The sequence below is a fragment of the Phycodurus eques genome, chromosome 2, assembly GCF_024500275.1.
Source record: "Phycodurus eques isolate BA_2022a chromosome 2, UOR_Pequ_1.1, whole genome shotgun sequence".
NCBI classification, from domain to species: Eukaryota; Metazoa; Chordata; class Actinopteri; order Syngnathiformes; family Syngnathidae; genus Phycodurus; species Phycodurus eques.
In genome coordinates, this window is record NC_084526.1 from 23762525 (window position 1) to 23894038 (window position 131514).

Genomic DNA, 131514 nt, shown 5'->3' on the forward strand with positions numbered 1-131514 from the left:
GGATGCTGGGAAAATGAGGAACACAAGAGAGCATTGTCGCACTGGCGTGCTGGTGTCGGGCCAACGACAGCTACGCGGTATTGAGACAAGGTCACGAAAGAAAGATAGAGGCCGCCGATATGCTTGCCTGCACACTCGCGTTTGATGGCTCTTCACTTTGCGAGCCTCCATCTTGTTATCTGTGATTATTACAGCAGCTTGGTCGTTATAGTCTGCAGCCACATACGGACACATGTAAATGTGTGTGAAGCACTCTTGAGGAATACATATAGAAGAGATGTGCTCGGAAGAAATGAAGTACAAATACTTTGTTACTGTTCTTTAGTAGATTTTACAGGTATCTATACTTGAGTGTTTATTTTTTGTGATCACTTTTTAATTTTACTTTAAGTACCGGTACATATTTTAAATGTAACGAGTACGAATGACTGCACAGCAAAAAAAGATGCGAATATAGAGAATTAAATTAAATGGCGGTTGAGATCTTAATAGATAGATAGAATTAGATTAGATGAATAGATTCATAGATTCAATCCACCAATTTCTGGCATTAAAATATTCTCCATCTAGTCTGAAAAACACATCCAGATAAGGTATATTTTTGCAGTTATCATTGGCTAATTTAGCATTTTTTAAGTCATTTTAAGTAAGTCAGTTCAGGAAGCCTATGTGAACACATTGTTTTGACTTCATCTCGAATTATTATTTTTTGTTTCCTTTCAGTATAGGCACTATGCAAGTTAATAAAAGAGGGAAACTATTTTACTGTGCCAAGTTATCAAAACAGGTATTGTATATAATTGACATTCACAATTCATTTGCATGTCTGTCTTTAATTTTTTACATTTACTGAAGTAAAGAATTGAATCGGAAGATTTACTTTTGCTCGTGTCTGTATTTCACAAGTATCTGTACTTCTACTTACAGTAGAGACAGAGTGTGAGTACTTTCAACACCTCTGTAAAAGAGGGATGCAATTATGAACATGGCGGTGGCAATATATTATGAATTGACGTGTTCGTGTTCCCGATGAAACGTAACAAACACGCAAATAAGACGAACAAAAGGGTCACGCGTCTATAAAGTACTTCCTCCGGGTATCGCTATTAGGGGGCTGAGAACACCAGCGAGATAATGAAAAGAATATTGATTTCAGGATTTACTGCAGCTGGAATACATGTACCCACCAGCAGCATGATATTATTGTTACGCATCGATGCTCATTGCGATTGCACCTGAATATTAACTATCAGCAGTCATAAAAGAAGTTGTATCATCTACATCAATGGGCATCTGACCTTGTGCAATACAGTGCAACGTCTTGTACTGAACACAATCATCTCGTGGATGCTGCTAATCATCAGATTTTTCCCAGATTTGGAAATAATTTCTCACACAAGGAATAAATCCAGGAGTGGTTTTATTGTATCTAAACATTTCTGCTTTTAGGGGCGACCTTTGGTCAAGCTCTGACCTTGCAGAATTGCGTTTACGACAATTGATCAAACTTTGCCGCCCTGCTCTGCCCACACACAATAACAAAAATGTTTCACAGTTTAACGTCTGTCTAGGAAATTATTCAAATTTGGTAGCAGTCGGACAGACTCGTGGGCTGAGTTTGTCTTTTAAGGAAGCCTGGAAATGACCAAAATGACCCTAAAATGGCCGCTTCAAACCAAAATAGCAGACTTCGTAAGTATTTTAGGGGGCATGGAAGCTCCAAACTCTTTTTTTTTTTTTTGTTGGCCTACTCATGATAGACATGGCTCCCAAATTTCATGTGGCCAAATGACACTGGCTTTTGGGGCTGACCTTATGGATAGATTTCACTTGAATTAGAGTTTATTGTTTTACGGTGAGTCATCGAATGTCACCACCATGCTTGATTGATGATGATGATTCGCCATTTAGCGTACGTAGCTCATCTGTCTTTTACACCTGGTTCCAATATGATAGCAATCGAACAAAATTTCTAGGACAAATTGGTCTTTGAAGGACACCTAGCAATGGCATACTGTACATGTCCCTAAATGACCACTTCAAGCCAAATTTCCGTACAGATGGGGACTGGAGTCATTGCGTCTTGGACTCGAGTCAACTCAAGTAACTGTTTTGATGACTTGTGACTTGACATAAATGAAAATACTTGAGACTTGACTCTGACTTGCATGGGTGTTAATGACTCAGGACTTAATTTGACTTGAGACATGATGACTTGAAAGACTCGATTGTTGTCCGTTTAAAAATAAAATATAAAATTCTGAGTTAATGTTGCTAAGCGAGCGCAAAATGGGAATGACACTATCATGATTGGAGCATTGGCCTGTCAATCAGTTAAACCGCTTGCTACGGAGAAGTATACCTTTACATTGTCAAGGCTTTCGGGAAATCCGTGGGTAAAACATAGTATGACATTATTAAGTTCCTGAGAGAAACCAAGTTGGATAAAATAATCTATCCATCCATCCATTTTCTGAACCGCTTATCCTCACATGGGTTGCGGGCGTGCTGGAGCCTATCCCAGCTATCTTCGGGCGAGAGGCGGGGTACACCCTGAACTGGTCGCCAGCCAGTCGCAGTTAAAAACGCAGTCGCAATTAAAATTCCTTTTGAAATGAAGTAAACTCAAAGTAAAAAAGTTCACAGGAGCGATATGGTTTTTAAATTAGGTACGTTTAAGTGAAAAACAGTACATGTAAAAAAAAAAAGCTTTTAAAATGAAGTACATTTAAGTTAAAAACAATCAAATGTATAAATATGGTTATAAAAGGCGGCACGGTAGCCGACTGGTTAGAGGGTCAGCCTCACAGTTCTGAGGACCCGGGTTCAATCCCCAGGCCCGCCTGTGTGGAGTTTGCATGTTCTCCCCGTGCCTGTGTGGGTTTTCTACGGGCACTCCGGTTTCCTCCCACATCCCAAAAACATGCATTAATTGGAGACTCTAAATTGCCCGTCGGTGTGAATGTGAGTGGCCATGGTTGTTTGTTTGTATGTGCCCTGCAATTGGCTGGCAACCAGTTCAGGGTGTACCCCGCCTCCTGCCCGATGACAGCTGGGATAGGCTCCAGCACGCCCGCGACCCTAATAAGGAGAAGCGGCTCAGAAAATGAATGGATGGATAGTTATAAAAAGGAATGAATTTATTTGATTAAAAAAATGCATTTAAAAACTCATCCATGAATGCGTATACAGGTTTTGATCAAGTAGCCAATGTTGTCATTATTTGACCTCATTGGTCTTCTCTCTTTTTGAAGACCACATAACCGCATGGACAACTTCATTTAATATGACTTGACTCAGGACTTGACTCGCTCGGGACTTGACTCATTACAGGACTTGACTTGAAATAACCTGCACATGTGACTTGATCCCATCTCTGGGCATTGGTTCTTGAGACCTTTTTCGGGTTTTTCTTATGACAGACATGCCGACCAAATTTCATGTTGCTAAGAGAAATTGGCTTCTGTGGCTGAATTTGCAGAAGATTCTGGTGAGTGCTACTGAGACATTTTTTGGAGGTGGCAGGTAAACTGAAAAGTGTAAAGTGTAAAGCAAGCAGGCATTTGTGTGTGTGTGTGTCTGTGTGTGTGTATGCGTGTGTTCATGTAGAAATAAATCAGTCTCACTTTACTTGGTGGATTAGTGCCGTCCAGTGCGTATAATGTTATTAATCTTTGATATCACAGAGGAGATTGGATTTAATCTCTCACACACAGGAAGTCCTTTTTTTGGCTTTCACTTCAGAGGCTTTGGGAGATCTGACGCGAGTCGCCTCTGTTGCTGCGGTTATACTGTCTTGATTTCTTTATTTCAAAAATCAAACGCAGAGGCAAAAGAGACTCGTTGGGCATTTGGGATGGAAGCGTGATCCCAGGTTAACTTTGACATAAATCATTTGTTCAAAGGGCCTCTCTACCAACTGATACAATATACTGTATGTTGCTTCCAAACTTGAATTAAAGCTGCAAGCAGCAATGAACGGGCCCTTGCGCCCCCTTTTTAAAAACGTTTCTCAAACTGACTCTGAACTTTGATGACATGCTCAGCCCACATTAGATGGCACGGGTAAAAGTGCTTTGCAAATATAACGTAGCCAAACTCTCCAGTAACTTGCTTCTGATTGGCGCTCATGTGGGCAAAGAAGTTTGTCGATGTAAGAGGCCTGCAATATGTCCAAAATGGCTGCTTCAACCCAACATTTATGACTTCCTGTTTTAATTTTGATGGCCATCCTATTTCATGGCAATGGGTTTAACTGGTGCCGGGGGTAATTTTTTCCAGGGGTCACTACTGAATTAATTTTGGGAGGTTGTGTTGGAAATCACTGAAATATGTACGTTGTCACCTTATATACCACCATACAAAAAGAAGCGCAGATCACTTCTGAAGTGCAAAAGTCAAGTATTAAAACCATTATTGTGCCTATAAATTGGAGTGTTAATTAGTATTAGTTCCAATTTTTTTTTCATTTTAATGGCAGATAAGTGGAGCGCAGAGTTACATCAAAAGACCCTGCTCATAAAATGTGCACTACCTAAAGGGCACCAAAGACGGAGTCGCTTTTTTAGATGGTGGAATAGTTTCCTTTGCAGATATTTTAGCTACATCGTTTTAGATGATAGCGCGGGCGGGAATAAAAACATCTTTCCAGGGCAGCTGGAGGTAAAGAGCTCACGGTGATATATAAATCGAGTACAACAAACTCGGTCAGAGATACAGATGCTTGATTTCTTAATGCAAGTAGTGCGTCGAAGACTGCAAACTGGGCTCCAAATGATATTAAAATCTCATTAGCAAGTTGAGGCCATGATGCCCAAATATGTTACCTTTAGTGTGTGAACAGGACTTCACCCCAAAATCTAACAAATAGTGGAGCCTCTGAAGTTGAATGGCAAAATTTACCTCGAATCACTCAAAACTTCAAGGCTTAGTCAGACACCGATGAAGTGGTGCGATTTGGATTTTTCAGTAAACATATCCCCTTAAAGTCACACTTCATCCTAGAACACCTCGACAGTGCAGGGACCTACGCGAGGATCCTGTTCGTGGACTTCAGCTCAGCGTTCAACACCATCATCCCTGAACTCCTTTCAACCAAGCTTCTCCAGCTCAGCGTCTCACCTGCCATCTGCCAGTGGATTTACAGCTTTCTGACGGGCAGGACACAGCAGGTCAGGCTGGGGGAGGCCACCTCATCCACACGCAGCATCAGCACTGGGGCGCCCCAAGGTTGTGTCCTCTCACCGCTGCTCTTCTCTCTCTACACGAACGACTGCGAACCCGACTGTCAAACTCCTGAAGTTTGCAGATGACACCACTGTCATCGGCCTCATCAAGGACGGTGACGAGTCTGCATATCGACAGGAAGCGGAGCGGCTGGAGCTGTGGTGCGGCCAACACAACCTGGAGCTGAACACGCTCAAGACTGTAGAGATGATCACGGACTTCAGGAGGCATCCTTTGCCACAGCTGCCCCTCACGTTGTCCAGCTGCCTTGTGTCAACCGTCGAGACCTTCAAGTTCCTGGGAATTACAATCTCTCAGGACCTGAAGTGGGCGAACAACATCAACTCCGTCCTCAAAAAGGCCCAGCAGAGGATGTACTTCCTGCGGCTTCTGAGAAAGCACGGCCTGCCACCGGAGCTGCTGAGACAGTTCTACACAGCGGTCATCGAATCGGTCCTGTGTTCTTCCATCACAGTCTGGTTTGGCGCTGCTACAAAAAAGGACAAACTCCGACTGCAACGGACAATCAAAACTGCTGAAAGGATTGTCGGTACCCCCCTACCCACCATTGAGGACTTGCACGCTGCCAGAACTAAGACAAGGGCGTGCAAAATCCTCTCGGACCGTCTGCACCCCGGTCACCAGCTCTTCCAGCTCCTTCCCTCAGGTAGGCGCTACCGATCAACGCAAACTAGAACTAGTAGACATTCCAACAGCTTCTTCCCTCTTGCGATCAACTTCTTAAACACCTAACCTATAATTCCATTACAATAAGCTGGCAATTTTTTGACTTGAGTTCGTTGTCACATTTCTGTGGGGCAAATTATGTATTACTCGTGCACTCACTGTAGTTGTCTCGCCATGCTGCACTATTTCCATATACTGGCCACTCAAGCTAGAGTAGCATCTGCTCCATTTGCACACTGATTGAGGAGTATCTGTAACATTTGCACAACCAACATTGTCCCAGATGATCGCACTACTCGACACTTTAAACCGCATACACTCCTTGAAGTCTCAGCGCCCTTTGCACAGTGGTCATTGCACCGGACTATTGCAATATTAGTCATTGGAACTGCTCTAAGTGCTAGAGGACTCTGCATCTTTTTGCACAATTGTTTTTTGTCAATGTCTTTATGTCTCCAAAGTGTTCTGTAAATTGACTGTCTGATGTACTAGAGCGGCTCCAACTACCGGAGACAAATTCCTTGTGTGTTTTGGACATACTTGGCAAATAAATATGATTCTGATTCTGATTCTGATTCTACAGAGATGGTCAATTGGGTTTAAGTCAGGGCTCTGGCTGGACTATTCAAGAACAGTCACGGAGTTGTTCTGAAGACATTCCTTCCGTTATTTCAGCTGTGTGCTTAGGGTCATTGTCTTGTTGGAAGGTGAACATTCGGCCCAGTCTGAGGTCCTGAGCACGCTGGAGATGGTTTTTGCCCAGGATATCCCTGTACTTGGCCGCATTCATTTTTCCTTTGATTGTAACCAGTCTCCCTGTCCCTCCAGTTTAAAAACGCACTCACAGCATGATGTTGTCGCTACCATGCTTCAATGTTGGGACTGTATTGGACAGGTGATGTAGTGCCTGGTTTTCTCCACACATACTGCTTAGAATTCAGGCCAAAAAGTTCTATCTTGGTATCATCAGACCAGAGAATCTTATTTCTCACCATTTTGGAGTGCTTCAGGTATATTTTAGCAAACTCCATGCTGGCTTTCATGTGTCTTGCACTGACGAGAGGCTTCCGTCGGGCCACTCTGCCATAAAGCCCCGACTGGTGGAGGGATGCAGTGATGGTTGACTTTCTAGAACTTTCTCCCATCTCTCGACTGCATCTCTGGAGCTCAGCCACAGTGATCTTTGGGTTCTTCTTTACCTCTCTCACCAAGGCTCATTTTTTTGTAACCTTGGCCAGATCTGTGCCTTGCCACAATTCTGTCTCTGAACTCTTCAGGCAGTTCTTTTGACCTCATGATTCTCATTTGCTCTAACATGCACTGAGAGCTGTAAGGTCTTATATACACAGGTGTATGGGTTTCATAATCAAGTCCAATCAGTATAATCAAACACAGCTGGACTCCAATGAAGGTGTAGAACCATCTCAAGGATGATCAGAAGAAATGTACAGCAGCCGAGTTAAATATATGAGTGTCACAGCAAAGGGTCTGAATATTTATGGCTGTGTGATATTTCAGGTTTTCTTTTTTCATGAATCTGCAAAAGCTTCAACAATTCATTTTTTTTTTCTGTCAATATGGGTTGCTGTGTGTACATTAATGAGGGAAAAAAATAATTTAAATTCCATCCATATTTTAACAAATGGCTGCAATATAACAAAGGTTGAAAAATTTAAGGGGGTCTGAATACTTTCCGTAACCACTGTAAATTTACTGTATTCATGGGTGTTCAAATATGACAATTACATTGACATGAATAGTGGTTGTTTTTACACACAAAAAAAATTGCACCACCTCATTGGCAAAGACGCTGTGGGTGTGGGGGAGAGTGGGGTGGTGGGGTGGGGGCTATCCTTGAATAACATTTCTAAATCGTGAGCTTGTCAGCCATTAACATTTAACAATAGCAAGGTTAATGATGCCATAAATTTAATCTCCAACACGTTCATCAACCCCGTTTTGTCAAGAGTCTTAAGCAGACAGCGGCCGACCATCGCGCCACCAACAGGCACAAAATGGCTTCCAAATTTCATGCAGGGCACTTCAGCTTCATTCATTAGCCGTGCGGCTGAACCGTGAATGTTGGTCACCCGCTTTTGAGACGGTCTGTGTAATTGGAACAAATAATGTCTTTTTAAAAACATTGGCCTTAATAAAATAAGAATTAATATATATATATTTTTTTCTTTTATTTGTTTATTTATTTATTCATTTATTTTTACATCCGCAGCTCAAGGGCAACCCCTACAGGCATGATGCTAAAGGAGCAGACAAGTCGTCAAATGATTCTCCAAATTCCTCCTCACCTCCCATCTAGTAAATTAGTGCCACTATTTGTGTCGACGCTGGCGGCTCTTTAATTGCAGATGATGTGTGTGTCTCGTCAGCCTTTTTTGCCATCCCGTCATCGCCCCAAGTCATATTTGTCTAAATAAATAAATAAATAAAGACCTAGCTCCCAAGCATTGTGTCACACTTCACAAGTCGGCTTATTTTTGTTGGCATGCATGTTTAGTTTTTGTTTTTAGTACAGTTGGACACATTGATCCAATAATAAAAGCTGTATTTCCTCAAACATTGGCCACTATCCGAAGAGATGCCATTCTTTAAAGAATAACTGGGTACATCCCTCACTTTAGACCAATAAACACCTGCCTCAAGTAGTAACTGTAATTATGATTACAAATACAAGCAATGATTGCAATTTGGTGACTGAAAGTGGGTCTAAATTTACACCTGCTCAGACCATGTCTAACTTATGGCGCAAGGTCGACCACTGGTCTAACGCAATTTTGGTGAATTTGATCAAGGTGCAGCCAGGCAGGATCTCCGTGGACATTTGTGGTGGATCAGACGCGCAGTATTTCATTCCTAAATACGCGAACAGCGGACATTGAACCCTCTGAATCATTGCAGAAATCGATTAATTGAATGAATTGTTAACATTATCGTCACAATTATTACACTCTTTAAATTATCCCACATACTGGCCGGCATGCAGCAACAGGGTTCGCAGAGGGGATGTAGATACATGAGGTCCGCGGACATATTAAAGTCGCCAGCGGTTTCACCAGCTTATTCTGTATTTATGGATATATTCAATGCGCCAGTCACGCGTTGTCTTCCGCGTACAGAAACGTTTCCATGCGAGACTTGTGCCGCTTTTAAAGGGACTGAAAAAGACTGCATCGATTGGACATGGTTGAAGTCGGCAACGCCCACACCAGTGCAGATGACCGACTTTTAATTGCGCTGGCGGTACGCTGGTCAGCTAAATGTCTAGCCCACCTCCTTGCAGAGTTACGCCAAGCGCAGTGCTGCATTTGCATTAGTCGGGAAAATCGAGACCCCTTATGTTTAAACCCTAACCTTTTTTAGAGCTTTTGGCTTAAAACATTTCTTGACAGCAAACATTTGTATGAAACAAAAACACTTCTAAGCTGTAAATAGAGAACAGTCAGATGAAATTAGTGTTTAGTTTGTGGTAAAAACATTAATAAAATGTAAGTGTGTCATACTCGATGTAGCAAATAATACAAATAAAACACATTAACGTGAATAGTACTTTTTACATGGAAAATGCACCATTTTGAATGTCGAGCATGTCTAAAAGCTCCCCACAGACCCATGAATTCAGTTCACAGTCTTCGTGGGTGCTCAGGTGCGCTTGGTGCTGGCTCGGCTCCAGCTCTGTTTAAACGCATCCACGGGTTCTTCTTCAATGCTCCACTTTATGTCTCCCCGCCAACTCATTTGGCTGCAGGGCGGCAGCTCGCTTGTTGCCCTCCACCGTCGCCGGTGTCCAATTCTATCACTGGCAGCATTTTTTTTTTTTACACTTTCTCCCTCAAATCTTTCTTGCCCATCCCTGAGTGCTTCTCTCCAGATGGCAGGTGACAGCTGTAAAAGCTCGTTGCGAGGCTTTGCCCCGCCCTACACCAACCCCTCACCACCTGGCCCCCGCAACCCGCTGGCACCTCCCTGGCCTTCCAACAGGCCCGGGTTTCGTCGCTTTCCCCGGCTGATGCTGGCGAGCCTCTTTTATGTGTTGCTTAGCAGCACAAAGGGAGACAGCCCATTGATCAAATACCAACAGCTCAACAGGCTGCTTTGCTTCTTTTTTTGTTCACGACAGCGCCGATGGAGTGGATGGAAGAGGGAGTTGGATGATTCAAGTCTCAGGCCTCGACTGACACTTTGTTTTCATGCTGAAAAGAGCTGGAAAATGTTGCTGTCTGGCACGTACAAAACGTGTGCGATGTGTGACACATGCCAGCAGCAAGTAGGAAGATGCTTTATATTTCTCAGCCATTAGGTGGCCTAGACTTCGAGTTAGTGGTACTCGACGTTTTTCCACCATGGACCGGTTTTATACGAACAAATATTTTCACAGCCCGATGTGGTGGGGAGGGCTGGTGGGCTGCTGACGGAATTTCCAGATCAAAGTTAATCATCGATCGGGAGGTATGGGGTCTAATTTTTAAAAATGTTTTTAATCTTATTCTTATTTTTCCATACTATTGGCCAGCTAGTGGAAGGCGCCGGGGCTCTCAAGACCTATCTCCCGTTTTTTTGTTTCTTTTTTTTCAGTCTGTCTGTGTGGTCCACTAATAAATGGCCTGTAGCCAGTACTGGTCCGTGGCCAGGTGATTGGGGAAAGGGGACCTCTGGTCTAGTATACGTAGCTAAAATTCGATAGCAAATGGGCAAACTCTACATGGCTTAAAACCCTAATTTGAAACCCTAAACCTGGGTTGAAACCCTACTTTGAAGCCCTTACTCCATTTTAAAAGCCTAACTTTAAACACTAACAATGGCTTGATAGCCTAGTTTTAAAATGTAACCCTTGTTTGAAAAAAACAATCCAACCCCCCCCCCCCCCCGTTTGAAACCATAACCCCATTTGAAACCATAACCCCAGATTTGGAACCCTGACCCTGGCTTGAAACTCTTAGTCCGTGTTTTAGTTACCAAACTCGTGTTTGATGTTCAGTCATCCTGAAGGTAACCTTACATGTTGTCTTTCCTGCTTCTCACCATTTTGGTGGCAGCAGTCCCTTGCCACCGTGTCACTGCCGCTGCACATTAAGTTGCCTGGGCCGTCACCTGTCAATCAAACCACAGCAGCGCCCGTGACCCTCCTCGTCCTTGGACTTGACAAGCCGACGGAAGTTTTCCAGCATAGTTGATTTGGTTTTCACCTGAAGCAGCAGCACAAATGCTTCTCCTGCTCTCGTCTTTCTGTTGACATATTATTGAAAAAGCAGGGCTAATATAACACAAGGACGTGTATGCGCCCACGTCTAGCACCACTAATTTCCCAGTATTGGCGCCACTTCAGGGCCTTTGAGCAAGAGCCTCTTTTGGGCTCATTGGTGGATGTTCAAGGATGCTCTCCAGGCTTTGGATGATCTACACAGGTGCAGAAACAAAGACCAAGAGCCGTGTGGAGATGTGCTTAGGGGAGATGGTGGTGTATGATTCCTAAGGGGAGGCCTTGTCTTATTTCTGCAAGGAGAGATCCTCAGCATCCTTTTGTCAACCCCATTTGTTTGTTTGCTGCAGGAAATCACACTTCTTGATTTAATGTTGTTGTAATAAAATTTGAAACCCTAACCCAGGGTTAAAACCCTAGTTTGACAGCCTAACCCTGACTGAACAGCAGAATCAGTAACTCTAACCATGGCCTGAAACACTACAGTGGCACCTTGACTTACAAGTAACATTTGTTCTGTGAAAAAGCTCCTAATTCAATCAACTTGGACAGTATAACAAATATTTTTTTTTCCATTGAAATTAAATGCCCTGAATCCAATACGAGCCCAGCCAGAGAGAACATAATAAAATATAAAAGATAATTCACAGAAATAAACTTGTATAAAAAAAAAATCACACGCATACACGCACACACACACACACACACACACACACGCACGCACACACACTAGTATTTGTGTGTTAAAATGTGCCATTAAAGGGCTTAAAACTGTACTTTCAAACCCTAACCCTGATTTGTAACCCGAAATTAATACTTTAATCCCATTTTGAAACCCCATTATTTTATGACGGGTGTTTTATGTCAATAAGACATCAGATGCAGACTCCAAGGTTAAATCCCTTTTTCGCAGTAAAAAAATGGAACATAAAAAACATCAGCGATTGTCATGTTTGCATTTATTATCATAAATCAATCAATCTGTGGTCAGAAAAAAATGTAGTCTTCCAAAAAGTGATAAAATTGATAAAGACACTGAGTGTTTTGCAAATCAGGAATATTGAATCAAGTTTACTGACAGGTGCCAGAGGAAATACATACTTCAGTCAATATTTCCCAATGTAGAATCAATCATAATCAAATAGCCAATACCTCATAAAACCTGAGTTCAATGAGCATCAAGGGATTAACTGGCACATTTTCACTAAATGACACTGAAGTCACCAACCAGATGGGACGCAGGCGGTGAGATGTGCTCCTCAGGCTGAAGCATGACATGACATGCATAGCATCTCATTAGACGTGACCGCTTTAGCGAGCGACAAGCGTGACAGGAGTTTATCCGCAGGCACTTAAGGACTCAACTGAATGATGTTAGATTAGGTTTTGCCGGTAGTTTTGGATTTATTACACCAAGAGCTTGTCTTTGGCCTGAGCACATTAATGTTGTGTCGCATTGTAAGGTGGTGCTCGAGTTTTACATGGAACTCCCTGTGTAAAAAAAAAAAAAAAAAAAAAAAAAAAAGCTGTTTGCTGTACTGGGGTATAGTGTGTATAATATATGCATTTGAGTGTGTTTAACACTTACACCTGACCCTACACTGAACTCATATCCTTTACTCCGAACCTGAACCCTACACCAAACCCCAACCCTGGTGGTGGCCTAACCCTTACCCTAACTCCAAATGGAGGAGTCACCAACCTTTTGGAAACTAAAAGCTACTTCTTTAGTTAGTTAGTTAGAGCTCTCAATGCCATGAGGCACATGAGGCCCCAATTGCGATTTCTGTAATCTGTAGTTTTTTACGTGAGCAGATGATTGGCCAATCAAGTATGATTTGATCCTCCCGTTCAAGTACTAACCAGGACCGACCTTGCTTAGCTTCCGAGATCGGACGAGATCTGGCAGCATGTGGGGATTGGGCCGGAAGCTACTTCGTCGGTGCTGATTAATGTGAAGGGTTACGAGTTTGATACACACTGAAATAACAGATTTGCGCAAATAACTTTTTCAAATTAACTTAAATTTGAAATCGCTGACATTGTGACATAGTTTTTGTAATTATAGTCATATATTATACCTGACCACTTTGTCGCTGCGCCCCTCCCCCCCACACTCAACTCAGCTGAATGGCAACACGGTATTTCTGAGTTTTAAACAAGCGAGTCTCAGATGCTGTGGAGCCATAAAAATACACTCTATAAAGTAAACATTTTTTTGTGTTTTACAGCAATGCTTAACTATATTTGTCATTTTTAATGTAACTCTGGTGGATGAAATAGCAAAGCTTGCATTCATTGTCGCCAGTGAAGGTCATCGCGGCCACTTTCATTCACATGAATGGGACCAGATGACGAGCTCAAAATAGTCCCCTCTCTTATCTCACCCACATCCAATCGCAGCCAGCCCACGTTCTTTATTAGTGGGCCAACCAACCAGCACTTGGTGAATTGTGCTTCACAATGATTTATACACACACTGAACGGGCACTCGCCTCACCTGCGCCACACCGACATGCCACCTCGGTCCTCTTCAGCGGCGAGAGAGTCCTCCAGCACCGTGCTGCGAGAAGCCGTGGGGGACGGGCGTCGCCGTGGCTGCTCAGAGCACTCGCTTGCAGATCTTCTGGGGAGGACCGAGTTGGTGGAGAATATTGCCCTTCCAAAACAATTTCTAGCCCATTAAGATAATTGCATTTGTTGAGGACCCCGGTCCCCAGGGGTGCATTACATTTCAAATACTGAACTAGGCTTTCTCGGATGTGCTTCGGGGAAGTGAACCTGTAAACAGAGAAAGAATAAATAAATAATATATACAAAATAATTAACAGAAACCATACAATACTGATCAAAGATTTTCCGTTTCTAGCAGGTTGTGCTGGTCAGAGGTGGGTAGTAACACACTCCATTTATTTTACCTTTTTGAAAGATTTAATGCAACATACTTTTTACTCAGACTCGTGTCTTTTTATTAATTGGGAACGCTACTCCCACTCCATGACATTTGAGCTTAATTGTACTTGCTGCTTTTACACACACAGTTTGGGAAGAGGCTCATACTGTATTTTACTCATGCAATAACCAGCAGCAAATTCATAATGAGCTCCTCATTAGTGGTAAACAAGCAGGCTGGTCACTACACGCTACAATACAGTAACTTAAGGTACAACAAACTCATGCACAAGTATGTAAAACACACACGTACACTATGGGAAAAGACTTATCAACGAACATTAAATGACGAAACACATAATTAGCTGAGACTATTTACAATTGCCTCTCAGGGTTCAACCCCATGATTTGAAGGATTTCGTAAATGCTCCAAACAGAACCACAATGGGGCAGGCGCTGCGGAATTTGTTTCACGTGCGCAATCAGAACGCAAAGAGTGGCGGTGATTAAGGAGCAGTGTCCCACACGGATCCCATCCGGTGAAGCAGGGTTTTAATTCCCGGTTAATTGAGGCTAAGACGGGGATGGCGGTGTGTGGGGCCAGATGCCCTGCTGGTTGAGCGCCCGCTGGGCGAGGTGATTATTAGAGCTTTAGCAAAGGTAATCTGGAAACTAAAACCGGCCAGATGTACACCTGAGCCCATCTATCTCACCATCCCACAGCTCGCAGAAGTAGGAGGGCAGACATTCCAGTTTTAGCTTGTCTTTAATGGCAGCCGCCGGCGAGAGAATTGTTTGATTGATTTGCTTCATTTGATTTTGGATCTCGTCTGTGATTGGCGTCGACAGGTTCACACGACCGCAGAGAGAATAAACGATACAGAGAGAGGAAGTATATTTAGAATTTTCCGGGCTGCTGCCTGTGCTGAAGTCTAATCAAGGCAGCCGTTGTTTTTCTTCATCATCACAATGATATTATCGTCACTTTTTTCATTTACTGTGAAATAATTGCTGCTTGGAATGATTGTGTTAGGTGACTTGTTGTCATCTACTTACATGTGCACTACATCAGTATTGTCAAATCTAGCAAATTATAATAAAGTCATGTAAGGGTCAGGGGTAGGATTAAGGTAAGGTTCGAGGAACCCGATCCCGGGTTTGAATCTAAAATCGGGCCTTTTTTTCTTGAGGCTTGTGTGTGCAAACTAACGATGAATTGACATCAGAGCCCATGTGGTTGGTAATTAATACGCGTGGCTAATAATAGGCCTCAAAGTCCAAGGGTTTAGGTGGGGAAAGAATCTGGTGAGTATATCCTTTCGGTTTTTGTACCTACGACGTGCCAAGATTATTCTGTATGGATGGAAGAGACTGTAAAATGAAAAACACAACAAATTCAACACACAAGATGAGTCCAGTTGCCTCGATTCAAACTTCGTGGATTACCATGAACTGGACGACCGAGAGTTCACACAGGCTGGAAAAAAGAGATCATTTTTAGCAAGCACATTGGTATTTTTATGTATATTATAACAGGAAGTTAAAAATGAGGAAATTATGTTATCAGGCTAACGATATTCTATTGATTTTGATGCACATGTGATAACCAGTACATCATTGCTTGTTGATGCATTAGCATACACAATCTGTCTTGGATTTATGGCATGCGGATTTAACATTTAAAAACTGACTAAACGGAGTTAGCATTGTTCAGTAGATATCAAAAACGCCTTTCTGGCTAGTTGTAATTACATTTTGAACAATTGGAATTGTAATTGAAGATAGCTGTTACGTAATTGTGACACAGGTCGAAACCACAGATAGAGATATCACTTTTGGCAGTCATGTGTTGGGCTTTCTCATTATTCTACAATTCAGTTGCATAACTTCAATTGCATTGCAGATATCTGTAACTCCAGTTTGAGAGACCTACAACATCATTTTGCCTGGTAGAAACTTAAGGATATCTGAAAAGGGACATGTAAACATCTTGAATTGAGGTGAATTAAAGATATCTTGAACTTGAGATATCCCCTATGCGAAGGATGGAAATCTGCAAGCTAATTGTAGATATCGACTTGAATGACAAAAGTAACATCGGTTGTTCCAGGCAAATTGATCATTTCAGATATCTGAAAGGACAATTGTGGGTAGGAAGAATGTAGTTTTGGATATCTGAAATGTTCTTTTTGACACGACAAAACTGAAAACCAGCTATCTGCAACACATACCCAGCCAGCCTAGTTGTTCAATGTTAAAAGGGCTTCTTGCGATAGGAATTATTGTTCGAGACAAGAGCAAGAGCCCTGTTGACATTCAAAATAAGTTGGCAGCGTTAACCAAGGTTAAAGGTAATTTTCCATCCATCAATTTTCCATTATTTTCACCTATTCATCTTTTCCTTTTGCTTTTCAATGCACAAGAGGCGAGAACCAACCGGACCGCACGCTTGGAAAACTGCATATCAGCTGCCGTGAAGCTGCAGAAGCTTTGATGCTGTTTGAGGTAAAAGCCCATCAAGCTGCATATTAATGTGCATACATCTACTGTCTTTGTTGTGAGCGTGTGATCCAACAATCCATTGTGTTGGGATTGTGTTCTGTCATCTGCATTGGACACCAAAGAGACACTAGCGCAAGTGGATCCCGTGGGTGAGCAATGCCCCCTAGTGGCCATATCATTAACTGAACCAAGGCGATCTTCCATACTTGTGGCGGCTTAAAGCATGTCATGTCATTTCAAAGGCAGACTCTATCTGTGTGCGTGCGTGCGTGCGTGTGTGTCTGTGTGTGTGTGTGTGTGTGTGTTCGTACATGAATAAATTGTTGTCAAGCAAAGCGCAGTGTCTCCCAGGAATAGGAGGAGGAGGGCGGGACAAAACATCAACACGGGGGAACAGATGAGCACTCTCTGCGTTACTCTGATTAATTCACAAACAAGGGCGAGGACGAGTAAGACTCAAAGACGGCGAGGACAGGGCGGGGGCCGAGGAACGTCGGTCCCTTCTTGTTGGAAACTGCTTGGCTGCAGTTTCCTCAAGGTCGCTGGGTTAACAGGCAGTCGGGTGGCGTTGCAGGTGGTGTCTGCCAGCCGGGGCCTGGAGGAGCCCCCAATCAATGCTCACGATGCAGGGCGAAAATTATGAGAAGCCGGCCGCTCAAAGCAAGACAGATGAGGGAGAGAGTTATGGCAAAACAATGCAGATCAATAGAAACTTTTTTTGTGCACAATGGATGTGAGATGCTCAGAAATGCAGCTGGTACTATCACCTTGATGCTCCAGGGAGCAAGAAACAGCTTTGAATGAACAATTTGCCTCTATTGTGGTACTGAAATTGTACTTTCTCGTTCAAGAGAGAGTGGAGAAATACGAAACCAAGTATAATGTAGTGAACAAACACTCTTTTTAGTTTAGTTCGGGTTATGGTTCGGGTGATAGTTTTAGTGTTAGGATAAGGGTTGAGGGCAGGGTTAGGGTGAGGCTTGGGGGTTAGGGAAAGGGTAGGGTTTTGATCGCATTAGTGTTTAGGGTATGTTTAGGTGTAGGGTATAGGTTAGGGTAGAGTTATGGTAGGATTAGGTTAGCGTTTGGTTAAGGGTTTGGCTTCAGCATAAGTTTTAGGTTGGGGTGTTGGTAAAGGTATGATACTATACAGGTAGGGTTTGGGTTTAGCGTAGGGTTAGGATTCTGGGCAGGGTTAGTCTCAGTGTTTATCTTCGGGGTAGAGTACGTGTAGCGTTTTGGGTAAGTGTAGGGCCTGGGGTAGGTGTTGTTTAGGCAGGGTTATGGTACGATTACGTTGGGGTTTTGGGTCGGGTTTAGAATGGTTTATGTAGGATTACGGTTTAGTGTAGGGTTTAGGATAGGGGTAGGCCAAGGTACGTCGCACAAACATGTATTATTAAAGTGGCGCCTTGAGATATGAGTTTAATTCGTTCATTACTTCACACTCATAACGTAAAACTCAAATCATCTTCCCCCATTGAAATGAACGGATATGCCATTAATGAGGAATTTATGTTGACTAGCTTCTTTGAAATGACTTGGTTTAAATTTAGAAGTTCAAGTTTATTTGCAACAGGGGCCGAAGAAGAAACCATTCTGTTGTAGCGTATATTGGCATTTGGACAAAACGTAATTTATTTGAGAAATGAATTCGTTGAAGTTCCAGGTTAGTCCGATTTATGTTCTAATGTTAAAATCAAACTATTTTATCTCGAAAAGAGGCACCACGTCTCTTTTTAGATGCATAAAACTTTAGCAAAACGTGACGAAAAAACCTCTATGTCTCATAATTTGAAGCTTGCTACATTTTATGAAATGCCATTAGTAGATTACATAGGCTTCATTATTAAACTCAAAACAGACACAAGGAGTGGAATTTTATAGATTATTTAATGACATCTACAAGGGATGTATAGGGAAACACACAGAGTCTAACTACAGTAAGAAAATAACACTAAGGGTAACAACAAGGGAAGATTGGACCGTGTGTTGCTGGACTAAAGTTGAAAACATGAGCATTTAAACGAGAGCGAGAGAGAGAGAAAGAGAGAGAGAGAGAGAGAGAGAGCAAAGTTGGGATTTTGTGTGAAGCTAGTAATTTCCCTAAATTTATTAGACACTGATATTGTACATTCTAGCAACGCTTGTTGTGCTGTACTCATGACCGTAGATCTGTTGGTCGGTGGCGATGATCTTTCTCCGTACATCTCCGGAGGAAAATGAAGCAGGTTTAGTTGAAGAAGAAAAATGATGCAGAAAAATAAAACAAAAACAAAAGAAGCGAAAGAAGAAAAATTGTTGTCCCCTCGTAACTTTGCTGCCGATTGACCTTGTGGTGGGCCCAGCTCTTGCTCCCAGCTGCGTGCGTGACCGGGACGGGATGCCGGTAGTTGCTTGCTGAGGCTCCGCCGATTGATCACGGCTAGAAAAAAAAAACGATTGAAGCCGCCATTGGGTTGAGGCGGGCGCTCGCGCACTTAGTGGCGCCTGGTAGAACCGGAGGAAGGGTTTGGCTGAGGCCACCCAGTGGTTGGCGCGATTAGCCAGCCAGGACGGCAGAGGAGCAGGACACAAGAGAAAAAAATGTCCGTGTCCCAGCAATTGTTCCTATTGGGCGTTCGCCGGCGCCTTGCGTACATGTTTGAATATTAAGCAAATAGTTCATTGTTGTATTTGCATTCCGTTGTCAATCTGTCCCAGCTTGGTCTTCTTGGCGAGAGGGTCCCCCAACCTTTTGGTAGCTAGCTTCAAAAAAAGGAAAGAAGTCTTTTGAAGACGGGAATCAAGATTTTACAGGAAGCTGCTAATTAAATTAAGGTCCAGCAGGTGTATTTTAATGGCTGTTTTGCACAGCAGAGCCGCGGGGAGGCATGCAGTTTCTCCAGTTGTTGGTGGGAGGGGGGGGGTCAACTGGGTCAGTCACTACACAATTTTGCTACATAATACTGTAAGTCATAATAAATAAGTAAATGAGTGAAAGAACCTCTTTCTGGACACTTTTCCAACCCATCAAATGGAAACTTTTCTGAATTTACAAAAGGCCAATGGAAGTAATGAAACAGACAAGGTGACGGGAAGGTGGCGGTGCACAAGATGCTGAAGCAAACACACAGATCGATAGGAGAGAAGAGGCTAATGGGCTAGAGGCTTCGGCGGCGGCGCTGATATCCACAGGTCTTCTTTTTACTGCAGCCTTCTTAAATTATTCCAGCCATTACACGGGCACAAAGACCCGCCGCCACGCCGAGAGCCGTCACTTGTCGTTTGAGCCTTTAATCATGCCAGATCTGCTGTGGGGGGACCTCATCTTCTTCTTCATGTCTAAAAGCTCCGTCGCCATCATGATCCACATGCAAGAGAAAGTGCCTTGAATGAACAAGTGTCCTCTGTTGTGGTTCTGAAATGGTACCCTCCTTGAAGATGCACTGTAATAAAAGTCAGTGTCTACTGACACAGCCAAGCTCGATGTAGTTACACACTATTTTTGCATGTGTTTAGGGTTATGGGTTGGTTATAGTCGTGTCAGGGTGAGGATTGGGTTTAGAGTAAAGTGAGGGTAATCGGAAGGTTTTGTTATGGTTGGGGTAGGCAAAGGTTCAGAGTTGAGAGTAGATTTAAGTTTGGGTTAGGGTTTAGTGTAGGTTAGTGGCAGAGATGTGAGTAAGTCACATATATGCAAGCCACAAGCAAGTCTCAAGTCATTGCGGGGAAAAAAAACAAGCAAGTCGAGTCGCCACTAAATGTCAACCAAGTCGGGTCAAGTCATTACTTGGTTTAAGCAAGTCGCAGGTCAAGTCATACAATCTTGCTCCAGTTGCAACATATATCGGAGTGGTGATAAAATATGTTTTTCACAAATCATAACACTAGAAAAAAAAAAGTATTCACACCTTGTAAAAGTTAAATGAACAACAACTGAGATGATAATTGATTGATTGATTGAAGCTATTGCACTGAACTGTTTTGCAGTACAAACTGTGCTGTGTACTTTGTGAGGACAGCCTTCTAATGTTTACGGTTCTTAAGAGAGCACCATTAAGCAAAAGCCAAGACTGTTTTCTGTTGGTCAAATATCATTAGAAGTGTACCTAGTGGGCTAATGGAGCATGAATGTGAATAATAGATGACATGAAAATGTTGCAATCGTGCCGCCCTAAGCCAGTGTATGAAACTTAATGTTGACCAGCTAGCTAAACTCTTAAATTAGCTTACCTATCTAAATTTTGTAGAGACAGATGAAGTTCGACGTTGGTCTTGTTGTGTCTTTAATGCGCGAGTTGCAAACTATGCATGTTGTCATCGTCTTTTTGCAGATTTCATCGACATCATCCTTGAATCCCAATTTTATTATCATTGGAGCTCCTTCCAATTGGTGTTCATGCAGGTGGTTAACGTCACACCGGTAAGTGGGCAACAACACAAACTGTTTTGCCAGGTTGGCGCAAATGACCCCCTTGTCGTGACAAGTCATGTAGCAAGTCAAAGTCAAGTCTCTTGGCTACCAGGTCTACAATCAAGTCTTTCTTAAGTATTTGGCAAGCAAGTCGCAAGTCATAAAACTGGCAACTCGAGTCGACACACGTCAAGTCAGTTTACTCGAGTCCCCCCTTTTCTGCTTAGTGGTAGATTCATGGGTTTAGGGGTAGACTTTAGGGTAGGGTTAGTGTCATGGTTTAGGTTAGGGGATATGGGTTTAGGGTTTAGGGTATGGTTTGAGTTTAGTTTCTCGGTAGGTGTATTTTAGGGTTATGGTAGACTCTTGGTTTAGTGTAGGGTTCGGATTGGAGTAAGATCTGTGAGGTTAGGATTCACATGGGAGGTTAGAAAAGGACAAAGATGTGTGTCGCCGTCTCGCACATGCTCAGTGAACACGGCCACTGAAATATGACAGCTTGTGCAGTAAAGGCTTCAAGAAATACAGAGATGGATATTTTAAAGGCAGTATGATGAGACTCTCTTAAAATGTGATCAGCCCCGCTGTCAGTGGTTGAGGGGGTCCTATCAGGGTTCACTGCGCACACAGACTAGCGCCTTAGGCTGGGGAGAGGCACGTGACAGGCTGGTGGTGAGAAAATAACAACCAGGCCCTGAGATGGAGCAGGAGAAAATGTGGAAATACAGGGCAGAAATAGCGGCATCGATCAGGCGAGGTGCAGGGGATTAAGGGCGACAGGTTCCATTTTGGATTGGATAAATTGGAAAGAGGCGGTGTGTACATTACACTCCCTGTTACACACTTGATTTCTGTCTATGCAAACTGACAGGAGCTATTAGTCTTCTTACCTGTTAACATTTAGCACGTGCATGCTGATGATCATTATGAATGCTAATGTGAAATTCTAAATAAAGGTCGACTTGATGTGTTTGTTTTTATTGTGCAATGTGGTGTTGAGAGTAGCATTAACATGAATTATATGATGCATACATTGTAACCACGGATAATTTTTTTGTCATTGTGCTCATTCCTATTGTGCATTTTACCATAATTAACTGGCGAGAGGAGCAACCACAATAATAGTAGAACATATAGATTGCACGCGTGCCTTGGATATTTTATGACTGGATTATTTCTAGTTGTTCTAGTTATTGCTATTGCGCAAACTCCCGTTTAGCATGAATTACTGTTGAGAGGTGTGATCGCATAGTCATCAATGCACGCTTGGTTGTGACCGACTGTGCCGTGGACTTTGTTTTTTACTCTGTGGATTATATTTTGTGGTTTTGTTCCTCTTTTGTCGGCAATAAATAACTGGAGAAGCGACCGCATTAATTCCAGGATATGACACATACACACACGCATATATAACTGAGCATGCGGTGGCCATTGTTTTTTACTCTGATTATTTGTCGTCATTGTTTTTTTTCTATTGTGCCACGTCACAGTTATCCTGAATAGCTGCCGAGATAAATCACCACATTAATGATACGACGTTAATGTGTGCCTGCGAGTGACAAAGCGTGCCACAGAGCTTTATTTTTTATTTATTTTATTTGTTTTACTCTGTGCGTTTTTTCAGGTCATTGAGTAATCGTGAATAACTGGAAAGAGGATCCATCACTTTGATCATACGACATGTACACATGCCTGTGCGAGGTGGCAGACTTTGTGGCTTATTTCGTATTTAGAAAGCCCGGGCAAAATTGTGCTTTAAAGCTACTTCAATGCACATGACAGCTTGCTTGCTAAACCATTCCTTTTCGTCATCTAAACAGATTGTTATGCTAGTCCACCCTATACTGCTTACAGCCACTCGAGGGCATATTCCTTTAATTTGCTATTATACTGTATGTTCACAATTGAGGCGGGCAAGGGTCACCACTTTGTGAACAACTGCATGAGAACGTTTCTCAACGTACAATTGCAAGGAATTTAGGGATTTCATCAGCTACGGTCCATCATAATGTCAAAAGATTCAGAGGATCTGGTGAAATGTCTGCACGTACGCGGCAAGGATAAAAACCAACATTGAATGCCTGTGACCTTTGATCCCTCAGGCAGCACTGCATTAAAAACCATCATCATTGTGTAAAGGATATTGACACATGGACTTAGAAACACTACAGAAAACCATTGTCAGTTAACACAGTTGGTCGTTAAAACGCTACCATTAAAAAGCAAAAACCAGATATAAAACAACACCCAGAAACGGCGTCGGCTTCTCTGGGTCCGAGCTCATCTGAGATGGACTGACGCAAAGTGGAAAAGTGTGCTGTGGTCCGACGAGTCCACATTTTATATTGTTTTTGGAAATCATGGACGTTGTGTCCTCCGGCCCAAGGGAAAAAGAACCATCTTGATTGTTATCAGTGCAAAGTTCAAAATCCAGTATCTGTGATGGTATGGGGTGGGGGGGTTATTGCCTATGGCAAGAGTAACAAATCTCCAAAGGCACCAATAATGCTAAAAAGTACATACAGGTTTTGGAGCAAAGTATCCTGCCATCCAAGCAGTGTCTTTTTCAGCGATGCCCCTTCTTATTTCAGCAAGACAATGCCAAACCACATTCCGCACATGTAACAATAGTGTGGCTTCGTAATAAAAGAGTGCGATTACTAGACTGGCCTGCCAGCAGTCCAGACCTGTCTCCCATTGAAAATGTATGCAGGCGCATTACGAAGCCCAAAATAAGACAATGGAGATCCCCGAACTATTGTGCAACTAATGTCGTATGTCAAGCAAGAATGGGAAAGAATTCCACCTACAAAGCTTCAACAATTAGTGTCCTCAGTTCCCAATCGCTAATATCCATCCATCCATTTTCTGAGCCGCTTCTCCTCACTGGGGTCGCGGGCGTGCTGGAGCCTATCCCAGCTGTCATCGGGCAGGAGGCGGGGTACACCCTGAACTGGTCGCAGCCAATCCCTAATAGATTGTTGTTAAAAGGAAAGGTGATGTAACACAGGGGTAAACATGCCCGTCCCAGCTTTTTGGGAATGCGATGAAGGTATCAAATTCAAAATGAGAGAATATTTCACCCCCAAAAAAGCAATAACGGTCATCAGTTGGAACAATAAATATGTCTTTGTAGTGTATTCAATTGAACATAGGGTGAAAAGGATTTCCAAATCATTGTATTCTGTTTTTCTTTACATTTTACACAATGTCTCAACTTCATTAGAATTTTGAATTTTCATTCTCGTTTGTCATTTTTACAAACAATTTTAAACACACACGCATGCACACACGTTTAGGCAAAGTAAACAGTCTGAAATGTTTGCGTCAACAACAAAAATATAGACAATGGGCGACCTCACAGTGGGACGCGGCTTGCACGCTTTGATTAAAGAGCAATGACAACAGCGGCAGCAGTCACGCAATCAGCGAGTCGCTGAAACAGAAAAGTTTGGAGGCAGAAAAGGGAGGTCAATAACGATCTTGGCTGGTGGCCGCTGGAGCTGTGATGCAATCTCATTTACTGGTAAACACAGTCACTACACTCTGTGATTGACATGTCATACTATTAGTTCTGGTTTGACCATCAAAATCCAGAGGTCTTGCTTTGACATAGTGCATTGCTCTTTAACCAATAGAATCTTGTTCTGACATGAAAAAATCATAGTCAAACAAACTTTTTGGACCTCGACTGTCACCTCGAGACCCCTCCGATAAGGCATCAATCAAAACTAAAAGAGGTTGCTTCTCGAACAAGCTGTATTATTATCATAGCGATACAGGAGAGACGCGCACACAAAAGCATGTTTTCCACCATGTCAACACGCATGGAAGGTCCTGGTGGTGCTACAGCAACAGGAAGCAGAAAAACAGGACCAGGAGAAGTGCACCAAATGCTAATAATTCTTCATAAAAAAACAAAAAACAAAAACAAAAACTCAATTATAAAAATGAAAAATACAAAATGTCATCATGTGGAGAATGTCTATTGTGGGTGAGTTACACGTCACAGATCCACTGCACAATATAACGCCATGAGCAATAAGTTAAATAAAGGCATCGGATCCTTGAAACACACACGATAGAGGCGAGCTAATAACAGCAAAAGAGGAGCGCTCAAATGTCCCACAGACGGTAAATGTTACTTTTCCAGTTTGTTGATCTTCTCTTCTTACTTCTTTACTCAGTTCATTAGTCAAGTACTCCAGGAAGGACACACACATTCTGTCGGGTGCAGTTCTATGTGTTCTGAGTTCTAAAAGGTCCGCTTCAGGGTTGGTCTGGGTCCTTTCCTTCTTCAGTAGGGGGAGCTCTAGAGCCTCCTGCCGGTGCAGGACCGGCAGCACTGATCTCCATAGAACTTGTGGCCGCAGACACCGTGCTGGGGGACCAGGTGGCACCAGCTGAAGTGGTCCACGCAGGGGGGCTCGCCTGCACAGAGAGATCGGACACAACGGAGCCTCAAGGAACTTGCGTTTATTTTCAGAACTTGATAAACACACTTTTTCAGGGGAAGGGTTTTAGGGACTGAGCAGAAAATAATGACTTTTGTAACTTTAGATATTTTACATTCGTAATACAGTATTAATGTTGTACTTTTTGAAAGAAAATGAAAATATGAACTTTTTGCTTTAGAATATCCGTTTCATAGTTTTGAGATTTTTTTCCAGTCAATATTTTTTTTAGGAAAAGGGGGAGATTCTCCCTTGTAAGTGGTCCCTGGAACCAAAAAGTTTGCAAAGCCCTGATGTAGACACAGCAACACATTTACTTTTGAAGCACTTTACCTCTCAGTGTGGTCCCCGCAGCTGTCACCCGGTTATGGTGCTGTGGTGGCGGGGCGCCGCGGGGACAGAACTGAGTGTTGCAGGCCTGCGAAGCGACTGGTCGCTGGTGGGGCAGGCAGCCGGCCGCCGGACGACCCTGACGCAGGCACTGGATGTTGCGAGTCTGGACGCCCCCGCCGCAGGACACCGAGCACTGAAAGAAAAAGAAGCCGTGAAGAAAACAAACACACAGAATGTACCAAGTTGTCCTCCAGCCAGATGTGGACAAGCATCTCCTCTGGTGGAAACAGGCGGCAATCACACGCGCGCATCAAACTATCAGAGGTTGTCCTTAAGACTTGATGCATAATAGATGAGGAGCAACAACACACAACAAGCTGCCCACAGTTTGCCCATGCTGTGTGTTGACTTGCTGATGCCAGAGCAGTGCAAACAGGGCAGATCCAAAGAAATGTCACGTGCCAATCCAAAGAAAAATACATTGCAGTCAGAAGAATACTATTATTTCATCAAAATACACCAAACTTTATGCTCATTTTTTCCCTGAACAAATACGAATCTTTTTTTTATCTTTTTTGAACAATATAAAAGCTCTTATTTTTTCACTCAAAAGTAAAACAAAATATTTCCCCCAAAATACAACCTCTTTTCTCAACAATACAAGACTATTTCCAGAACAAAAATTGACTTTTTCTTGGGGGGAAAAAAAATCATGAAAAAAAACAACTTCCATTTTCTCGAAAACAAAGAAGGAATGATTGGAACCAATAACTTGCATAATTGTGCCCTTGGGGGGGACAAAAAAAATATAACTTTTTAGTTACTTTTTATCCGATTGTTCTATTGGGATTACAACTTTTTTTCATGAAAATCTAAAAACGTTTCTCTAAAATATTAATTGTTTTAAAATTACTACTTTTTTCTTGTAAGATTATGATTTTTGTCTTGGAAAAAAAAGCTCTCGAAGGAATACAACTTTTTTTTTGCTCAAAGATATACAGCTTTATTCTTGTAAAATTGCATTTTTTTTCAAAAAATGGGCAACAATTCCGATAACAAATGTGTTTTTTTTTTTTTTTTTACTGGGAAAAACACAACTTCATTCTTGTAAGGCTTCTTTTCTCAAAAAATATCTAACAACCTTTTTTCTCACAGCAATCCAACTTTATTCTCGTTCAAATTGTCAACTGACTTCTTCAGATTCTAACCTTGTGTTTGTGTGTCACTTTGACAATGGGTACCTGTTGCCATGGAGAAGAGTACCAGCTTGACACCACGGCGCTGGGGACGGTCCTGCCCGCCAGGACTTGGGCCAGCTCGGGGCACGGTCCTCGGTTGCAGCCCTGCTGGAGATACGCTGAGGGTTTGGCGAGGTTCCTGCATCTCCTCGCGGGAAACTCCACAAACCTGCGACGAGAGGGAACACCAACGAATGGGACACTTCTCAGTGGATTTGCGTCGATCAAAATCTTATCACTGCGAAGAGTTCTTACCCCCCCTGGAAATCTTTCTCCCCGCAGCGGAGCTCTCGCTTCTGCAGGCCCGGACCGCATGACTTGGAGCACTAAAACATAAGAATCATACATTTCAGAATTTGTTGATCTCTGTGAAGTAAGGGTGCATTGATTTTTCCCAATGTTACAAGTAGGAACTCCAGCTTTATGCGCTGTTCCAATCTGCATTTCATGGTCGGAGGTTGAAAAATTCTTTGAAAAAATGTTTTCCTTTATTACTTTATTCTCTAAATATTACATTTCTTTACGTTTCTTGAACTATACACCTTTTTTTTTAAATAAAACAAATACAAAAAAATCTGGAAGAATACTACTTTATTTTGGGGAAAAACATTACCCCCAAATATAAATGTAATGTCATACATTAAAAAAAAAATTCCTCAAAAAAACACTGAAAACACCAAGGGGGGATAGGCACCTAGCAGGGAAAACCCTTAAGTAATTGATGACCCCTCCCAAAAAATGTTTAGAATTGCAAGTACAAACAGTTTTCAACTGTAAATACACCCACAAATATTATACCTAAACAGTAGAATATCATTTTAAACTCATCTTACAACATTACCCTTAAAAAAAAACAATTAAACAAATGCCTTACAGGTGATTTGATTTGGAAAAATGCACCAGAAGTATGTGTGTAGATGCACATGTGATGAAGACTCTCTGTAACTTCCACTAACAATCCAGGCTAAATTTAGCTCCTCCCCAACATACAAAGCTTGTCCTTCAGTCAGGATTTATTACTTCAACACATTTCCTCAGCACCAATTTATTATACTACTTTCCTATTTTGACAAGGCTTTGGTGTCATCTTGCATCATCTTGGGCATTTCAGAAAGAGCACAAAAACATAAATGAAAAAAAAAATTGAGTAGGTGGTTTACTGCATATTTTTTTCTCTAAAAAATGTGAATGTTCTGAGAAAGATTGTCAAAGATTATGAATTTTCCAAAAATATTTGTGATTTTCTCAAATATTCAGACTCTTCACAAAAAGAATATTGTTTTTTAAAATATATTAATGTTTATTTAATATCATATACAAATATATTTTTCTTGCTGAATACAATTTAATTTCCCTAAGATTCTAATTTTTTTCTTGATTTTTATATTCTTCTAAAACAGAAAATAGCCTTTCTTTTAATAAAAGGTGTACTTTCTTTTTTCCTTGGTTGGGAATTTCCTCAACATTTTTTTTCTTGAAAAGAGGAATTAAAAAAATATATATTTTTTAAAATTCTTAAGAAATTACCTGCTGGAGTTTGACTTGTTTACCTCGAAAACATACAACTTACTTTCACAACAATGCATTTCCCCCCCTCAAAAATACTTAACCATATTCTTTGAAAAATACATTCACTGCAGCACAACTTTTTTTCCGGATCTTTTTCTCGAAGAAATGTATGACTTCTTTTCCTGAAAAAAATAAATTCCACCCCCACAAAAATGAGTTAATCTTAAAAAATATACGCCTTTTTCAAAAAAACAAAAAAAAAGTCAAAATTTTGATCAAATTACAATTTACAACTACATAAAAATGCATTCCAATCTCATTTCCTTGTTGGAGAAGTGAAATGTCCTTCCCAGTGTAATGCAGCATAATATGTACGTATGCATTGTGCCTGACATGCTGGTCCACAGAGGAGAAGTTATTTTGAGGCCATGCCCTCCATATTTGAAGGGGGTCAACATTAAATCCCTGTTCCTACCTCTCCCCAGGAAGTGTGCGTCCACTGGAGCCTGTCGTTCTTGGGGCAGCGGCGCAGGACGCAGCTCTCCTGGGCTTTGGGTCGCTGGTTCTGTCTGCACATGCTGTCGGGCACCACCGCCGCTGCCGTCCCGGGGTCGCCGCTTTGGCAGAACACGCTTCGCTTCCTCAGTCCACGGCCGCAACTCTTGGAGCACTGCGAGCGAGGAGACGCGGTGAAACACAGGTGGCGTCCTCTGCGGGGTTAGTGGCGTGAACATGTGGACCGCACGTTTTTTTTTTTTAACCTTGCTTGCGATTCTCTGAGGCTGGATTTTAAATGTATGTGTGTTCCACTTTTTTGGACTACTTTACATCGACTTCCAAAGCAACCCACCCAGAAAATATCCTAGTGATTCACATAACTTCATTCTTGTAATAGTAAGAAAATGTTTCCCAAATATACACCATTCCAATGCACTTTTCATAGTTAGAGGTTGCACTCTATTTCTTGAAGAAATACAACTTCATTCTTGAAAGATTGCCACTTTTTTTCTCGAAAAAGAAAATTGGAAAATATAAAACTTTTTTAAAGTTTAAAAAAATAATAATATATATATATATATATATATATATATATATATATATATATATATATACACAGTGGGTATATATATAATACACACACACAGTGGGTACGGAAAGTATTCAGACCCTCTTAAAGTTTTCACTCTTTGTTACACACATCATCTGCAAAAAGCAGAGATGCAATACTGAGGCCACCAAACCGGACCCCCTCTACGCCTCGGCTGCGCCTAGAAATTCTGTCAATAAAAGTTATGAACAGAATCGGTGACAAAGGGCAGCCTTGGCAGAGTCCAACCCTCACTGGAAACGAGTCCGACTTACTGCCGGATATGCGGACCAAACTCTGACTCCGGTCGTACAGGGACCGCACAGCCCGTATCAGGGGGTTCGGTACTCCATACTCCCAAAGCACACCCCACAGGACCCCCCGAGGGACACGGTCGAACGCCTTCTCCAAGTCCACAAAACACATGTAGACTGGTTGGGAGAACTCCCATGCACCCTCGAGGACACTGCCAAGGGTGTAGAGCTGGTCCACTGTTCCACGGCCAGGACGAAAACCACACTGCTCCTCCTGAATCTGAGATTTGACTTCCCGACGGACCCTCGTCTCCAGCACCCCTGAATAGACCTTACCACGGAGGCTGAGAAGTGTGATCCCCCTGTCGCCGTTGAGCCCCACCTCCAGGCCTGGCTCCAGAGGGGGGCCCCGGTGACCCCCAAGGGAAACCTGAATCCATTAATTGTATTTGTCATAGGTTTTTTTTTAATGATTTGTTGCAATTAGTTTTTTTGCTCAAATCATTTAAGTTATTTTTTTTCCTCAATAATGTACACACAGCACTCCATATTGTCAGAAAAAAATTGAATTGTTGACATTTTTACAGATTTATTAAAAAAGAAAAAGTGAAATATCTATCTATCTATCTATCTATCTACCTATACAGTATATATATATATATATATATATATATATATATATATATATATATATATATATATATATACACACACACACTATATAGCATTGTTTTGCCTTCTTCCTACAGTACATTTTCTACTCAATAATCAATTGGCAAATTGAACGAGTAATTGCATTGATAATTCAACACAAGCAGGACGATCAAACAGAAGGTCCCTGCTTGACTGAGGCTCCATTATGTACCCAAACATTAAACACAATACTGGCATGGCTCACAAATGAATGTGACCTCCAACAATCAGATTATCTGGCAACGTAACAACGCAGTAAACTTCAGAGGGAAAAAAAGGCGCAACTGCTCATCAGGGATGCTTTATGAGACCATACGTCACCCCACTAACACCCCCCCCCCCACACACACACACACACACACACACAAATATACAAGGTGCCTCATCCCAGCAGGGCTTTTGACACTGAAAGCTTTCACTGATCTTTCCAAGGAGAATGCCTTTCACAGCTACCTGAACTCACCTAACAGTCCCACCACTGTCATAAAGATTGACAGCTTGAGTGACAACTCTCACTCTCTCTTTTTTTTAAAGCAGAATTATGACCCCACGTGACCTGCATCACGTTTGATCAGATTCCCTGAAAAAGTACACACAGAAAAACGAGTGTGTGAAATCCTGCATTGATTGAATGCGTCTTCATTCTCAGTTAAAAATATATGCTAAAATATGCTCATAATATTATGCATTTTCATGAACTGTTTTCTCAAAAACGTGCAACTTTTTCTTGCAACAATCTGGCTTCATTCTCATAACATTGTGACTTTTTTTTTCTCCCCAATTTTCTTTTTTGAAGATTAAAGTTTTTTTCTTGGAAAAATGGAAATAAAAAAAAAAAATGTTAGTCCGAAATATAATTATTTAAAGTACACAGTAATATGACTATTTTTTAAAGAACATTACAATGTTCTTTAAATTTTAAAATCGTTTCACAAAAGTAAATAACTTTTTTCTTTAAAAAATACGGATAATTTTTTTGAAATACTATTTTCTTGAAAAAAATATTTATCAGTAATAAAAGTAATAATAATAAACTTTATACGCTGCATAATGTTTCAAGGGAACTAAGAATAATTAACAATACTTTTACATTATTTTAATATAATATTTATAAAATTTATAATAATTAACATTTAATTTGGGGTTAATCATATAAATTTATACGTGAGGGAAAATCGCAGCAATATTTTTAAATCATTTTTTGCAATTTGTCAGTTAGCGAAATGTCCAGCGGAGGGCAGCAGAGTTTAGAAGATGAGTGAGACAAACTTGTATGCAAATGATGTGCGTGTGTTTACTTTTTGCCTTTTTTAATTTCTTGAATTTTCCACAAATTTACAAAAAGTCACCATGTTTTAATTCATTTTTTTTATTTGAAATTATAAGATTTTTTTCCCCATAAAATTATGACATTTTCTAACAAAAAGGTTATTTTCCCCAGAAATTAGTTTAAAAAGAAATCATTTCCAAAAAAAAAAAGGGTTTATTTTTGTAATAACTATTTTTCCTCAAAAAAAAAAAAAAAATTAAAAAAACTTTTTATCTGAAATAATGTGGTATTTTTTATTGACAAGTTAATATATTCTCATAAGATTGGAAATTTATCCCTCAAAATATACAAATAAAATATAATAAATAAATATGACCTAACACGCTAAAGACTTTTCTCAAAAACATCCAACTTTTTTTTGCTTGAAAATGTTTTTTCCCTCAAAGGATTAAAAAAGATCAATTCATGAAAATTTTAATTCCAAAAATTTGACTCATTTCTCAATTATTTATTTTTCTCATTTTTGTTAATGTACAAAAATATAACTCTACAGCCCCCACAAAAAATTACGATTCATACATATTTTCTTTCTACTGTAAAAGAGTCAATCTCTTAATAGCCTGAATAGACAATCAAATTTGAATTATATTTTGGAGGGTTTTAACATTTTTTTTACCAAATTAGCACGTCTGCCGACTGGTTACAGCGTCTACCTCACAGTTGTGAGGACCGGGGTTCAATCCCCGGCCCCGCCAGTGTGGAGTTTGCATGTTCTCCCCGTGCCTGCATTGGTTTTCTCCGGGCACTCCGATTTAGTGAGGAGAAGCGGCTCAGAAAATGGATGGATGGATAGTTTCCAACACTTCGTTTCAGCAGCAAGGGACCCTTCCAGCAAAGCGTGAAAGGTGTGTGACATGTTGCTGCATGCTTTGAATTTACCTGCGTCCAGGCACCCGCGTTCCAGCCAGGCGGGCAGGCCTGCGTGTTGCAGGGCCGCAGCTGCGCCGGTGAGACGACGGGGCAGAGGGAGTGCGCCGCCGCCTCCTCTCGCTGGTAGGTCACCTTCCTCATGCAGCGCAGCGTCCTGCTCTGCTGGCCTCCGCCGCACGAACGACTGCACGTCGCCCACTCTCCTGTCCACCAGCTGAGAGGGTACAAAAAAAATGCCGAGGTTGTTAGAAAGTCCACTTTTTCTTCTGTCAGTGCTCAAAAAACCAACACAAATTTCAAGCACGCTAATCATATTCATTCATATTTATCATGGAGTAACTTTACTCTTGCAAATTTTTTTTTTTTTTTTTAAAGAAATGACATTGTTCTTAAAAATACGATGATTTTCATTTCAAAATATACAGCATCTTTTTAGAAAAAATGCAAACCTTTGAATTAAAAACAAAATATTTTTTTGTTAAAAAAGAAAAAAATATATGTTCTTAAAAATTCTTAAAAATCTTAAAAATACATGGCTAGTTTTCTCCTAAGATTAAGTTGAAAAAAGATAATTCATATTGATTGTTATTTAGCATAACTATATTCTTGTTTTATTTAAAAATATATACAATATACGTAATGTTTTAAATTAGAAACAAGACCTTAATTCTCAAAAATACTTTGTTTTGAAAAAAATTCTTTATTACTTAATTATCCTAAGATTAATACTTATTTAGAACTTATGTAGAAAAAAAGTGCAATTTTTCTCCAAAATATAAATATTTTGTTTTTTCACTTTGTCTTCTGTCAGTGGTTGCAATTCTGTACTGATTTTGCATGTCAACAGGTAATTTCTAGCAAGCTGATTATATCTATTCATATGTATTATATCGTATAACCTTTCATTGTTGTAAGATTATATCTTTCATCTCAAAATGTGTAATGCTTTGCTTGAATCAAGAAGTATTTTTCTACAGAAAAAGAAAACATTTTCTTCTTGAGAATGCACAGTTTTTTTTCTCATAAGATGAATACTTTTTTGGGCAAATATCTAACTTTTTTTCTTGAAAACAAATTTTTTTCTTGCAAATATTTATGTTTTTTCATAGTTTTTTTTCCAAAATATAAAGAATTCCCCCCCCCCAAAAAAAACCGCAACTTTTTTCCAAAAATGTACAGCTTAAAAAAAATGTAATCGAAGAAAATGCAACAGTTTTCAAAAATTTTACTGTACAGCTTTTTTCTCGTAATGTCTTAAGGTAGCCAGGATGAACAATTTCTTTACCTTATCAAACTTTTTCTCAAATGTTCAGGGTATTCCTCAGCTACAGTATGTCAGAACGAGCATCTTATTGATTATCTTATTTTAATGATAACCAAAAAATGCCAAGTCTATGTTTCCTTGTCGTGCTTAAAGTAGCTTCAGACCTAAACTTATATAACAGTTGCGGCGCAAGAATCTTACTGTTTTTGAATGACAGTCAGTGTAAAACAAGTATGGTCACAATTATCAGAGGCCCAGTGAAAATGTTTCAGCGATTGTTGATCCATGCAATCTTAATTTTGGACACGGTAAATGTAAAACAGCTCAGGAACTAATATTAAACCTGTGAACTATCCTTATTACCGGTAGTTGTAACTAAGTACTAACTAAATAAACGAACATCCACGGACATCAGATGTTTTAAGTTTTTCACATCTTTGCTCCAAAATAGACGCTGTCATGTTGGCACCGCAGCTCAAGGGAGAGATTACTGCAAACGAGTGGTCTGAGGACCGCGGGATTTTCGGCAGGAGGCAGATGGCGAGTGGGGCAGATGTCTCCGGATGCCGCAAAAATAAAAAAGACCTCGGGACACGGAGGCGCTTTTCATTCTCTTTAGAATTCCGCAGACAAAATTTGGGAGAAAAGCACTGCGTGAAGGAGTGGTTCTTTATTCCCCTGTGTTTTGTGTTTTGTCCGAGATTATAAATAACAACACATCACCGACGGAAAATTTCCCCAAACCGCGGCCGAGCTCACCCTAATTTGCATCTCGCAAATGCTACATTTTGAGATAGATGACCAGCGACTATTTCGGGGTGTTGCATTTGGTATTGAATTTGAAGGTACGCCAACGGGTATCCTAGATTCATTTGTGTTTCTTCAGTCAGTCAGAACCAGACGAAATGTTTACTTGGCAACATGGAAAAAAAAAGCCATGCCTGGGAATGTACAGAAAGTCAGCCATTTTGGTCGGAACCGGCCATTTTTAGTTTCATTTGGGCCATTTCCAGGGATCCTTCAAAGATGAACACTTTCTAGAAATTTTGTCTGATTGTTACCGAATTTGACCCACATCCAGTATACTAAACAGATAGGCAACACAAATGCAAAGTTTTTGAGGTTTAATCATTGTGTGTGAGTGGATCATGGCAGCGAGGTTTGATGACTCGCCATTAAAGGACCTATAGCATTAAGATGGCCTACATTTTTAATAATGTCATTCTGTTTTGGAGCAATTGTTAAATAACTAATTGCCCTGGGAACGCCCCCTTTTTCATCGCCAAAATCGATATACTGCCGTGTCTTGGTGTTACGTCAGCAACGGAACTGGAGACCAAACTCGCTGCAAAGCCGTTGTGGACAGAGGAATGTACTATACTGTAATGTGGCATTGAATTGTGAACAATTTGACTTTTTGTAATTAATTGCGTGTGGGCGGATCATGGTGGCAAAATTTGACGTCACACCATAAAATACCAAAGTCTCATTACTCAATTTGAAAATTCAGCCACCGAAATGTTGTCTGATGTCTACAAAATTTGAACCACATATACCCGACAGATGAGTGACCAAAGGGTCTAAAACATTTGAGTTTATATCATTGTGTGTGGGCAAAGCATGGTGACAAAGTTTGATGACTTGCCATAAAACACCAAACTCCAATAACTTGCATGTACACAGTTAGCTCTCAACCAAACTCCTAAGTCTTCATGTGGCTCTCAACTTCACAATTAGCTTGTAAAGCTGGCACTTAACCCTATACCATCCCCATTTCCACTTATAATATGAAGGATTTTGCGGAGAACCGCAGTCACCACTCTTTTCCCTGAGGGCCAAACACTAACAGCAGTGTGGGGGGTTAAAGTGTAAAGCAGGTCTAAGTGTGTTTGGTGGAGGGCTGAACTGAATTGGAGAGACTGGAGAGACAGTCCGGGGCCCCGTGGGAATCTCCGCACAATAAAACATGTCAGCGGCCAAAATGCAGCAGTGATAAGAAGGCCAGCCGCGTTATGTGTGGGGAAAAAAATACTCTTTGGATACAATTTGGAAGAGAAAAAACAAAATGCCCAACTTATAAGGCTCTCTTCACACAATAAAAGTAGGGAAAAAGAGCCATTTTTGGTAATTTAAGAGGAAATGGATGCCACAAGCTCCACGATGAAGCACTTCTTTGAATTGACTGGATTATTTCAGTCATTGTGTTTATTTCTATTGTTCAAGGTGGCGGTTATTATTAATAACTGCTGAGAGGAGCTATCCCATTCATTATAGGACATGTACAGTACATTGTGTGTGCCCGTGTCTCATTGAGTGGGTGGTGGACTTTTTTGTGCTGGATTATTTCCAGTTGTACTTCAACATCATTGTGCTCATTTGTATTGTGCAAAGTAGCGGTTATTATTAATAACTGGTGAGAGGAGCTGTAATTATAGGACACTACATTGCACAAGCAAATGCACATGCACATGCTTGACCAAGCATGCCATGGACTTTTTGACTGGATTATTTCTTGTCCAGGGGTTTCCAAACTTTTTTCTCCAAAGGCCACATACAAAAAAAACGAAGGATGCAAGGGGCACTTTGAAATCCTTCATTTTCACCTTACCACTATACAACAGCATCACTGATGACATAGAACACAGGTGTCAAACTCAAGGTCCAGGGGCCAAATCCGGCCCATCACATCATTTTATGTGGCCCGCGAAAGCAAATCATGTGCATTGATTTCATGTTTCTTGCTAAAATGCCACAATTGCTAACTGTCTTCCCTTTTATAGAGATCAGCATTTTTTCATCAAGCTCCCTTTTAAAATAAACTGAGTATTGGTTGAACAGTTTCTACCGACTTCGGACTTCAAAACGAGTTATGCATCAATTTGCTGTGCATATGTAATAATATACATTTATATGGGCTCACAGTCATAACAGCCCTCTGAGGAAAACCATAACTACGATGTGGCCCGCAACAAAAATGAGTTTGACACCACTGAAGATGTGTTCTAGTTTTTGTCACAACTTCGAAATTTGTCTATAGAGCAAGTACATGTTACAATTCTCAGACATTTCCTGAATTTATAGTTGACAAATCCCCCTCAAAAACCTCAAGGTGAGTAAGATGATTTTTTAAATCCAAAGGATAATCTGTATTATATATTTTTCTACGCTTCTGCCAAATGTAATGTAAATTGGTAGATTGACACACACCTTTTTTGATCTGCCACACCTTTTTTGACCTGCCACTGGCCAGTTTCCATAGAGATGATGGCGCCTACCAGTGTGGTCGCCTCGGTAACGGGCTCTCAAGTATTGTTTTTGTTTTTGTGTTTTTCGTCCGTCTTTGGAGACCTTACACGACTCACTTACACAAGGGAAGACCTGCTAACCATCAAGGAGGCTACTCCGGACTTTCTGTCACCAACTTTCGCAAATCCGCTCAGTTTTTTCCCCGAGTTACTCACCGGAGCGGCGTCCGCGCTTTTTGGCGCATGGAGACGGAAGCGGCGCCACAGAGGGAAACGGGCCGGGATTCAGGTGAAACTCCGCAAGAGAGGACAAAGATTGGCGTTCCCGTCGATCCACCTTGCGAATGTACGCTCCCTACCCAACAAAATGGACGAGCTTCATTTTCTGTTAAAGACCAGTAAAGACTCACGGAGACCTGGCTTTGCGACGCTGTACCTGATGGCGCCGTTATGCTTCCCGGTTTCCACATTCATTGAGCGGACCGCGACATGGAATCATCGGGGAAAACAAAGGGCGGCGAGATATGCCTCCATATCAACGAAAAATGGTGTACGGACGTCACGATGCTCAGCACACACTACAGCCCGCATTTGGAGTCGCTATTCTTAAACTGTAAACCATTCTACTCGGCACGTGAGTTCGCATCTTTCATCCTGGCTGCAGCCTACATTCCGCCTCAAGCTAACACGAACGCCGCACTGCTAAAGCTCGCCGAACAAGTCAACGAAATTGAAAAAAAACACCCGGACTCACCCCTCATTATTCTCGGGGACTTTAACAAAGCTAAACTCAGCCACGAACTCCCTAAATACAAATACAAAAAAGTTTTTGTCCTACCAGGGAAAATAACACTTTTAGACCACTGCTACACTACGGTAAAAAACGCATACCGTGCTATTCCTCGTGCAGCCCTGGGCTCGTCTGATCACTGCTTAATTCACTTAATACTGACGTACAGTATTAAGTGAATTACTACGTACTTAAATGCGCAAAGCCTACAGTGAAAACAGTGAAAAAGTGGACAAATGAAGCCAAGATGGAACTTCAAAGCTGTTTAGACTGCACAGACTGGAGTGTCTTTGAAAATTCAGCTGACAGCCTGGATGAATATACGGACACTGTCACATCCTATATCAGTTTCTGTGAAGAGGCTTGTGTACCAACAAAATCATTTTGCACATTCAACAACAACAAGCCGTGGTTCACTGCTAAACCTAAGCAGCTTCCCCAAGCTAAGGAGGACCCATATCAGAGCGGGGACAGGGCCCTGTATAATCGAGCTAGAAACCAACTGACTAAAAAAATTAACGTTGCAAAAAGAAACTATGCAGCAATGTTGGAAAAACAGATTTGCGCAAACGACTCTAAATCAGTCTGGCATGCATTCCAATCGCTGACTAATTACAAGCGAAGATCCCCCCAAGATGAGAACAATAGGACACAAGCCAACGACTTGAATACCTTCTACTGCAGATTTGAAAAGGACAGTTTCACACCACACACCCACCTGGCCGCACCCGCGACCACAATCACACCTCTGACTTCTGCGTTAACCATTCATGAACAGGATGTGAGACGCATCTTCAAACAACAAAAGATTAACAAAGCGGCAGGCCCGGACCATGTGTCCCCATCCTGCCTCAAAGTCTGCGCAGACCAGCTCGCTCCAGTCTTCACTCAGATCTTCAATAGATCTCTGGAACTGTGCGAAGTTCCATCCTGTTTCAAACGCTCCACCATCATTCCAGTCCCCAAGAAACCTGCAATCTCGGTCTGAATGACTACAGGCCTGTCGCTTTGACATCTGTGGTCATGAAGTCCTTTGAACGTCTCGTGCTGGACCACCTCAAGAGTGTCACAGGTCCCCTGCTGGACCCCCTGCAGTTTGCCTACCAAGCGAACAGGTCTGCGGATGATGCAGTCAACATGGGACTGCACTTCATCCTAGAACACCTCGACAGTGCAGGGAACTACGCGAGGATCCTGTTTGTGGACTTCAGCTCAGCGTTCAACACCATCATCCCTGAACTCCTTTCATCCAAGCTTCTCCAGCTCAGCGTCTCACCTGCCATCTGCCAGTGGATTTACAGCTTTCTGACGGGCAGGACACAGCAGGTCAGGCTGGGGGAGGCCACCTCATCCACACGCAGGATCAGCACTGGGGCGCCCCAAGGTTGTGTCCTCTCTCCGCTGCTCTTCTCTCTCTACACGAACGACTGCACCTCAGCGAACCCGACTGTCAAACTCCTGAAGTTTGTAGATGACACCACTGTCATCGGCCTCATCAAGGACGGTGACGAGTCTGCATATCGACAGGAAGCGGAGCGGCTGGAGCTGTGGTGCGGCCAACACAACCTGGAGCTGAACATGCTCAAGACGGTAGAGATGATCGTGGACTTCAGCAGGCATCCTTTGCCACAGCTGCCCCTCACGTTGTCCAGCTGCCTTGTGTAAACCGTCGAGACCTTCAAGTTCCTGGGAATTACAATCTCTCAGGACCTGAAGTGGGCGACTAACATCAACTCCGTCCTCAAAAAGTCCCAGCAGAGGATGTACTTCCTGCGGCTTCTGAGAAAGCACGGCCTGCCACCGGAGCTGCTGAGACAGTTCTACACAGCGGTAATCGAATCAGTCCTGTGTTCTTCCATCACAGTCTGGTTCGGTGCTGCTACAAAAAAGGACAAACTCCGACTGCAACGGACAATCAAAACTGCTGGAAGGATTGTCGGTACCCCCCTATCCACCATTGAGGACTTGCACGCTACCAGAACTAAGACAAGGGTGTGCAAAATCCTCTTGGACCCTCCGCACCCCGGCCACCAGCTCTTCCAGCTCCTTCCCTCAGGTAGGCGCTACCAACTAGAACTAGTAGACATTCCAACAGCTTCTTCCCTCTTGCGATCAACTTCTTAAACACCTAACCTATAATTCCATTACAACAAGCTGGCAATTTTTTTTTTTTGACTGAATTCGTTGTCACATTTCTGTGGGGGCAATTATGTATTACTCGTGCACCCACTGGAGTTTTCTCGCCATGCTGCACTATTTGCATATACTGGCCACTCATGCCAGAGTAGCATCTGCTCCATTTGCACACTGTTTGAGGAGTATCTGTAACATTTGCACAACCAACATTGTCCCAGATTATCGCACTACTCGTCACTTTAAACTTTAAACCGCATACACTCCTTGAAGTCTCAGCGCCCCTTGCACAGTGGTCATTGCACCGGTCTATATTAGTCATTCGAACTGCTCTAAGTGCTAGAGGACTCTGCATCTTTTTGCACAATTGTTTTTTGTCAATGTCTTTGTCTCCAAAGTGTTCTGTAAATTGACTGTCTGTTGTACTAGAGCGGCTCCAACTACCGGAGACAAATTCCTTGTGTGTTTTGGACATACTTGGCAAATAAAGATGATTCTGATTCTGATATGATGTTATCTGACCGCCATGACGGCATATATTTGAGTTTTATCAACTACAAATGCCTCTTAACTGTTGTATATTCATTTATTTCCTGTGTGTTTTAACAATTTATTGAGTGTTTTTCATGTTTGACTCTTTTTTTTGTTCTTTGCATATTTGATTGCCAAATTAAACCACACATCACCTGACCGCCATCTGCAAACTCTGTTTGGCTCTTGACCATTATTTTGTAAACTTGGGCCCTTGGCTTTCTTTAGTTACTTCGAGTTCATCAGTTAATCGTTATTATATGTTGTCTGTTTCTGTGTTGAGCAAGCTTTACAATGATATCAGCCTTTTGAGTTGGGAAAGTTTTAAACTCGGATTCAACAAATGAAGGTCACACTTAAACTCTCAACCCATATTGTCTTTGCATTAAAACATTGGCCAGAAAGTGGTGCATTTTAACCGGTTTTAAAGATTCACAACTTTCTTAATATTTGTGACAGGAAAATATCTGTCTGATAATGCCGGTGTCATGTATGAGTTGAAATTTTACACACATACATACTTTGATTTATTTTAATGTCATCTTTCACTCTGTTGTAAAATGGATTGCCATTTGTGACGTTTTTTTCTTTCAAGTGATTCATACAGTTTGTCAAACATTTCCTACATTTCTCAAAATGCTGGCTTTTCAACTGTATCAAAAGGCAGTATTTCTTTTGCGATGAAGTGAACTGCACTTGCTCTGGGCGCAGTGTTCCGTTTGTATTTACTTTGTCGACCATAACGCCTCGCTTGGCAGTGAGTGTTTAATGTCAGGATGAAACCCAATTTGACATAAGCCTGTTGTGGACTCATCTTGCGATTCGGTTTGAAGCCGAAATATTCATGCACATTTCTGATGCATTCCGCTACTGCAATCGCCTCCCCCCCCCCCCCCCCCCCCCCCTTTGAATCCATTGGTTCCTTTTGTGTGCGTATGTGTAAGCTAGTGACCCCGCCTGCCCATCGCCACAGAGACAAAGAGTTTGAATACCTGACAAAAGAAATCCCCCCGCTCATTCTGCTTTAAACAAACGCGGATGAGTCCTTCAGTCTTTCTGGAGGCAAGAGACAAGCAAAACTACATGGCAATATATTGAGGCAGGGAAAATTAGGGCCACAGGCCGTGTTCACTGTTATTTTTAGTACATGGCCCGTGGACCGTAGTTTGGATAGCCCTGTGCTCGTCATTCAATTATATTGTGTAAGGTGACAATTATCATTGTTAATTGGTGAGAGGAACAATCACAGTAATGACACATGACAGAGTGTGCCGTGACTTTATTCGACAGGATTAATTCTGTTGATTACTCTTGTGCAAGTTTATCATGAATAACTGCTGATTGGAGCTATTCCTAGTGTGAGTCCTCGAGTGTGAGCAGTGAAAAAATATGAGTATTTGACACCTACCCTTAAAATGTTCTATATTAATAGATTAAAATGTAAATATACCACAAATTATGATCCCAAAATACATTTCAAACTCATCTTACAACTTAACCTTAATAATACAGTAAATGGCTTACAGATGATTTGATATTGTAAAAAAAAAAAAAAAAAGAATGTACAGGAAGTTTCGCCTTCGCAAGCTGTAAAAATACCAATTGCTAAGCAATAACCAGAGCTCCGTTGTTTGTTAGCTTGAGTTTTTTAATATCCATTCAGAGAAGCAAAAAAATACACGTGGTGAAGACTCTGTAAATTATGTTAACAAGCCAGGCTAAACTTAGCTCCCTCCTGACATATCATCATCATTTCATCACTATACTTCCTTGACACCCGTTTCTACTTTCTATTAGGCTTTGGTGCAATCTCGTAGTTACAAAAAAAAATGCGTAAAATTACTGCGAATACTTGACTTTCTCAGCAAATTACTAAGAATAGGTTCCACAGAAAAATATGCGAACAGACGAGGGTTCACTGTATACTACTCTGATCCCGTTCCAAACAAAGAGGCTGTGTCAAGACGTGCAACGGGACTCTTTAATACCTTTGGCTGAGATAAGGGAAACGCAATGCCCAAGATTAGCGGCAGGAAATAGTGTCTTGAGTGTTGGAAACAGAGGCCGTTTGCTCTCTGCCTCGTTGCACTCAGCCTGGACTTGTTGCGGCAGCCCGAGCCAAGCGGCAACGTCCCCGACCAGCCGACGCATGCTTTGTATGTCTATTTCGGCCTCGCGGCTTGGACGCACAACGCATAATTGCAGCATTAGTGGAAGTGCTCGTGCTCTCCCTGACCCCAAAAAGCCGTGCCATGCCTCTTCAGTGCAGCGCGCATGTAAATGACTTTGCCGCTCACCGGAGAGGGAAAGCCTTTCATAGGGGTGCTGCTTCAACTTGAACAACACCGCAGTGATCGAGTCTGCATGCATGCACGCCCTTCTTTTTGAAAGTCAACTCCATTAGACACACAAGGTCTAACCATGGGTGGGCTCAGCATCTATGGAGGTTTTGTTCATGTCAAAAGATGGTTTTAAAACCAAAATAAAATGCTTCCAGGCAGGGCGGCACATCTGCCTCACAGTTCTGAGGTTCGCGCTTTGAATCTCAACTTTGGCATTCCTGTGTGGAGTTAGCATGTTCTCCCCCATGGGATTCCAAAAACATCCATGTTAGGTTCATCCAAGACTCTCATTTGTCCACAGGTATGAATTTGAATACCCTCATCGGTGAAATGGTTAGTAGTTTCGAAGTTGACAATTGTTAGTAGTGCAACTCTGTCAGACAAATTAGCAGGATAGCACATCTGCACTTAACACACATAAAAATGTATCGTGAACTCACACAGTCTTCGATTCGCGGTTTATGTACCCTTTTATGTACCTTCCTCTGTAACACCCTATGATGCCACAAGATGGCGCGAAAGCCTTGACTAATAAGAATGTAGCAATTGGTGTCAAGGTAGTCTGTTGGAGTGATACATTGCCGCTGAAAAAGATATTTGTATGTCGGCAAGGAGCTAAGTTTAGCCCAGCTTTGTTAGCAGTTACGAGAAAGTCTCCCCCGATGTGTATATTTTTCCGCTGCTGAAATCTAAGCCATTTTTAGGGTAATGTTGTAATATCAGTTTGAAATTATATTAAAGAGCTTTGGGATCTTATTTTGCTGTATTTTTATGGTTTAAACTATAATATAGGCAATTGTTAATATTTTTAGTGTGAGCGTCATTACTCGCTATTTCGTGGCAGGAAACAGTTTATTTTCGGGCGATTACTGTATTACATTTTCATAGATGAAGCTTTTTAACATGGAAATGCTACCATTTTCATGCCAAAACTGTCAAAAGGCTTTTGTAAATTTTTTGTTCTGTTGGATAAACAAACACCATTCTCCCAATCGTCTCAAAATAAGACATAGTTAAAAGGAGATTACAAATTATTAAATATAGTTTGAGTAGTTTTAATGTATGTCTTCATCTATTGGTTAAGACAAGATAAGAACAGCATCATGTCATGGCACTACTACTAAAATACTGCCTGTGATTAACGTGATCCATGGCGGGACGGGTCCATTGATTTGTTAAGTACAGACCTGAGTCACAAACTCTCTCGGTGCGTTTCTCAAAAAGGAACAGAGGAGAGATTAAAGAGTGGGATAGAGGAGGAAGACCACGGACAAAGTGCAGACTCCCCTCAACCGCAATGAACGTGTGCGCAAGCCTGTAATAAAACAAGCGCAACATTTGCCAACATGGATGCACAAGCCGCAAACCACACACACATACGCAAGCACACGTGCAAATACACACTCACGTGCACACGAACACACACACATATACACGCACACAAATACTTACTATGCAGGGCAGGGCTGCATATTGCAGAGGTGCGAGCCCAGCGTGGGTCTCGTGAGCGGATTGCACATTGTGGCGTTGACGTGAACTTTCTGGTCCTGCAGGCAAATTGCCTTGGTAGAAATGCGACCTGAAGGGACAGAAACAAGAATAATTGTAAGTTCTCAGTGACCCCAGTTTTACTTAACTGATCTAAAAAGTATTATTTATTTAGTTAAAATAATGCATCTTTGGCCATCCGGCCATGGCAGCGACATATAGTGGTGTTACAAGTACTGTATAGGTTGTTCCACGAGATAGCAGCAGATCCAATGAACCTTTGTATCCACCTATTGCCATTCATACAAAAGAATTCAAGCTTTGTGTTCAACTAAACAGGTCCAGATTCCACCAGGATTAACTCTGTTTGTGAGTAAATAGAAACAAGATCAACATTTTATTAATATGTAGTATATATTATTCATGACATTTTTGTACGGTGGTGTGCCGTGAGATTTTACAAGCGTCTCGGCTCCATAAAGGTTAGTAAGCACTCTACTGATGAATCCAACAGTTAATAATAAAAGGGGGAAAAATAATTATAGGGCGTGAAAATTAATCCATCCATCTTGTACTATGACTCATTCCAGCAGAATTGGGGAAGGCTCGCATTACCAAAACCCATCCAACCTTATCACTGCCTGTATACGGGCAAACGCATTAAACCAACATCCAAAGTCTTCCTACTCACCTCCGGCACAGGGAGCGGAACAGTCGGAGCGCACCGCACCCCAGCTGTAGTCTGGCTTCCTCTCGGTGCGAGGCAGTGTGTACTCCCAAACCACGCCGGGGTTCTTGCCTTGCAGGAGAATCTAGAACAGGAAGAAGAACCCATGCATTGTTGTGGTGAGACAAGAAGTAAAGGACTGCAATGACCTCTAACTTTGTTCTCTAGGCAAACCCCCCCAGGGGGTGTCAAACTCGATCCATCCATTTTCTATAGCGCTCATTCTTCCTCAGGTCGTGGGTGAGCCGGAACCAAGCCAGCTGACGTTACATGAGAGGTCGGGTACACCCCAGACTGGTCGTTAGCCATTTGCAGGGCACAAATAGGCAAACAGACAAACAATCATTCACGTTCACATCTGAGGACAATTTAGATTCTTCAATTAACCTAACAAGCATGTTATTGGAAGGTGGGAGGAAGATGGATTAACTACAGAAAACCCACGCAAGCACAAGGAGAACATATATTCTTCACTAAGTAATGCAGAGATTTGGAGTCCGGAAGTATAGGGTCCAGCTCACCCCTGACCCTAATGAGGATAAGCAGTATAGAAATAGATTGCTGGATAGACTGCAAAGGCAACAAATGCCTTGGCAAAGATCCGCTTCCCTGTGCTCTTGTCACTATGATAACTAGGAGAGGAACGGTATGCCAAAAATCACAAAACTGTACTGGAGGTCTGTGTGGTGGACCAGGGAGAGAGTAGATCACGTATGTTGCCTTCAACCGCGTCCGGAAATCTTAGCCTTGGACTTCGAGCGAGATTATTCCTCCTCCACGGACATTCTTGTGGTATGCCAGCCCGGGGACCGCTATGTAATTTTGCTCTCGCTCTTTGGGCTTGATGAGTGGCGCGGTGAAGATGTGGAAAACCTGTGGTCTGTTGTCTCTGCTGCGACAATGTTTTGTACTTGTCAAACATGACAAAGATCTTACACTGTCCGCATCTTAAATGTGTCTATCTCCAACACTTGACAGATCGTCTGTCAGTCATGCCAGTCATTTTAGTTCTAATCGTCATTCCCCATTGCTAGTTTGACAGACTATGTAGATTAGTGTGTTGATGGTTGTGGTGGGATGTTTATCTTTGCTTGTGTTTGTCTTGGAGACCAATATTTGGCTTTGTCTAAAACAATTGTTCGAAAAGTTGTGTGGTGTTTATCTTGGCAGATAATGTTAGTGCACATTGTGTGTCTGACACAGAGGGACTTATTTCACAGATGGAAAGCAGCAAAATACATGATTATGTCTGCATTGTATTGTTTCTGCAGCTGTTTTCCAAAAATTTTGGATACATCTCAATTCACATTTAATTTCATTCAAACGTGCGGATTGTATACCAAGGTTTGTGGTGTGTTGTGTGTGTCATTTGCGCATGTGTTTTCACGACACTGGCAAGAAAATTGAGGATTTAGCAGGCACACTGTTGGATTATTTCTAATTTTTTAACTCTAACCTCTAAAATTTAGTTTCTGTCTAAATGCTAGAATGAGTAGTCTGTAAAAACGAGTTGTTAGTCTATGCATTTGGGACCGGTACTACAACGAAGCGACAATAGTGGACTAATAGTATAGTGTCTAATGGAAAACTGGTATCTCCAAACACTGTTTTTTAAAATAAAAAAGCCAAAAACAGGCACACTTTTTACACTTTTTGCCATCCAGAGAACCATGTACTGTATCTCTAAATTCAAAATTCTGTTTAACTTGTATCAGAAAAATATAATAGCTAAAATATTAATTTAAAAATATCATCAATTTCATTGCACATCCCCCCCAAAAACAGTTTTCAGTTATTATAATTGTTTTTTTAAATGGTGCAAAATATAATAAACAAGACCCAATTTATACTGAATCTCCAAATGCAGTTTGTTTTTTCTTAAATCATAAAAACTACCAAAAAAAACATTTTTTTAGTTTTTAGATAGAATATATATTTTTGAGATACATTGGTTTAATTTTATAGTCACATGAAAACAACAAAATATTTTTTTTATATTACAAAAATAAAAATGTGACACTCTTTTTTTACATTATACAATATACTGTATAATCAGTTAATCAGATTTTCTAAAATCCCCAAACATGTTTAAATGTGAAAAACTACAAAAATAACTTATTTTTATAGAGACACATACATGTTTTTCATTATGGAGCAACAATATTCTTTTCACTAGTTTACCCAAGAACACAGCAGTGAGGCAGGAGACTCATATGGAAACTTTTTTTGTTTCCATCTAAATACTAAAACAATTATGTTTTAGTAAAATCGTCCGCAAAAACGAGTGTTCACTGTACACATTCACAACCACTACTACAACCAAAACGACAAAGGCTGACCAACTGTGTTTGCATGTGCGTGTCAAATTCTAAAGGGACATATATTCCAATGAAGCATATTTCCCCCCGATTTTAATTTGATCGTTGGGACGTATTCCTGTCTTGAAACTGCAGAGTCTGTTGACGCCAAGCACAAGAGCATCAGGGTAATGCAGACAGGAGATTTCAGCATGACTTTTTGTACCAATGACAACAGTTAACATAAGCAGCATTTAAGGAAGATGACATGTTGGTTTCTCCCCTTTCGACTGTTCATGCACGTGCAGACAGCCAAGAGGAACAATCTACCTTTTGGTCGCAGGACCCAGCATGCACTTGGACGCGTAAAGTGATTGTTTCAGTCAGCGGTTTTCCGCCTCAGGGAGGCTCTCGAACGCAGATCAGACACGCTCTTGTGTAAGCTGGGCTGAAGGCCAAGGTAAATCGGTGATATTCACAGGCTTGTCAGTACATTTGATGGTTAAACTGGAGGAGCTAAAGCAATTAAGAGCAAGCCTAATCATTTAGGTACTGTATTTCAGAAGTTAATTCACGGGCATCTAATGTAGTGGTTCCCAAATTGAAGTCCCAAGACATCCTGGCGGTCCGCGAGCTATAGCTTGTGGGTCCGCAAAATAATTTACAACAAATTATTATGTTGTATCATTTAAAAAGTACATACCTATATATGAGGACTGGCATGTCAATTAAACACACGTAATAAACCAATTTCTCCTCCGTACCTTAGGCCAACTAAATGTCCTTTATGATTGTGATTTATCACATAAATCTGAAAACCCTGCATGAATCAAGTTCTTTTTTTTTTTTGATTTTAAGAATAAAAGGCATATTATTACAAGAATCATCCTGAGGTTTTTTTCTAGAACAAAGGCAAAATGTGTTTTTACAGAATATAAGGCATAATACTATAAAAATAAAGTTGCATTTTTAAAATTTGAAAATATAATGAATTAGAATGGAAAGTCTATTGTCACTGTATGGTGCAGATACAATGACGTTGGGGTGCATATAAAATTTAGTGCATTCAAAAATAGGAAAACCTATTTTCTTCCTTTTTATCATGATAAAACACGGCTTCTTGTAAACATCACAACTTTTTTTCTGGAAAAAAAATTGAATTTTATTCAGATAACTTTACAACTATTTTTCAATTAAAAATATACATTTGTTATTATGACATGAAAACTTATTTCTCGCAAATAGGCCACTTTTGAATTCCTATTGCATTTAAGGGAGCACATTGTAGTCGTGTTTAATAGCCGTTCATGAGAGGATCCTTGGAAAAACAAAAGCTCTCCTGTAAGGGGTTCATAGACCCAAAAAGTGTGAGAAATCCTGCGCTAATTATCACGTTTGCTGCTGCTTCATCCAGCCGTCAGTCTCGGCTCAATTTGGACATCCAAATAAATTGCTTTCCTAGGTAACTAGGAATCACTGGTCAGTTGTTACAGTCAGGATGCGGTGGAAGATAGCTGAAAATTGAGCAGTGCGGTGTCCAAATAAAGTGACGGCGAACCAGCATGAACAGAGACAGGAAGCAGTCTTCCCTCTCAAGAGACTTGTGGTCAAAAGTCAATGATAGCAGTATGACTGAAGAATCATGCCACGTTGTCACTTGACTGTATGCATATTTATAGGGGCAATAAGTCTTGAGTAACCAGTTTCAGGTTGAATTTTACCTAAAGAAAATAGACTGTAGGGTCTTTGCAGGGAGTATTACATGATATGGTTTTAAATGTTAGGATTGAGTTTATTTCACAAAGGCACATAGACAAGTATATTTAGCACTGCGATGTAAGAGTACAACGGTACATTAGATGTCTTCCATAGTGAACATTTGGTAATGTACAGATGCGTACGGCGTTCCTACATGAAACATATCAATAAGGGACTGGAAGCGTAACAGCCTCTTGCCACGTCGACTCCATAAACAAACACAGTGTAGCTTAGCTGATGGCTAGTGGACATCATGGTTAGCAACATGGAATCAGATGGAGCCAAAACAATTACAAATGCCACTGACCTTTTCACAGCATAGTAATTTAGACTGTTCAAAGTGTTACTGTTGCACTTGTCAGGACTGTTCACTTCCTAAAAAGAAGACCAAGTATGGATGGTACACTTTCCTAAAATTAAAAGTAGTAGTTTTTAGTATTTAAAAATAGCATTTGGGGATATAACTCATATTTGGACAGTCAACAAAGAAATGCGTCAAATAATTCTGTCAATTTTCTTTTGCAACAATAAAAAAAAGTGTGCCTGGCATACAAAAAAACAAAAAAACTGCACCTCAACATTAAAAATGAACGTAAACAATAACATCTTTATTTGTACGTAAACAATAACATCTTTATTTGTTTCCAATAAAAATAAAAAGGTAATGCACCAAATTCTTCAGTAGTTTTTATTAATATTATCTGAAAAAAAATCATGTTATTTTGGTTGGGATGTCCTGTTCAGCCTACATATGCTACCCTTGGGTCAAATTCGTCAGAACTTAAATTTTGACTATCATAGCTATGCAGATGACACACAGTTATATCTAGCAGTGTTTCCAGATGAATACAGTTCAATTGAGGTGTTGTGTCACTGTCTAAAACAGATAAATAACTGGATGAGCCAAGGATTGCTGTTAGTAAATACCTGGAGTCACTCCCTTTAAAAACCAAAGACCAAGTCCGAAACTTTGGTGTACTGATAGATTCCGACATGAGATTCAACAGTCATATCAAATCAATGACTAAAACTGCCTTCTACCATCTGAAGAACAAATCCAAAGTGAAGACTTGCATGTGTCAAGAAGACCAGGAGAAGCTCATCCATGCTTTTGTCTCAAGTACACTTGACTATTGTAATGGTCTTCTGACTGGACTCCCCAAAAAGAGCATTAAACAGCTGCAGCTCATTCAGAATGCTGCAGCTCGGGTTCTGACCAGAACAAAGAGGTCAGAGCATATTACTCCAATTCTAAAGTGTTTACACTGGCCCCCAGTCAGCGTTAGAATAGATTTTAAAGTTTTGCTACTGGTCTACAAATCACTAAATGGTTTAGGTCCTGAATACATGAAAGACATGCTGATGGAATATAAACCCAGTAGGGCTCTGAGATCGACAGACTCATGTCAAATATTGGAGCACAGAGTCCAAAGCAAACATGGTGAAGCAACATTTAGCTATTATGCTGCACACAAATGGAATAAGTTGCCAACAGAAGTGACGTCAGCCCCAAGTATGAATGTTTTAACGTCCAGGTTAAAAACTCTTCTTTATTCCTCTCATGCTTTTTCGAGCATTTCCACTTTTAAATTATATTTCTTGCACTGTACGCTGTTTTAATTGTACTCTTTTAAATTTTTTCTCTTTGTGTTAAATGTTTATAAGCTGTTTTTCTTTGTTTTTAAATGCTTTTAATCATGGAAAGCACATTGCGTTACCTTGTGGATGAAAATGCGCTATATAAATAAATTTGCTTTGCTTCGCTTCGCTTTAATGTATCGCTGAGTTTTAAAAAAAATCATTCGGAGATACTGTACAAGAATGTCATTGAACAGTCATTTTTTTATAGACATAACAAATTTAAATAATGAAATAAACAAAATACATAGTATGGTCTGGTTCAATTAGGTACGGGACGCTTATTTAAATTTTTTAGTTTTGTTGCATTTCTATTGTAAAGGTTCCCAAAACATCTGACCTAACTACAGTACAGTATGTGGGATTAGTTAATACACTGCTGTCCATTGACTACATGACAAAAGAATAATTACTTGGATGGAAGGAAAACAAAAAGGTGTTATTTAAAGAAAATTACAGGTTACGACAAAATAGGATTTACCGTACCAAACTGAACTGCAACATTTGGTGGAAACCATGTCTATAGAAATCAGCAGTAGGAAGAAATCTCCCTCGTGGCCTGACCTTAACTCATCACAATCAAAGAGCTCAGTTGCAAGATTCTTAATCTTTTAATCTAGCCGCCATCGCTGCCACACTCTCAAACTCCTCTTTTTTGGGGGGTTGTAATTACAGGACATACTTAGAGAGATTAGAGCGGTGACATCTACAGATCAGTATGAACTGTGAATGCACGCAGACAAGACTGACTGCATATTAAGCTTCCCTTTCTTTAAAGGACTGCTTTGTTTGTTCAAACATTAATCCTCCTTTCATATTTCGGCAACGTCTCGATCAGTTATGATGATGTAAAGCAAACGTGAATCTCAAAGGTTATTAAAGACACAGGCAGACACAATGCTAATATTGCTGGAAAATAAGTGATTGAGTTTTGCAGCATCAACACAAATTGTCACATCAAAGAATTAAAAATGCAATTTTTAATCCCACATTTACCTTGGCATTAACTATCGGTAATTCAATCCTTTATGTCAACATTTACATATGGACTACAGTAAAATACGGCCTATTTGTAATTCACCATATGCCTATATTAATTGTTTAAACCCTATATATACCCCAAACTAAGATCCCAAAACCCTTAAAACCAAATGGTTTACACATGATTTGATTAGAGGAAAAAAGGAACAAAAGGGCTAGGACACTGACATGTGGCCGTCGCTTCGTAGCCCATAAAAAGGCAATTGCAGCACAAAGATGTACACGTGAGCGAACAGTCCCTGTAATTTCTGCTAACAACCCGAGCTAAATTTAGCTCCTCCCCAATTTACAAAGATCTTGGAATGGTGGAGCTGTATTGCTTCAACATACCAATTACTTCTTTCATAAAAGTTTTTCAGTGAATAGCTGACGATAGGTCTTACACAAAAAAAATGCAAATAGGTGAATTTGTGAATAGCAAACTGTGAATAGGCATAGGTTAACTGCTAAGCAGAGCACAGTATGTAGGTCTCACCCATCCATCCATTTTCTGAGCCACTTCTCCTCACTAGGGTCGCGGGCATGCTGGAGCCAATCCCAGCTATCATCGGGCAGGAGGCGGGGTACACCCTGAACTGGTTGGGTGACTGGTTAGAGCGTCAGCCTCACAGTTCTGAGGACCCGGGTTCAATCCCTGGCCCCGCCTGTGTGGAGTTTGCATGTTCTTCCCGTGCCTACGTGGGTTTTCTCCGGGAACTCCGGTTTCCTCCCACATCCCAAAGACATGCATTAATTGGAGAGTCTAAATTGCCCGTAGGTGTGACTGTGAGTGTGACTGGTTGTTTGTTTGTATGTGCCGTGCGATTGGCTGGCAACCAGTTCAGGGTGTACCCCGCCTCCTGCCCGATGACAGCTGGGATAGGCTCCAGCACGCCCGCGACCCTAGTGAGGAGAAGCGGCTCAGAAAATGGAGTACCTGGAGAAAACCCACGCAGGCACAGGGAGAACATGCAAACTTTACACAGGAAGGCCGGATTTGAAACCCCGCAGAACTGTGAAGCGGACGTGCTAACCATTCATCCACTGTGCCGCTAATTATTATCATATATAAAGCTCCAGCACGCTCGTGACCCTAGTGAGGATAAGCGGTACAGAAAATGGATGGATGGATACTACAATATAATTATTTCATAAAACATGAACATTTGCTTCTAAATTTACTGCATATGTTTAACGATGATGGCTGTATTTTTTTAACTCCCTCAAAAAAAATTCTTGAATAAAGGGGGATAAACCACCAATAAGCGTTTTCGAGGGGAAAACAAGGAAATTAAAACAAAGGGAGAAAAACAAATCCGCGGCACGGTGGCCGACTGGTTAGAGCGTCAGCCTCACAGTTCTGAGGACCCGGGTTCAATCCCCGGCCCCGACTGTGTGGAGTTTGCATGTTCTCCCCGTGCCTGTGTGGGTTTTCTCCGGGCACTCCGGTTTCCTCCCACATCCCAAAAAACATGCATAAATTGGAGACTCTAAATTGCCCGTAGGTGTGACTGTGAGTGCGAATGGTTGTCTGTTTGTATGTGCCCTGCGATTGGCTGGCAACCAGTTCAAGGTGTACCCCGCCTCCTGCCTGATGACAGCTGGGATAGGCTCCAGCACGCCCGCGACCCTAGTGAGGAGAAGCGGCTCAGAAAATGGATGGATGGATGGAAAAAAAAATCCACAAATAGGTGACTGTGTGCCGCTGTTTTAATAAATGGTTGACTTTCACTGAAGTGTCTCTGTTATGTGGACCCAGTCACCGACACAAGCAGGTTATGCTGCGGACAAGCCCACTGCGGCGGCCAAGAGGAGCCGTTTAGCTCGTGAGCTAGCTGGTGGTTTGCACCTTTCACAGCTCAAACATGTAGGGATGTGTAGGCATAAGATTTCATACGTAGTAGGATGACAGAGTTGAAAGATGAGCGGGGCGTTGTTTCAACACATTCAGTGGACACGCCCACAGTGTCAGAACTGAGGGAACGTCTTCATTTTTCATGATTTTGAAGCCTCATTTTATTTACTTGGTGATTTTAATCATTCACATTTGGCACACTCTTCTATGTGGTGTGTCAAATTTACAAGACATTTATTTTCACTTTACAGGCACTTTAAGGGTAATGTTGAAGGATGAATTTGAAATGCTATTTAAGTGCTTTTGGATCATATTTTGGGGTATACTTTCATTTTAATAATATAGACCATTCTAAACATTTTGGGGGGGTCCATTATTCAATTAATTTACTGCAGTCTTCTGAAGCGGAGTTCCCATGCACTTTTTAAAATTCCAACTTCCCATTTCTCTGGAATGCGGCACAAGGACAATAGCGCCCTTCCCCCTCTGGCTCAATGCAGTAAAATATGTTTCGCTCCTATGGATGCATTCATCGTACAAAAGCAAACAACACTGAGCACTCAACGGAACCCGACCACAAGTCAAGCCCTCTTTTCTGAAATAGCTGTGAAAACATACAAACATTTCCGGATGGCCAAGTGACCAGCGAGTGGAGCAACTTTTAGGAATATCCCCCTGGTGTTTCTCCCAAAGATTTACGGCTCGCTCTTTCCTGACTGAGCACTTTTAGGCCTTCAGGTGAGAACAAGTGTCCTGGTGCTCACCTGGTTTCCACTTCTGGTGTCTGCAGCCAGGGTTCATAGTTCAAGGGAAAATAAAAAGCTTGCGCTGACAGTTATGTGTCAGGACCAGCCTACATGAAGCCTGCCGCTTCGGGGGCCGGTAAAAGACTCACCCTCCTGTTTTATAGTCTCTCTTGCCTTCCAACCAGTTTTTCTTTCCGTTTTCTTGGTCCGCTAAACTGCAATCATGTTTGCAACAAAAGCACTTTTGGGGTCAGTGGACACGGGGGCCACATAGACATGGCTGTAGATGCTTGTGCATGAATGAAAGGATGTGACCAGCGCTAAGAGAGCGTAACGTGTGGTGATGATGCACGGTGGCAGTGGTTTTTCTACAAAGGTGGACCCTGTAAAGTCAAAGACCGCTGAAGTTGTAAAATTTGTAATTAAGCCAAAATGAGTGAACATTTATATTTTATCATTATGATAATTATTATATTTTTTAAAAAAGAGGAATATAAAAAATAAAATTAAAATACAAAAACTGAAAATGTCAAAGTGATAGATGGAAATTTTGAGTGAAAACCAAAGCTATTTGTGTTAAATGGTTAACACAAAAAAATAAAAAATTAACAATTAAAAAATTTAAATAAAAGGCTGAACAAAATGTCACATGGCCAAAAGAAATTCTGAAAAAAAACATCATACATGAGTGTGAAAACTAGTTAAAAACTGAAAATGATTGAAAATTGTGATAAAATGTATTAAATTCTGCAAAAGAAATCATAAAAATGAGTGAAAATGCAAAGTTACAGAAAGAAAATAGAGAAATAGTAAAACTTTTGGAAAAGTGTCATATACAGTATTTGTGACAATAGTTACAGGGGTAAAAACGTTTTTAAAAAAGTAAACTCAGTTTTTCAAAAAATGCAGTGAAAATGGACAAATTCAGCTTTTTTTTATGACTTCGGAAAACGGTAGAGATGTTCCTGTTCTGGCTGCTCAGTACAATACAACTATGATAAGATGACAACCGTCTCTTTCACGCAGATATTGAACATCAGCCTTACTTCAAACACCAGCGTCTCATTGGTGGGCCCGGCCGCGTACAAGCTCTCAGGCTTTCTGAAGGAGCGCTGGTAGCTGAATGTGGCCCCTCCGAAGTGGAACTTTCCCGGCCAGTCCACCGTCCAATCGCCAGTCAGGTAATACTTCCTCTTCACAGAACGCACTGCCAGGTAGCTGGTAGACACCGCCATCTCCTCCACGCGAATGCTCCGGGCACCCGGGGGGATGGTTACCATGGAATAATACTCTGAATAATGAGAAAAGAGATGGAATTAGAGTGATGTCTTTTGTCCTGACATTCCTGATGTGAAATCGGACAAACTTACCGTTAGCCCTGTGTTGCAGCGTGTACGTGCCTTTGTAAAATTTGCACGTAGAGTTGCTTCCCTTGCACACACCACACGCATCCAAAGAGGCCTTAGATCCCAGAATCTGATCGCAACCAACCGCCTGCACACAAAGCCATGGTAAAAAAGGGGAATCTAGTGGCCTTGGGTGCATAGAAATCCAGAAAAGTAGCACGGGCTATATGGCCATGGCTTTCGATGCATGGATAGAAGCAAAAGTTTTTCTAGAGATTACAACTGAAAAGGTTGAACCCCCAAAGGTTATATAATTCCTAATACTGCCAAAATAATTAAAAATGGTCAAAAATTAATGTAAAAACGAAAAAAGTGAACATTTTTATTAAAAAATTAGGAAAAAATGCTTAACAAAGGTAGTGATGAATTCTCAAAAAGGAATAAACAATAAAAAAAATTAAAATGAGGGAAAATTGTCAGAAATTTTAAATCAAATTATGAATGAAATTGTTAAAAAGTTGAAACATGGTTTAAAATGAGTTAAAATTAGTGAAATTATGTCAATGTAAGTCAAAATGTTTAGAAAAAGATGACATTTTGTCCTCAAATTTCCATTGTATTTCGAGCTTATTTGATCAAATAATAGTGCAAAGGGTTTCAGAATTCACAGTGCCAAAAAATTTATACAGTGAAAAATAGCGAAAAGTTGTCCAAAAATGTATGAAAATGTTTTTGAAGAAAATGTGAAAATGGGAAAAAAAAAAAAAAAGAGTGACTAAAATATCCTACATAAGTGAAGAATCGCCAAAAATGAATGAAAAATTCCTAAGCAATCAATGAAAATGATAAAAAAAAAAAATTATAATAATTGTTATGGGAAAAAAACAATGTGGTGAACACAAATATATGGTAACTAGTAAGAGTTTAGTGAATAACTGCAAATAAATCCATATAAATTCCATGAAGCGATGCTTCAGGATTGCAGACTACAGTGCATTTCAACCCAGCTGTTTCTAATGCTCTTTATATATATATATATATATATATATATATATATATATACATATTCAAAAACAATTAGATGACATCGAGCGGAATGGGCAGTAAACTGACACTGACATTTCAACCCGTTCCTCTGTTCAATTCAATCAGTCTCCTGAACCTCTCCCTAGAAACTGACATGCAGCTGTAATTATTTATCGCAATGAGGCTAATTCACAAGCGCCTCGTCCAAATTGGCAGATCGCATTGCCACGTACGGTTCGCCCCGGTACAGTATGCATGCCACAATGACTATAAATGTACTGAACTTCACATGCAATACAAGTCCGTGCCAATTAAAGCCAACGTTTGGTCACCCACCAAAAGCAACATCGTATGTGAAAATGGGACAAAATAAGTGTCAACGCGTCGGTTTGCGTTGGACCGCAAGACAATTGGGTTAAGCTCATGGTCACAGTTTTGAAATGATTGTTTGGAAATATGCTCTTGACGGCTGCTGAAAGGTGACACTTGAGGTCTACCAAAGTTGGTGAAAAAACAACCTTTAAGTCAAAGCGGGACGAAAAGGATTGAATGACGGTCACACTGTGGACTGGTGTGCTACATATTTTTGAAGGGAATCATGCCTTTATGAATCACTGATAGAGACTTTTGTACCTTGCACACGCCCTCGATACAGACGGCAACCTTGTGGTTGTAAAAGTCAGCTAAGATGACTGAAAATGGCAAAAATGAGTAGTAAACTGGTCAACAAAAAATAAAATAACAAAAAACTTGAAAAAAATTTCAAGAATTGTTTAAAAAAACAAGTGAAAATGGTGTAGAAAAATGTAGAAAATTATCAAACAGTAGTGGTAAAAATACTTAAAAACTGTACAAAAAATATTCAAAAATGTAAGGAATTGTTAAAAATAGTGAAAATGTGAAAAGAAGAAAGAGAAATTTCCCAAAATTCCATGCCTCAATATATTGTCTATAGCCCCGCCCTCTCCACCCCAACAAAACACCAAGAAAAATGTTAATAAGAAAAATAGCACTCTACAGTAGTGTTCTTAATAAAACCTGACAGTAATTACATAATTAAAAAGAATGTAAAGATTTAAACAGTTTGTTTATCATAATTAATTTATTGCGTGGCTGGTGTGAGTGCCTTGGCCAGAAGGGGGTTGTATAATACAGAGATATAAAACACGAAGAATGTTTTCACAACTAAGTGACTGTGTAAGCTGCAACAATATGGTCGCCGTTTTTTTTTGTGCAGAAGATAAAGACTATATGACTGTGAGTATTGTTATAGTGTCTGTCTACATGTGTTGCTGCACTGTTTGTGTTCAAATGACCATTGTTTAAAGTGTTATGACACCACAACAGCAATGCTTTTCATTATGGCGTTTTGCATTGTGTGTTAGCATTAAATTAGCAGACTTTCCTAATACAAATGTGTAATTTTCGTTGTTTTATGTTCAGTTTGACTTCAACTGGGAATGGCAATAATCTGCTTAAAGCAACCATTTGGCCTTTTTTTAGGGAAATTCGCTGCCACTATTTAGCACTTGTATCTCAAATATCTGCTTGCAAGTCAAAGCAAAAAATCAGTCAAGTGACTGCTTGTATCTCAAAAAGGGAATCATGGCAATATGAATCTTAAGTGAAGACTTTTTGTACCTCGCACACGCCGTCAATACAAACATCGCCCTTGCGGTCGGAGCAGTAGGTGCCGTCTTTAACCTTGCTGGACATGGCGAAGAAAAAGTCAAAGTCCTCAGCCGTGCAGTACAGCTTACAGACATCTTCATCTGTGAAGAAAAAGTCACTCAATAAGGCAAGCAATCAGTCCAGGCCGCAGACCTCTGCCAAGGCCAAACGTTTTTACAAACTGCTGTTCTTACGTTAGCTAAAGAATGAAAAAAAACAAGGTAGCTAAAAAAAACATGAAACAGGTGCAATATATTTTTTTTTAAAGATGAGTGAAAATTGCCTCAGCAAAATGAGTTGAAATTGTTGAAAACTTATTCAAAAAGGAGTAAATTATTATGATTTTGTAAATGGCAAAAACTGTTAAAATGAGTGAAGGTTAGTTAGTTAGTTAGTTAGTCAAGTGGAAATTTGCGAAAAAGGATTGAAAATGTTCTTGATATTAGGGGCATAAAGGCTATTGTAAAGTAAGAAAAATATTTGTTTAAATCAAATAAAAAACATACTGCAAAATACTTTTGAAAAGTCAAAAAAATGTGTGAATTTTTTAAAATAATAATAAAAACTAAAAATAAAAACATCACAATTTAGTGAGTTTTTCACTGGTATTACATACCGTGGATAACATAAAACTACGCAATAGTTTTATGTAATCCACGGTTTACAGTTTATGGCTTTGGTAGTGTGAAATTGACATTGCGGGACCAGTCGTGTTATTAATTCAAGCTTGGTCTGAACGGGAAAAGACTGCCAATGAAGTCTCTCGGGGGATTTCTTCCTTGTTTCGAATCACAGACAAGTCTCGGCGAAGGTGACTTGGCCCAAGGTTCCCGAGGCAGTTTACAGTGTCTTCCTCCCTACATAACCTCCATTCATCAAGAGCTTAAACAGGCCTGGGACGTTGGCCAAACACACCGCTGTCCTTCACTGCAGTACCTCCCCCTTACTTTCCTCTCCTTTTTCAAATCTTTTCCCAGTGTGTCGAAGGTTTGCAAGTGGCTGCATGCCTCCCATCAGAGGTGGCAAAAGTTCTCACAATCAGATACTTAAGAAAAAGAGTGGTAAAAGTAGAACTACTGATTCAACTCCTTTGGTTAATTAAAAGAAAAAAAGGTCAAAACTCAGAAATATACTTAAGTACAAAAGTAAAACATAACAATACATTTTCACTGTCAGTTATATACAGTAGCCATTTTAATAACTTTGCAAAAATGAAAAACAAAAGAAGATTTTTTGAAAGCCAGAACCTCTTGGATTTTAACATAAAATTATTCTCTTAAATAAGGCCAAGGATGGGGAATGTACTGCGTCTCCAAATCTGTTGCATCATTGTTGTTAATGCTCCCTGGTTAGTTCTTTGCCTTATCAGTCAATCAATCGCCGTTAACTTTACCTCTCTCCATTTCTGTCTTTTTTATATTGTGTCCTCAATTCAGGAGGTTGAAAAAAGTAATGAGCCTATTTTGCCTCAGTAAGGAGTGGATAGTACATGTATCTGTTTATAAATGGAGGGAGTAAAACTACGTCTTGAAAATAATTACTCAAATAGAGTACAAATACCTGAAAATTACACTCAAGAACAGTAACAAAGTATTTGCAATTCGTAACTTCCCACAACTGCCTCCCATGCATATTACACAGGGTGATCCTTTCCTCCATCTTTTTTTTTGGGCCATAGCAGCAGTAAATGGAGCTAGGCATGGCATATTCCCAAGGATGAAATTACCAGGAACTAATTAAGAAAATACTTAACATTGGACAGACCAACCATGACAGTTCTGAATAAACTCTACGAGGGCTGGGTGATATGACCTTAATATAAAAATCTCTGATTTTTGAGAAAAGCTGACAGAAATATCCTTTTCCCCTGTTTGTGATTCCTCTTGCGACAATGTACCCTTTGTCAAAAAAAGTATGTAAACACAATCCTTTAAAAATAACATTTTAATTGTTGAACAATTTTACATTATCAAAGGAGCCGATTTTGGCAAAATGTTTGCGGCTTGAAAGTACATATCTGGGGTCAAAATTTTCCAACGTGAACAAATCACTCCTTTTGCAACATATAAATGGCCACCATGTCTTTGGCTATGTTCAGTGCAGTTGACTTTGTTATTACCTTCTTTCTTGTCATACGCAAAACAAAATGTCAAAATAATTAAGCTTATGTTGTCTGTTTCTTAGCAGGAACTAAACTCGCTAGTTGGCCTATTTTTTAAAAGTAGTCGCTAGAAGGGTTGGAAACTTTATTAATTATAGAAAACATACTAAGTTGGAAACACTTGCTATGCTTTTGTAAACCCCCTCCTCTCTGTTCACAGTCATGTTGTTAGTGTAAGCAGTGCAAGCCAGCATTGACATGTTGAGTTTTAACCACTGAAGCCACAAAAAAAATCAATTTACTTGAATTTATTGATAAAATAGATTCATCGTCCAACCCTGTGCTCTACCACGTATTCAATACAAGCTTCCAATATTACCGTCCACTTTGGTGTACGGCTTCCACTTGTAGTACCAGCCCCTGAAGGGTTTGTTGTTGTACTCTGCACACTGCTGAGACCGGAAGTCCACGCTGTTGTGCGGGCACGGGCGGGTGTTGCACAGCTGGTTTTGGCGGCCGGGCCCATAGCAGAATTTGCCGTTATGCTGTGGCCTGGAGGACAAGAGGAAATGTTGTCAAACTGTGTACAAATGGTTAGGTGCTTTGTAAAAAAAATAATAAGAAGAAAAATAAAATAATGAGAATCAGAAAAAAAAGTGATAATGTTAAAAAAGTGATCTTTTGTCAAATGTAGTTAGTACACATGGTTTCGTTTTAACAGTGTAAAGTCAGAAGCACTACATTAATTTGTCATTTGCCCTCTGATACTTTGGTCATCACAAATCAGATTTATATACCAGGAGATCCTTGGTTGAGGTTTCCGAATGCCGCAAAATTAACTACAGTCATTTGCGCAGTGGCGTAAGAATAAGTGGTCATGCGGAACAAGCAAACACGCTCAGAGCACTTTGATGTTTTTCAGTGAGTGGTTTTATATTTATGGCCTAGAAGTGTTTTTCATACAAATATTGACTAAATATGACTTCCATCCATCCATCCATTTTCTGAGCCGCTTCTCCTCACTAGGGTCGCGGGCGTGCTGGAGCCTATCCCAGCTATCATCGGGCAGGAGGCGGGGTACACCCTGAACCGGTTGCCAGCCAATCGCAGGGCACATACAAACAAACAACCATTCGCACCCACATTCACACCTACGGGCAATTTAGAGTCTCCAATGCATGCATGTTTTTGGGATGTGGGAGGAAACCGGAGTGCCCGGAGAAAACCCACGCAAGCACGGGGAGAACATGCAAACTCCACACAGACGGGGCTGGGGATTGAACCCCGCACCTCAGAACTGTGAGGCTGATGCTCTAACCAGTCGGCCACCGTGCCGCCTAAATATGACTTTACTACATTGTTAGCATACATTGTGGAAATACCCTCCAGTGTAGAAACACCGTCATAGGAACGGAACTGTCATAAAAAGAGGACCCTTTGTATCCAATACAAGAGTCGGAATACAATTGAGAATGGATGCAAACAACAGCATCAATTACCACATGTTGAAGAAAGCCTGTTGGCATTTAGCAAGCTTTGGATTACCCACAGCTTTTAAACTCAGGCATTCCGGCATGACCACCAGCAGAGAAAATTAACTTTAGCTACTTACGCTGGTTACCAAAAAGGGTATAGCTAGTGCGGACCCGGAAGAATCCCACTGTTCTTATAAAAACAGTAATGCTGCTCAACTTGGCCAGGGTACTGAAGAATGCTGACTAGAAACAGAAACCCAACGGGAGGGCAGGAGTATTGGGGGGAAAGGTGTGTGCGTGCGGAATGAAGAAATATCATTCTGGATTCCATCTAACGGAGGAGTGATGGAATGGCATTCTGAGTGCTTTCGATTGGGCTTGATATTATTAGATGATCACACATGGTCATGCGCTTATGGCGGGGGTCTACACAGTGTACTCCACTTGGGGCCTTCTTCAGTGCAGTTTGGATTCCAGAATTCCTATTTAACAGTTAGTCGGATCATTTGATACCATCCCAACTGTCGATGTACTTCCAAAACAAGACACGAGCCAGATTGTTTGGTTTGAGTTTCAGCCTCCCTTCCGCATCAACGACCCTATGCTCACACAGACCTCGAGGCCTTGCTGCTTCATGCTTCAGCGTCAGCCAAAATTCCCGGTGTGGTCACCATCATCCCCTGACCTCAATCATATTGAGAACTTGTAGAGCATCCTTAAAAGAATGAAATATTGTTCATTGAAGTTTTTAGTTTTTATGCATCTGTCCAAAATGTCAAGCGACAGACAAATGGAGAGGGCGTGTGACATGGTTTATGTTGATGCAGTTTGGTGCACTTGCATTTTTTAACCATATGAACACGAAGCATACAAGTTTCCTCTGTTCCCTGGTTTCTGTTTGAGTTCAAAAAGTAAAAAAGTAGTTCTTTGTGTAGTAAGGTCCACTTTTGGCCCCGTAACTAAATTTGTGCAACCGTTGCTACGGTCCTCAAGAAACCACCCAGTTTGGGGGTAATGTCCCTACGGTGAAAATGAAACATTAAGACTTTCCTGCCAGTTCCTTTGAGCAAACTGCTGACACAAGATCTGGATCTGGTCTCCGGGAGCTACATGGTAATTCCTCAGGTTTACAACCGAGTAGATCGGTTGACATGGCTTGAACCAAAGTTTGTTTGCCATGTTAACACCTGTCAAAAATTACCATACCCAAGGGGAAAACAACTACAGTTCCATTAAAACTGACTGAAGTATGAAAACCCCTTGAAATCTGCCTGTCAGCAGGAGGAGCTGATGTCTGGTCTTCACCTGGAGGACCTTCCACTGTGATAGAGAGTACGGGGCTTATACACAGGAGTCCATACCGAGCACCACTCAGCCTTTGCATTCCTCTTTACATTGAGTGTGTGACAAAATGTGCACCGTCAAAACCAGGTCAAGACTGTGACCCTAATCTCCCAGGCTTGTTGGCGAGGATTAGGGCAGACTCCGTTTGATCTGGCAGGTGGTCCACGGGGCGGTGGTGGGGGAGCAGAGAGAGGAGGCAGGTGGAGGACGTGGGGGTAAAGCAAGAAGATTAATTTTCCGCCTTCGGAGCAGCTACGACAAGGGCTTTAATCTTTTATTTTAGGCTTTTATTTTGAAGTTGGCCACAGAGCACAGTGGCCCTATAATGAAGCCTTAACCATATGTTCGCCCCCTGGTGGCTGGCTGACTAGGTTCCGGGCTCTGCTACAAATGAAGCACTTTTCATACGCAGCAGTGCCCACATTTAAAATGTAAAAAAAACGCAGACGATCAGGCTCCTTTTAATCGTGGCAGCCAAAATCGCAATCACGATTAAAATTCAATTAATTGTGCAGCCCTACAAAGAGAACACAATAATTAAGCAGACTTGACAAAGACTTTGCTTACCACTGAAGCACTTAGGCTCTGCTGTCACCTGATGCAAACATGTTGCAACAAGCATTCTCTTTCTTTGTTTTTATGCCCACAGATGAAGACACACACACACACACGCACACAAACACGCGCACGCACGCACACACACACACGCACACACACGCACACACACACACACACACACATACACAGTTAACAGATGCACATGGCTTAATTGTTAACATTTCTTTTAGCGTGACAATTCCTAGTCCACAGATTCCCGAAATGACTTTTTCTTAATTTTGATGACTGGTGTTAAAGATGTCTGATAACCATAATTTGTGTTGTCCATCCAGCCAAGATGCTGGGTACACCATAGGCTGGACGCTAGTCAATCGAAGAGCACATATAGACAAACAAATATTCATGCTCACATTTACAGCTATTGACAATTTAAGAGTCTTTCGTTATCCAAACATGCATGTTTTGGGGATGTGGGAGCAAGCCGTAGTACCCAGAGTAAACCCATGAAGATTCGAACACAGATCTGCAAACTGTGAAGGAGGTGTGCTTACCATTTATCCACCATCCTGTCCGTTTGTGGTGTGCTTCCAAATCATGGTCTGCAGACATATAGATTCTTTCTAATCCATGAACAACCACATGCATCCACATACAACACAAAGCTGCGTTGTTTAAAAAAAAAAAAAAAAAAGCTGAGCAACAAGGATCAAGGTTTGGTCCCTTGATTATTTTTCATTTTAAGACCCAATAAATACCTTATGCTTTATAGTGCCTTAACATTATTTTATGACTTTTTACGAGCTATGTCTTCAAAGAAAATAGCAAAGGAGCTAACCTTGAAAATTGTTGCACACCTTTGCTGTTGTAGGTGGATGCATGGTGATGCTATAGTGTCGATACTTTTACAGACTGTGAGTTGTGACTTGAAGGTCTTGACGGTTGACACAAGGCAGTTGGACAGCGTGAGGGGCAGCTGTGGCGAAGGATGCTTCCTGAAGTCCACGATCATCTCTAGAGTCTTGAGCGTGTTCAGCTCCAGGTTGCGTCGGCCACACCACAGCTCCAGCCGTTCCACTTCCTGTCGATACGCAGACTCGTCACCGTCTTTGATGAGGCCGATGACTGTGGTGTCGTCTGCCGTCTTCGGGAGTTTGACAGTCGGATGCATTGAGGTGCAGTCGTTCGTGTAGAGAGAGAAGAGCAGCGGAGAGAGGACACATCCTTGGGGTATCCCGGTGCTGGTGGTGCGTGTGGATTAGGTGGTGTCCCCCAGCCTCACCTGCTGTGTCCTGCCCATCAGGAAGCTGTAAATCCACTGGCAGATGGCAGGCGAGACACTGAGCTGGAAAAGTGTCAAGGAGAGGAGTTCAGGGATGATGGTGTTGAACACAGAGAGTTTGTGAAGTCCACGAACAGGATCCTCGTGCCGTCGAGGTGTTCTAGGATGAAGTGCAAACTGCAGGGGGGTCCAGCAGGGATCCTGTGATGCTCTTGAAGTGGTCCAACACGATGCGTACAAATGACTTCATGACCACAGATGTCAGGGCGACAGGCCTGTAGTCATTCAGACCCGAGATTGCAGGTTTCTTGGGGACTGCGATGATGACATTTGAAATAGGATGGTACTTCACACAGTTCCAGATATCTATTGAAGATCTATGTGAAGACTGGAGCGAGCTGGTCCGTGCTGACTTTGAGGCAGGATGGGGACACAAGGTCTGGGCCTGCCGCTTTGTTGATCCTTTGTTGTTTGAAGATACGTCTCACATCCTGTCTGCGGATGGTCAACACAGGAGGGGGAGTCAGGTGGTGGTGGTCGGTAGTCAGCTAGTCCTTTGTTGTTCTCTGCTTGGGTGGGTGGTCATTTGTAGTTGGTTAGCGATTGTAATCCACTCCAGACTGACTTAGATTCATTTGCGGTAAACTGTTTTTCTAGCTTTTCAGGATAATTTCTCTTCGCGATGTTAATTTCTTTGGTCAGCTGGTTTCTAGTGCAATTATACAGGGCTCTATCCCCACTTCGATAGTCCTCTTTAGCCTGGCAAAGTTGGTTCAGTGGGGCAGTGAACCACGGCTTGTTGTTATTGAACGTGCAAAATGTATTTGTTTGTACACACGTCTTCACAGAAGCTGATGTAGGATGTAACAGCTGCCAGTTGAAGTTTCAAAGACACTCCAATTTTTGCGGTCGAAACAGTCTTGAAGTTCTATCTTTGCTTCATAGGTCCACTTCTTCACAGTTTTCACCACAGGCTTCACACATTTACTGTAAGTGTTTGGCTGCATGTTGGTATTAAGTTAATTAAGCAGAGCCCAGAGCTATGCGGGGGACAGCACAGCATTTAGCGTGGTGTAGCAGTGGTCTAGAATGTTGTTTTCCCTGGTAGGACAGTCGATGTGTTGCTTGTATTTAGGGAGTTCGTGGTTGAGTTTAGCTCAAGTTCCCAAAAATAATGAGGGATGAATCTAGGTGCTTTTTTTCAAGTTTGTTTACTTGTTCAGCAAGCGTTATCTGTGTTAACTTGAGGAGGAATGTAGACACCCGCGAGCATGAATGAAGCGAACTTGCGCGTAGAGTAGAATGATTTACAGTTCAAAAACATCGACTCCAAGTGCAGGCTGCAGTGTATGCTGAGCTTCATGACCTTGGTACAGCATTTTTCGCTGATAGAGAAAAATATCCCGCCACCTTTTGTTTTCCTCGATAACTCCGTGACGCGGTCTGCCCAGTGAAGTTGGAAGCCAGGAAGCATTATGGCGCCATCGGGGACGCATTCACAAAGCACAGGGTGGCGCAACGTACGAAGTCTATACTGGTCTTTGTGAGAATATTAAGCTCATCCATTTTGTTGGGTAGGGAGCATAGATTTGCAAGGTGAATCGACGGGAGTGGCATTCGGAATCCTCTCTACTGGAGCTTGACCTGCACTCCGGCTCGCTTCCCTCTGTGGCGTCACCTTCACTTCCACGCGCCGTATATCACGGCCGCCCCTCCGGTAAATAACTCAGAGAAAAAACTGAGCTTATTTGTGAAAGTTGTTAGCCTTTAGCCATGTCTTCCCTTGTGTAAGTGAGTCACATTAGGGACTCCAGCAGCTGTGGCCCAATGGTTACGATCATTGCCTGCCACTGTGGGGGACCTTGGTTCAAGACCCCGACTGGACCATCCGCCAACATCTCCCGGACTCACGGCTGTGGTGTCCTTGAGCAAGACACTGATACCCCAAAATGCTCCCCAGGTGCTTCAGCGGCCCCCTGCTCCAGTGTGTTCCACTAACATGTGTATATGTTCACTGTGATGGGTTAAATGCAGAGAACAAATTTCATGTGCATGCATGCATGCATGTTCATGACAATAAAAGGTGATTCTTCTTAATGTCTCCAAAGATAAAAAAAAAAAAAAAAACAACATACAAAGTACTACGAGGGCACCTAACCAAGGCGCCATCTGTTTTTAATTCCAAATGTTTTAGAAATATGCACTTTGAATGACTAAAAATATATATATTTTCAATTTTGGGTCAATCAGTGAGATTTTATGGTGAACGTTTCACAATAGAGACCGTCTTCACCATTGCCGCCACCACCCTCTGTAACTGTCTCCCTTCACACAGCCGTACCTTTGAGTTACCACAATTATTCAAAAACTGTCAAAACTTACTTATTTCAATTAGCATTTAACCTGTATAACCCATCAACCATTTCACGTGTTTATGTTTTGTATGTTGTTGCTTGTTTTATGCGTTTGCAAAGTGTCTTTGAGTTGCATGAAAAGCACTATATAGAATGGATTATTATCCATCCATCCATCCATCCATTTTCTGAGCCGCTTACCCTCACTAGGGTCGCGGGCATGCTGGAGCCTATCCCAGCTATCATCGGGTAGGAGGCGGGGTACACTGTGAACTGGTTGCCAGCCAATCACAGGGCACATAGGAACAAACAACCATTCGCACTCACAGTCATGCCTACAGGCAATTTAGAGTCTCCAATTCATGCATGTTTTTGGGATGTGGGAGGAAACCGGAGTGCCCGGAGAAAACCCACGCAGGCACGGGGAGAACATGCAAACCCCACACAGGCGGGGCCGGGGATTGAACCCGGGTCCTCAGAACTGTGAGGCTGACGCTCTAACCAGTCTATCACCGTGCCGCCTTGGTTTATTATTATAATTATTATTATTAGTTGTAGGAGTAGTAGTAGTCAGCTGTCCAAGGAGAACTCACTGCTTTTCTGAAGCGTTTTACACTGTATACTTGAACTCAGTACGAAAGGAGGAAAAAAAACAGAATGCTGTGCTCATACATGTGAATGGGAAGATTTCAACTATTCACTCTTGTCTCATATCCACTGTTTAGTTTTGCATCCGTTTTTACACATGTTGCTGACAACATGCGCAATCAGAGTGAGTGACTCATTAGCACCCACTATTTGGGATCTTCGTAAAATATCGGCATCTTCGTATATCATGTACAACATGCCCACAAACTGCATGAACAATCTGTTCAAGTGAAGTAAAACAGGCCCTCAGGGTTATATAGAGAACCTGTGACATAATTATTTTATACTGGAGGCACTTGTGAAGACCAAATAATGCCAAGTTTCAGGAGCACACTAATATAAAATAGTGTGCCATGTTCACACTGTGAAAATAAATACCTTCTGTTGAAATGTTTTAAGGCATTGAATATTACAAAATTTCAGTCAAAAGCTTCACCTCAAAAGAGGTTGGTTTGTTGGGACTTTGTAGTTGTTTTTTCCATGCACTGCAACAACTTAAATTTGTATGTATATATTTACAAAGGATGCATAACTAAATGGTGCATGCTCACTGATTCATAATACTGTTGAAATAATTTTTGGTTAAAAATGTCAAACTGTACATATGATTTGCAACAAAATTTGCAACAAGTTAATAATGAATAAATGTGTATATTTTCTGAAAGTAATTGTAATTATTTGCACCAAAATAATGGGGAAATTTTTGAGTAGCTGTGATTTATGGATTTTTAAGCCACAAATATTGTGGTCCGGCCCGCTTGAGATCTAATTGGGGTAAGTGCGGCCCGCGAACTAAAATGTGTTTGACACCCCAGCTTTCGAGAGAACCGGATACCTTTCCCTCCTGGTGTCCCACTGACCCCGTAACTCGTAGTCGCATTAGCTGCTGTAAAAGCGCTTCCCTCACTGCCGCAGGAATGATAAACGAACCAGACAGCTAACCTGCTTGCGAAGGGCCTCCTCCATGGGCCCTTCTTGCTCTGCCGAACGCGGCATATGCGTAACGTGTATCATATGAGCAGAAAACATCTTTGATCCCCTGGCGGGAGGGATTAGGAGACGGGCCGGCTGCGTCTGTGTCTGCCTGGCTGTTAAGTAAGCGCTGATGAGCCCAGTGAAGTGAATGGTCCAAATATTTAAACTGACCTCGTTGTGTGTTTGTAAGGGGAGTGGGGGGGGGAGCAACTGGTGAAAACTTTGTAAAGCCTGAGAGGAAGTGCTCGAAAAAAAACTGTTCATTAGCACTGGCAGACTCTTAAAGCATTGTTGTGCTAATATTTTGCTCTCAAAACATCTGGAGTAAATCCTATGGATTTTCTTGTTTTTTCTTGTTGAGAATACTGTCGATTCATGTTTCTTTTAATCCCTTCCCAATTCTATCGATCTATCTACCTGTTGTCTGTCTATCTATCATACTCCCACCAACTAATCTACTTACAAACACTATCTATATATATATATATATATATATATATATATATATATATATATATATATATATATATAGTCCGCTGAAGGCACTGGAAACGAGCCCTTCAGCTGTCAATCAAATACGTTCGCTATAGTCAACTACTGGCTGAATAACGTGTGCTGCTGAGGTTATGCTTACTAAACAGTTAACTTTCCCATGTGTGTGTTAATTGGGAGTAACCGGCACAACAACTCGGAGTGAGGCGCTGACATTTTAAATGATGTTGCTGTGGTGGAGTGAGCTCTTTAGCTTCTTAGCTTGCTAGCTCATTACCTTGCAGGCTAGCGAACATAATAAACAGTTAACTTTCCCTTAAGTGTCTCTGTTGCGTGCTTCACACTGCACATGGAGCAAGGCTGTCAAGTATTAGATGGCGCCAACAACAGTCCACCGAGGTGCTGACGTATTAAACAGCATTGCCACAGTGGAGCAAGCTGTCTAGCTCCTTAACTCATTAGCTCGTGGGCTAATGAACATAAGAAACAGTTCACGTTTCCTTAAGTGTCTCTGTTGCGTGCTACACGTGCACATGGAGCAAGGCTGTGGAGTGTTAGACGGCACCAACACTGGTCCTCCGAGTCACTGACATATTAAGCGACGTCGCCACTGTGGGGTGAGCTGTTTATCTCCTGAGCTCACTCGCTTATTAACTCATGGGCTAGCAAATATAATAAACAGCTAACTTTCACTTAAGTGTCTCTGTAGTGTGCTACGCGGTACACATGGAGCAAGGCTGTGAAGTAAGAACACCGGTCCGCCGACATTCCAAGAGCTCACTAGCGCGCCAGCTCACCACAACAATGACAGTTTATCAAGTCCGGAAAAACTATCATGTCCGTTTTATTTGTCAAACGATAAGTCGATATAGTAATTATCGTAATAGGCCGAACTAACTCTGCAGCTGCTGTCCCAAAAATAACCTAGGACAATGAGGCATGTGTTGCTACACCAAGTCTAAAGATAATTTGATTATATCAACACTTGAAATGTATTAGCTTGTAGTAAATTTCCATTTCAGAAGTTTAAAAAAAAAGTTGGAATAAGAATGTGAAATAAAGTAGAAGACAAGTGTCATATCTTTAGGGTACAAAATCAGAAATTAGAGGGTACCAGCCTGGTGACAAGATGGTCTAACCCTAAATACGCAATTGCCCACCATTCACAACCCACATCTCGTCTTCCATGACACTAAGCAAAGGTCGTGTTCGCTTGATGAAACAACTGTGAGCCGAAAAACTTGAAAGGTGCTGCCGGCCATTAATATTTTTTTGACTGACTGTTTTTTATATCTTGCAAAGGAGATCAATTGTACAGAGAAAATGTGGGGAATGCAGTATAGAAAGTCTTCTGATTAGCACGGCAGCTGCGGTCCCAGTTTAGCCACTGCCTTGTAATACCAAACATATAATTGTCGAGAGTTACTCAGAATAGGGGGTTCAATAACAACCTCAGATAGTGAGCCACGTGCCCTTGAAAATGCAATACCTCACCCTCATTCCACCTGCCTACCAATTCAATAAAACTCGGGTTTACTTAATAAAACACAAATGCAAGACAAAAAATCTTAGTTGCCCAAGCAGGGCAAAAAAAGTTTGGATCATGAGGCACGCTGCTTCACTAAGTCTCAGAACAAGCAATGGAAAGATTGTACCCCTCAAGATACAATTACCAACAATTATCTTCATCGTGGGTGCCTACCATTTCAATTAAACTAAAGAAAATGTGTGTTTGCTTGATGAAACACAAAAGCGAGAGAAAAAACATGAAAGGTGCTGTCGGCCATAAAATTTGTCTTGACTGTTGCTTCATGTTCATCGGCCAAGAGTCCAACAAGCCAAACGCTGGCAATTAGTTCCACCATCTATCTACTGTATTTATCCCCAGAGCTGAGTAGGAACGCGTTACATTTACTCCGTTACATTTACTCAAGTAACATTTTGGATAAATTGTACAGTACTTGTCAGAGTAGTTTTAGTGAAGCATCTTCTTCTTTTCCTTTCGGCTTGTCCCTTTAGGGGTCGCCACAGCACGTCATCCTTTTCCATGTAAGCCTATCTCCTGCATCCTCCTCTCGAACACCAACTGCCCTCATGTCTTCCCTCATGACATCCATCAACCTTCTCTTTGGTCTTTCTCTAGCTCTCTTGCCTGGCAGCTCCATCCTCATCATCCTTCTACCAATGTACTCAATATTTCTCCTCTGGACGTGTCCAAACCAACGAAGTCTGCTCTCTCTAACTTTGTCTCCAAAACATTGAACCTTGGCTGTCCCTCTGATGAGCTAATTTCTAATTTTTTCCAACCTGGTCACTCCGAGAGCGAACCTCAACATCTTCATTTCCGCCACCTCCAGCTCTGTTTCCTGTTGTCTCTTCAGTGCCACTGTCTCTAATCCGCACATCATGGCTGGCCTCACCACTGTTTTATAAACTTTGCCCTTCATCCTAGCAGAGACTCTTCTGTCACATAAACACCTGACACCTTCCTCCACCCGTTCCAACCTGCTTGGCCTCCCCGGGCGCTTCAGCTGCCCCCTGCTCCAGTGTGTTCCACTAACGTGTATGTGTTCACTGTGATGGGTTAAATGTAGAGAACACATTTCGTGTGCATGCATGCATGTTCATGACAATAAAAGATGATTCTTCTTCTTCTTCTTCTTGGACCTGTTTTTTCCCTTCCTGACCACACTCACCATTGCCCTGGACGGTTGACCCCAAGTATTTAAAGTCCTCCACCCTTGCTATCTCTTCTCCCTGTAGCCTCACTCTTCCCCCACCAGCCCTCTCATTCATGCACAAATATTCTGCCTTAGTTCGGCTAATCTTCATTCCTCTGCTTTCCAGTGCATGCCTCCATCTTTCTAACTGTTCCTCCACATGTTCCCTGCTTTCACTGCAGATCACAATGTCATCTGCAAACATCAGGGTCCACGGGGATTCCAGTCTAACCTCATCTGTCAGCCTATCCATCACCACTGCAAAGAGGAAAGGGCTCAGGGCTGATCCCTGATGCAGTCCCACCTCCACCTTAAATTCGTCTGTGACACCGACAGAACACCTCACCACTGTTCTGCTGCCCTCGTACATGTCCTGTATTATTCTAACATACTTTTCTGCCACTCCAGACTTCCGCATGCAGTAGCACAGTTCCTCTCTGGGTACTCTGTCATAGGCTTTCTCTAGATCTGCAAAGACACAATGTAGCTCCTTCTGACTTTCTCTGTACCTTTCCATCAAGATCCTCAAGGCAAATAATGCATTTGTGGTACTCTTTCTAGGCATGAAACCATTCTGTTGCTCGCAAATACTCACTTCTGTGCTGAGTCTAGCCTCCACTACTCTTTCCCATAACTTCATTGTGTGGCTCATCAACTTTATTCCTCTATAGTTCCCACACCTCTGCACATCACCCTTGTTCTTAAAAATGGGCACCAGCACACTTTTCCGCCATTCCTCAGGCATCTTCTCACGCGCTAGAATTATATTGAACAAGATGGTCAAAAACTCCACAGCCACCTCTCCGAGATGCTTCCATAACTCCACAGGAATGTCATCAGGACCAACTGCCTTTCCATTTTTCATCCTCTTTAATGCCTTTCTAACTTCCCCCTTACTAATCATTGCCACTTCCTGGTCCACCACACTTGCCTCTTCTACTCTCCCTTCTCTCTCATTTTCCTCATTCATCAACTCCTCAAAATATTCTTTCCATCTATCTAGCCCACTAATGGCACCAGTCAACATATTTCCATCTCTATCTTTAATCACCCTAAACTGCTGCACATCCTTCCCATCTCTATCCCTCTCTTTGGCCAACCTGTATAGATCCTTTTCTCCTTCTTTCGTGTCCAACCTGGCATACATGTCATCATATGCCTCTTGTTCGGCCTTTGCCTCTACCTTTGCCCTGTGTCGCATCTCAATGTATTTATTTTGCCTCTCCTCAGCCTTCTCAGTGTCCCACTTCTTCTTAGCTAACCTTTTTCCTTGTATGATTTCCTGTACTGTGAGGTTCCACCACCAGGTCTCCTTCTCTCCTATTCTGCCAGAAGATATACCAAATACTCTCCTGCCTGCCTCTCTGATCACCTTGGCTGCAGTGGTCCAGTCTTGTGGAAGCTCCTCCTGTCCACCAAGAGCCTGTCTCACCTCTTCCTGAAAAGCTGCACAACACTCGTCCTGTCTCAGCTTCCTCCACATGGTTCTCTGCTCTGCCTTTGTCTTCCTAATATTCCTCCCCACCACCAGAGTCATCTTACACACCACCGTCCTATGCTATCTAGCCACAGTCTCCCCTGCCACAACCTTACAGTCGGTAACCTCCTTCACATTACATCGTCTGCACGAGATGTAATCCACCTGCGTGCTTCTACTTCTGCTCTTTTAGGTCATTCTATGTTCCTGCCTCTTATGGAAAAAAAGTGTTCACTACAGCCATTTGCATCCTTTTTGCAAAGTTTACCACCATCTGTCCCTCCAAGTTCCTTTCCTGGATGCCGTACTTACCCATCACTTCTTCATCACCCCTGTTTCCTTCACCAACATGTCCATTAAAATCTGCACCAATCATGACTCTCTCTCTGTCTGGGATGCTCAGAACTACTTCATCTAGCTCCTTCCAGAATTTCTCTTTCACCTCTAGGTCACTTGCTACTTGTGGGGCATAGCCACTAATCACATTATACATAACATCCTCAATTTCAAGTTTCAGCCTCATCACTCGATCTGATACTCTTTTCACCTCCAAGATATTCTTAGCCAACTCTTATTTTAAAATAACCCTGACTCAATTTCTCTTCCCATCTACACCATGGTAAAATAATTTAAACCCTGCGCCTAAACCTCTAGCCTTACTGCCATTCCACCTGGTCTCCTGGACACACAATATATCAACCTTTCTCCTAATCATCATGTCAACCAACTCCCGAGATTTTCCTGTCATAGTCCCAACATTCAAAGTCCCCACATTCAGTTCTACGCTCTGTGCTTTCCTCTTCTCTTTCTGCCGAAGAACCCGCTTTCTACCACTTCTTCGCCTTTGACTTCGACCCACAGTAGCTGAATTTCCACATGCGCCCTGCAGGTTGACGGCGCCGGTGGCGGACGTTGTTAACCCGGGCCACGACCGATCCGGTATGGAATTCTTTGGATGAACGCTCATATTTGTTTGGCAAAGTTTTAAGCCGGATGCCCTTCCTGATGCAACCCTCTGCATTTATCCGGGCTTGGGACCGGCCTACAGTTTGCATTGGCTTGTGCCCCCCATAGGGCTGCATGGTTTAGTGAAGCACACGTTTTACTTTTACTTGAGCATTTATGTTAAGAAGAAACGGTACTTTTACTCCGTTACAATAATCTACATGCCACGCGCTACTTTATCAATTTATCAATAATTGTGTGCGATCTATTTTTAGACTTTCTTTTTCCACTTTCACATCGGGCACCATTGGTCTTATCCATCAGGATCCCCACAGTGACGTTTGACTTAAATTCATCAATCAAACGACACAAGAAACTCAAGTCCACACACAGTCTTCTATTGGGCTTCGCGGGCCAAAGTGAGTCGTGACATCCGCGCGCGATTGGTGATTACATTACAGACCAAGAATAACAACAGCTTTAACATGCAACATAGTTTTTGTCATTGCCCAAACTTTCAGCCCACTTCTAACTTGAGAAAACACCTTGCGGTAAATTGCAGATGTTTTTGCTGCTGTTTTGGCATTTACAACAACATTAGCCCTATTTTATGGTTACAACTGTAAAACATGCATCTTCTGGGGTATGTTTTCTTTCTATCTCTCTTTCTCGCTCACACACACACACACACACACACACACACACACACACACACACTTCATCAATAAGTCTGGTCAGCAAACAGCTTCTTCGTTCAGTCATTTTAGTGGATAAAGCAAATAATGTTTCTTTAAGGCCATATGCACGTGTTTTTTTTTTTCACTTAAAAAGTGAAATGGTGGCTGGTGTGTATGGACCCCCATTGAACATGAGTTTGAATGTGATCTGTTACTTCTGAACACAGAACACAGCAACATGCCAGTTATTACAGGGAGTGCATCCTTGCTCAACCAAATTTATTTTTATTCATTTTATTTATTCATTATTCATTTTATTGTATTTAACCAGGTAAAAGACTAGTTAAAACAAAACCTCTCTTTTGCAATGGTGACCTGGCCAAGAAGGGAGCAAGTTAAATGTCAAGTCCAAGTCAATCATTTTCAAGCATATTTCAGTTCTTTATTTTCACCTCCCCTCTCAAAAATATACACAAATAAATCAGCTGAGTTGCACAAATTATAGATCACATTAATGTTGGAAAATGTTTTTAAATGATTTATCTTGTCAAAATTATTTTACATCACAAAAACCTGACATTTGAAGAGGAGTGTATATACTTTTTATATCCATTGCAGCCTTGTTCCTGTTTTTGTAATCTGACAAGTGGGCCTACAGTATTGTGCTGTTTAACACGTAGAAACAATATAAGAAAATTTCTTAGAGCTAAATTTGCCTTAATGTTATTTTACAAAGATTGTATTTTAAAGATTTTATTCATTATGTTTTAAATTAGGCGGCACGTCTGCCGACTGGTTAGAGCGTCTACCTCACAGTTCTGAGGACTGGGATTAAATCCCCGGCCCCACCTGTGTGGAGTTTGCATGTTCTCCCCGTGCCTGGGTGGGTTTTCTCCGGGCAGTCCGGTTTCCTCCCACATCCCAAAAACATGCATGAATTGGAGACTCAAAATTGCCCGTAGGTGTGAATGTGAGTGCGAATGGTTGTTTGTTTGTATGTGCCCTGCGATTGGCTGGTAACCAGTTTAGGGTGTACCCGCCGCCTGCCTGATGATAGCTAGGATAGGCTCCAGCACGCCCGCGACCCGAGTGAGGAGAAGCGGCTCAGAAAAAGGATGGATGGATGTTTTAAATTAAGTGATAGTGTTCATCCATACCTGAATTTGCACATTCATAGTTTATTTAGTTATTTTATTTTGTGATTTAAAAAACGAAATCAGAAGTTATCCACAAGTTACTTCGTATTTGAGTAGTTTTTTCACTGAATACTTTCTCACACTTAAGTCAATATTTGGAGGTCTACTTTTTACTTTTACTTGAGTCATATTACTCTAAAGTAACAGTACTCTTGCTTGATGGCTACTCTACCCACCTCTGTCTATCCCCCCATGGTTATGCAACACAGAGCAAATCACTCATATATCCGAGCAGGCATGACTCCCAAAAATTGACTTGGGAGCACCAAGTGAATTTTTTGGAAAAGTCAGTGCCCAAAGCCAGTTTCACTTAGCAAAATGTAATTTAGTATAGGGACATCACGAGTCTCGACAACCAAGGTTATAAACAACAAAATGTCTGCCATTTTGAACTGAAACGACCATTTTATGGTAATTCTGGCTTGTTTATTGAACAAAAATCATTTGAACATTTTGGGAATTTTATGAAAAAAAATCCCATAGAATTTTCCTTAAATCGGTCTTCTCAGCCTGAAGCATTGAGCAACAAGAAGTTTATTAAATTAAATTTTCAAAAAATTCTACAGAACCCATGCCGAGAAACAAACAGGAAGTCTGTCATTTTGGTTTGAAGCGACCATTGTAGGCTCACTTTGGCCATTTCCAGGGACCTTTAAAAGAGAAATTTGATCTTGAAATTTTGTCTAATTGCTACCAAATTGGAACCACATACAGTATACTAGACAGATGGGTGACGTTATGTTATGAGCCCTGCTTTTGTCATTCCATGAGGGCGGAGCATGGCGGCGAAGTTTGATGAGTTGCCATAAAACACAAAATTCTAATAACTCATTTCCACAGGGCTCAAATGTCCTTGAAAAAAATAGTGTTATACTGTAAAACTACAAGTTTCCCGTGTGCATGTTGAGACGAACCAATGGAGATGTCATGGGCTGTGGGATGCGCGGCATTACATTTATGCGAGCGAGCAGCGATGCGAGACGTTTGCAGTTCTCGGTGCTAACTGCTCTGTTTTAAGGAGGTTTCCCCCCCCTCCACCCTCGTCTGGAGCATGGGGAGAGATTGTCTTGCTGTCTGGACTGTCAGCTGACTGAATGTGTGCGCGTGCATGTGTGTGTGAGTGCATGCGTGCTGACAGCTACCTGGCAGACAGTGCATTCAGGTGTTCCAAAAAAAAGGATAAAGGAGCTGTTCTCTCATGCACATTTTCTGATGTGGGAGCAGCCACGTTTCTTTGGGTGATGACATGATGAATGCCATCTACTGTGTACTGTGCGTGTGTCTGTGTGTGTGTATGTGTATGCGCGCGTGTGTGCATGTGTTTACCTTGGACTGCTGCAGGAGCGCTCCCTGTACATGACCCCACCTCCACACGTTCTGGAACATTCAGACCATTGGGACCAGGCTGACCATTGGCCGTGAACCGCCTTGGGGGTGTGGTCCCCGTATTTGACACACTGGCCACGCAAACACCACTGACATAAGACAATAAGAATCAATCAGTGAGCTTCCTCATCTTGGGTTGACGATGGAGATTCTAGGGTGATAAACGTCTCAAGATGATGTACAGAAATGTGCGACTTGCTTATGGCAGTGGTGAAAATAGCTCAACGTAAGTGCTCAACTAAAGGTTACGATATACAGGGTGGGTCAAAAGCGGGTAGGCACTCCTCCACGTTTTTAAAATGTTATTACAATTGCACTTATTTCTTACAATTCTATTTATGAAACACAGCTCAACCTCGTAAGTTCAATGTAGACTTTAGGGTTTCAATCCAGGGTTAGGATTTCAGGGTAGGGTTTCCAGTTAGCATTTCATATCATGGTTCCAAGCCACGGTTATGATTATAAATAAGGGTTAAGGGTTCCAATTAGGGTAACAATGTCAGTGTAAGGGGTTCCACCCCAGGTGTGGGTTTGTGTGTGTGTTGAACTGGTGGAGAAGTCAAAAGTTAAAACCTTCCTTCCTTCCTCTCTCATTATTAACTTCTTTACTGCCTTCCTTCCTTTCTTTCATACAATCCTTGGTTCTTCCTTCCTATCTTGCATCCTTCCTTCCTCTTTTCCTTCTTTCTTTCCTTACTTTTCTAACATCACATCTCCCGTTTGCTCATCAATTTGTTTGTTTGTTCCTTCCTTCCTTAAGTTCATTTTAAAAAGTGTACCTACAGTACTTTTGCCACCTAGTATCTATGTATCACAGTTTTGGATTTTTTGTTTTTTTGAGGTTCAAATAATTTGTAAGTCATTTATTTTAATGGTTATGTTGAAATATCAGTTTTAGGATCATAGTTTGTCGTATATGTACATTTCAACAATTAATAAAGGCATTAATACTCATGGCCATTATATCTAATGATCGGTTGATAAATGGATGGATGAATAGTGGTGAGACAGACAGACAGACAGATTTTGAATTTAGATTGTATAGAACAATATAGAATATAAGTGTATAGTACACATTTTAATGTGCATGATATTGATTGTACATACCACTGGTGTTGGGTGGAAACCTTACATCTCCAAAATCATCACCCCCCCCAACCCCCACCCCCACACCACCAAAAAAAAAAAAAAAAAAAGCCATTGAGCCATTAACATTGCATCGTCCAAGAGAGCAAGCTATTTTTTACACTTGATATGGTCAATAATTTGTAAAAACAGGCTACCCATATGGGGACTGAACAATAGTATCTATTTGTGAAAATAAATCTAAAATTGACCATATGTAGACATAGGAGGTTTCGGCCTGACATCAGCAATATGTAATACAATATGCATTACATTATTGCACAGTCTCCAGGAAGTATTATAATTCTAATTATGTATTATACAAGTATTGCATGTATTACTTATTGTATGAGATTATTAAAATTAAATGTTAAAGTGACATAATTGGCTTGTTGTAACAAATGTTTTAGTATATTATTTCCTGTAAAAAATAACTCAGTTACCAAACTGAACAACTCGCTGTGGTGACCCCTAAAGTTACAAGCTGAAAGCCGCAACATTTCCAATGGGGGATAATGTCTTAGAAATAATCAGAGTGGATTGTGTACGACTTTAAAGCTTGTACTGTGTAAAGTTAGTAGTTATTAGTAGTAGCTCATCGGTAAGGGCTTCAGCTTTGATGCCAGAGGGCCACAGTTTGAGTCCTGCTGTATACAAATATAAAATGGCAACTAGTTGTTGAAGACATGCTAGTCTTCCTCCTGGCGACTGTCGATGTGACCTTGAGCAAGGCTTCATCCCCCAACCCCCAGCTCAATAGGTGCAGCACTGTCCTCTTTCACTCACTAACCCTTCCACTTGAGATATTATAATGAGTATAACAAATGAAATAATTAACTTTTTACACATAGTATATCCATTCTTGAGCCTCCTCACCATGTCTGGGCCGCAGCTCGTGCCTTCAGCGGCAGGCATGAACTTGGTCTCACATCGGTGGCCCGTGCGGTGACACCACAGCGACTTGCAGATGTCCTGCAAGATGAGACAAACAAACTGGATGCAAATAAGATGTTGTCTACTATGTTTCCCTGTGCAACAGGTGGCAAAGGTACTTACATTCTGTTATTCGGTATGAAGTAGATACTTGTGTAAAAAAAAAAAAAAAATACTCTGGTAAATGTACTGATTATTTCCATACTAAAAGTGAAAACTACTAATTCTGAAGTACAAAGGGAAAAAAATCATTTTTAATATCTGGTAAACAATACTCATTTTCATAAATTGATCATTAATTTTTTTTATCTGCACACACAATAGTTTTCCTCTTTTATTAACTTGCATAGTGCTCGAACTGAGAAGAAGAAGAAAAAAGAAAAAAAAACACTGAACACAGCTTTGTTGCAAGCTAAATTTTCACAGGATAATCAGGGCTGAACTGACAACATGTCCTGCATGAGTACAACAAAGACAGCATACAAAATAATGCTAAATTAGCCAATGATAACAACTGTATCGCTCCCTGGTTCACATTCCTCCATGTCTCTGTTGTTTGCGTTCTTTCCCCTGTTTTTCAAGTCTCAAGATCTCAATCAGTCAATCAAGATCTCAAACTCGATTGACCTATTTTTACGTCATTTTTGCATCCGGTTGTCATCTGTGGAGATTGACAAAAGCAACGAGCCTCTTTTGACAACATCTTTAAATGTAGGGAATAAAAGTAAAACGTTGCCAGAAAAATAAATACTCAAAAGAAACCCTAAAATCTTCTTAAATACAATAATGATGTATTTGTACTTCATTACTTCCCACCACTGCTGAGCGAGCATCAGCAACTCCCTGCCAGCGCTAAGAAGTGAATCTCGTTGTCGGGTTTATGGCGCACCCCTGCACCATAAGCCCGACAATGAGCCTCCCCTGAAAAAAGCCTGGATGTCAAACCTAATCAGTGCACTTATTTAATGAAAAGGGCTATAATTGTGTGTGTCATTTGACCCAACAATACAGAAACGGAGCGAGTGAGTGAGCACAGAGGGAGAGCCTCACATCGGGAGACAGGCTGCCGACGCTGGCAGCCGGCCCGGCTGCACCGGGCACGGGGAAGCAACCAGGACGGAGGGCCAGGGCGAATTAGGCTTCCAGACTGTGTTAGGGTTTCAAATTAGGGTTTCAAGTCTGGGTTAGTGTTGCAAACAAAGAATTAAAATTAGGTTTCAAGTCTGGGTTAGGGTTTCAAATTAGGTTTTCAAGACAGGTTTTGAGTTAACGTTTCAAGCTTAGGTTAGGGGTTCAAACTCGGCTTTCAAGGTAGGGTAAGGATTTCAAATCAGGTTTTAAAGTCAAGGTTTCAAACCAGGTTATGTTTTCGGATTGGGGTTTAAAGTAAAGGCTACGGTTTCAAACAAGGCTTTGGGCTTCAAGCCAGGATTAGTTTCAAGCTAGGGTTACAGCTTTAAACATGGGTTAGCATTTTGAATTTGAGTTTCAAGTCTGGGTTAGGGTTTTAAATTTGGGTTTGAAACCTGGGTTAGGACTTTAAATAAGGGTTTCAAACTCAGGTTATCGTTTTTAAATTAGGGTTTCAAGCCTGTGCTAGGCTTTGAAACAATGGTTTAAGCTCTGTAAAGGCTCTCAAATTAGAGTTTCAAGCCAAGGTTAGGGTTTCAAATTAGGGTTTCAAGCCTAGCTTAGAGTTTCAAACAAAAATTAGGGTTTTAAAATAGGGTTTGAAGCGTAATTTAGGGTTTCAAACAAAAGTTAGGGTTTCAAAATAGGGTTTCAAATTAGGGTTTCAAATTACATTACCAAACCTCCATTAAAGTTTCAAACAAGGGAATCTCCAATTTTTTTTTTTTTTTTTTTTTTGTGGGGGGGGGTTGTAGCGCTGCTAATCAGTGTTTCAAGCAAAATTTGGGGTTTCAAATAAGGGTTTTCAAGCTAGGTTGGGGGTCCACAGCAAAGGTTTGAAGCCAAGGTTAAGGTTTCAATCAAGGGTTAGCATCAAAGTCACTGTGCTTTACACAAAAGATGAGTATTTTTACGTTTTCCACCTTGTCTCCTTTTTTCCAATAAAAAAACCCGATTTTTGCCAGGTCATGTTCACGTAAACACCTTTGAATAGCCACGATGAAGTGTTTGTGCACTAATCCGCTAGCTATACCATTTGTCTTAGTCTATTTCCCAGCGGTTAGAAGCCAAGCAGCATTTCCATGTGAATAACAGCTAACATAAAGATTTCACCTAGCCCACGGGGCTCGAATGGGATAGAAGGGGCCTGTCCATTGAGGGGAATTCAAACCAGGGGTAAAACACGGGGGGGGGGGGGGGGGGGGGGGGGGGTCTTGGGCTGTTTGGCAAAGATTACTGCGATTAATAAAGTGCTCATTTAGCAAGACATCATTGACTCTGTAAGGATGACAATACTTGGACCCTGTATGATGGGGGTGTTCATTACTGGAGGTTCCCAATGGTCTCAAAGACATGTTGATGTGGGATAGTTCCGGTCTACAAAAACCTGGACTATTCTATAGATGTTTTTCATTCAATGCAAAGAGTGAAGCTAGTGTGGGAAAGGCTTAAGGTGCTTTTAAAGATTTGTCCCAGGGAGTAGAAGGGGAGGGGCTAGAATCCTGTTCCAGACCAAAGATCCAAAGACTACCAATCTATATCGAGTTAGTACAGGGATGTCTTAAAATCAACATAAGGTAACATTTAAAACATTCTGGACTGGAAGGCTAAAATCGTACTGAAGATTTTACAAAAAGCAGAAAAAAACATTGACAGACTAAAACATTGCAGAGTGGGACTCGTGTAGGAGGGCTTGATGTCCACTTAAGGTGTACTTCGTGAGGGTCTGGACTTGATTTTAATCATTTGTCTTGAGGAACTGTAAAAGCAGAGACTTCAGACTAAAGATGAAAAAAACAATGAATTAGAAGACCATAACATGAACATTTGGAACTGGTTGCTGGAGAGATGAGGGTACTGCTCAGGTGCCATCATATAAAACCATTAAACCCTTCATATGGGATAAAATTAGGGATGATATTATATCATAGTGGTCCTCAACTGGTGATTTTTAGGGTTTTTTTGTTATTGTTTTTTTTTTAACATTCTGAACAGCATTTGCCTTGGGGACCCGAAATACAACGGCTTAGAATCCCACTGAAGACCCAAAAAGCAGAAGCTTTAAGACAGGAAGACTTGTTGGAATGACTTAGGGTTCAGTAAAGTTGACGTTTAGAAGGGTCTGGGTGCGGTTTTAAGGATGTGATTCAGGAAATGGAAGTGCTAGAGAGTATAATCCTGCAGCAGACCAAAGACTCAAAGAGCATAGGAACCACTAAAGGACCAACATATGGAGAACTGGGACTGGTTAGAGAGATAGTTTACTGCTGAGGTGCCCTTGAGCAAAACCACCAACCCTCTTTGTACAGGGTTAGTATATGAATGACTAGAAGTCCACATAAGGTAAAGTTTGGAAGATTTTTATGAGCATACCTTAATAAAGTCAAGGCTACACAACTTGGCCTTGGAGCCGAACTGCCACTTGCACTGTGTGTCTCCATCATACAGCTGCCCGGGAAGCTTCTCGGGATATTTGTACTGACCTATCTGCCTGGGCTCGTCCACCAGACAGGACGCCTGGGTCGTCCTAAGGGACAAACCGTCGAATATCACGATTACAATCGACAAAACTAATCCAACCAACGGTGCATTCGCAATGATGCCTACCCGAGGAAGCGACTGAGGTACTGGCGGCTGCAGGTGGACCAAGAGAACACCCCGTTGTTGCCGGCAAGGGTGGGTGACATGATGTTGCCCTCGGTTTTGCGACAGGGGTTACCCTCACCGTCATGTATCATCCCGAAACTGAAGCAAAAAAAAACAAAAAACAAGCTTTTCAAGTTGGGTTTTCAAACCTGTTTCAAAATGGTTTCAAGGCTCGGTTTGGGTTTAAAATTAGGGTTTCAAATCAGGGTTAGGTTTTCAAGTAAGTGATTCAGATAAGGGTTTCAAGATAGGGTCACGGTTGCAAGCTAAGCTTTGAAGTGAGGGTTTCAAGGTAGCATTAGTGTTTTTAAACCAGGGTTAGGGATGAAAACAAGGGTTGGGGTTTGAAATTATGGTTTGAAGCAAAGTTCAAAGTTTAAAATTAGGGCTTTGAGTAAGGGTTTCATATTAGATTTTCAAGCCTGCATTAGGGTTTCAAATTAGGGTTTCAAGAAAGGGTTAAGGTTTCAAATTGGGGTTTTATGATCGAGAGATTTTTAACAATATTGATGGACAAATGAGAGTCATTTTAAGAATTTTTTTTTTCTAAATTAGTTATGTTAAGTGTAGTTATTAATATCATATTTAGCATCTTTGAGAGTACAGCGATGCAAAATTTCGTGAGTTTGAAATTATATTAAAGTGTTTTGGGATCATTAGTTTTGGATCTATTTAGGGCTTTAAACTATTAAAGCTATAGTATGTAACTAAGCTTGAATTCTTCATCACAACAAAAGATATATGACGTAGGCAATGCATGGTATGCCCCTTGTGCGTGATTCTACAACATTTTTACTGCAGTCATTTCCGTGCCGTCATTTGGAGTGCGCCACCAACTGGGACAGCACGGAAAATGAATAGGGCTTTCACTAAATATAAAAAATAAGATACTGACAGCAAGATGTTAGAGAAGGTGAATAGCTTCATTAGTGTTGTGTCATCTCCGCTTGTTGTGGCTTGGGTGAAAATTACTTTTTTTAACAAAAAAGGTTGGGCATTATTGCGTTAATATAGGCAATTCTTCAAAGAAAAAAAAAAAAAAGTGGGGGGGCATCTATTAATTGCAATGCTTTGCTATTTGTGGCTGGTCTTGCTGTATTCTTCGCATCATAATGTTAAGTTTCTGCTTTTTCGACACTTTAGCAGCCGAGTGTTGAGCAGGAGAAAACATGTTCAAGGTTTGTATTGGGCGAGTGCCAGACAGGCAGACGAGTTTAACTATAAAAAAAAAATAAAAAAAATGTAAATTGAACCAATCAAACTTGTATCTCGATGGAAACGCGAACACAAACAAAGCAGTGTCCGCCCTAGGCTATTCTTTCAAACAGTTGAATTTGGACGTAATGTTGGCAGGTCAATGTGCGTTTGTGTCTCTGTGTGTGACATTTGAGGCCCCTCTCAGTCGATAACGTGGAGGCTTCATATTCTTCCAGTTCTGCCACTTGGCTGCTAAACATCGTCACTGTCAGGCGCGACAGACATACTTGTGTCCCGACTCGTGAGCAATGGTGAACGCCAAGCCCAGTCCTGTGTCCTCGTTGATAGTGCAGCTCCTGTATTTGCTGCACATGCCGCTGATTGGAGCAAAACCTGTGTACAGAAAAACCACAAAGAACAATGAAGAAGCAAAACAAGCATAAATTTAAGGTGCAAAAGGTGATGAACGTTCCTTGGACCTCGTTTGCATGGTGAATGATTGTCCAACTTTGAACCCGATGCTCCACCCACATTAAATGGTGTAGGCAAAAAAACAAAATGTTTGCATCGCCCAGCTGTCAAGTATACCTGCTTCTGAATTGCCCTAATTTGAAAATTCCCTCGTCGGAGTTTGTTAAAGTAGGAGTCCTGGAATTCACCCCAAATTTCTGTTTCAAATCAATACGCCTGCTTTCTTGTTCCACTTCGAGCGGGGGTCTGCGAGACTTTTTTTGTGTCGATCGGTGAAACTGGTGTCAGGGACTAACTGCTTCAAACTTGTTGATTGTTTTAAACCAAAATGGCCAGCCTTGTGTTCAGTTTCAAGCATGGGTCTCTGTAATTATTTTATTTGTCCAAATATGATAGACATGTCAGCCAAACCTTTTGTTGATCGGTGAAATTGGTGTCAGGGGCTAATTTTGTTCAAACGTTTTGACAATTCTTTAGCTTTCCATTCATGTAAACAGACATCAATGCCATGTATGTTCCTCAAGGGTACTTCTACATCCACCTTGCTTGGCCAGTCCAGACATTTTAGCTTGATCCAAACCAAAATAACAGGAATGAAAATGTGCCTGGGACCGCAGTCTGGACCCAAATGACTTCCAAGCAGACATGGGAGACTCTCTGGGTAGGTCGGTTAAGACTTTCCAGCAATTACACGAGGTCGCTCCATCCATCCATCCGTCCGTCTCTTGAGGGTAACATGGGAAAGATGGAAAAAAAAAGACTACACCCTGGACTGGTAGCGGCTGAGTGGGATTTGATGCCACGCCAGCTATGTGAAGTACCAAGGCAGTATAAGAGGTGGATATGCATGAAATAAGGACGCAACAATCCGATCTAGGGTGTGTATACATTTTCTTTCCAGTCTTATTTTTTTTTCAAGCTTGAAACTCTAACACTTGCTTGAAAACCTAACCCTGGCTTGAAAGTCGAAATTGAATCACTAAACTTTGCTGAAACCATAAACCTGTCTTGAAGCCCTAATTTGAATCCCTAACCTTTGCTTTAAACCCGACCTTTGAATTGCTAAATTGACATCATAACTGTGGCTCTAAACACAAATTCTGGCTTGAAAGCCTAAACCCTGTCTTCATACCCTAATTTGAAAGACTAACTTTAACCCTAAAATTGGATTGAAACCCTGACCATTGTCCTCTTTAATTACTTGAAACCCTAACCTTGGCCCGAAACCCTAATTTAAAACTAACCCTGCCTTAAAAACCGAATCTGAATCCTTAGCCTTTGCTTAAAATGCCAATTTGATACCCTAACGTTTGCTTTAAACCTTAACCTGAGCTCAAAAACTTAATTTGAAACTCCACGGTTGGCTTGAAACCCTAACCCTGGCTTGAAACTCCAATTTGAAACCCTAAACCTGTCTCGATAGGATGTAATTAAAATCGTCAAGCACTTTTAAACTGTTGAATCTGCGAAATTTCAAATTCAAGCATTTTTATGAATGTGGAGCAGCCAATGAAACGCTGCTGTCATATGTCAACAGAAGCAGGTCAGCAACTTGCACGTGGAAACCAAAACTCACAACCTTGTGTGTGCAGAGTAGCATAAACTGGTTCGAGACGTTCAGGTGTAAAAACAAACCAAAACCAAAAACAGAGAGCAGGAAGTTGGACTTGGCCGGCCGCCTTACCCAGGGTGTCGCAGGGCTCGTTCTTCCAGGAGCAGATGTCGAGTCCAGTGAGGAGGACGGCGTGGTCGTGCCGCTTACCGCTTTTGCCCACCAGGCCCGACTGCCACTGGCAGAAGCTGTTGAGCGACTGGTCAGCATGGTGATTGATGGTCAGGCCCAGCTGTTGTTGTTGAAGAGAAATACATGAGCAGAATCTTGCAAATATAGTAAGTAGAGTAAATCCCCTGCATAATCATGGTTAGCTGTTCACCAATTCACCTAGTGGTGTTTTTATTTGTGTCAAACTTAAACACAGCAATTTGCTGAAAAACTGACCTATTGTCATTTTTTGTGCTTTTTCTGAAATGCCCTAAAATCCCACAAGAGGATTTTTTTTTCCAAAATCAAATAATCTATAAAACATTTGTAAAGTGAGTTTGAAATGATATTAAACAGTTGAGGGATCATAGGTTTATATCTATGGTTCAACTACTAATACAGGCAATTGTAAAAAAAATTTGGTGGGTGATTCACTTAGTCACGTTTTTTCACTATTCACAGCGGGGCGTGGTCCCTATCCCCTGCGGATAGGAGCGGATTACTGTATATTTGCAGAGTTACAGTACAAGTCAGTGCACTCACTGGGTCCTGTTCCAGTAGCAACAAGCTAACTACCACAATGTTGATGTCTGTCCCAATGGTGCCATCTTTGAAAAGACTGGAAACCTGAAGAAAAAAAGAGCAGTAAAAGTGGCTGTTAACTCAACAAATGAGCCAACTCTAAAATCAGTTACCGCCATGTGTTTGCCTGGTTGTGTGCCGTCACGGCCAAATACACACAGGATGACCATAGAAGAAAATGTGGAAAGACTTTGTCATTGATGGACTTAGGGATTAAACAAGTGCTGCATTTAGAAGAATGGGAAGAAGCCACCGGCGCCACCGAAAGCACTGCGAAACCACATTTTTCAAAACGAAAGGCAGAGCGTAAGGACGGCATGGTCTGACCCGTGAGGAGTAATGACTGGTGTCTTCTAAGTCTGATCCTTCTGTAAGATTAAATGACATTCTAGCGATAGTAAAGTTCATCTAAATCGAGAGTCCTATGACTGAAACAAATTTTTTTTTTTAACAAACTACCTGGTAACATCGCTGCTTGTCTGTCAACTTAAGTCAGACATTTTCCACCGAGCGATACGGTTTGGTTCATTTTGGTAAGGTGAGCATTTTTCTGCATTTCTGTTGTAAATCATCTCAAAATATCTGACCTGTATCTGTATGTATGTAGGTGGGTAGGTAGGTAGGTAGGTAGGTACGTACTGGGTAGGTAGGTAGGTAGGCAGACACACAAAGTAAGGGAGGTAGGTAGGAATAAGTAAGGTAAAGTTAGGAGTGGTGAGATAAAGTAAAGTTTGTCAGGTAGGTATGGTCAAGTAAGGTAGTTAGGTAAGTAGATTGTTAGTTTCCATAGTTAAGACTCCCAAATTATTCAACCTGTACCGTCTTCATTTTTCAGCATGCTTTCATTGGGATACCAGCTGCTGTAATACAGTCCAGTTCTTTACAACACCTGTATAGAACTGTACTGTTTGGTGAAAAAACAGCAAATTATAGTAAACTTCCTCGACTGTCTTCCCTTTTTGACACTGACCATGTTCATGACGGTGAGGATATAGGTGGTGACATTCTCCCGGCCGTGTTTCTCCAGCATATTTCTGTCCGCCACCACCAGGGTCTCCACATTCAGACCTCCCACCCGGTTGGAGTCAATAGGGGACCGCTTTAGCCTTCCCGGGCCCTCGTCGTCAGAAGTGTCAAACTCATCTGGCGTCAGAAAAGGGTCCTCAATGGGAGGTTTGGGGGTGTCTGTGAGAATGAGAAGCATTTTGGTCCATTCAGCCAGAAAAGTATTTGCGGTCGCCATGTCCGTTCTAGGTGATCTTCCACACCAAGTATGCCTTTATAGACCTTGCAGGGTTATTGTCATTCGTCTTTTACGTACATTTCATATATATAATGAGGGTGTATAGTCATCATGTTATGTTAAGCAAAGCAATGCTGGACTGAAATAACATAGTACAGTATATGGGCTAATGTAGGTGCGTAGGTAGGTAGGTAGGTAGGTAGGTAAGGCAGTGTAGCTAATGAAGGTAAGATAATGGAAGGGAAAGAAATTGAAGGTTGATAGGTGCAGTGGATATAAAAAGTGTACACACCCTTGCTCAAATTCCAAATGTAAAAAAATTAGACCAAGATAAATTATTTCACAACTTTTTCCACCATTAAAGTGACCTACAACCTGCACAATTCTATTGAAAAAAAAGAGGGGATGTAAACATAAAGGACTGCGGTAATACTGATGAAAAACAAATGTGTAAAAGATGCAAAGTCACTAAGCAATGCACATTTTCCAGTAGTGCAGTGATACTGATCAGCAACACGAATCGCGGGCGCCACGGTGGACGACTGGTCAGCACGTCTGCCTAACAGTTCTGAGGACCACGGTTCAAATCCGGCCTTGCCTATGTGGAGTTTGCATGTTCTCCCCGTGCCTGTGTGGGTTTTCTCCGGGTACTGCGGTTTCATCCCACATCCCTAAAACGTGCGTGGTAGGTTAATTGAAGACTCTGAATTGCCCGTCAGTTTGAATGTGAGTGTAAATGGTCGTTTGCTTATATGTGCCCTGTGATTGGCTGGTGACCAGTTCAGGGTGTACCCCGCCTCTCGCCCGAAGATAGCTGGGATAGGCTCCAGCACGCCCACGACCCAAGTGAGGATGAGCGGTACGGAAGATGAATGAATGAATGAATGTTCTATAGCACCTACCAGGGGGATGAAGTTGGACAAGATGGTATAGGGTGAGTTCAAGAGAAAATTAAAAACAATTGTCATGAAATGCCAATTACAACAGCTGAACATTTTTGTGGTGGTTAATTAAAGGCACTTTAAATGGTGGCAGGTGTGTGCTGACTCCCATTTAACGAGTTTGCATGTGATTGGTTAATTCGGCGCACAGCCACATCTCCAGTTATACAGTTGAAACCAAATTTTTACATACACTATATAAAAAGACATGCTTTTCTTTCTCAGTCTGACATGAAATCAGGACTAAACTTTTCCTCTTTTAGGTGAATTACGATGACTAAAATTACATCTATATGCTAAATGCCAGTATAATGAGAGAAGGTTTTTTAGACAATTTTTCATGCCTTTTTCCAGTCAGACGTTTACATAGTATTTGGTACCATTGCCTTTAAACCTTATGAATTGGGCCAAGGTTTTGGATATCCTTTCACGAGCTTCTCACAATAGTTTGCAGGAATTATGGCCCATTCCTCCCAACAGAACTGGTTGAACTGAGCAAAATTTGTAGGTCGCCTTGCTCACATATACCTTTTTAGGTCTGCCTATAAATTTTCACTAGGATTGAGATCAGGACTTTGCGATGACCACTCCAAAACATTGACTTGGTACTCTTAAGCCACTTTGTAACCAGTTTGGCTGTATGCTTCGGGTCACTGTCCATTTGAAAGACCCATTTATACCCTGATGTCTTGAGATAAGCAACATCTCAAGTAGTTCTAAATAATGCTCTTTCCTCATGATGCCATCTATTTTGTGAAGTGCATCAGTTCCTCCTGAAGCAAAAGAACCCCACAACAGGATGCTGCCACCCCTGTATTTTAAAGTTGCTATTCTCAGGCTTGCAAGCTGCCCTTTTTCTTCCACTTTATTGATAATGATCATAATAATAAATTACAACCCCAATTCCAATGAAGTTGGGACGTTGAATCGAAATCGAAAAAAATGGATGGATGGATGGATGGATGTCCCTGTTTGCATTTGCAAACTGTAATCTGGCTTTTTGATGTTTCTTTTAGAGTAATGGCTTCTCCCTGGCAGAGTGGCCTTTCAGCCCATGTCAGTACATTACTTATTTCACTGTGGATAATGAAACCTATCAGAAGCGTCCAATGACATGACATCATTGTTTGAATTTTCCAAAATTATTTAAAGGCATACTAATCTTACTGTATGTAAACTTCTGACTTTGAAGAAAGGAAGGAAAAATTGTCCAAAGAAAAATCCTTATTTCACTATTCTAGGATTCAGAAAATAGAAATCGTTTTGGTAATCCTAATTGACCAAAAACAGCAAAGGTTTAGTCTGATTTCATGTCAGACTGAGAAAAAAAAGCATGTATTTTTATGTGGTGTATTATTATTATTTTTACTTCCCCTCTCGGAACGATTTCTTTTTTTTTTTCAATTGAGTTGTAAAGGTTGTAGGTCACATTAATGGTTGAAAAAGTTTTACAATAATTTATCTTCCTCTCATTATTTTATATCACAAACACCTGGTATTCGAACAGGGGTGTGTAAACGTTTTATATCCATTGGAGTACTTTCACAAAATTACAAGTAGAAGGACATGGAAGTTCCCTTACATACATTGGTTGCGGCGCCCACAGAAGTGTTGCTTTTGTGTGCTCCCATGTTGATCATCCTGGTGTTGATTGTGGTCCTGGCGCTGCGTGGACGGACCGACACCCGAAGGGTCGCCGGCCCGTTCGCGGACCACGTGTTCTGCTGAGCGTTTGTAGATGACGTGTGGTTGGTGACCGTCAGGCGCACTGTAGTTGTGATGTTTGGCCAGATGTTGCGGTAGAGGCGAGATCAAGTAGTCGTGCTCAGTCACACGGATAAAACCTGACTGGGTGACACACACAATGCAAACAATCAATTACCTCCGCCAAAGTTCAGCTGTGAAAATTAAGTAGAAATCAAAGTTTGGTTTGTTTGGGAAAAAAGGCCATACCACTTTGATTCTGGAATGGAGGAAGCATTTCCATTTAAGTATGTTTGTTAACACACTACTTCCTGGTTTTCGGAAAATGGGAGACAACCAGATTGTACCACTTTGATTCTGTGCACGCAAAGCTACGGATTCCGTATACTAAAAAATTGTGTAGCACAGTATTCATGTTTCACAGTCAGCACAGTCAGTGTTGCCAAATTAGCAACACTTACGACGATACATTGGCTATTTCTCCAAAAAGAAATCGACAACATGAGCCGAATACTTTGAAATAAATTGTTTTCCACAGGAAAAGAAAGGAGCTCAGTGGAAAAAAATCACGGACAATGTCAGACATGATGCCCTTTTATACATTGCAATTATAGTGACTGCCCTGGGAACTTCCCTGAGAATACCCAATCGCATCTGATCTCAGAAGCTAAGCAGGGTTGGTCCTTGCTAGTATTTGGATGGGAGACCACCAATGAATATCAGGTGATGGGGATGGGCAGCAACAGAAACTGCAGTTGTGGCCTAATGTGTCTCATGGCACTGAGCTCTGGGGAAAAATAAATAAGACAGTGATTTATCCACATGCAAGAAATTTTTTACCAGAATGTGCCTCCAAGCTGCAAACATTTTGCGAGGGGGCATTACCTCATCTTTTCAACTCAACATTAGAAAAGAGCATGACAGAGTTGGTTTAAAATGTTAATTTATTAAGGACTGTGTTTACATGCATGTTTTCCCTAAAGGGACATCTTTCCCAAAAGGAAGCACTGATTTTTGTTTTTATCTGTAAAGAAAAAAATAGAAAAAAATTCTGAAATTTGATGCAAGTTAATGCGCAGGGGAAAGAAATTTTGCTATCAGAAATAAAGCAAATCCCATGAAGAAAAAACAGAAAACGGACAAATGTTTTTAGAAGAACATAATTGTCATTTGCTTTTTCTTTAAGGGGAAAAAAAACAATTTAATTGGAAATCTGCTGTACAATCTGCTGACTGGTTAGCACATCCACCTCATAGTTTTGAGGACTCGGGTTCAAATCCGGCCTCGCCTATGTGGAGTTTGCATGTTCTCCACGTGCCTGCATGGATTTTCCACAGGTACTCTGGTTTCCTCCCACATCCCAAAAACGTGAATGGTAGGTTCATTCAAGACTCTAAATTGCCTAGGTTTTGAATGTGAGTCCGAATGGTTGTTTGTTTATATGTGCCCTGCGATTGGCTGGCGACCAGTTCAGGGTGTACACCGCCTCTTGCCCGAAGATAGCTGGGATAGGCTCAGGCACGCCCACGACCCTAGTGAGGATAAGCGGTACAGAAAATGGATAGATGGATGGAAATCAATCTTTTGTGAAAAATTTATTTTAAGGCCATAATGCCCAGCCCTGCCTCCTGTCAGATAATTAGTTAAATTTAGGGTTGTTGGGGCAGCAATACATCGTCTATTTCCACTAATTCCCATAAGCATTGTAGAGCAGGCACACACTGGACGACGTTTACACACATATCGACCCACTGACCCACTGAGCTTGAGCATTAGTGTGTGTGTGTGTGTGTGTGTGTGTGCGTGTGTTTGCGTGTGTGTGTGTGTGTGTGCGCGCGCACACGTATGGGTGTGTGCGTGTGTATGTGTGTGTGTGCATGTGTGTGTGTGTGTGTCTGACACAGCCGACTAGCAGGTTGCAAAATAAACAGAAGACCGACAAAAGAGAGGCTGGTGTTGTCAAAACATGACCGTGCTTGCTGTGGAGCGGACGTTTTGAGCCTGAGTTTCTAATTTGTGTGGAACCTAAACTTCCTCTAGCCTACATTTCACGTGGTTGCATTACATGCTCTGATTTGACAGCGCACCCCCACACAGGCACACACACACGCCAGTACACACACACACACACATACAGACCCTTTCCAAAAAAAACATTTCTTCCATCCATCCATTTTCTACCGCTTATCCGAGGTCGGGTCGCGGGGTCAGTAGCTTTAGCAGGGACGCCCAGACTTCCCTCTCCCCAGCCACTTCATCCAGCTCTTCCGGGGGGGATCCCGAGGCGTTCCCAGGCCAGCCGAACGACATAGTCTCTCCAGAGCGTCCTGGGTCGTCCCCGGGGTTTCTTCCCAGTGGGACATGCCCAGAACACCTCATCAGGGAGGCTCTACTCCCCCGACTCTACTCTGACATCCTCCCGGACGACCGAGCTTCTCACCCTATCTCTAAGGGACAGTCCGGACACCCTGCGGAGGAAACTCATTTCGGCCGCTTGTATCCGGGATCTTGTTCTTTCGGTCACGACCCACAGTTCGTGACCATAGGTGAGGGTAGGTAAATTGAGAGCTTCGCCTTTCGGCTTACCTCCTTCTTTACCACAACAGACCGATACAAAGTCTGCATCACTGCAGACACTGCACCGATCCACCTGTCGATCTCCCGTTCCATTATTCCCTCACTCGTGAACAAGACCCCAAGACCGAACAGCCCGTATCAGGGGGTTCGGTACCCCATACTCCCGAAGCACACTCCACACAACTCCACGAGGGACACGGTCGAAAGCCTTCTCCAAGTCCACAAAACACATGTTAGACTGGTTGGGCGAACTCCCATGCACCCTCGAGGACCCTGCCGAGGGTGTAGTGCTGGTCCACTGTTCCACGGCCAGGACGAAAACCACACTGCTCCTCCTGAATTTGAGATTCGACTTCCCGACGGACCCTCCTCTCCAGCACCCCTGAATAGACCTTACAAGGGAGGCTGAGGAGTGTGATCCCCCTGTAGTTGGAACACACCCTCCGGTCCCCCTTCTTAAAAAGGGGGACCACCACCCCAGTCTGCCAATCCAGAGGCACTGTCGCTGATGTCCACGCGATGTTGCAGAGGCGTGTCAACCAGGACAGCCCCACAACATCCAGAGCCTTTAGGAACTATATATATATATATATATATATATATATATATATATATATATATATATATATATATATATATATATATACATATATACATACGCGACCCTAGTGAGGAGAAGATAGATAGATATAGATATATATGTATGTATATATATATCTATATATATATAGGTAGATATATATCAGAATCAGAATCATCTTTATTTGCCAAGTATGTCCAAAACACACAAGGAATTTGTCTCCGGTAGTTGGAGCCGCTCTAGTACAACAGGCAGTCAATTTACAGAACACTTTGGAGACATAAAGACATTGACAAAAAACAATTGTGCAAAAAGATGTAGAGTCCTCTAGCACTTAGAGCAGTTCGAATGAATGACTAATATTCAAATTGCTCTAATATATATATATATATATATATATATATATATAGAGAGAGAGAGAGAGAGAGAGAGAGAGAGAGAGAGAGAGAGAGAGAGAGAGAGAGAGAGAGAGAGAGAGAGAGAGAGAGACGACTGGTTAGAGCGTCAGCCTCACAGTTCTGAGGACCCGGGTTCAATCCCCGTCCCCGCCTGTGTGGAGTTTGCATTTCTCCCCGTGCCTGGGTGGGTTTTCTCCGGGTACTCCGGTTTCCTCCCACATCCCAAAAACATGCATAAATTGGAGACTCTAAATTGCCCGTAGGCATGACTGTGAGTGCGAATGGTTGTTTGTTTCTATGTGCCCTGCGATTGGTTGGCAACCAGTTCAGGGTGTACCCCGCCTCCTGCCTGATGACAGCTGGGATAGGCTCCAGCATGCCCGCGACCCTAGTGAGGATAAGCGGCTCAGAAAATGGATGGATGGATGTATATACCCCTTCTGATGACGACAAACGATGGACTTGGTTTTCCCTTGCCCGGACGCAGGTCACCGGGGCTCCCCACTGGAGCTAGGCCTGGTGGTGGGGCTCGAAGGCGAGTGCCTGCTGGCCGGGCCTGCACCCGGCCGGACACAGCCCGAAAGGGTAACATGGGTCCCCCTTCCCATGGGGTCACCACCTGTGGGAGGGGCCATTGGGGTCGGGTGCAGTGTGAGCTGGGCGGTGGCCGAAGGCGGGGAACTTGGCGATCCGATCCCCGGCTACAGAAGCTGGCTCTACGGACGTGGAATGTCACCTCTCTGGCAGGGAAAGAGCCCGGGCTGGTGTGTGAGGTCAAGAAGTTCCGACTAGATATAGTTGGACTCGCCTCCACACACAGCTTGGGCTCTGGTACCGGTCCTCTCGAGAGGGGTTGGACTCTCTTCCACTCCGGAGTTGCTCACGGTGAGAGGCGCCGAGCAGGTTTGGCTATACTTATTGCTTCGCGCCTGTACGTTGGGGTTCACCCCGGTGGACGAGAGGGTAGCCTCCCTCCGCCTTCGGGTGGGGTGACGGGTCCTGACTGTTGTTTGTGCCTATGCACCAAACAGCAGTTCAGAGTACCCACCCTTTTTGGAGTTCTTGGAGGGAGTTCTGGAGAGCGCTCCCGCTGGGGACTCATTCGTTCTGCAGGGTGACTTCAATGCTCACGTGGGCAATGACAGTGAGACCTGGAAGGGTGTGATTGGGAGGAACGGCCCCCCGATCAGAACCGAACGGTGTTCTGTTATTGGACTTCTGTGCTCGTCACGGATAATCAGTCCACCCTTTGCAGCTATACGATTCACCAATTGATCCTGCAAATCATCTTCCCATCAGAAATTGTTGCTGTAACAATAATTATTGTTATATAATAATGACTTCAAGGTATGTAGGTGCATTAGACTGGTAGGTTGTGTAGGTAGGTCAGTTGTTTGGTAGATAAAGTACTGTATGCTAAGGAGAGTTGGGTAGGTAGTTTAGGAAGGGTGTAACTGCATCTATCCATCCACCAAACAATTGTTGCAGTCATCCATTTATTCTAGTTGCACTACACTCATGCATCAATGTATTCTGATCTACATCAAATCAATACTGTGGTGTCTTAAAATAGAAGAGAAGTCAAAGTTAAGATAGAGGAACAAAGAAGAGGGGCCAGGGCGGTCACATTTTTATCAGTCACATTCTCTTTGTTCATCTTTTCATCCCCTTCTGTTTTTTACAACGTACACCTCATCAAGCTACATCACTGTCGTCCTTCCTCTGAAACTTTCCCCCGCCCTCAAGCGATGCTTTGTGACTTTTCATCAAAAGGATTAACCTTGTGAAGTCTAATATATCACACGCCGTATCGGTCGTCTTTGCTTTGCACTGCTTTTCATGTCATATTTCATCTTACAAGGTGCAATTAGTTACTTTCAACCTGGAAAACTTAGAATATCAAAAGTTACTTGTCAAACTCGTCTTTTTCTTTCTTGTACACTTCAAAGAGTTTTAAGTGAGTCTAGACTAGATGTTGATTCAGTAATGAGTATGTTAAGGTAAATGAAAATCACATAAGAAAAAAATTGGTAACCAATGGGAAAGAACCTTGCCTCAAAAGTAACGTGAAAACTTCCACAGTTTACTGAGTGTTGTTTGCTTTTTCTTTGCCTATAGGGGGAAAGGCCTACCACAAACAGCAAGTAATTGACGTCCACCCCCTCCAAATATTTATTATTGCCTATATGAAACCATCAGTACACGGCAAACTATGATCCCAATACAGTTTAATGTCATTATGAACTAAGCTTACAACATTGCCCTTAAAAACAAATGAGTTACAGAGGTTTTAGTTTTGCAAAAATTAACTGGAAGTGTGAGTTTACAAGCACACGCAGTGGTGAAGATCTTTCTTAACTTCCACTAACCCATGCTAATACTACCTCTTCCCAGACATACAAAGTCTGTCCCTCAACTGACATGTATCACTCCAAAATACTTCCTCGACACCAATTCCTATTTAAAATGGATTTTGGTGGCATCTAGTGGCACATTAAGGCATTTCAGAAAGAGCACAAAAATACTTTTCACCTATTATGACCTATTGGATTTTTTTATTCGCTACTCGCTGGTTGCGTGCTCAGGCCAAAGCCCTGTGTAATACAAACGTAATTGCTTTGGCACCATCTTTGGCATCTCGATGGTGAGGAACTATATTGAAGTGAGTTGAGGAGCTACATAGATAACAGCAGTGCTTTACTGCACTCTTGTGGCTTCTTGGTACCAAGGAACTATGTTGACGTGAGTCGAGGAGCTTTTTATGGTGCTTCCCTAACATTTTCTGCCATCTATAGGCATAAACCTGGGGGTCGGGAATCAAATATTCATTTTCACTATTCCCAGCAGGGCTCTGTCCCTATCCCTGTGAATAGAGGGAGAACACTGTGAAGTTGAACAATGACAACAACAATATGCTGACAATAATTATTAAATAAGATGCCTAATTCGACAATAATAAAGAACATGTATAAGTAACAAAATTATAAAGGATGTAAAAGTTAACAATAATAATTGAGTAAGTAAACGTGACTAAATTGTGACAAGATCGTCATTATTTTACAATTTATACTTTTTGTGACATTTTTGTTAGGTGGTGTGCCTTGGAATTTTCTCATGTAAAATGGGAGCCTTGGCCCAATAAAAGTTGGGAAACACTGGGGTAGGGTATAGTAGGTAGGTAGATGGAGGCAGGCAGGCAGGTATGAACAATGGATAGGTAGGTAGTCAACAATAACATGAACAATAACACAATAATATTGCAAAACAGTTACACTTATGATCTTTGACTAATTGAAAGCTAGAAAGTCCCCTGGATATTTTGTTTGCATTGGTTGGACTGCCACAAACAAGAGGCAAGAGGCTACAATATGAAAAGTTTATCAGCTCCTTCTTGTATTTGAATGTACATCAATCTGCTTGGTAAATAATGTCGTCGTTTTCTTGACTTTTTCTCTCACTGAGTATCCTAAACTTGCCTCGATATAAACTGCTTTTAAGGTTTCCTACCATGACATTATAACGCAAATGACTAAGTGCTTACATGCCATTAAAGACAAGGGAGGAGGTGGGGCCTTGGGGGGAACCGAGTGGCCAAAAGCCCCAAACCAGTGATTACTGCACATCTGTGGGGAGTCATGTGACCAGAAGAATTATGGGTCTTGTTAGGGGAAGAAGCACAAGGTGGTAATATTATATTTAGAAGAGCAAAGAGACCGGTAGCAGTGTGAGAGAACAGAAAACAGAAAATAAATACAGGAAAATTATACTTTTTTCCCCCCCTTTTTTCTTTACAGGGTTAGTCTTGCATTTAAAGGGATTAATTCAAAAAGTAGTATATGTGTTAGTAATAATAGTAATAATAATAATATGCCCTGTGACTGACTGGCGACCAGTTCATGGTGTGGTCCACCTTTTGCCCAAAGTCAGTTGGGATAGGCTCCAGAATGCCCGCGACCCTAGTGAGGGTAAACGGTACGGAAAATGAATGAAGAATGTCTAAATTGACAAAAAATTCAAGACAATGATGATTAAAGGTATATTAGTCAACAATAATTAAGACAATTTATAGGTTGAGAATAATAAAAAAAAGATGACAATAATAAATAAATAATTTATAATAATTCATTCATTCATCTTCTTTTCCGCTTCTCCTCACTAGGGTCGCGGGCATCCTGGAGCCTATCCCAGCTGACTTTGGGCAAAAGGTGGACCACACCCTGAACTGGTCGCCTGTTCAGGGTGTATCCAAGATAGCTTGGAGCCTATCCAAGCTATCTTCGGGCGAGATGCTGGGTACACTCTGAACTGGTCGCCAGCCAATCACAGGGCTCATATAAACAAACAACCATTCGCACTCACATTCATACCTACGGGCAATTTAGAGTCTTCAATTAACCTACCCTGCATGTTTTTGGGAGGTGGGAGGAAACCGGATTACCCGGAGAAAACCCACGCAGGCACGGGCAGAACATGCAAACTCCACACAGGCGGGATTCGAACCCCGGTCCTCAGAACTGTGAGGCAGATGCGCTAACCAGTCGGTCACCGTGCCGCCAATTCATAATTAAATAATTTATAATTAATAATTAAAGATCTAACAGTCAATAAGGAAATTGCACTTATTATGATGTAGCTGGTAGCATAGTGGCAAAAACACTACATGCATGTGACCTGGCTGCTCACAGCGCACAGTATAATATGGCAGAAGCTAACAGCAACAAGTCAAGGTGAACAAATCAAACATTCAGCTCTTACGAGTTGATTCAAGCAGCATGACGTCTGTAGTGTGTTGTTTTACCGACTCTATTCTTCAGTATTTGTTGAGCAACAGCTAATGGTCATTAGCATGACACTGTTACACCATTAGCATCACAGCTGCAGCGTTACTTCCAGTTCTGTGTGTAGAAGTGGAAAAGTCAAGACAGTATTTTCCATTTGTTATGGGCCACTGAGGGATGGGTCTCTGTGTCCGCTGCTGGCCCAAAATGGGATAACGAGGGGGGAACAGAAGATGTTTTGACGCTCCTCTCTGCGGGTGTCAAGACATCATCTCGCTCAGGTCGCTCAAAGACAACTCCACCTCATTGTGATGCACATCAGGAATACAGCATAAATCTGTTTGTCATGGGGGATATGTTCCACACCCACCCGATTCGAGAGATATGTAGAGAGAATGTTAGAAAAGACAAAGAAACACTGCTTTTATGGTTTTACTCCTCCTGCACTTTTTAAACACTGTAAACATATTTGAACACAAAAGCACAAAATGCAAGCCTACAATTTATATACAATGCTTTATGTATTGTAAATTCTGTGTGGTCGTTGGGTGCTTTTTGAGAGGCGGGGCCTGCGTATAATTGTCTGGGCGTGAGCTGAGGCCGATAGCAGCTCCTCCGTAAAGGCCTCGCGGCCGACAACGCCCTCATTGCATCACGTGACCGACGAATTGGCCCGCGTGGGCCCCTCTGTGTCACTTGACACGCACACACGGCAAAAATTGTTGCTGCGTGTAGAATGCCGCGGAGATCATCTCTCGCGATTGGTCCGTTTTAGTCACATCCTGTGATGATGTAATGAGCGTTCCTCCCAGTTCCACGTAGCACCTACGCCGCCGCCTTCTCGATCTATTTTGCACCATAATTAAACGTATCATCTGGTCATTTAGGTCCATTTGTTCTAGCAGACTGCTGCGCGGTCGCCATTGTTGTTGCTTTGTTCATTGTTACAGAAAGGAAAGTAATAATGGCTACCGGAAATGGCCAAAAAATGCAGAGTAAACTCCACCCTGTGGCGTCCTAGCCAATACCAGCCGTAGCGACACCCCCGACTTGGAGGAGAACTGCAGCACAATTTCAAAACAGCGCGCGTGGGTTGCGCTCGAGTATAAAGGCAAACTACGTGCGGGATAGCCGCAGTGACGTCAGCGCGGTCGCCGCCCGCGCGAGTATAACGAAGCCTTTAGTGTGCTCATTGTGTTTATGTGTTTTACTGTTCTCCCGATGTTCAATAAATGGCTGAAAAGTGCACCGACAACTGTGGCTCTAAGTGTAATTGCTGTATGTTTGGACAAGCAGACAAGCAGACTCGCAACAACAACGGCTGTAGTGTCGACCCGTATGTGTGCCATTGAGTTGTGCGGCCTGGTGAGTAACGTCAGGAACATGGCCGCTAAGTCTTAGTGGACGTGAGGTTAAGCTTACTGTAGCTCTTTGCAGGTGTTTTCATTTTGTATTTGTGTTTGACGAAACCATGAAATGAATGGCAGCTGAAAGTGAATCAGCAACTGTTGCTCTCCTTTTTTCACTTCACTAAAAGCTTGAAGCACCCTGTAACTTAAATTTTGGCTCGCAAAAACACAAAGCAAAGAATCGACCATGTGGTGGCTTGTAAGTTGTAAAACTTGAAAATTAGGCCACACAAAGTATTATAATGTAAAAACTCATAAAAACAATGGCTGAAAAAAAAAAATGCGATATAGTGTAGCAGGGGCGCAAAACATAAAGCACGATATAGTGGGGGAGCACTGCAGTAGAGTAATGTTAGTTTAGCATGCTAGCACTGTAAACGTAATACATGTAATTCATGTAGCTGAACAACTGATGATTTCGTTATTATTATTGACTTAGCCACGTTGTACTGAGCAGCCAGAGAAGACATGTACAGCGAAGCCTTGCTCTGAGCGAAAATAAATGCGTAATGGATGCCCTTGTAAAAAAAAATAAAAAATAAAAAATCATTGCCTGTCATAGTTATAACCCGAAATATACCCAAAATTATGATCATAAAACAAACAACAAACAAACAAACAAAATTATATCATTTCAAACTCATCTTACATTACCCTTAAAAATAAATGGCTAATACATGATTTGCTGATCACATGTTAACTTCCACCACTGCCGATAGCTATTCAGGCCTTTCTGCGCATCACCTTGAGGAGTTTAACACAATGGTTTCTCTGGAGTTTGCCTCGCCTGCCTGTCGCCTGAATCTTCCAAGACTTCCGAGGCTGTGGAATACAGCAACACGCCAAGATAATGTTAGGATGTATGTTTATTTTTAGGTCATCTCAAGCCTGAGTATCCTTAAATCTGTGTTACCAGCAGTGTTTTTTGCTGATTCAGCACCTTTGGAATTTGTCCTGATCAGATACTAGAAACAGGACAATCTTTTGCCAGTGCAAACACATTAATAGAGAGAAAATAACAACGTTTTGTAATTTATTTAACAACATGGCCAACAAATGCCATTATTTCACCACTGTAGTAGATATGGAGGCAACACTAGTGGCTCAGGTTTTGATATATGGATTCTGTTTGCATCCACTTGAAATCCTCCGCAGACCCCATTAGTCTTGTGTGAGAAAGACGACAAAGGACACACACAAACGCACGGCTTCCCTCAGCCATGCTAAGAACCCAACCACACACCCCCTCCTTTTTCCTCCTCTCAAGCTGGCATCTAACAGTGGGCACTACATCACTGTCAGCATGCAGACCACCGGGGAGCGGCTCCGGGCCCAAGAGAACGGGGACGGCCCAATTTGTTGGCCTCTACACAAAGTAGACAGGTACAAATGGGCCGAATGCTTGGCGGAAATCAGTCACTGACTTGTCACTTGAACCCAATGGGGGTGGGATGAGGAGTTCTTCCTCAGATGCCCCACCCCGCAAAAAAAGTCATCAATAAAAGTTTGAATGCCAGGGTGTTTTTAAGAATTCTGCTGGTGAACTTTTCAGATACTAAAGCCCGTTTTACTCAGGGGGTAAGGTACAGACATGACTAGATTGAAGTTTAAGTGAAGTTTAACACCTGAGACTCACTGCCCATGCCTCTATGTGTCATAAGCAATTGTCGCTGTTCCTCTTCCACGCACAAATCACAAGCTCCTTTCATATTGACTTCCTGGTAAAGGTCCGAGGTTAACGGAGCCGGCATTTATAGTCCAATTCAGACAGCCCGCCTTCACCCAACCAGTGCGGCTTGGCACCTTCAGACAGTCATTTGACGACATCACTGGAACAGGGATTTTAACACGAAGGGACATAAGCAGCGATTAAATTCACACTCTGGTCAAAGCCCCTTTTAAACAGGCAACATTCCGCCTCCGGTACTACTTCGGAAGACGGTGGAATGAACCACTACCAAGTTGACCACCTGACAAACATTGCCCACACCTCTGCGTCAAAAGTAATTGTTATAGATTGTGCTAGAAAAAGGGACAGCCCCTTTCCCAAGCACATCGTACAATAAATAAAAAGTATTTTGAAATTATTTAATTCTAACAAGTACATCAGTTGCGCATGATTAAAATGTGTTGGACTAAGATGTATTATTCTATGATTTATTTTCGAGGGAAGAGTGGAATGAAATTTTGTCGTTTACCAAATTTTAATCATGTGCAACCGAAGTACATGATCAAATTTACTTCTTATTTTTTAGTGTACAACCTCTTTCACACTGGCGGATCCGAGCTGTGGAAAGTTCCCAGGAAGACACTGTGAAAGAGGCTTGTCTGTTGTGTTTGGCGGCGGCATTATTATATGTATGGAAGTCAAAAAACAAAAACAAAAAACTTAAAAAAGATTGCTTAGTGGTCACTACAGCTATGCAGATGTGGCAATGTCCCACTTCGGGAAGCTCTGTCCCAAAGAGACTCGGGGCGGGGAATAACTACCGTTAGACCTGTGATATGTGTGAAAGTATAGTATCTTGCTCAAGGACACTGGCATGTTCAAACATCCTCAGGATCAAACCCTCAACCTTCAGGTTGGGAGACGACCAATCAACGACATGATCCATGCCACCCCTGAGCCATGCCGCATGTACAGTACCATTACGCCTTTGATGAGCCAAATTCCCATTATTCCGGGTAGGCAAATTTCAAAGGGATTTGTGCATTTCTGTTTGGCAAAGGATTAAGTATTTGTATGGAACACTAAAAGAAAATATGACTATCAGGAAATATAAGACTATTTTTGAAAATATACAGCTTTTTCTGTGATTAGCTGGCGATCAGTTCAGGGTGTACCCCGCCTCTCGCCCTAAAATAGCTGGGATAGGCTCCAACATGCGCACGACCCTAGTGAGGATAAGCACTACAGAAAATGAATGAATGAATAAATATACAACTTTTTTCTGAGAATATACTGTACATTTCTCTCTGAAAAATATGAACAGTATATGTTGAAAAATATGACATATTTATAAAAGGGGTTCATATGGACCAACATTTTATTTAATTCCACTATATGTTTAATTTGAGTTAAAAATAGTCTAAAATATTGCTCAGTTTTCACTATGTTGAAGTCCCTGTCCCCCACGCCGCAACTGAAGACTGCACTACACCCAGCATCACTATGGGGCCGGTGGGAAAAGCCACTGCACACCACAGGGAGTCGGGTGCGTGGTAAGGGCAGACGTAATTCGTAGGTTCCAGTCTGTGATCTTACAAGAGTGCCTAGCTGAAGTCGCAACTTGCGGCACCGTGTCAACGACAGGAGCGGGGGAATGTAGCATGTAACAAAGGACATTAGGAGGGTGGTAGAGGTCGCATTCGCACAGTAATGCCATGTGTATTGGCATCACGTTCATTTAAACAGTTTCATATCAAACAATGCACTTTCATTGGTCTAAATTGACATTTTTTGTTTGCTTGCTTTTGGGGGATATTTTTACTATGGAATATTTAAATTGAAATGCCCAGGAATCATATAATTAGCAACCTTTTGGGGTAAAAACGTGACCCTAAAGTCGAAAAAAAGAAGCACAAATTATCGCCTTTCTTGGCAAAACTGGAGACATCACTGCAATAAACATCAAAGGACGCTTTTTCTTTGGTTTATGCCCTATATTTTAAGACTTTTTTGGGGGTTTTTTTGCCGCCGTAGTAATGTAATATTTTCATCACCCTGTTAAAAATAAAGATTGCCAATTAGGAAGTTGTAGCTGTTAATGTTTCTGTTGTTTATGATGTTGTTGCTTTTGTTGTTGTTTCTGTTTATTCGATTGCTGTTGCTCTTTATGTTATTTATTCTATTTTACTGTGTGTTTTGATTGGTGTTATTTCTGTTATTCTGGAGTTTCTGTTGTTGCTGCTGTTTCTAATACTGCTGTGTGTTGTGGTTGACGTTTCTGTAGCTTTTGCTCTTTTGCTCTTTCTGTTTCTGCTGCTTTTTTGGAGCTTATGACACAGTGTTGTAGTCGTAGTAGTAGTCCGAAACAATATCTTTTGTTTTTTATACTATTCGTCACCAACTAATTGAAATAAAACGTTGAACTTAATTAACCAAATCAATAAACACCAGACCCTGATTTTTTTAGGACTTGATACAATGCACTCCCCTTAGTCTTGGCTACAGTTTGGGGCACAACAAGCTCAGTAACCTGAACATGAGAAAACCTCTTTTCCTCAACATGCAAGCCGTGTTGATTAAACATCTTCATTATCTCTGCGCAAGAGCCCCACTGACAAGTTCATGACACTCAAGTACCGAGCCTTTAAGGACATGCAGAAAATAATTACAAAGTGTGCACAATTAACAAGGCCCTGGGGGATGAAATCCCTCATCATCTAGCGCTGCTCTTAATACCGTCTCATTTTCTACACTTCCATCTGTTTGACCCCTGGCCCAGAGTGCTTGAGTATTAGTTCAAGTCCAGAAGCCCCAGCTGACTTCCCCTCTTTAAGAGACAATAACAAGAAGAACGAGGGTTTCTTATTCTTCCTTTCTCCTCTTTGCTTGCTCTCACCCCATTTGGTTCCCCCTTAAAGCCCTTTGACATGAACAGTCCATCTTTCAAAAGAGATGATACGGCCTCCCTGGGAGCTTCCAACGCTGGACAATGGCTTCACATTATCCCTGCACAACACTTTCTCTCACTCGTGCTCTCTCACTCACCATTCATGATGTCACCGTCTTTTCTTCTCTCTCATGTGTCTTTCTTCCTCTGCTGCATTGTTTGTAATCCCACCTTAATCCCCCCTCCGGCAACCTTGAATGCAGTTGCTCCTTATTTTGTACTTAATCCTAAAATTCTTGGTAGGAGAGCTGCATAAAAGCATGGGTGAGTCCAGTCTCACACCACACACATGCAGACCATAGTACTTAGATAAAATAAGATAAAGTGAGATGTCAATATTCATTCAACTTGTATCTTTGCGATGTCCTTCGAAAGCACCTACTAGCCCATATGCCAGGGGTGGCCTAACCTTTTGGATCAGGGGCCACATTGACTTTTAAAATTTGACAGGCGGGCCAAGCCAGGACCAGATGCTTACATATAAAAAAAATAAAAAATTAAAAAGGCATTGTAGTGTTAATAATTAGATTTACTTTTAATGGGAACAGAGTTGTATGGTTGATCACCTTTTTTTTGCCAGTGCATCAAAGTGTTAGTTTTGTTGTGGCTATTCTCAGAACACATCTGAGGTGTTCATCACTCAGCCAGGATCTGTAGGATGTTTTGTTGGTGTTCATCACACTAAAAGTCTTTTCACACACATATGTAGAGCCAAACACCATTTTGGAAATTTGTCAGCGCTTAATGAAGTATAAAACTCATCCAGTTTGAAAGTTGAACTTCTCTTTTAAGACAGTATCACATTGGAGATCAATCAGTTCCATCTGAGTCTCCCGTGGCGCTGTTTCAAGGTCTTGTGTGACTGAATCTTGGATGGCAGTTTGTCAGATAAAGGTGTTTTGCTGAACTTGCAAGCTTGATTTTACCCGCTGAGCCATAGCCATCAGTTCCTGCGTTGATTGGCTGTTAGCATAATCAGCATGCTTGGTAGAAAAGTGACGGCTGATGTTATATTCCTCTAAAACCGCAATAGTTTTTTGTTTTTACAAATTAGACATACAGCCTTTGACCGGACTTCAGTGAAAAAGTATTTAGTAGTCCATCCTATATTAAACCCTCGGCACTCACTGTCGACTTTTCTTTTCTTTGGCCCACTCATGGTTGAAGAAGGGTTCAGAGCAGTAGCAGAGTAAAAACAAAGCAGCCAAAGTCAATTCAATGTATCACTGTACCTACTGCGCTACCTGGTGGAACGACTGGGAATTACAGGACAAACTGGTGGAACCACTCGGCATTACAGGACAAGGTCAAATAAATGGAGTCTTGATTTTGATATGATTTGGGCAATTCTGTGCCAATCTTCGGCGGGCCGGATTGAAATGATCAACGGGCTGGATGTGGCCCGCGGGCCATAGTTTGACCACCCCTACCATAGGCCCTTAATAGGCAATAGGCCCCCGAACTGTTAAGCCTTCACTACGTGTTTTGGTTGGGTCAGCACTTCTTGCCATGCTAACGATGCACAGACAGCCTTGTACAAAAGGCCCCAAAGTCATTCATTGTTCGGGAAAATATGCTCATCTCTGTAGTGAAGTCGCCTTAAGCATTTATTACTTTTGTGTTCCTTTGTGTATTTGTTATTCAAGCCATCCAGTTCGTGTGGTTTGTGAATGGGCAGTGACGTCACGGTGGCTGGAAGCAGAGGTTGCGACTCAGTCGGGTGTACCGGGTTATGAGTTTGTTCAGCTGTTGTATCAATGACAAAGTGAGTTTACTATAAATGCCTTGTTAGAATTAGCCATCAATTGTGCTATTTATTTATTTATTTGAAAAGTGCTATAGAAATAGAGTCTGATTGATTGACTGATGATTGATATTAGTGATTTTATATGATGTTAATTATTGACAGTTACAGCAGAAATCTGACATCGTAACTGATGCCCTCTGTCTTTCAGAACAAGAGCATAATACAGGAAGTGCTATGCTAACTGTGTAAATGTTGAACTTAACAGCATTCTTAGTAGCTGTTATTTGTACGTGTACTTATTTTATTATTTTAATATCTCATATGTTTTGGTTTGCTTACCAATCTGTGTTTGGTCATTCTTCCTCTCTTAGAAAACCACACACAGAGAGACACAGACACGCACACACACGTACACATGCAGAGGCACACACTCGAAGTGTGAAGCTGCTGAGTAATAGGACAGAAATGCATATTTCCTTCTTTCTTTTGGTTCTTCATGTTTATATTTCAAAAGAAAAGTGTTCTTAACCCCTTCCTGGTGTACTTGTTTTGGAATGATGACAGGGGTTTGTTTTATTCAACTATTTATTTTAATGCATGTCAAAATGGAAATGCTATTTTATTTTATTTTGTATTTTTGTTGTTATTTTGAAAGGAAAGGACATTTGGTTTGAATACCACAGTATTATCACATGATGCCTGACTGACTTAAAAATAATTGAGCTTTGACTCACTGTACAAAATCTTTTTCGCCCTTCAGGATGTTTTATTGAATACCCCTGCACTAGCCCCTATCAAAAAAAATACCACACTAGTCATAGGTCCGCGGTAATGGGATAAGAGAGAGAGTGAGATAGTTATATTAATTCAGTGCTTATCTCTGGAACTTCTGCCTGAGATATGAAAACACTGAAATCCATTTTAGGTGTCCAAATACCCAGAAGCATACCTAAACTAGGGCGACCAGGCATCCAGAGACATAACTAAGTTTGGTTACCCAGATATCATATATCATACCTAAGTTAGGTTGATAAGAGGTCCAGAAGCATACCTAAACTACAGTGTTCAGACAGGAGCATACCTTAATAAGGGTAACCAGACATCCAGAATCACACCAAAACTAGGGTGACCAGTCCTCAATAAGCATACATAAACTAGGGTAACCAGATGTGCGGCACGGTGGACGACTGGTTAGAGCGTCAGCCTCACAGTTCTGAGGTGCGGGGTTCAATTCCCGTCCCCGCCTGTGTGGAGTTTGCATGTTCTCCCCGTGCCTGGGTGAGTTTTCTCCGGGCACTCCGGTTTCCTCCCACATCCCAAAAACATGCATTAATTGGAAACTCTAAATTGCCCGTAGGCATGACTGTGAGTGTGAATGGTTGTTTGTTTCTATGTGCCCTGTGATTGGCTGGCAACCAGTTCAGGGTGTACCCCGCCTCCTGCCCGATGACAGCTGGGATAGGCTCCAGCGCGCCCGCGACCCTAGTGAGGAGAAGCGGCTCAGAAAATGGATGGATGGATGGATGGTAACCAGATGTCTCGAAGCATACCTAAACTAGGGTGATTAGACATCCGAACATGGTGCAAAGTGCAGAGATCACCTCATGAAGCAAGTACCATGGCGGGAGCTCTGAAGTTTATTACATTTGGAATATAAGGATTATGTTTTCGATACAATCGTAATAAAGATAATAGCAACAAGCAAAGTTTGCAACCAAAAAAAGGAGACCTGACAACTACAACATGTAACGTCATCCATTACTATAAAACCCAGAGTCAGGTAAGATACATTAACGTCACAGTTTAGCTAACCAATCGCTGTTCAAACATGAACTAGCTGCATGCATTTTTATGCATTTTAATGTAAGGACAATAACGTAACAGACAGTGCGGAGACTAGTTTGGAACCATTAGAATATGTGATTGTGAATGTATTAAGTCGTACAACTAACTAACTAACACAAGTACGGGCACAAAGCCTATGACTATGTCTATGACTTGACTTATAACTTGCTCAACCCAAATAACGACTTGTCTCGACTTGCTTGAAATTTTCCACAGTAACTTGTGCCCTGCTTGAAACTTGAAGTCTATGACTTGAGACTTAATGACTTGCAGTCACCTCAGCTGTATTGTACATGCCACGCCACTAGTTGGCAGTGTAACTCTAAACGCAACAGAGCAGCAATGACCGGTCGAATGTAACAACAGTAGCAGACTTACCAGCCCCGAGCACGTCGATATGGCCGCCGAAGAGGACGACAGGTTCCGGATAAATCCTTGATAGAGGCAGTCGTGGTACCCCTCGCCTCCGGTTACTGTGGTGATGCCGTCCGAGCCCAGCGTCTGTACTGTGAAGCCCGGGCCAACCACCAAGGACGGCTGCAGGTCCAGGTGCACGTCCCGGCCAAAGACAGTGAGGCGATAGTGCACGGATGAGGAGCGCGACACGGACCTCCTACTGCGGCGGCTCACATCGTGGCTCAGGTACCGTCCTTGAGAGTCAACCTCCACCGGGGTGGCGAAGGCATAGTCTGAGGGAGACAGAGGACAGGAAGTCATGTATACCGTCAGAAATACTTTTCTGGGGCCAAAACCGAGAGGTATGTTTTTTAAACTGTGAAGGTCTAGGGAACAAAAACAGTACATTCGAGGGTGCCATCCTGTTGACAAAGGTACAAGGTCCTAGTCCTTTGGGGGTGGGGGGGTTACATAAGTGCTATTTGTCCCTTGTAGCAGAAGAAAGGACTTTAGAAAGGACATACCCCCCCCCCCGCCCCCCCTTTTAAAAGAGCAGAATACCACAGTGTAAGAAACATACCGTAGGTCCCATTGGACTAATTGGACTCAAGACGAACTGTACCTTTTCTATGGTTCAATAATGTCCTCTAAGAATCTATGTGGTACTTGTCTTTGGGGGAGTTTTGCACCTTGGTGCTATTTATCTCTTATTGGTGGCACTTCTGTAGATCTGTGATTGACCAACGATCAATTCAGGGTGTGGTATGCCTGTTATCAGCAGTGATAGACTCCAGCTCCCTGTGACCCTGAACACTTATTGTGTATTGGTATGGCAGGTCAGTCATATGTACTGACTGTAAACATTATAAAGTCAACTTCCTTTTTAGGATTACAGTAATCGTCCGCAAATAGCAGGAGAGAGACTGTGTCCTGCTGTGCATAGCGAAAAACCGTGAGTAATTGATGCCCCCCCCATAATGTTTATATATTCCTATATTAACAGCTTAAAGCCCAAATACGCTATACCAAAAGGTTTGATCACAAAACACTTTAATACCATTTAAAAGTAATCTTAAAATTTCATCCTTAAAAATAATAGCTTACAGATGATTAGCTTGGAAAAATATATGTACAGTGGTGCCTTGAAAATTGAGTTTAATTCATTGCATGATTCTGCTTGTAACTCAAAATACCCGTATCTCAAATCATCTTTCGCCATTGAAATGAATGGAAATGTCATTAATCCGTTCGAGCCTCCCTCAAAACACATTTTGATGTATGTGTGTGTGTGTTTTTTAACAGGGAACACTATAATATTGTACTTTGTAAAATCATAGCGCAATAGCATAATAAAATAGAATGTAAAGTATTTCATACTTTGTGCATCATGATTTAATGCTGCAATCCAATTAATTGGTTTCCACAGGGAAAAAAGGCAAATATAATTTTTTAATCGGGGACTGCAAATGTACACAGGATTCCTGTAATCGTAATCAATTATGACATTAGATTTATACTACTGGTGACCAATACATGTAGTCTTATTCAGATTTTTCTGTCCAAAACATTCCCACATGGAACAAATTGAGTGAAGGACAGGAAGTGTAACTGTTGTAAACAAATACAGTGCAACTGAGCCCCTGGCAATCAGATGTCATAATAATAATTCAGAAAAAAAATTAAATAAAGCTGTCATATATCACACGAGTTGATTTGAGTCTTGATGTACTAAGCTACCGCCTCCACCAATCATACGGCCGACTCATCGATATACAGTATAACACTTTGTGTATGTCAGATTCAGTTAAAAAAAAGTAAAACAAACAAAACAAAACTATTTAATAGCTTAAATTCCAGTGCTTGTCAGAGCAAATAAAGGTTTCAAATGAATGGCTAGGTTACAGTGAGCTTCATTCACTGTTTCCTGTCACGCTCCAATGCTGGGAGAAGCCCGCCGTCTTTTTCTGCCAAGCCCCTAATAAATCAACGCTTGTAAATAGTCCCTACAGGGCAACTTGGCCAAGAGGGAATCCCAGAGTGTGCGCAGCACATTTTTTTGGGAACTCATGACCCTCTAGACCCTGACATTGTCCATCCATCCAACCATTTCTTTACCGCTTATCCTCACTAGGATCGCAGGCTGCTGGAGCCTATCCCAGCTATCTTCGGGCGGGAGGCAGGGTACACCCTGAACCGGTCGCCAGCCAATCGCAGGGCACCCCGACATTGTCACTCTCCTAATTTGCTTTTTGAGGACTCCCAAACGTTACCATACAGGGTTATGCCTCTCATTTACCGTGAAACCTCTAAAAATTGAGCGCTATTCAAACCGAAAAGTTGTTCCTATAGGATAATTTAAAACATCTGTCGTCGTTTTAAAACCCTTTATAACTTCACAATGTTTTTCAAGCAACATTATCAGTTGCACAGACAAAAAAGAAGTTACTCACTGTGAAACTCAAAAACAACAAAACAGCTTAAGTTTGATGAGTGACTATATAGTACTTATGGTAACGCTAATTGTAAATTCCTGTGTAACTTCTCTTAACAACACTTATGTTATGTTGCAGCCTAGTCCTTTATCACCCTTGTTGCATGAATGGATGAATCCTGCTTGTATGAGAGACAAAATGTCTTGTAAGACAATCAGAACAGGCCAGTTGCAATCGAGTCGATGAAAAGAAAAAATTGAGAAAAAAATGAAAATGAAAAGACCTGGATGAAGGGAAATATTTACAGGCATGTCAAATTGACTCCTTAAAAAAAGTTCTGACGGCCTTATATATATTTTTTAAATTATTATAATTATATCCGGCGGCACGGTGGACGACCAGTTAGAGCGTCAGCCTCACAGTTCTGAGGTGCGGGGTTCAATTCCCGTCCCCGCCTGTGTGGAGTTTGCATGTTCTCCCCGTGCCTGCGTGGGTTTTCTCCGGGCACTCCGGTTTCCTCCCACATCCCAAAAACATGCATTAAATGGAGACTCTAAATTGCCCGTAGGCATGACTGTGAGTGCGAATGGTTGTTTGTTTCTATGTGCCCTGCGATTGGCTGGCAACCAGTTCAGGGTGTACCCCACCTCCTGCCCGATGACAGCTGGGATAGGCTCCAGCACGCCCGCGACCCAAGTGAGGAGAAGCGGCTCAGAAAATGGATGGATAATTATATCCATCGATCCATCCATTTTCTGTACCGCTTTATCCTAACAAGGGTCGCGGGCGTGCTGGAGCCTATCCCAGCTATGTTTGGGCGAGAGCCAACCACCCTCAACTGGTTGCCAGCCAATCGCAGGACACATAGAAACAAACGACCATACACGCACACATTCAGACCTAAGGGCAATTTAGAGTCTTCAATCAACCTACCACGCATGTTTTTGGGATGTGGGAGGAAACCGGAGTGCCCTGAGAAAACCCACGCAGGCACGGGGAGAACATGCAAACTCCACACAGACGAGGCCGGGCCGCTCTTTTTATTATAGATTTTCTAAAATTATTTTTTGTAATTATATCAATTTTTTGATGGGGCAGCACATTGACCGACTGGTTAGCACATCTGCCTCACAGTTCTGGGGGGATGCGTTCAAATCCGGCCCCGCCTGTGTGGAGTTTGCATGTTGCTTCCGTGGGTTTTGTTCGGGTACACCGGTTTTCTCCCACATCCCAAAAACATGCATAGTAGGTTAACTGAAGACTAAATTGTCCGTAGGTGCGAATGTAAGTGTGAATGGTTGTTTGTCTATACTGTATGTGCCCTGGCGACCAGTTCAAGGTGTACCCCCCTCTCGCCCAGAGTTAGCTGAAATAGGTGCCAGCACGCCCGCGACCCTAGTGAGGATAAGCAGTACATAAAATGGTTGGATGGATGGATTTTTTTTATGTCCAAACAAAAGCAAAAGTGACCACAGTAAGCAAAGAAAACGCGAAAGAAATGTGTACTTTAAATAGGGGTGTTTTTTAATCTTCGGAAATCGGCCCAATGTCAGCAAAATAAACAAGTATCGGATCAGGTCAGACTGGATCGAAAATCTTGGATTTTACCCACTCTTATACAAACAGCTCATTCCACACTCAGCTCCAGCACTTCTGTTCAGGAGCACACAGGCGGCATGCAGAGCCCAGGTGATCACAACAACAGGTTGCTAAGGCGCTAACATAGTAGCAAGGAGTAAGAATGAATGTTGTTTGAAAGTCCATTATTGACACTCCAGTTTAAGTTCACTGTAAAACTAAACTCACTAAACAAAAGAATCACCCCTATTGAATGTTCAAAAACATACGAGCCTTTGTTTCTTTCTTCCTTTTTGTTCACAAAAATCGCTAGCTCAAAGCTAAAACACAATGAATGAAACACGAGCTAACGAAAATTCGCACTGAACTCTCAAAATAATTAATATCGGTACACAAACGCTGTATAAACACATACAAACAGGCAATATAACAATACTCTGGCATATATTCTTCGAACTCTTGTGGGGGAAAAACGTGTTATGATAATCGACTGTGACTTCTTCTTCTTTCTTGCGTGGATCACACTGCCCCTCAGAGGCCAAGACGTGCACAGCAAGAACGGCGATTGTCAATAAAACTAAACCCCACTTGCAACAAGTTCAAGTGTATTACCGCACATGTGGGGAAAGCAAATTATGTTCTCACCATATACTGACAGAAGAAAAAAATGAATCGAACTTTAATTGTTATTTTGCACTTGCGCAGCCGCTATGTTGCAATTCAAATATATATTTTGACATTGGTTTTATTCGTTATTTCATGGCGCAATGCATGCTGGGAGCACACGATTTTACACTTCTGCTACGTGGAAAATACACTAACTCTGTGTGTGACGTCAACCAAAATCCTATGATGCAGTGGAAACTGTAGTCAATTACTGGAAAAAATAAAGTATTTTACTGTAAGGTATGTGGTTTCAAAAAAACTGTAGAATTTACAGAAATGTCTAACAGTGTAATAATAAACGCATTTCAAATGCATTTTTTAAATTCTATGTATTTTTGGGGTTATTTTACCCGAATACCAGGAGTCGAGTTCCCATCCATATTATTCCATCCGTGATTTTCTATTTCTCGCTGACAACTTGTAGCCAGCATGCATGCCAGCTGAACGACAATGACAAGTGGAACACTCACCATGATTCAAACCGTGGCTACTGGAGGAAGAAGAGGAGAAAGACGAAAAGTAGCCGTCTGACACCGCGTGCAGGGAGGCGTGTGTGCAGCAAGTGTTCAAAGTCTGCAAAAAATAAAAATAAAAGACGGGTATAACAACAGGTGATGCATACATGACATGGATCGGTGTTTCAGGTTCAGGTCCGTGCACGTGGTATTATGCGTAATTGCCGTTAGGATTATGAGGTGGGTCCTTGGGAAAATTCTCCCCTGTGAGGAGTCCGTGGACTGGAAAGGTTCGAGAAATCCCTAAGATGAATGACATAAACGAATGTGCAATGGATTTTTAAATGAATACCTTGATGAGGCTCCAGGTCAGCAGGGTGGAGAGCAGCCGTCCTGGGGCGCAGCCGACCAGCGGCATCGGTAGAGTCCAAATGAGAAGAAGCAGACAGTCCATGGTGGTGGTCGAGACGGTGGTGGGTACAGGCGAGCTCACACCTCCCCGCCACTTCTCGTAGTGCGCACGAGATCGAAACGCGCGCCAAATATTGCCATCATCACGCAGTGCGCGCGCATCGTGGACCCCCTCAGGTGAGGTCCACTCGTGTGAGTGAGTGAGTGAGTGAGTGAGTGAGTGAGTGAGTGAGTGAGTGAGACGCAGGTAGTCCAACTCTGACTGAATGAGTGAATGCAAGTGAGTGAGCCCGGGTGGGAGAGCCTGTCGTGCGCATTTGGCCCAATCAGCTCGCAGCATCACAAGAGCACGCGTGGAAAGCTGAGCAGGGACTCGAAACGCCCACAGCAGGCCGTGCAAGCTCGTACACGTACCTTGTCGCGTGCGCGTGGACGTCACGAGAGCAGCTGGCGTGACACGACACACATTTTGTCAACTCTGCGCTTGTATGTTGAGCACTTCATGCGTAAAGCGCTTTGCGATTCCCATTAAGACTCAGTACAGTCCAAGATACAGCAGTGCCAATGCTGACGCGCACGAGTCACGAATGCTGGTTTTCTTTGCATCTGCCTTCAAGCATGCACTGTAATGTTGTGTGTCAAAAGTAGCACTCGCAACAATGCATGTCCGAGGTGCTGAGACACAAGCGTTGCCACGAGTGCATTACTTCATTACAAATACAAGGTGGCATAAGGGAGAAAGGGAAGGAAGGGAGGATAGCATGGAGGTGGAGGGAGGGAGGGAGGAAGAAGGGATGTATGAAAGGGAGAAAGGATCAAGGAAAGAAGCATAAAATGGAAGGAAGGAAGGAGAGTAGAAAGGGAGTAAAGTGGAAGTGAAATGGAAGGCTCAATATATGAAAGGAAGGTAGGTTGAAGGAAGGAAGAAAGGCTGGAAGGAAGGAAGGAAGGTCAAAGAAAGGAAGGAAGAGGCTCACTGACACATTTAGGGTCTCCACCGGGTCGACACACACAAACGCGAGAAACCCTAATCTGAAACTGAAACCTGGCTGGAAGCCCGACTGTATTTTGAAACCTTAATTCTTGAAAGCCTAAGACTTGCCTTGAAACCCTATTTTGGAACCCGTACCCCCGCTTGACACGAGCATAATGTCAGCGGGTTCATCTCGGAAGCTTTTACCGAACTCGATACAGATTGGAATTCAGTGTGAATGTTGAGAGACAAACAAGCATTCACGAGGGCCGCAAACAGAACAATTTAATGATGCAAGGGCCACTTTGACATTCTTTGACTTGCTCAACATGCTAAAACCAATTTATCAAGCAATTATACGGTATAGCTATTTTGAGAAACTGCTGCACCACAGCGTTCTGTGAAAAGCGATAAGGCATATACTTTTGGTGTGGGCCGCAGCCCTGTATCCCACAAGAGTAAATCCACCCCCGCTTTGAGCGGATCTTCAAATTCAGAACCAAAACATTTTGCAGTCTGTAATAAGCTGTCTTCATTTGAGGAGAATGATCATTAATTTGCTATATTCCCAAATCAGACCTTGACACAGAGCAGGATGTGGAGGAAAATATTTGTTTGCTTCTGAAACAGAATTCGGTATACCCGCAACCAACCTCCGCATTCAGCAAAACAGGTGAAAGCACTTTCAAAACTGCGCGCGTGGGTTGCGCTCGAGTATTAAGGCAAACTACACGCGGGACAGCCGCAGCGACGTCATCGCCAGCACAAAGAAGCCTTAAGAGATAAGGACATAGCACCCGTAGTAACTTTAAATGTCCACTATGTCTTTTGTTTAATGTAAGATGTCACCACACAGCCACCAAACGTGACAATATCCGATGTGCAGGCTTCGTTCGTGTTTACGCAGAGTATATAATATCATATGTGTATAAATAAAGGGCATAAATGTATCTAACTTTTGTCAGAAGACACCAACCATTTAAAAAAAAAACAATAATAATAATTATCACGTTCGGCTTTAAACCATCATGTCATCAGCCTGGAGTTATGTTTGGAAGGAAGTCCACTAACCTGTTTTCTGGGTTTGGTCATGGAATGTTCCACATATAGCAGATTATCTTCATTCTTTCGGTATTAGTAAAGAGAATTGTGTTACTATTTTAGGTGTAAATGGTTTCTTTGCATATGTTGAAAAGCTGTATATAAAAGCAATTTAGTTAGTAGTCGTCGTCGTAGTACACCCCATAGGATTGCGAGCAACGTCAGATGTTATTTCTTTTGTATATGCCGCTAAAAAAAATGGACAGTGGGTCGCAAATGGTCCCCAGGCTGTAGTTTGGACACCACTGATTTATGGAGTAACTGCAAACAGAGTAAGCATTCACGCTGAAATCGTGCATTTAAGAGTCAAGCATTCTCAAGTAGTCAAATAGGGATTTCAGGATTGTGGAAAAATGATGGCCTAGATGTCCTGAATTGTGCAACTATTTTGAAGTTGGAATGGTTTGAATTGGTTGCGCAATGTGGAAGGCTTTGCGTGGCGGAAAACTGCAAGGAGTTATAATTATAAATATGAAGAATTTTGATGCAGAATAGTATAGCTTTTAGCATGTGCACAACTGGAAAACATTGTATATTCCTGCTTTGTGTTGAAAAGTGTGTCATGTAAACGATCCCGGAAGAGATTTTATTCCCTTCTGTTGATCCTTCCAGGACTATTTTCTGTAGCGGAAGACGTGTTAGCCTGACACTCATCTTTCCATATCATATCGTCGGATATGATATCATATGATATGATATCATGTCATACTTGAGTGGCCCTGGCAGGCAGGGTAAATTCTTCATGATTTGCTCACTTCCTGCGTCAGGTGTTGCTTTGAGTGGCTGAAAATAGGATTTGTGCCGCAGTGTTTGGACGTGACGAGTGTGGTGACCCGATATGCAAACGCAACCAAATCTGCAACGGAAATTCTACGACAAACATGCTCTCATTCTCAAATTGCCTCTGTGTGAATTTAGATAATACACACCAGTGGTGCCCTAATTTGAAAGAAGAATTTCATCCTCTAACCCTGTCTTAAAAGCACACTTTAAAGACCAAACCCTGACTTGTAAATTTAATTTGAAACTTTCATCCTGGCTTGAAATTTTACGATGTACCTGGGCTTGAACCGCAACCGTTGTTTGACACCTTACCCCCGGTTACGTCTTCAAATTAAGGACCTAAGCCTCGCTTGATCCCTAACTCTGGTTTGAAGCCCTACTTTGAAAACCTAACCTTTGTTTAAAACACTAACATGAATGTTGTTCGCTTGAAACCCTAATTTCAAACTCTAATTCTGTCTTGAACCCCTAATCCAGTAGTTTGAATCCGTAATTGGAAAACCTATTCGTTGTTTCAAACAATATTTTGAAACTCTAACCCTTGTTTGAAACCATAACCCTGTCTTGAAACTTTACTTTTAAACCTTAATCCAGTCTTGTAACTGTAATTCAAAACCCTAAACCTGTCTTGAAAGCCTAACTGTGGCTTGAAATCCTAACTTGAAAGCCTAACCTTGGTTTGAATCCCTACTGTTAAGGCCTTGCCCTATCTTAAAACCTGAATTTGAAACCCTAACTAACCTTATCTTGAAACCTTAATTTGAAACCTAACTCTGTTTTAACAGCCTAAACGTGGCATATGAAGACATGCAGCTGTGTTCTATGTTTTTTTGTTTTTTTTACCATACAGTATTGTTGCGAGTTGCAGGTGCGCTACGTTTTGCTGTGTTTCATTTTTGTTATCTATCATTGAGGACCTCATCTGTTTGCGCATTCTGGCCTGGCTCCATCTCAAACCCCAATCGCGAAACTCGATAGCAAAGCTCACAGATGCTCCGTGTGGAGTTGTGAGGCAGCATCTGTGCTCTCAGTTATGTTGAGGCCTTCTTAGCTTGGATGACTCTTCCGAGACCATTGGGAGGATTCATGTGCTTCTCAGGCAGTATCCACTTTTATGAGGAACTTTCCAAATAGACGTCCTACTACGCACTTGACTACTGGAACCAGGCTGTTTTGTCCATTGTTAAGTCCCTCCACATGTGGTATAATAATAATAATCACAATATTATCAAAATAATGTCATACATTTCAGCGAATTCAGTTGTAATGTTGACACTATAGTCAAAATACTGTGCTACGAGAATATAAATGTAGTACTACAAGTAAAGCCTATTCCTTGTTTAAAACCATAACCAAGTCTTGAAACCCCTCCTCGAAGGCCTAACCTTGGCTTGGGATCCTAATTAGAAACCCTAACCCAGTCTTGAAACCCAAACTGGAAAACCAAGCTCTTGTTTTAAACTCTAACACTGGATTAAAAACCTACTTTGAAAACCTAACCCCTGGTTTTTACACCCTACTTTTGAAAGCGTAACCCTACGCCAGGCTTGAATCCCCAATTTGAAAGACTAACTCTTGTTGGAAACCCTAAACCAACGCATATAACCCTCATTTTAAATCCTACTCCTGTCTTTAAACAGTAATTTGAAACCTGAACCCGTATTTGAAAAGTTTGAAAGCTTCCTCTAAAACCTTACGCCTAGCGTGAAACCCTGAAACCTGGATTGAAACATGAATTAGAAACCGCAGCACTTGTTTGATACACTAACCATTACTTGACAACCTAATTTGAAATCATAAAACCATGCTTTGAAACCCTAACCCAGTCTTAAAAGAAAAAGGTGTAATATTACGAGCTTTGGAATAGTTTAATGTGATTGTGTAAATGTTTGCGTTGCGTTTAGATTTGTGTGGGAATTGTGACATTTACTCATAGATGTCTGACTTAATTCTCAGAAGATTGTCTTTTTTTTCTCAGAAAAACACAAATTAATTCCTGCAATTCGCATCCTTGTTCTCATAACTTGTCTTCTTTCCCCCCCCCCCCTCATCATTTTTCCATTTCAGTGTGAACGGGAGACGACTTTGGATTTCAAAGAACATTTCACCGCAGAGGAAACAGTCGCTCTAATCACCCGACACCTTCAAACTGATGAGACGACTGATGGTTCTCGCCAACTTTGTGTGTGTGTGTGTGTGTGTGTGTGTGTTTTTGGGATTACCCCGCTCTTTGTCTTTGAAGTGAAAGGGTGGTGGGGGCACGGTGGTGATCATGTCATCCGTTACCAGTCAGGTGACAGGTTCCTGTACCCGTCGACACCTTTTGATGACATCACAGCCGAGGTGTGAAGTGATATGTGTTTGCTATATGCTTGGCGCTAGGAAGATTAACGCATGATACACCGGCAACACCATGTTTTAAGAAAGGAAACATTACAAAATATTGTGAAAATATACACGACTCACAAAATGTCAGCGATATTGGGCTTTTAGGGTGGCACTATTACGTTTACCGGTGACCTGAATTTGACCTACTCTAAACATTTGCACAGCCGATCAATGGTTCAGTATTTTTTCGCACAATTTACTGTTCTATGTTCTCTGGTGTCACCGTGGGAAACTGGTTAGCATATCGGCCTCACAGTTTTGAGGACCGGGGTTCAAATCCAAACCTGTGTGGAGTTTGCATGTTCTCTCGCACGCCCGTGACCCTAGTGAGGATAAGTGGTACAGAAAATGGATGGATGGATGTTCTATCTATGAGTTCACCTATCTTCTGCTCTATCTATGAGCTGAATGGCAAAATTTACAACAGATATTTTTTATGCTTTTATTTTATGCTTTTTCCTCCAGTCTCTCTGTCGCAACCTGCTGATGACACTCTGTGACACTCAAAGCTCAGTGATCACTTCCCTTGAGAACATCCGGTTTGAAGGCTAAGGATGGCGAGGTGCGGTCTGTTGAGGAAATATTAGGTGTGGTTTTGGTCTCATGATGTCAAAATGTGAACAGTGTGATGAAGAGGACCGTTTAAATACCAATTGTAACTGAACCAGGAAATGTATTGATCCATTTGTGGCTCAAACATCTGTTGTGAATTTTGCCGTTCAATTCCTTGTTATGGGACAGCAAAAAGTACTGAAACATTGAACTGTGAAGATGCATTCAAAAATTTAGAGAAGGTCACATTAAGTTCAGTGGTAAAGTGGTGCATTTGACGTTCATCCTAAAATTTTACTCAAAGCTTTTTGTGAGTAGTACATTTAATTGCAAACGCTAAATTAATAGTGAAATGTAAAGGAATTTGGTTGTTCACGCAAGGCCCGAAATCGCATATTTCACATGCTCGGTGCTTCTTCACAGGGGAAAAAATAGAACATGAAGTTGAGAAAAAGATGAAGTTCGTGACAGCGGTTTGTTTGGTGTAAACAAAACAATTGTGTTGCTGGAATGAGATGTTAGGGCTGCCAAAAAGGCAACAAGTTTGTTTGACAGGTGGTTTCTTCAGTGTAAAAAAAGCCGTAAGGGATGAGAACAGCCGCGCTCCCCCCTACGGTCGTGTTGCAGTATTTCATTTACAAATACACAGCTCTCACAATATTTCGACACAATATTTCACCCATGGAGCACAAATTATTATGATTATTAAGATTATTATGGTGCTTATTATTATTATTATTATTATATTTGATATTTTTACAAAGAAATGTGATTTTTTAAAATTCTTAATGAATTGGATTTTCACAAGAAAAAACATGACTAACTTTAGTTTAAAAAACAATAAAAATAATTTTAAAAAAATATATTTTTTATTGAATACACTTAAATAAATATTTGTTTTTGGACATATCAACATGATCAATCAGTTGACTATAGAGATGATGAACATAATTATTAGTACTTAGTAAGTAACATTATCATTGCAACTGATTTTTATGTTTTTAGTACAATTTGAAATAATTCAAAAAACTCAAACGTAATTGTTTTTTTTATTTTATAATCATGACAATATATTCTGAAGTAACTGATTAGTAAATTGTAATTAGCCATCCAGCCATCCATTTTCTGGACTGCTTATCCTCACAGGGGTCGCGGGCGTGCTGGAGGCTATCCCAGCTATTTTCAGACGAGAGGCGGGGTACACCCTGAACCGGTTGCCAGCCAATCGCAGGGCACATAGAAACAAACAACCATTCACACTCTCATGCACACCTATGGGAAATTTAGAGTCTTCAATTAACCTATCCTAATTAACCTATGTGTGTTTTTGGAATGTGGGAGGAAACCAGAGTACCTGGACAAAACCCACGCAGGCAAGGGGAGAACATGTAAACTCCACACAGGACCTGGAAACCTTGAACCTTGGTCCTCAGAACTGTGAGGCAGATGTGGTAACCAGTTGTTCACCGTACCACTGAAATGTAATTATTGAATTATAAAAAATAAAATGTAAATTAGTATTCATTGTTAAATTTGACTATTTAAACTGTTTGATATACACATTAGATTTTTGTTTTTACCTTATCAACAAATCTGTTGCTTTAAAACAAAAAAAATCTACTTTGGCCCTGGAGCACAAATCCTTCTTAATGCTCACTGAGCAGAAGTCTTGAGGGATATCATTCTAGGAAGTCCTGTATGATGAATGGCCACTTTGGCTATTTTGTACAGGTTTAGAACAGCATTCTTCTTGAACATTTCAGAAATGTTTGACTTTCAAGACTCTTTAGAAATACAGTCATTGGGTTACATGAGGTAATCGCTGCCAGTCATTTGACCCAAATATTTACCACTCACAAGGGGAAGTTTGACGCTAGATACCTCCACACTGGTCAGGAATGAGTTATGTTGCACAATCATATCTACAGTGAACCCCCATTCATCGCAGGGGATACCTTACAGACCCACCTGCGATAGTTCTGTCATACAGTATAGAGACACCACATAAAAACTTTGTTAAAAATACATTATTTGAACACACACACAAAAACGTGCAAGCTTAATATGCGTAGAAATGACTGTATGTACTGCAGTGTCAGGTTTGTGCCTTTAAGAGGCGGGTCCTACTAGGGCGGCGTGTGAAGTCGGCGAGTCTACATGTGAATGTCTGGGCGTGAGCTGGGGCTGACAGCAGCTGCTGCGTGAATGTGGTCATTGTGTTTATGTGTTTTACTGTTCTCCTGGGATTCAGGAAACGGCCGAAAAGTGCATAATTGACTGTGTTTCTCGTTTCATATATGTCAGATATGGTATACTTTAAAAATGAAGTTTACACACACAAAAGATCGCTTTAAACCACAGATCTCTCTGATGTAGCGGGATTTCCGCGACAGATGCTATGGATACATTCCACATATAAATCTGCGATCGAGCCGGGGAACACAGGAGTACATTTATAATGACCGTCACTTGTCGCAGCTTGACCTCGCCTTATTTCCCTGGGGGCGTGTAGCAACTACAGAATAACAGGGAGTGTTTGGTTTGTGTCAGCTTGACGGCTGTACTCTAAAGGGCTGCAGGTGTCAGGTATCAAGTGATAAAACGAGGCTCCGTGTCCCACTGGTCAGCAATTTTGCATTCACATAGAGAAGTTCTGGAGCCCACAGAGCGCTCCTGCTTTATCTCCACACAGTTAGTAGGCCAGGCTAACTGCTAGTAGCAGAAGCCTTCAGGTGGCGACGTGACAAAGAAACCGCCTAGGAAGCTCAAAACCAAGTGATACAGGTTGGTACAAAACACAATTTGTTGTTTCCATTTGTTGCTTCATTGATTGACCCATGGTGCTCCTTGGGTTAACTGATGATGTTTTGTGGTTTGGCCTGTGGCTCCTCATGGGTTGACCTGGGGTGCTTGATGTATTAACCCATGGTGCTTTGTAAGTTGAACCATGATGCTTGGTTTGTTGACTTGAGCTGCTTTTTGGGTTAAAAAGAATTGCGCTTGGTATGTAGACTCATGGTGCTTTATGGCTTGACCGGTGGTGCTTGGTGGGTTGACCCATGATCTGTTGTGGGTTGATTCATGGGGCTTTTGGTTCAGTATGCTTTGTGGGTTGACCCCTGCTGCTTCCTGGGTTGCCTTATTTTGCTTTGTGGGTTGACCTATAGTTCTTTTGACCCATGATACCTCGTGTATTGAGACATGGTGTTTGGTGGGTTTGCCCATGGTGCTTTTGACTTATGACACTTTACACCCATGATACTTCATGTGGAGACCCGTCAGAGGTTGACCAATGTGACAAAAATGGTGTGCCCCTTTCCCCCTCGCCCCACCGCTTCGCTCGCTTGACATCTCGTGCTCCGATTCGCTCCATCAGATCAGATGCTCGATTTTTCTCACCGACGGCACTGGTCGCCCATTCAGCGAGCTCGATGGGCCGCGAAAAGTTGTCGACGCAGGCCGACCAAGGCCAGCGGGACACGCCGCAAAGAGCCCGCCGACCGCCTATCTCCACTCCATCTCAGCCTCAGTGACTCACTTCAGAGGTGATGAGATAATGAGGTCTGAGCTAGGAGCTCCTCGGTCTTGTGTTCTTCACCACGCCACAAACACAACTGAGTACTCACCGCCTGCCAAAGTACCACAAAATGCCCCCCACCCCACACACACCCTACCACATCCAACCCAAATCCATCACAGCCAACACACACCGTGCCACATATTTATTGGCTTGATCCCAGCAGAAGGGGGGACAACCCAACTTTCCCCCCCAGATCCCACATCCTTGGGGGGACGTGACAGAGAGCAGGTCCCCGTGGTGGCAGTGCTTAATTGACGCTTGTCCTGCCTCTTTTGTCCCACGGCGCAGTCCAATTGAGATGATTGGCTCAACCCAAAAGCGAGATTTGAATGATGGATATACCGTTGGTAGTCCTAACGCCTAACCCTAACTTAACCCCTAACTTCAATCCTTATCCCTTGATCCTAAATAACCCTTGAAAATGTGGAAGTACAGTGGTGCCTTGAGATACAAGTTCAATTTATTCTGTGAACATCCTCGTAATTTAAAACACTCATACCTCAAATCATCTTTCCATAATGAAATGCCACTATTAAGCCCCCCCAAAAAAACTAACATTTTTGTGTTTGTTGCGGAATAACGGCTTGTATCTCGAAAACTCTAAAGTCTTGTCACTCGTATCCCAAGGCACCACTGTAGATGGGTTTAACACATAGCCAGTGAAGATACACAGAACAAGCATTGTACACTTCTCATACTTGAGGCCAGTGGTTCTCAAACTGGGTCCCTAAACTCTCAGAGGTCTGTGAACCGTACCTTGTGGATCCACAAAATAATTTGCAATTAGTTATGTTATATCACTTCAAAAAGAGCAAGCCTACATATGGGGAGCTCTGATATGATTGTGACACCATCACACAAATGTCACATCCCTGCATGAATTCTCAGGTTTTTCTTTTTTCTTCAATAACAAAAGGCTTTTTGTTACCAGGACAAAGTTCTATTATGTTCCAAGAACAAAATGTGTATTTTTTTCAAGAATATAGTTATTTTTTCAGAGAGAGAGTAAAAGTGTCTTTTCCAGAATAAAAGGTGTAAAATTACAAGAATGAAGTATTTTTTGTAATTCACTAGTTAAAATGATACTTTCTTCCCTTGTTAAACGTTGACTATTATAACTCTTGAAAAAAAAATACTGCGTTATTCTCATAAAACTATGACTCTTGGATTGTTTTTTAAAAATTATTAATTGGTCTTGATTTAGCTTGAACAAAAAAACAAAATAAAAACATTATTCTCATTACATCACAACTTTTCTCTAAAACATCTGAATTTGTTAACCACTTTCTTCTTGAAAATTGGCAACTTTTTGATTCCTATAGCATTTAGGGGTACACATGGTAATGTTTAATTAGCATAAGGATTATAAGGGGGTCCTTGGAAAGATTTCTCCCTGAACCCAAAAGGTTTGAGAGCCCCTCCTTTATGTATTCTGCATCAGTCATCATTCAAAATCAACAGGGCTCTTGCTGGGACAAGCAGCCTCTGAAAGTCTGGAGAAAATCCAGCAGTAATCCTGACAACTCTGTCGAGAAGCCTCGCGCAGTCAGGGCTCACAGAATCCCCATGGTAGTGGTCGGCGGTCACATGCTCTCTCTCGCTCTTTTTCTTTTCTCCAGACAGACGGGCAGAGAGACAGACAGACGAGGCCAAATTACAGGATGGAGGATAAACATGCCGTGTAAAAATACACGCAGCAACCAGCAGGTTCATCAGGCCGCGACGGAGATGAGGCTGTTTTTAGAACGCATCTTCTCGTGGATAATCTCATCCTCTTCATTTGTGACTTCTTCGGAAGGGAAGGGCCATACTTTGATGTGTGTATATATATATAAATACGCATCACTTGGAAAATGCACCGTGAAGTCGAGGGCAAGTCGAAACAATGAGATTTTTTGTTTTATTTTTGTGTTAAATGACGCCGAGATGACCGAGATGGCTTGAGAACAGAGCACTCAAAATGTTGCGTTAAGAACAAGGGGAAAAGACAACATTATCATTCACAGAGAGTTCGATGTTGTCACCATTTCTCGCACGGTTGACATTTTGAGGGATATCCCTACGATCAACATCGACATAGGTGTAGCAATCAATATTGATATAAAATTTTGAAGGATTATGCAAAACCTAAACATTCATTCATCTTCCGTGCCGCTTATCCTCACTAGGGTCGCGGGCAAGATGGAGCCTATCCCAGCTGACTCTGGGCAAGAGGCGTGGTATACCCTGAACTGGTCGCCAGTCAATCCCAGGGCACATATAAACAAAGAACCATTCACACCTATGGGCAATTTGGAGTGTTCACTGAACCTAGCATGCATGTTTTTGGGATGTAGGAGGAAATGGGAGTGCCCGGAGAAAACCCACGCAGGCACGGCGAGAACAAGCAAACTCCACACAGGTGAGGGCGAATTTGAACCCGGGTCCTCAGAACTGTGAGGCAGACGTGCTAACCGGTTGTCCTCCGTGCGGCCACTAGACATTAAATTTCCTGCAAAAAAAATGATCTAATACATTTTGGTGAAGGTCTGGATAATTGTTGCGGTGTTTCCACTTGGCAAAATTAAGTAAAGATGTGGGTAAAGAGTAAATTAGTTTTTGTTTTGTTGGTTGGTTTGGTAGTTAGCTTGTTAACAGACTTAATTTAAAAAAATGACCTAATTGAGTTTCGATCAAAAATGGCGCATAAGCCAATGAAGTTGAAGGATCCAGGGAAATGTGCATATTTTTCTATACGGTGTTTGTTGGTTGGTTAGTTCGATAAGTTGTCCATTTGGTTTTGAACATTGGCGGCTCGTCAGTAGAGGGTGTTACAGTGCTGCCCCATCAAGCCAGTCAAAATTAGAAAAATAAACAAAATGTGATCAAATGTAATTTTTACTTTGATGAAGTAATTGAAAAAGTTACACTCCTATTACATTTTCAACAGGGTAAGTACAACCCCAATTCCAATTAAGTTGAGATGTTGTGTTAAACATAAATAAAAACAGAATACAATGATTTGCAAATCATGTGCAACCTATATTTAATTGAATACATTACAAAGACAAGATATTTAATCTTCAAACTGATAAACCTTATTGTTTTTAGCAAATAATCATTAACTAAGAATTTTATGGCTGCAACACGTTCCAAAAAAGCTGGGACAGGGTCCTGTTTACCACTGAGTTAACATTTATCACCTTTTCTTTTAACAATATTCAATAAATGTTTGGGAACTGAGGACACTAATTGTTGAAGCTTTGTAGGTGGAATTCTTTCCCATTCTTGCTTGATGTACAGCTTCAGCTGTTCAACAGTCCGGGGTCTCCGTTGTCGTATTTTACGCTTAATAATGCGCCACACATTTTCAATGGGAGACGGGTCTGGACTGCAGGCAGGTCAGCCTAGAACCCGCACTCTTTTACCACAAAGCCACGCTGTTGTAACACGTGCAGAATGTGGTTTGGCATTGTCTTGCTGAAATAAGCAGGGGCGTCCATGAAAAAGACATTGCTTGGATGGCAGCATATGTTTCTCCAAAACCTGTATGTGCCTTTCAGCATGAATGGTACCTTCACAGATGTGTAAATTACCCATGCTATTGGCACTAACACAGCCCCAGACCATCACAGATGCTGGCTTTTGAACTTTGCATCCATAACAGTCCGGATGGTTGTTTTCCTCTTTGGCCCGGAGGACACAACGTCCACAATTTCCAAAAACAATTTGAAACGTGGACTCGTCGGACCACAGAACACTTTTCCACTTTGCATCAGTCCATCTTAGATGAGCTCCGGCCCAAAGAAGCCGGCGGCGTTTCTGGGTGTTGTTGATAAATGGCTTTTGCTTTGCATAGTAGAGTTTCAAGTTGCATTTACGGATGTAGCGCCGAACTGTATTTACTGACATTGGTTTTCTCAAGTGTTCTTGAGCCCATGTGGTGATATCTTTTACACATTGATGTTGGTTTTTGACGCAGTGCCGCCTGAGGGATCGGATCGGAGGTCACGGGTATTCAATGTTGGTTTTCGGCCATGCTGCTTACATGCAGTGATTTCTCCAGATTCTCTGAACCTTTTGATTATATTATGGACCGTAGATGATGAAATCCCTAAATTCCTTGCAATTGTACGTTGAGGAACATTGTCCTTAAACTGTTCGACTATTTTCTCACATACTTGTTTACAAAGAGGTGAACCTCACCCCATCTTTGCTTGTGAATGACTGAGCAATTCAGAGAAGCTCCTTTTATACCCAATCATGGCACCCACCTGTTCCCAATTAGCCTGTTCACCTGTGGGATGTTCCAAACAGGTGTTTGATGAGCATTCCTCAACTTTCTCAGTCTTTTTTGTCACTTGTCCCAGCTTTTTTGGAACGTGTTGCAGCCATAAAATTCTAAGTTAATGATTATTTGCTAAAAACAATAAATTTGATCAGTTTGAACATTAAATATCTTGTCTTTGTAGTGTATTCAATTAAATATAGGTTGAACATGATTTGCAAATCATTGTATTCTGTTTTTTTGTTTATGTTTAACACAACGTCCCAACTTCATTGGAATTGGGGTTGTACATTTCCAAAGTAACCTTCCCAGTAATGGAACAACAGACTTTCTGGGGGGAAAAAACTGATACATTTTGGTGAGGGTCTGGATAAAGGTGTGTATATTGCATTCATTTTTTTCTTATTATTTTCAGTTGGGTCGTTAGCTAGTTGTCAGAATTACGCAAAGAACTACCCAAACGAGTTTCTGCTTAACTTGGTATGTTTACCAATGACACAAAAAAGATTAACTCGAGACAGCGAAAGCCAACCGCGGTTGTGATTGATTGATTGATTGATTGATTGAGATCTTGGGGACTAAAGAGGGAAAAAAGGCACCGCTACAATATGGAGGAATGTGAACTAGGGAGCATTAACAATGTCGATGGAACGGATTCTGAGAGGCAAGATATTTGACACCCATGGCCTTGATTAAGAAAATTGTTAGTTGACCCTTTGACATCAAATAACTCTTACCCCCAAAGGCCTGATTGCCTGGCGACAAAAACCCTCCCAACGTCTCCATGAAATGACAATGGGAAAACCCATCGATTTTCCTCCTCCAAGGACAGATCATTGTGACCCATGTTGACGTTTCTTTCTTCTCCACACAACAGAGAGCAAAGCAATGGCAGAGGGAGGTCAGTGGACACAAATGTTCATTGTCCTGATGGAGCAGGATATTGCAGCAGCATGCACTCAAATGTGCTGACGAGCTTAAAGCTCAAGGCCAACAACGGAAGCTTCTCAAAGTTTGCACTGAAGCAAAGTCAAACATGAGCAGGAAAGAAACATAACAAATGAAGGTTTTAGACTCTCTGGGGACTATTTCGGATGGATGCCAATATATGCCCACTGGCCACTACATGTTGAATTTTGGATAAAAGTACAAGTAAAAAAAATATAGTGTTGGGTGTTTTGCATGTTACTACTTCCTGGTTCATAGAGGATTGGCCTCAAATCGTATCAGTTTCACTTCTGGGGCGGGGCTTCCATTGTGACTCAAATAACAAAAAAAAAAAAAAAAATAAGAAACTCCTTAAACATAAAATAATGAGAATATTTTTTTCTGTCCATTTCTTGGCTACTTCCTGGTTCACAACAGATTGGTGTATGAAAACAAGATTACACTATTTTGTTCCACTGTGATGCAAATGGGAAGAAAAAAAATCTTCTGACAAATGAGAAAAAAGACATACTTCCTGGATGGCAGGAAAATAAATCTTCATTGAGGCGTGAATGCAGGCGTAACGTACACCAATGGGCATGAAAGCAATTCAAGTGTAATTTGGACCATGCATGTAAAACCTTTGTGTCTATAAGACTGGAGATGGTATGTGCGGTATGCGGTTTTCACCGCGTAGGTTGATTGTTTTCAAACAAATCCAAAGTGTCTCTTTCTGCTGCGTAAATCACAATCAGCCCATCATGTTTTTTCACTTTTCTCCACAACTAGAAATGCACGGTGGACGACTGGTTAGAGCATCTGCCTCACAGTTCTGAGGACCGGGATTCAATCCCCGGCCCCGCCTGTGTGGAGTTTGCATGTTCTCCCCGTGCCTGCGTGGGTTTTCTCCGAGCACTCCGGTTTCCTCCCACATCCCAAAGACATGCATGAATTGAAGACTCTAAATTGCCCGTAGGTGTGAATGTGAGTACGAATGGTTGTTTGTTTGTATGTGCCCTGCAATTGGCTGGCAACCAGTCCAGGGTGTACCCCGCCTCCTGCCCGATGATAGCTGGGATAGGCTCCAACACGCCCGCGACCCTAGTGAGGAGAAGCGGCTCAGAAAATGG

General features: G+C 41.8%; 1 protein-coding gene across 2 annotated transcripts; it reads right to left on the minus strand.

Annotated features, from left to right (window-relative positions):
- Positions 1–24086: 24086 nt before the first annotated feature.
- Positions 24087–116060, minus strand: adamts18 (ADAM metallopeptidase with thrombospondin type 1 motif, 18). 2 transcript variants are annotated; one of them, XM_061669997.1, is made up of 24 exons: positions 115755–116060; positions 115418–115520; positions 110254–110564; positions 91808–92069; positions 89008–89222; positions 87999–88082; positions 87378–87537; positions 85510–85615; positions 83987–84124; positions 83753–83906; positions 80192–80287; positions 78131–78279; positions 61044–61216; positions 58534–58664; positions 55891–56014; positions 55567–55811; positions 45171–45291; positions 44444–44570; positions 32696–32900; positions 28928–29122; positions 27199–27269; positions 26947–27112; positions 25706–25898; positions 24087–25349 (listed from the first exon to the last, which is right to left on the minus strand). In XM_061669997.1, the coding sequence occupies exons 1-24, from the start codon at positions 115854–115856 to the stop codon at positions 25231–25233; spliced, it is 3750 nt and encodes a 1249-aa protein (XP_061525981.1). In that variant the 5' UTR covers positions 115857–116060; the 3' UTR covers positions 24087–25230. The 2 variants fall into 2 exon arrangements, with proteins under 2 accessions (XP_061525981.1, XP_061525982.1); XM_061669998.1 differs by lacking the exons at positions 110254–110564; positions 115418–115520; positions 115755–116060 and having other exon boundaries at positions 91804–91942.
- Positions 116061–131514: the final 15454 nt, after the last annotated feature.

Bases quoted from the DNA above. Each gene is read 5' to 3' on its own strand.
- adamts18 (XM_061669997.1), bottom strand. From the start codon at position 115,856: ATGGACTGTCTGCTTCTTCTCATTTGGACTCTACCGATGCCGCTGGTC. The intron at 89,223-91,807 runs GTATGTAAGGGA...TCATTCTCACAG, and splicing joins CTGTGGGCGCCGCAACCAAT to ACACCCCCAAACCTCCCATT. The intron at 44,571-45,170 runs GTGAGTAGGAAG...CTGTCCCTTCAG, and splicing joins TTCCGCTCCCTGTGCCGGAG to GTCGCATTTCTACCAAGGCA.